The sequence below is a fragment of the Somniosus microcephalus genome, chromosome 25, assembly GCF_052327205.1.
Source record: "Somniosus microcephalus isolate GS21.2 chromosome 25, FLI_Smic_1.0, whole genome shotgun sequence".
NCBI lineage: Eukaryota > Metazoa > Chordata > Chondrichthyes > Squaliformes > Somniosidae > Somniosus > Somniosus microcephalus.
The window spans coordinates 54,633,140-54,756,296 of record NC_141011.1 but is presented as its reverse complement, the minus strand read 5'-3'; the positions used below and the strand labels follow the sequence as shown (position 1 = coordinate 54,756,296).

General features: G+C 44.6%; 1 protein-coding gene across 5 annotated transcripts; it reads left to right on the top strand.

Annotated features, from left to right (window-relative positions):
• Positions 1-38,487: 38,487 nt before the first annotated feature.
• LOC147100905 (guanine nucleotide-binding protein G(I)/G(S)/G(T) subunit beta-1) lies at positions 38,488-119,190 on the top strand. Of its 5 annotated transcripts, none has more exons than XM_085967501.1 (11): positions 38,488-38,554; positions 95,470-95,577; positions 98,869-98,907; positions 102,160-102,266; positions 105,036-105,099; positions 108,211-108,373; positions 111,563-111,629; positions 112,565-112,766; positions 113,685-113,901; positions 114,340-114,450; positions 117,665-119,190. In XM_085967501.1, the coding sequence occupies exons 2-10, from the start codon at positions 95,521-95,523 to the stop codon at positions 114,444-114,446; spliced, it is 1,023 nt and encodes a 340-aa protein (XP_085823627.1). In that variant the 5' UTR covers positions 38,488-38,554; positions 95,470-95,520; the 3' UTR covers positions 114,447-114,450; positions 117,665-119,190. The 5 variants fall into 5 exon arrangements, with proteins under 5 accessions (XP_085823627.1, XP_085823625.1, XP_085823626.1 ...); XM_085967499.1 differs by lacking the exon at positions 38,488-38,554 and adding an exon at positions 56,421-56,721; XM_085967500.1 differs by lacking the exon at positions 38,488-38,554 and adding an exon at positions 93,415-93,517.
• The last annotated feature ends 3,967 nt before the right edge of the window (positions 119,191-123,157 follow it).

Sequence of the window (123,157 nt, the reverse complement as noted above, 5' to 3'; positions counted from 1 at the left end):
CCTTGCTGCCGGCTCAGGAGAGCAGGGTTAAAATTGCAGATGTTGCGATCATGGCGGTTTTCGGACAGGTCAGAGCCCAGGGTGATTTTAACCGGCCGCCCGCCAGGTTTCTGCTGAGCGAGTAGGGTTAAAATCGTCATTGGAAACATTTTGATTATTTATTGGAGGAACCACTGGATCGACCATTTTACAGCAGTGAAACGTTTCACCGTGGTTATTTATCAGCATTTATATAGCGCCTTTAACATAGTAAAACGTCCCAAGGCGCTTCGCACAAGCATTATGAATGATTCCAGGGATGAGGGACTTCAGTTACATTGATAGACTAGAGAAGCGGAGGTTGTTCTCCTTGGAGCAGAGAAGATTGAGAGGAGATTTGATAGAGGTGTTCAAAATCATGATGTGTCTGGACAGAGTAGATAGAGAGAAACTGTTCCCATTGGCGGAAGGGTCGCGAACCAGAGGACACAGATTTAAGGTGATTGGCAGAAGAACCAAAGGTGACATGAGGAAAAAGCTTTTTTATGCAGTGAGTGGTTAAGATCTGGAATGCCCTGCCTGAAAGGGTGGTGGAGGCAGATTCAATCGCGGTTTTTAAAAGGGAATTGGATAAGTACCTGAAGGAAAGAAATTTGCAGGGCTACGGGGAAAGGGCGGGGGAGTGGGGCTAGCTGAAGTGCTCCTGCAGAGAGCCGGCACGGGCTCAATGGGCCGAATGGCCTTCTTCCGTGCTGTAACCATTCTATGATTCTATGATTCTTATCAAACAAAATTTGACACCGAGCCGCATAGGAGATATTAGGACAGGTGATCAAAAGCTTGGTCAATGAAGTAGGTTTTAAGGAGCGTCTTAAAGGAGGAAAGAGAGGTAGAGAGGTTTAGGGAGGGAATTCCAGAGCTTAGGGCCTTGGCACCAATGGTGGAGTGATTAAAATCAGGGATGTACAAGAGGTCAGAATTGGAGGAGCGCAGAGATCTCGAAGGGTTGTAGGGCTGGAGGAGATTAGACAATATGTACGTACCACCACCGGCAGTTTAACAGACTATCGGGGGTGGGGGGTTAGATTTCCTTTGTCCTCTTTTAAACAGTTTTTAGACTCCACTGCCAACCGCCTCCTTAAACCCTTCTCCCCTGCCCCCTCCAGCCTCACCTACAACAAGTGCGAGGAGCTCATGGACTCTAAGATTGAGACCATCCGTTCAGCCTCCTGCCACATCCCTCCCTTCTCCAAAATGGACCGGGCCTCATGCCAGTACTGCCGGCCAGTGACTGCGCCGGCCAGTCACCCGTGGTGGGCTTGTGGGGGTGAGTTCCACCCCCGTGGTGTCCAAATAGGCAGCTGGTTACCTTGCGCAGCACCGGAGGGGTGACTGTTCATTATATCAGTAATGAAGGGTTTTCACCGCCAAGTTTGTTCTGGAATGGAAGCACCATCAGCTTCCAACGGTCTTGGTTATATTTCTGGTCATCTGGCCTTAATAAATAGTTTACTGTTGATGGAGCAGCATCAGCACCAGCTGCTTAGAAGTATTCCACACATTTTCCTTTGAGTGCTCAAAGGATTAAGTTGTCTGCCTTATTTAGATATTACACATTATTACATTGTCTCTTTCTGTCGAGTTTGTGGATGTTTGATGGTTAATATTTCATGGTTCCTAAACTTCCTCAGATATATTGTTTCAAACACTAGAGTCATTGACCAATGTTAGCATATTTCCCGTACAAAGTGTCTCACACTGATACTGGGAAGCTTAGTAACATTAAACAGAGAATCTGATTTGTATATTTGTATGGGACTTTAATCATTACTTTTATTTAAAAATAGAGTCTCTAGTCTGGTGTCTGTTGAATTTGGCGATATCACTCTACGTCTCTCCTTTGGTTCATATCAGAGTTCAGGCACTGGCAGGCTGCACGAGGACCATTCCACTCATTGTCATTCTTTGCCTTTTCAGTTTATTTAAAGAGACTTGCTAACAGCGTTCTAACATACGGGGCTGTCAGCTTTTGCGTGTTCATTGTAATCATATCATTTGTTCTGGTTCATATCAAGTAACTGTTGCTGTGCAAGAAAGCCGCACAATAGCAATTGGTGCCAAATTATAAATAGCGTCACTGGCGACTTTTGCACGTTTTCAGCAAAGACGTGTCTTCGATGGGTATATTTCAAATCCATTTTCAACCCTGAATTGTTTTAAGTCTGATTCGAAACATTCTTACCATGGAAACATAATAGACGCGAGAATGTTTCTTTTCAACCCTCCATGAGCCTTTATATACACAGAGGTTTGAAAAATAATTATCTCCGTATTTACATAAATTTCCATCTAGGAATGTAATGCAGCTGAAAACAGAAACTTTGGGGGCGATTTTGTCAATTGGGTCGCGATGGAGGCGGGACTGCTGCTTGTCGGGTTTTAGTCCCGCCTCCATCGACTTCTGGCCAACCCACGCTATTTTCCCTTGATTGACTTTGTTAAGCCTGCCCAGTGGGCTCAGCAGGCCAATTAAGGGGAAGCCAGTTACAGAGAACATCAGCGTATGACGTTTCATCTGTCAACAGATGAATTGTCATCGTTTGACAGCTCTGTGAAGCTGTCAAACACTGACATTCTCTGTTGTTTGATGAGTCCTTGTATTTAAGACTCATTGTAATGAAATCTGTTTGTCTTGATCCTGTATTCGTTTTGCACTCATGTATATTACCCTCCCCCACTGTGTATAGTTTCACTTCCTCTTTCCTGACTAACCTGGGAGGTTCCAGGTCTTGGCTCTTGTCTCCGCCCCTGACTTCTCTTACATAAAGATCCCAGGATCTGTATGACTCATTCCTGTAAACCAGTCAGCGTGTTGAGATGTTAGCTCTGATCTTAGTGATTAAAAGCCAACTTGTTTAAGTCTATAACTTCTAGTTTTGTGGTTATTTAAGGCCCATCAATTTTAATCACTAAAGAATACTAGGATGGATCGACTCCTAAAACCAGAGCGTCTGGACTTGGATCCACATTCTGCTGAAGCATCAAATCAATTTGGACACTGGCTCAAATGCTTCGAACTCTTCGCGGGGGCCTCATCCGCTAGCGAGGTAGATAAACTGAGTCTACTGACTACTCGCGTAAGTCATCGGATTTATTCGTTCATTCGGGACGCCACCTCTTACACGGAGGCCATCACTATCCTGAAGGCCCAATACCAGAGGCCGGTAAACGAAGTGTACGCCAGACATCTGCTGGCTACACGCAGGCAGCGACCAGAGGAATCAATGGATGATTTCTTACAGGGCCTAAAGGACCTGGTCCGGGACTGTAACTGCAAGGCCGTGACGGCCAACGCGTACTCTGACAAATTGGTCCGCGATTCCTTCATCACGGGCCTCAAATCGAATTATATCCGGCAGAGACTGCTGGAGAAGGAGGTCCTGGACTTAAAAAAGGCAGTGGCCACTGCGCGATCGCTGGACGTGGCCCAGAAAAACTCTGACTCTTATTCTTCCGGCCATGCGGCCCTCACCGCCTCGTGCGCGCCGAGGGGGCCGCCATCTTGGAATCAGCCATCTTCCCCATCCAGGTCTCAGACCAGCTCTACGCCGCCGGAGTCCCCACACAGAAGTTCACCCAGGAGTCCTACTACAGCGGCAATGTCTCGAGGCCCGAAATGCTACTTCTGCGGCCAGGCCAAGCACCCCAGACAACGATGCCCAGCGAAGGACGCTACATGCTTCAAATGTAAGAAAAAGGGGCATTTTAGCAAAGTCTGCAGGGGGAATCCGATTTCCAACTCCGTCACCGCCTCGTGCGTGCCGTGCGGGCCGCCATCTTGGGATCCGCCATCCTTTCCCGACTCAACGGCCGCCCAGGGCCCAACAGTGGCTTCGATCACGGTGGATCAATCCAGGCCACACCCGTTGACAAAATCCATGATGGACATACAGGTAAACGGGAATTTAACGAAATGTTTAATTGACTGTGGGAGTACCGAGAGTTTTATCCACCCTAGCCTGGTACGGCGGGACTCAGTAACGGTAACCCCTACATGGAGCAGAATTGCTATGGCTGCTAAGCCCCACACTTCGGACATTTTGGGCTACTGTGTGGTAACACTGACTGTAAAAGGCACGGACTACAAGGATTTTAAACTCCTCGTGATGCCAGAACTCTGTGTTAATGTAACCTTGGGCCTGGACTTCCAGTGCCACCACGAAAGTGTCACGCTAGCATATGGCGGGTCCCAGCCGCCACTCACAGTCTGTGGCCTATCAACCTTAAAAATCAGCCCGCCCTCTTTATTCGCTAATCTCGCTCCAAACTGTAGGCCCATAGCGACCAAAAGTAGATGGTACAGTCTGGAAGACAGACACTTTATCAAGGCGGAAGTGGACAGACTCCTGCGGGAAGGCATTATTGAATGCAGTACCAGCCCGTGGCGTGCCCAAGTAGTCATAGTTAAAAATAACGAAAAGAAACGGATGGTAATTGACTACAGCCAGACTGTTAATATTTATACCCAGCTGGACGCCTACCCTTTACCCCGCATATCAGAAATGGTCAACCAGATTGCGCAATACCGAGTCTTCTCGACTATCGACCTCAAATCCGCGTATCACCAGCTCCCCATTAGAATGGAGGACCGCCCATAAACCGCCCCCAACCCGCCTCCGTGCCATCTTCCCAGGAGCCGGGTAGCCGACCCGCGCTGGGTCCCGTCTCCTGGAGGTGGGAAGGGGATTACAGACACTTAACTGCCTGTTAACAGGTAGTTAAGAGGATTAGCCCCATTTTTTCAACAGAGGCGCGGGCTTCCCGACGTCAGGATACCCTGCCAGGGTCACCAAGGCGAGCAGTGGGTCTGCGGGGTGCAAAAGTGCGCTGTGAAGGTAAGTGATGGGTGCAAGTGTGGAGCGGTAAGTATGTGAGGTGAGTGGAAAATGATAGAAAATGTTTACTTACCTTTATTTCTTCCTGCAGGTTTCAACAGTTGGGGATGCGGAGAGTCTCGCATCTCACCGTCAGAGATGACAGATGGCTGCTGCATTCTCCGATGCAACAACCATCTAATTTCTGATCACAAAAGAGGTTTGATGGGCCTTCAATAACCACAAAACTAGAAGTTATAGACTTAAACAAGTTGGCTTTTAATCACTAAGATCAGAGCTAACATCTCAACACGCCGACTGGTTCACAGGAATGAGTCATACAGGTCCTGGGATCTTTATGTAAGAGAAGTCAGGGGTGGAGCCAAGAGCCAAGACCTGGAACCTCCCAGGTTAGTCGGGAAAGAGGAAGTGAAACTATACACAGTGGGGGAGGGTACTATACATGAGTGCAAAACGAATACAGGATCAAGACAAACAGATTTCATTACATTCACCCCTTCTATAGGAAAATATGTACCATATGATGTAAGAAAACTATTAGGCACTTGGTCTAAGCGTTAAACAAAGCTTTAATCAACTGTTTTACAACATGGAGGTCTAGTTGTGTCCTTCACTAGTTCCTGTTAAGAATGTCCTGTGCAAGCTGGGCCCGTGCCTGAGTATTTATACTCTCCCTGGACAGCGCCACCCGCAGGCCGCTCAGTATTATTTCATAAGTCTTTCTTTCATGAATGACTGATTCATGTCACCATATAGCCTTATCTTCATCAAAGTCGCTTTCAATAAATACAACTTGCTTTTTTCAAACTGTAACGTGTGCAGATATTTGCTGGTTGGCCTTTCGTGTTGCCGTTGATTTGGTTCTGTTTGTCCAAATAGCAGTAATTTGCAGAGGTTAATTTCCAATCATTGCAATAAACTCAGGACCTAAAATGAACTCAGATCATTTATTATCTTCCATGGGAGCTTTGAGGCATTCTTTTCACTTATCATTCTGGTTATCACTGTAGCCCTCTCGCTGTTGCCAGAAATTCCCATCACCTGATAACGCAGTCGAAATTGATCATCGTTGTGCCTGTTTTTCCGGACAGGGGCAAAAAGCGGTCAATTTTGCAGGGCCATGTCATGGGCCCCAAGGCACCTGAGTAACGTCCAACATCATATAGGCCTGGGTTTCACTGGTATATGCTAGTGAGGGGCCTAATGCATCTTTCTGGACCCCCTCATGGGACTGATACCTGGGATGGCAGGAATGACGTATGAAGAGAGAGTGGGTCGATTGGGCTTCTATTCGCTGGAGTTTAGAAGAATGAGAGGGGATCTCATTGAAACTTATAAAATTCTAACAGGACTAGACGCAGGAAGGATGTTCCCGATGGCAGGGGAGTCCAGAGCCAGGGGTCACAGTCTAAGGATAAGGGGTAAGCCATTTACCACAGAAACCACAGAAACCCCACAGTGCAGATAGAGGCCATTTCGGCCCATCGAGCCTGCACTGACACATATCCCACCCGATCCCCGTAACCCCAACACCTACACATATCCCACCCTATCCCCGTAACCCCACGTATTTAATCCCCCTAACACTAAGGGTTAATTTATCATAGCCAATCAACCTAACCCGCACATCTTTAGACTGTGGGAGGAAACCGGAGCACCTGGAGGAAACCCACGCAAACACGGGGAGAATGTGCAAACTCCACACAGTCACCCGAGGCCGGATTTGAACCCGGGTCCCTGGTGCTGTGAGGCAACAGTGCTAACCACTATGCCACCGTGCTGCCTAGGACAGAAATGAGGAGGAATTTCTTCACCCAGAGTGTGGTGAACCTGTGGAATTCTCTACCACAGAAGGCAGTAGAGGCCAATTCATTAAATATATTCAAGAAGAAGTTAGATATACTTCTTAAGGCTAAAGGGATCAAGGGATATGGGGAGAAGGCAGGGACAGGGTACTGAATTTGGATGATCAGCCATGATCTCATTGAATGGCGGAGCAGGCTCGAGGGGCCGAATGGCCTATTCCTGCTCCTATCTTCTATGTTTCTATGTTTCTATGTAATTGGTTTGCCCTGAGCGGAGAAATTCGCCCGCTGCTCCAGAAATGAGGCCTGGAGTATTTCAACTCATTTAAATCCCGCTGGCCAACTTCCCACCACTGGGAGTTCAGCAGGAAATTTACAGAAAATCGCGCAGCCTGCCGAGACCGGGTAAGCGACGCGATCGGCCGTGGGGCCTCGCAGTCTCGCACGGCTGCTTGCCACTCAGGCCACGTTCAATTTGCAGTCGGGTCCTGATGATGTCATTCGGACCAGACATGTAGATGTTAAAATGGACCCTGCCGGCTTTGGCTGGGTGTCCTTATCGCCTGCTCAGGACAGGAAGTGAAACTCACAACCAGCCGGCTCCCGGTGGCTCCAGGGCGGGTTAGTAACCTGGGCAATTTTAACTGCCCACAGTAGGGTTAAAATCAGCCCCACCATTTTTATAATATCAATTAATAGATAAATATATATTCACAAAGTGTATTTTGTTCAGCCAATATATTTCTGGAGAGGTCTTCTATCTTCACCATTGTTTATAGTCTTTGGCTGAACTAATCAATGAAACTGCTTGAAACCCAGGTGTGGTTGCTCATTTAACTGCATGATCACTACATGTATTTTTGACTGACTTTCAACTGCTGGATTATGTTTATGAACATGATTATTCCTGTGTCAGCTGTGGCTCAGTGGGCAGCACCCTTGCCTCTGAGTCAGAAGGTTGTGGGTTCAAAGTCCCACTCCAGAGACTTGAGCACAAAATCCAGGCTGACACTCCAGCGCAGTGCTGAGGGAGTGCTGCACTGTCAGAGGTGCCGTCTTTCAGATGAGTCTGCTCTCTCAGGTGGATATAAAAGATCCCACGGCACTATTTCGAAGAAGAGCAGGGGAGTTCTCCCCGGTGTCCTGGGCCAATATTTATCCCTCAATCAACATCACTAACACAGATTATCTGGTCATTATCACATTGCTGTTTGTGGGAGCTTGTTGAGCACAAATTGGTTGCTATGTTTCCTACATTGACAGTGACTACACTTCAAAAAGTACTTCATTGGCTGTAAAGTGCATTGGGATGTCCTGAGGTCATGAAAGGCGCCATATCAACGCAAGTCTTTCTTTCTTTCAGCCATTATTCTGATCAAAGCATTATTTAATTTAGGTATTCCATACATTGTTTCTTAGATATATGCCATTTGTCTTTAGCTATGTTGAGCCTACTCTATTGGCGATTTCCAACCCATTGTACTAGGCAGCCCTAAGGAACAAAGGCGAGCCCATATTTTTACTCTTATTCCCTCCATTTGTTTCTCACATTCAAAGAATCCACCCCAAACTAGGAAAGCCACAGGGTCTGTGCTGCAATCAATCAACTGGCCAGAAATGGTAACTCCCCTTCCAGAGGGAGCTTGGGTGAAAAACGTTAGCAGAAGCTGATATCTGAACGTTGGTTTTCAGTCGGTGTTTACAATGTATTCCTCGTGTTGCCGAACTGTTGCTGAGTCCATCGTTAGAATGTTAGATTTGTGGAAATGGCAGCATATTCTTCAAACGTGATCAAATCTGACTTACTAAAAAATAGTGTCAAACTTGCCATTAATCACCGTTGGTAGTCAGATTCCCTGGTATTCTCACCCACTTTTCGCTCTTTGGTAAAGGTTGGTGTGATACTTGCACAGTTGAGTACAAATTGGGCTGGATTTTGTCAATGGAGGCGACTTGGAGGCGGGACTGACGCTTGTCGTGTCAATGTCCCGCCTCCATCCTCGCCTGACCATTCAGAGGGATTTTCCCCTTGTTAAATCCGTGAATTTTGATGTATGGTGTCCTTCAATAAATCGACAGAGACTGCAGAGGAACAATCAACAGGTGTTTACTGGATGAGGGTTACTCTAAAACTAAAGTACAGATCCCTACTCAGGGTTTATATACAGGTGTGGTCACTGCCGGTACTACAGTATACAGGAGCTGTAAAAAGTAGTTCTCCCCTTAAAGGTACATACACTACACCCCTGATTGAGCTTGTTAAGCCCGCCCTGCAGGCTCAGCAGGCCAATTAGGGAAGAAGTCACTGACAGATCACGTCAACGTCAGACGTGCTACCTGTCAAGACTTCTTGAAAGAAGAAATGACAGTGTTTGACAGCTCTGTGAAGCTCTGTAAAGCTGTCAAACACTGACATTCTCTTGAGTTTGATTTGTTTTTGTGGCGAGGACTGAAAAAACATTGTAAAAAAGTAAATTTCAGGTGTCTGATGGATCGGAGGGTCCATCAGCCATTACCTGAAATTGACAAGGTGGATGTCCGCTCTCCTGATCCAGCACGGCTAAAGGCTACAGAAGTAAGAAAAAGGTAAGTGAACACTTTTTTAAACTTATCACTCACCTTGCATACTTACCACTCCACACTTGCACCCATCACTCACCTCTACACCTTACTTCCAGGTGCCTCTGACCGCCGCAGACCTCCTCCACGTCTCCTCCAACCCGGCGGGGTTCTCCGAGGTCGGGAAGCCTTCACCTGTGAAGGTAAAATGGCACTGATCCCTTTTTCTGCCAGTTAACTACCTGTTAACAGGCAGTTAAAAGGATTAAATGCCTTTCCCACCTCCAGGAGCCGGGACCCGAAGCTGCACATCCTCCCGCCTCCTGGTAAAGGGGCACGGAGGCGGGATGGGGCCAGGTTTGCCACCCACCCCCACTTTCTCCGATTTTACGGGCTGTCCCGCCTCCATGCCCGCCTCTTCGGGGCTTGGAAAATCCAGCCTGTTATCTTTTCCACAGCTCTGTTGAAATTGGTATTTTAGTGTCCCAGCATTAACTTTTGTCAGGATGTAACTAAGTATACGATTTCAAGTTAAATTGTGGATTTCGAATTGCCACATGCAGCGCACAGTGTCTCAGAGCTTGATTATTTGGAGGGTGAGGAGAACATGTTGGTCTTAGATGGCCACTGGACAGGAGTTTAAACCATTCTGTCATGTTTTATTGTCATGTATTATCCAACACAAGGTTAAAACTGAGTGAAGGATAAAGTTGTACAACAATTATATCTCCAAAACTTTCTAAAATTACCGTACATTGTGTTGGCGTTTCTTTGCCTGCATAGCGATCTTTTTACTACTTTAAGGATTCGCTCTACTCGGAGCTCCGACACGGCAAGAGAGCCCCAGGTGGGCAGAGGAAACGCTTCAAGGACACCCTCAAAGCTTCCCTGAAAAAGTGTAACATCCCCATCGACACCTGGGAATCCCTGGCCCAAGACTGCACAAAGTGGAGGAGAAGCATCCAGGAAGGCGCCGAACACCTCGAGTCTCTTCGCTGGGAGCAAGCGGAAGCCAAGTGCAGGCAGCGCAAGGAGCGCACGTCAACCCAAGCACCCCACCCACCCGCCCCTTCAACCACCGTCTGCCCCACCTGTGACAGAGACTGTAGGTCCCGCATTGGACTCATCAGTCACCTGAGAACTCATTTTTAATGTGGAAGCAAGTCATCCTCGGTTCCGAGGGGCTGCCTAAGAGAGAGGAGAAGACTTTAAGGATTGCATCAGGCCTTTTAACACTATTTTATCTCAGCTCTGCTCAGCTTTGCACTTTAGACAAGTATTTCTCAATGGAGAAACCTTTATATTGAACTTATGACGAGGAGGAGGATGAAGACATGGACGAGACTAGTTTGGAAGCTTAGAATCAGGTACTGCCAAAGGTATCTCTTCCCCACACATAGACATTCACTCACCAGAGTCTGCGGACCAAGTCGGCCTTGCTTAGGCATCACCACAGTATGAGGAGAGTGAAGAAGAAGGCGAAGAAATGAACAGGTGAGCCAACAGTTGCCAGGCCAAGGAGAGCACAACTGATAGCCCAGATCGTTCAATAAATAAAGGCTGATTCACCAAATAAAGCAACTTCACAACTACCTGTTCTCCACCCACCCACGCATCCTTAATAAGTCCCTCACTTTCCAAGACATCTGCCGAGGTCCTCATAAGACAGAAGTAGGCAATTCCACTGCCATCATCCCACTCCCAAATGTTGAAAGCATACACAGAAATGAACTCATAACTCGATGTGATCAAGCTGTCTTGGGGTGAGGGAGGTTGCACTGACTGCCTCTGCCTCTTCCTCCTGACAGCCCGTATCACTCCTTTATGGGTCCTCCTGTCCTCAGTGCCAATCAGACAGTCCCTCCTGGTCTTCGCTTCTGACAGCAGCTCCTCCATGGATGCAGTTTAAAATATGGAGGCTCTTCCAGCTGCTGACATCCCCAAGGCTGCCGTTCCTTCTGCCACCTTGCTGAAAAGTGGTTGACCTTTAACTGGGTGCAGCTTTTTAAAGACAACACCAGAACCGTATTTCCCTTCTTCCCAGTGAAGAGAAAGAAAGAAAGAAAGACTTGCATTTCTATAGCGCCTTTCATGACCTCAGGATGTCCCAAAGTGCTTTACAGCCAATGAAGTACTTTTGAAGTGTAGTCACTGTTGTAATGTAGGAAACACGGCAGCCAATTTGCGCACAGCAAGCTCCCACAAACAACAATGTGATGATGACCAAACAAGCCAATGAAGGGCAGTTTTCAAATAGCTCTGCTTGACTAATGAAGATTGTGGGAGTAAATTGCAGCTGGTTATTGGAGGTTTCACATTCATGGCCCTTAGGACCACCCCACTGAAACCTCGATAACAAAAGGAGACTCCAAGCCACTATCCCTGGTTACCATCTATCATGCGGACAACAAAAGCCAATCAGAAATGCACACAATTATGAAGGGGCCTTTATTCTTCTGTTTTAAGTAAACTACTAGTCTGTTAATCAATTTGTGGGCTAGAAATTCGTCTCGGGCGGTGGCACAAGACAGGCGGTACCAGACCGGCCGCCCGTTGTAGGCAGCGCCTGATATTCGGTTCCATTGCAGTCTCTAATGGGAGAAGGGAATCACAGCCCAAGCGTGACCACATGATATCCGACCACGTGACATCTGCAGTCAATGGAACTGGATACCAGGTGCTGCGTATAATGGGCGGCCGATCCCACATCGCCCGATTTGCGCCAGAGACGAGTTTCTAGGCCTAGTCCGATGATCAGTTGATATGTTTGTGTCAGTAGAAGTAATCCAAAACTGAAGTTAGTTTCCTCCATCCTTATTCTAAATAAGTATTCCTAAAAGACCCATGGAAGTTTCCTAAGTGCTCAAAAGGCGAGCTATTTCTACTGTACCCATATGTTCTCTGATGCATTGCCATCTAATTACCAGGAGCACTGGAGTGCGGAACTATAACATTTATTGATTAACTGCACTTTCTCTGTCTAATGGGCGAGGGGCATGATGCCGGCCAGAGGCTCAGGATGGTTTGGTCTACGCGATGTAATGATTTGTTACTGGCCAGCTCAGCCCCTTCTGCCGGATTGCTCAGTTTTTCCTATCTCGATGCGTACTTCAGCCTGCTCCCTCAAAGCACCAATCATTTCATGTAACAACTACCATGGGAAATTTGGAAACATGAAAACATATTATTTTTGACTTTGTGCAAGCGTTATGTTTTCATTGCCTCATCGGTACAGAGCGCTGTACTTTCACCGAGCAGCGTTAACAAACAACTGAACAAGAAAATCATTTGTCGGGATGTCAGTTCTACTGCCACTAAAGACTAGCTCCTAAACTATAAATATAATAAAACCTTGCGAATAGTTTGATTTATTTGAAATAGTTATAATATAGCCAGAGAACTGAATTCCCCCTCCCAATATATTATCAACTTTTTTTTTATAAAGAATTGTTCATCTTGATTTCAGGACATGTGTTTCCCATAATTTATCACCACCTTTGGCTCTAGATTCATGCATCCATTGGCTTTCGAAATGTAAGTTATTTCCCAGCCCGATTAGTTGAACCAGTCTGTATTAATAAACCAATTTTTCCTCTTTTAATTCATACTTTTGGCGATTTTTCTTTTAGTGCTTGTCAAAATGGGGGATGTCAGCTGAGCCGAGTGATACATTAGTTTGGTTCCACAATGTGTGCCACTAAGCTGCCGGGGCACATGATCGAACAAGTCCACCTGAGTGTTAGTGGCATGCCCGCACCCGCCCTTCCCGGCCTTGCTAATGATAGGATCATTCAAAAAAGTTATTTCCTTTCAAATTTGTACAAATAATGAGGCAATCAGTATTTTCCTCCTTGTGCCCATTCGAAAGTCTAGGTCTTTGTGCTTAAGAGGAATATCACGTGCCACTTATGTGGTGCGAATATTACCTGCCACTTGTCAGCCCAGTCTGGATGCTAGATTACTGATCAAGATAAAAAATCACGGGATTGGGGGTAATATACTGGCATGGGTGGAAGATTGGCTATCTAACAGAAAACAAAGAGTTGGGATAAATGGTTCGTTCTCGGGCTGGCAATCAGTAACTAGTGGTGTTCCGCAGGGGTCAGTGCTGGGACCCCAACTCTTTACAATTTACAATCTATGTTAATGATTTGGAGGAAGGGACCGAGTGCAGCATATCCAAGTTTGCCGATGATACAAAGATGGGAGGGAAAGCAGTGAGTGAGGAGGACATAAAAAACCTGCAAAAGGACATAGACAGGCTAAGTGAGTGGGCAGAGATTTGGCAGATGGAATATAATATTGGAAAGTGTGAGGTTATGCACTTTGGCAGAAAAAATCAAAGAGCAAGTTATTATCTAAATGGAGAGAAACTGCAAAGTGCTACAGTACAAAGGGATCTGGGGGTCCTGGTGCATGAAACACAAAAAGTTAGTATGCAGGTGCAGCAGGTGATCAGGAAGGCCAATGGAATCTTGGCTTTTATTGCAAGGGGGATGGAGTATAAAAACAGGGAAGTCTTGCTGCAGTTATACAGGGTATTGGTGAGGCCACACCTGGAATACTGCGTGCAGTTTTGGTTTCCATATTTAAGAAAAGATATACTTGCTCTCGAGGCAGTTCAGAGAAGGTTCACTCGGTTGATTCCGGAGATGAGGGGGTTGACGTATGAGGAAAGGTTGAGTAGGTTGGGCCTCTACTCATTGGAGTTCAGAAGAATGAGAGGCGATCTTATCGAAACATATAAGATTGTGAGGGGGCTTGATCGGGTGGATGCAGTGAGGATGTTTCCACTGATGGGTGAGACTAGAACTAGGGGGCATAATCTTAGAATAAGGGGTTGCCCTTTCAAAACTGAGATGAGGAGAAACTTCTTCACTCAGAGGGTAGTAAATCTATGGAATTTGCTACCCCAGAGAGCTGTGGAAGCTGCAACATTAAATAAATTTAAAACGGAGATAGACAGTTTCCTAGCAGATAAGGGAATTAGGGATTACGGGGAGAGGGCAGGGAAGTGGACGTGAGTCTAGATTCGGATCAGCCATGATCCTATTGAATGGCGGAGCAGGCCCAAGGGGCCGTATGGCCTACTCCTGCTCCTACTTCTTATGTTCTTATGTTCTTATTCAGGTCCTGTTGTGGTCTGGCATGAGCTGCTTCATTATTAAAGGAGTTGTGTTAAATAATGAGGCAAGGTTATTAATGAAGCAGCTGAAGATGGTTGGGCCGAGAACACTTCCCTGGGGAACTCCTGCGATGATGTGCTGGGGCTTTGATGATTGGTCTCTGACTATCACGACCACCTTCCTTGGCGGCGGGTATGACTCCAGCCATGGAAGGGTTTTATCGGCCTGAACTTTTCCCTTTTTCCAGGGGTCGTGTGCATTTGCAACACCAAAGATCTGATTGGTCCCCTTGGATGACAAGACCAGCTTTTTGATTGGTCCCCTTGGAAGGACAAGACACACCCAGCAGTTTGTCTGGAATGTGTAATTAGATCCTGCCTGCCTGAGTAATCAAGTACTTTGCAATATGTAATTTGAGCCATTCATCCTGATTGCCAGGCTCCAGACACAACTCACAGTACTGCTTTCAGAGAACAGACAGGGCTCTCCTTCGCGGGTTAGGATCTTCTCCTGAGTTCCCAGAGGAGGGATGCTTCCAGGTGCATTAAAGGGACCACAAAGAGGAGCAGAAGGACTCATTGCCATCTGCAAGAGCCATTTGGCAAGCTTTGATACTGGACATCTTCTCTTAACTTGGAAATGTGGCCACTGCGTTAACTGTCTGGCCTAGAAATTCACTTTGGGCCCGCCAGCTGGCGTGCGCCCAAAAGTTAGCGCTGAGCGCAGAGCCAGTTGCGCCCGTCAGATATTCAGTTTTTGCGCCCCAAGTCGGAACCGGGCGCTATTCCAGGGTGTGCCCGCCCCCGCTTGGGGCGCTGAAACTGAATTTCAGCGCTCTAGGCGCCGCTGCGCCACCCGCTGCAGAACGGCAGGCTGCGGTACTGCAGGCCTCCTCCTTCTCTTAAGGGGGAGGTGCCTGCAACAGGAAGATCGCCGCTGGATAGTGCCGGCAAATGAGCCCGGCACCACGGAGAAGTGCCGGGTTCGCGGAAAGCAGCCGGCAATGCCGCGGGGGGGGGGGTGGTGGAGGAGGCCGGGGAAGGAGGTGCGGGCAGGCGGCCGCCGAAAAACGGCCGGCCGCACCTCCACCTTAAAGCGCCCCACTAAGGTGACAGTACGGCCCCGTTTTCTGATCGCTGTTTGCGGCCGCTGCGGAAGAGGTGGCCGCAACTAAATATGGCGGTCGGACCGGTAGCGGGGCGGTAGCGGGGCACTGCGCACACCGATGACGTCATCGGTGGCGGCGCAGCGCTACTGGCTAACGCCGCCAATACCGCAGCGCTGAATATCGGCGAAAGCTCAGCAAGTGGCGCAAAAGCCCTCTTTGGGCGAAAACTGGGCGCAAAGCCTACTGAATTTCTAGGCCTCTATATCTTACCATGCCCTCCAAAATATGCCTTTATCAACAGTGTCTTAAATCTTCTGGGAAACGCATAAATACCACATTCGTACCACAATGAAATATGCTTACAAGCACACTCTATGCTGAACCAGCTTTAATAAAACCAGGTTTTTAATGCCAAACCATGTTGTGTGTATGAGTACCTAGTGTTTGCTTCCATGGTACTTTCCCTTGATGGCAGTGTGTGATGAACATGCTCTTAACCTTAGCCTTGTGCTTCTTCGAGGTCCTATTTCAGTGGCAGGAGTGGACGAGGCTGGTTGCCCTGTGTGTATATAAGCCTCTTGAGTTTGAGGAAGCCCTCTACTCCTGGCAGCTGAGTCCTGAGATTGAGCTGCTGCAGGCTATGCCACTGCATTGACAGTCTAGTCCTGGGTGCTCTCTGCCACAATGCGCAAGGTGTTGGCCGAAGGGTCTGGATGTGTTGCGAATCCTGAGAGACAGCACCGTCATTGGTGCCCATCCCAGCCATACCTGCGCTGCTGTACCCTGCTTCACCGTGGCCATTGAACCATTACACAGCAGTCCCAATCGCACCTATCAGATCAGTGAAGCCTTGTCTTATGGTTTCCTCGAACTGATCCCCAAGCCTGTTAAAGCCAGAAGATAGCCCATTCCACTGCAAAACCCCAGGTCTCTATTGCACCAGTCATAGGAATATCAGAATTGCTGGACAAAGAAGGTCCATCTAGTTCACCTTCTACCATCCTGGTAGTCGCAGATACAACGATAATGGATAATAGTTGTTGACCAATCACAGCAACCAATCTCCATCAATGAGTCTACAACAGACCCAGAAATGATACAAGAAAACCCCCAGTGGTGACAAGCTTTGGGAACCACAGGTCCAAAGTCACCTTTTTTCCTCCCAAACATGCTACACTCACCACACATCATGTCTCAAATTGCTCATATACTGGATCTCAAAATGTTATTTTCTGAAAGAAATCTATCTCATCTGCATTTGAATGGATCAATAATAACTACTCCCCACCATCAGCCTTGGAGCCTGTTCAATAGATTGGCCACTTGCCCACTGAAATATGCCATAACAGGTTCTGAATCTGCAGAAAGGTCGCCGATCTGAAGCATTGACTCTGTTTCTCTCTCCTCACAGACACTGCCTGACCTGCTGAGCGTTTCCAGTATTTTCTGTTTTTATTGTAGGTTTCCGCGGTATCTTGCTTTTGTCTGAGTCTGCAGGAGTCGGCAGTCCCTGCTTTCCAAAAGAACCATCCCAGCCTCTCTCACAACAAACAAAATGCAAAACACTGATATTCCCTGTGGTTTAGTTTCCTATGTAATAACAGAACCACATGAAACATGTTTGCCCTGATGGCATTGTAGGTAAAGGCACCACACGGCGCAGTGCTGAGCCATGCCGGTGAGAAGATCCTGGATTTGGTTCCCATTCTGTGCTGAGTTAGCTGGTCTTAGCTACAAATGACTTCAGTACCTTTGGGCTAGGCAAAGGAAATAAATCAGTCTGGGTTTTGATTGCTGTGCTGTGAGCCCTACTGGACATTTGGTTAAAGGATCAGGCTTACAATATGAGCTTCACCCACTGCTCCGAGTGAGTGTTATCGTGCTCCCCAGTCTAAGCTGCAGCACCATAGTGCTCTGGACCACGCTTGAGTCCTGCCTGCAAGTGTTGCTATGGCAACGCTCCTCAGTCCTGCCCATTAGCGCCACAGTCAGTGCAACTTAAAGGAACAGGGGGTTAAAATACACCTATTATGACCATTAACTCATCAAAAGGACAGCGGTGTGAAACAAAAACCGTAGTTCATTTTCTGACACCATTTACCAGAATAACAAAACATAAGTTAAAGTGCGTGCGGAGTTTTTTTTTAAAAGAGCAAAGCAACAACAACAACAACTTGTATTTATATAGCACCTTTAACGTAATAAAACGTCCCAAGGCGTTTCACAGGAGTGATTATCAAACAAAATTTGACACCGAGCCACATAAGGAGATATTAGGACAGGTGACCAAAAGCTTGGTCAAAGAGCTCGGTTTTAGTGAGTGTCTTAAAGGAGGAGAGAGAGGCGGAGAGGTTTAGGGAGGGAATTCCAGAGCTTAGGGCCCAGACAGCTGAAGGCACGGCCACCAATGGTGGAGTGATTAAAATCAGGGATGTGCAAAAGGCCAGAATTGGAGGAGCGCAGGGATCTCGGGGGGTTGTGGGGCTGGAGGATTTTAACAGAGAGAGAGAGAGGGGCGAGGCCATGGAGGGATTTGAAAACAAGGATGAGAATTTTAAAATGATAGTTACAATGATGGCCCAGATCTTCTTGTAAAGATCTGGGCCATCGCATTAACATTAGCATGTTTTGCAGGATTTGCAGATCCTGCAAATCCTGCAAAACATGATAATGTTAATGCGATGGCAATCAATCTCTCTGGTCCAGAAAGGGAACAATGATGAGTCCAATGCGGGACCTACAGTCTCTGTCACAGGTGGGGCAGATGGTGGTTGAAGGGGCGGGTGGGTGGGGTGCTTGGGTCGACGTGCGCTCCTTGCACTGTTAGCGCTTGGCTTCTACTTGCTCCTGGCGAAGAGACTCGAGGTGTTCGGTGCCTTCCCGGATGCTTCTCCTCCACTTTGTGCGGTCTTGGGCCAGGGATTCCCAGGTGTCGGTGGGGATGTTACACTTTTTCAAGGAGGCTTTGAGGGTGTCCTTGAAGCGTTTCCTCTGCCCACCTGGGGCTCTCTTGCCGTGTCGGAGCTCCGAGTAGAGCGCTTGTTTTGGGAGTCTCGTATCGGGCATGCGGACGATGTGGCCCATCCACCGGAGCTGATCGAGCGTGGTCAAAGCTTCGATGCTGGGGATGTTGGCCTGAGTGAGAACAGAAGTTCTAGAGGTGCACAACTCACGCCGTATCTCTCAATCTCCTGAACTTGCTGGCCGATTTGAGCATTTATCACGGCGTGTGTCGTTAACACGCCCTTATTTTTCCAGCAAGATCTAGCCCGATGTTGCATTGAAAGGGTTGATGACAAGGTTGAATAGGAAATGAGTATCTGTCATAGTTCTCCTCCCCTGCAGCTGGAAAGTACTGAAAAAATAATTTCAAGATAAACTAGGGCAGTTAAAATGTGTTGTGGCTTTTGTTTATGATTTCCCACTGTACAAGTCTCCCAGCAACCTTTTCTGTGATGTTGGTTATTTTGTGCTGTGTGTTAGTGACATTGTGAAAACAGCATGAAGGTTTCCTCTGGTCACTATTTCTAGCAAAGTCATAGGGCCAGTAATTCCTGTCCCAACGCGTGAGTACGGTCGGGGTACTCACGCGTCTGGCCGGAGGAAATGCCGGTTTTCAGCCTGCACAGCGCATGCGGGGAAAACCGGCATTTCCTGCCCTCTGAACGAAGGGGTTCAGAGGCAGAACGCGCGCGACTGCACAGGCAGCGCGTGCGCGGTAAAATTCCTTTTTTTTTTCAAAGTTGCGCGCGTGTAAAGGCCTCCGGTCTTTACGCGTGGAAAAACAAGACGTAAGTATTTAGTTTTTCAGGTAAGTGGGCTTTTAGTACAATGTAGACATTTTTTTTTCCACAGGTTTGTTATTTTTAAAGAATTTGCAGGATGGTAAGTTTAGTTTTAGACCCTATTTTTTTTAAATTTATTTTTTTCAAAAAATTGATTAATTGTTTAAAACATTTTTTAAACTTATTTATAGTTATTATAATCAGTGGGATGTTTTTTTAAATTTTATTTAAAGTTAAGGTAGTGTTTTGGCAGCCCATACTTTTCATGAGTTTGACAGCTCTTACTGTCCCTCCCCTGATTGGCTGCACAGTGCTCACCTGATCCCAGCCGGCACATCGCACTAACTACGCCGCTGGATCAGGTAAGCACATCGCGCCGACAGCTGAACCGGGCCAGTGACAGGAAATGCGAGCAGGCCCGGGCTTCAGATGTTGGCGCGCAGGGTGAGTGCAGATCGGGGGCTTGCACGCGCGGCAAGCACCCGATCTAATTTCAGGGCCATAAAGTTCTCTTTTAGATTGGCCCAAAAATTGCTGTGGCCGGTCAACAAATGCCGTTCGTTAGACCTGCCCTCGCCCGTTTAATCTCCATAATATTTTGGCCTGCAAATTGCTGGAAGTACGAGATGGAAACTGCACGGGGCCCTCTACAAGCCACCTGGGATCTGAGTGAACAGGGCAGGCAACTGCGTATCTCCTCAACCAATCAGATTGAAGGATTGCGAAATTAACAGCGCAAGGTCTGAACAAGGAAGTGTAAGTTAGAGGGGGTGAATTCAATGTCAAATCTGGTACAGAGAGAGAAATAAAGTGAGGGAAAGAAAGATTGGATTAAGAGAGAGAGAGAAAAAAGACAGAATTTTTAAAAAAAATCTCAAACAACAATTAAAACCTGACGGAATGAGACTCCACAGTTGTAATTGTTCATTTTCAGTGCCAGCGAGGTTGACTGGCGGTCATTAACAACTACCGCGCTGTTAAAAGTGTAGTTAGACTTGAAATTACTTGACTTAATCAGCAGTATTTTTGTAAAATGTAATGGTGGGGCAGGCTGCAGTTCCTTTGGATTTGAGTCCACTTGGGCAGTAAGGGAGGGGGGAGTGAAGATTCCCGCTGCTCACTGTGAGCATACTGTAAAGGGAGTGGGAGAAATTCGTTCTAGTCAAATCACAAAGGCATTGGTGTGCTTACTTCGTATCTCCTGTGCAAGTACAGGAACTTTACGCTGCTCAATGCATTTGAATAATGAGCCAGACGGCGAGATGCCGTTTTCGCGAAGCTAATGGCGGAGTGGCGCATCTCTGACAGCAACTTTTCGATTTCTGCGTTTAATCGCGCATCTGCCCTCGCCTGAAGTTGCTGTGGCATTTGCACATAAATAACGGTGAGCGCCATTAGGCGGCACGGTGGCATAGTGGTTAGCACTGTTGCCTCACAGCGCCAGGGACCTGGGTTCGAATCCGGCCTCGGGTGACCGTCTGTGTGGAGTTTGCACATTCTCCCCGTGTTTGCGTGGGTTTCCTCCGGGTGCTCCGGTTTCCTCCCACAGTCCAAAAGATGTGCGGGTTAGGTTGATTGGCTATGATAAATTGACCCTTAGTGTTAGGGGGATTAAATACGTGGGGTTACGGGGATAGGGTGGGATATGTGTTGGTGTAGGGGTTACGGGGATCGGGTGGGATATGTGTCGGTGCAGGCTCGATGGGCCGAAATGGCCTCTATCTGCACTGTGGGGTTTCTGTGATTCTGTGATTAGCCTCGCCATTACTTTGACAGCAGTTTTTAGACCAATGCCTTTGTGATTTGACTAGAACAGATTTCTCCCACTCCCTTTACAGTATGCTCACAGTGAGCAGCGGGAATCTCCCCCCCCCCCTCCCCCAGTGCCCAAGTGGACTTAAATCCAAAGGAACTGCAGCCTGCCCCACCATTACATTTTACAAAAATACTGCTGATTACGTCTCTTGATAAATTCCATTTATAACAGCAAAATAATAGATGAAATAACAACAGGAATGCTAAAAACACTCAGCAGGCCAGGCAGCATCCGTGGAGAGTGTAAAGTCTGTGGGTTGTGCAGTTAATAAATACACAGACTTCAGAAGTAACAAACAAACAGGTCTTTACTATTCGAAGGTCCGGGCGAATCTGCCCCAGCAATCATGCCACAACACTTATATACTGGTGTGGTCACTATCGGTATTACAGTATACAGAAGCCAAACAAATAGTGCCACCCGAAAGTAGTCCTCTTAAAGGTGAACGGTTACATTCAATAGTTCCCTTAAAGGTAGACGGGTACATACACTACAATCCTCCCTTTTTAGCTTATTACTTACTAAGTCCATAGTGAACATACATTCTAACATATATACAGGTTTATGTAAGACAGTTCATAGATTCAGTCTTTCCGGGGGTTTCCGGATTCTGTCAGGATAACGCCGCAGTGGTGTCGTCATTTCAGGCGGGCTAGGAGGTGCTTCTGGCAAGGTCGATTCGGCTTGAAAAGCCGTGTCAGGTTCAGCTGACTCCAGTATCACTAGATCGGAAGTAGGTGTTCTGGGTATCTCAGTTTCAACATTACCCAGATAAGGTGGTGAAGTCGGTGGCCCATTTGTGGTGGACCCTATGATTTGGTCAACATGGCGCCTTATTATATTGTCTCCAATGTCCACGGTGTACATCAATGGCCCCAGCCTTTTCCCAATAGTTCCAGGCTGCCATTTCTCAGTACGGTAGTCCCGGGCCAAAACTCGTTGACCGATCTGGAAAGATCTAGTGACCCTGTCGTTCATGCCCTGGAATTGCCGGTTCTCTACGTCTCTTCTGACGTTTGGTTTTAGTAAATCCAGCCGGCATCTCAGGCGTCTATTACAGAACATCTTTGCGGGAGTTTGATTTGTGACCGCATGTGTCGCATTTCGGTATGCCAACAAAAAGCTATCCACCTTATGTTGCAGACCTATATTTTCATTACTCATGGCCTTTACGGCCTTCTTGAAGGTCTGGACAAACCTTTCAGCCAATCCATTGGAGGCGGGATGGTATGGGGCTGACGTGTAATGTTTAACCCCATTGCTCTTTAAGAATTTCTTGAATTCTTCGGACACAAATTGTGGTCCATTATCAGAACAGATCTGTTCCGGCAGGCCATTCCGAGCAAACATAGTCCTTAACACTGCAATGGTTTTTTCCGTCGTGGTGGTGGTCATCTTAATTACTTCCGGCCACTTGGAGTGGGCATCCACCGCTATTAGAAACATCGAGTCCATAAATGGACCAGTAAAGTCGATGTGTACTCTTTGCCAAGGCGATGAGGGCCACTCCCATGGATGCAGAGGAGCCTGGGGTGGCGCGTTCTGAACCCTCTGACATCCTAGGCAGTTCTTCGTGATCTCCTCTATGTCTCCATCAATGCCTGGCCACCACACAAACGCTCTTGCTAGATTTTTCATCTTTACTCCCCCCAGATGTCCTTAGTGCAGCTCCTTTAGCACCTTCCTTTGGAGTTTGGGTGGAATCACCACTCTAGATCCACACATCAGGGTTCCTCGACACACAGACAGTTGTTCTTTCCTCTGTGCAAATGCTTGCAGTGTTGGGTCGCTCTGTGCTGGCCATCCCTCCACCGTTACATCATAGACTCGTGAAAGAGTCGGGTCATTCCTTGTCTCATTCTCAATCATTGAGTTTGTTATCGGTAGACACTCCACTATGGATGAGTGGAACAACTCTACTGGGTCCACTGTACTCGCTTCTTCTACCATCGGCAATGGCAAGCGTGACAACCCATCAGCATTTCCATGCTGTTTAGACCTTTTGTACTCAATTTCGTATTGGTGTGCCCCAAGTAACACGGACCACCTTTGTAACCTTTGTGCTGTCATGGTGGAAACGGCCTTATTTGGGTTGAATATGGACACCAACGGCTGGTGGTCTGTCAACAATGTGAACTTTTTACATTGTAGGTAATGGTTGAATTTCTTCACGCCCCACACAAGACTGAGGGCCTCCCTATCTATTTGGGCGTAATTTCGCTCCGCGGGTGTTAATGATCGGGACGCGAAAGCCACTGGCCTTTCCGAGCCATTTGGTAGCCTGTGCGAGAGTACTGCCCCAATTCCGTACGGGGAAGCATCGCAAGCTAGACGAAGGGGTAATGCTGGGTTGAAATGAGCCAACACTTCTTCAGAGGTAATCAACTCCTTGCTCCTGCGAAAAGCCTTTTTGCATTCTTCACTCCACTTCCATGGTGTTTCTTTCCGCAACAGGTCATTCAGCGGATGCAGTACCGTGGATAAATTCGGCAGAAACTTGTGATAGTAATTAATCAACCCCAAGAATGATCTTAACTGAGATACGTTTCCTGGAGCGGGGGCCTTCACAGCCGCTTCAATCTTTTCGGGTGACTTATGCAGTCCCTCTCGGTCAATGACATGACCGCAGTATGAGATCCGTTTTTGGAAGAACTCACACTTCTTGCGATTAACCCGAAGGCCATACTCCTTCAACCTGGTGAGTACCAGTTTCAAATTCGTGAGGTGTTCTTCCTCATCTTTTCCCGTGATTAAAATGTCACCTAAGTAACACTGCGTGCTTGGAATTCCTTGTAACACCTGTTCCATGGCCCTCTGCCAAATTGCTGGCGCCGAAGCTACCCCAAAGACCAGTCTATTGTAGCGATACAAGCCTCTGTGAGTGTTGATGGTGAGGTACTGGCGTGACTCTTCCTCGACCTCCATCTGTAGATATGCTTGAGCCAGATCTATTTTCGTGAAATGTTTCCCTCCAGCCAACGAAGCAAAGATATCTTCAATCCGCGGAAGCGGGTATTGTACCGTGTGAAGCACCGGATTCACAGTAATCTTGAAATCTCCGCAGATACGGACCTTCCCCGGTCCCCCTGGCTTATTACTCGGTGAGGACTTCATGACGGGAACAATGGGCGTGGCCCACTCACTCCAGTCCACTTTTGACAGAACCCCTGATCGTTCAAGTTCTTCCAGTTCTGCCTCCACAGCTGGTCGTATTGCGTAAGGTACTGATCTGGCCTTAAAAAACTTTGGGCTTGCATTTTCTGCAATCTTAACCTTTGCTTTAATCCCTCGCAGTGTTCCCAGTCCCTGCTGGAATACCTCCTTAGCTTCGTCCAATATTCTGGACAACCGTTCAGGTTTGACATCCTCTTTTTCGGAATCCACCGTCATGGTGTTTAGTGACTGCCAGTCCAATTTTATTTTTCGGATCCACTCCCGTCCCAGAAGTGGTGGTCCTCCCTCAGGCAATACATACAGGTCCAACCGGTGATGATCTTTATCCTTGTATCTCACCTTGACTTCTATCATGCCGATGGGGAATACCTTGTGCCCCGTGTATGTCTGTAGTACTAGTTCCGTATCCCATAGTGGAATATGCTTGAAAAATTTCTTATAGTCATGCTTATTCATGACCGTCAACGCCGATCCAGTGTCCACTTCCATTTTTACTTGGACCTTTGCAATCTGTAGCGTTATCCAGATAGTTTGTCGGTCAGCTTCATTGCTCACGTTGTGAATTCTCAGACTGTCCAGTCCTTTGCATTTGGAGTGTGAGACCGACTTCTGTTCCCTCAGACTCTTCTTAGTCACCTCTTGTACCTTCCCGTACCATTTTTGTGGTGACTTCTTATTGTTGTACGTTGCTCCTGACCGGCATACCTTAGCTACGTGCCCAATCTTGCCACATTTCCTGCATTCTTGGTTTTTACCCCAGCATTGATTCTGGTCGTGTGTTGTCTTCCCACAACGGTAGCATTTTGTTGTGCTCGAAGTAATTTGGTCCACCCCTAGTGCCGCCGCCTTTAGCTGCATTTCCGCTGTTCCTTTCGCTGCGGCTTCATGCGATGCAGCTATGAGGACAGCCCTGTCCAGTGTGAGGTCATTTTCTTCCAGTAGTCGCTTCTGCGTTCCTTCTTTGGACAATCCGCATACGAACTTGTCCCGCAGTGCCTCTGTCAGATTCCCTCCAAACTGGCAGTATTTCGCTATCCTACGCAGTTCGACCAAGTATTCCGCATTGCTTTCGTCTTTCCTCTGCGTTCTTGCGTAGAATTTGAATCGTTCAGCCAGCATCAACGGTGTGGGGTTCAAGTGATCCTTCAGCACTGCTACAATATCATCGAAAGTCTGATCTGCCGGTTTAGCTGGTGAGAGAAGATTCTTCAACACCCCGAATGTTTTCGCACCCATCATGTTAAGTAAGGTTAAAGCTTTTTCCTCCTTAGCTATTTTGTTAGCCTTACAATGTATCTCAATACGTTCTACGTACGTGGCCCAGTCTTCTATCTCCGAATTGAACTCGTTGATGTCCGCCCGCTTAGGCATCTTTCTTTCCTTGGGTACAACACAAGTATTTCTTCAAGTATTCTTATTTATTTGTTTATTTCTAAGATGGCGGTTTTCCCGCGAAAATGGCGGTTTCCCGCTCTTTCCTTCTCGCCCCGCCCACTTCAATCGTCTTCCCCGCCTAATGGCGGCTTCCCGCGTTTCTTCCCTGGTGGAAGGGGAACGCTTTCCCCACAGCGGACAGGTTCAGCCGCTGGGCTGGCTTCCGCACAGCTCCCCTTACTCGGCTCTGTCTTTTCCTCCCGCCCGCACGGCTCTCCCGGCGCTGGGTACACCCCGTTAACGGAGGACAGTTCAGCCGCTGGACTGGCTCTCGCGCAGTCTCTCACCCCGTTTTCGGCTGTGTCTCTCTCTCACTCCCGCCCGTTCGGATTTGCCGGCTCTGAGTACCCCGTTGGTGGAGAACAGCTCAGCCGCTGGACTGGCTCCTCGCAGTCTCTCTCTCCGCACCCGGCTCTCACCCGCACGGTTCCCGTTCGCCTCCCCAGCCCTCTCGCAGACCGGTGTTTCCCTCCCCGGCTGCGGCTGGGTTTCTCTTCCCGCGCCTACTCGCAGGCTCAGCGCTTCGTGGCTGCGGTCGCTGCCCGGATTGTTCCCGCCGATCGCGGTCCGGCTGTCACCCGACGCCGTTGGACCCGACTTTTGGCCGGCACAGCTCCCCCTCGACCGAGGTCGAGTGCTCTGCCCTTATCCCCTTCCCCTACTCACAGTCTCTTCGGCCGCCTTGTTTCTTGCTGGTCGGCTCACTCCGCACCGTGGCAGAAGGGTAGTCAGTGCCTGTTGCTGATACAGCTTTTGTTGTTAGTCTTCCTGCTTTCTGTTGTTGCAGCCTCGTGTTTTCTTTTGGTAGCACGACGAGGGCGGTTGTCTCTCTTCGACGCTCTTCGTTGCTTTTGGTAATCTTGCCGCAGGGTACGATCGGACTCATCGCCACTGTAAAGTCTGTGGGTTGTGCAGTTAATAAATACACAGACTTCAGAAGTAACAAACAAACAGGTCTTTACTATTCGAAGGTCCGGGCGAATCTGCCCCAACAATCATGCCACAACACTTATATACTGGTGTGGTCACTATCGGTATTACAGTATACAGAAGCCAAACAAATAGTGCCACCCGAAAGTAGTCCTCTTAAAGGTGAACGGTTACATTCAATAGTTCCCTTAAAGGTAGACGGGTACATACACTACAGAGAGAGAAACAGAGTTAACGTTTCAGGTCTGTGACCCTTCGTCAGAACCGGAAAAGGTTAGAGATGTAACGGGTTTTAAGCAAGTGCAGAGGCAGGGAAATGGGCGGGGAGGGGAGGAAGGTGCTAAAGGGACGGACTGTGCTGGGATGAAAGGCAGGAGAAATAATGTTGCAAATGGGGATGGCGGAATCATTAACAGCTGCCGCCTGAAAAAATGGGGGCAGTGGTTATAGTCTGAAATTGTTGAACTCAATGTTGAGTCCAGAAGGCTGTAAAGTGCCTAATCGAAAGATGAGGTGCTGTTCCTCGAGCTTACGTTGAGCTTCAGTGGAACAGTGCAAAAAGCCGAGGACGGAGAGATCAGAGTGGGAGTGAAGCGGAGAATTAAAGTGACAGGCGACTGGAAGCTTGGGGTCACCCTTACGGACTGAATGGAGGTGTTCCGCAAAGTGGTCACCCAATTTGTGTTTGGTCTCCCCAGTGTAGAGGAGATTGCATCGTGAGCAGCGAATACAGTATACTAAATTGCAAGAAGTACAAGTAAATCGCTGTTTCACCTGGAAGGGGTGTTTGGGGTTGTGGACAGTGGGAAGGGGGGAGGTATAAGGGCAGGTGTTGCATCTCCAGCGCTTGCACGGGAAGGTGCCGTGGAGAGGGGAGGGGCTGTTGGGGGTGATTGAGGAGTGGAAAATAATAGATGAGATTAGTACAAAAACCACAGCCAGTTACTGTTATCCCTCTCGCTGCATTAGACATTTTTCAGTATCTTTCTACAATGAGTTCTCACATTTATTGTAGGTTGATCAATAGCCCTCTAAACCTATGCTGCATTAAAATCAGGAATCCATTTTTATTCTTGTTTTAAATTTCTAGGAGTATTTCTAAAGATAGATTTTTTCAATGATACATGAAAGTACATTTTTAATTGAGGTGAACTTGGTGCCAGGACAGAAAGCCTCCCCTTGGTTAGTGGGAAAAAAATAGTTTTCTTTTCTGCACACTTGGCGGGGTTTCTTATTGCGATGTGGAATTACTGGAAACAAATTGCAATCATCTTGGCGCTGAAAGTTAGATCAGGTTTAGGCACAACCGCTGTGCCTCCCCCCACCCTTTTTCTTTGGCGTGAGTCCCAGCTTCAAATTTTAAAATGAGTCTCAACGTCCCCCAACAGCTCGTTCAACATGTTGCACATCTGAAACAGTTTCAGCTCCGCTGGATGTGGCTGAGGTGACACTGAACAGAACTACAGCCACTGCTCACAGGCTCATCCTCATTCTCAGTAGGGAGGTTATGCTAAACCTTGGTATCGAACCTTGGTCAGACCACACTTGGAGTACTGCGTGCAGTTCTTGTCGCCATATTATAAAAAGGATAGCGAGGCACTGGAGAGGATGCAGAGAAGATTTACAAGGATGATACCAGAAATGCGAGGGTATATGTATCAGGAAAGGATGAACAGGCTGGGTTTTTTATCTCTTGAAAAAAGAAGGCTGAGGGGTGACCTAATAGAGGTCGTTAAAATTATGAAAGGTTTTGATGGAGTGGACACAGAGAGAATGTTTCCACTTGTGGGGAAGAGCATAACTAGAGGCCATCAATATAAGATAGTCACCAAGAAATCCAATAGGGAATTCAGGAGAAACTTCTTGACCCAGCGAGTGGTGAGAATGTGGAACTCGCTACCGCAGGGAGTGGTTGAAGCGAATAGTAGAGATACATTTAAGGGGAGGCTGGACAAACATATGAGGGAGAAGGGAATAGAGGGTTACACTGATAGATTTAGATGAGGAAAGACGGGAGGAGGCTCGAGTGGAGCATAAACACCGGCACGGACTGGTTGGTCCGAATGGCCTGTTTCTGGGCCGTATATCCTGAGTAATCCTGTGTAATTCTAATGCTGTACCACTCAGCAGCTTTCAGGAACAGGAAACCTTTCATCACCAACCACACAGAAGGAGACAAACAGCACTGACATGCCTTTGTTCTTTATCAGGAATTGATGTTGTGTTAAGGTCACTGATATCAGTAAAGGTCAGTGAGGGAACCAATACTAAAATTAATTGATTTTTTATAGTACTTATGTGTAAATTTGAACAGATGTTGGTTTATTGGTAATTATGCTGATACTAGTCCCAAGAAACTGTGTGATTCATATTCTATCAAATGGTTATTGATCATGTAAAATTATCTCTGTATTCATCTTTGGACTTATTGAGCCAGTGTAAATTTATTAAAATCGAGTTTGTAATTCAAAGTGCCCATTAAAAACTAAGGAATATCCCATTTGATTCGATATCCATTCTTGGTGATTCTGACCCTGTAAACATGTCTGGCCCCCGCCACGTGCTGGATCTGACAGCTCATTCTATGCAGCATTCGATTATTAGGAACTCACAGCTGGGGAGAGGGTTGGAGAGCTGGTTGGCTATACCTTGGTGCAAGCTGGGTTCAAATCAAACTCAGTGATTGGATGAAGGACACCCTGGGTTTTGTTGGTTGTAAGGGTCTTGTGCGAAATATGTCTTGGCAGTGTCAACTGAATGTATAGCAGATTTAGGCCCACAACACAAAACTGCCCCTAACTTACCAATCGCATTCAGGTAGACCACAAAGAGGGCTGGTGGGGAAACAGGGTTGTGATGCTCATGCAGCCAGAGTGCTTGATGCCATGTCACCTTATTGATGCAATGCAGAGGGAGCTTTACTTTGCAGCTAGCTGTGTTATATCTGGCCTAAGAGTGTTCCATGCTGGCACTGGATGCCTGAACGAGGAAGTATTTCATTCCCCATTATTTCTCCCTGCTGGACAACTTTGGAAAAAATTGACAGCAAAATATTAGCAGCAAATTTCTGTCACATAATTCAGTGCATACGTCTAATTGCAATGGCAGATTATCTGAAATGCTAAGTGTTCAACACTGTCATTAACTTCAACTTACTGTAATTTGCTGGATTGCTAGACAAATAGGTCATTGTCTACAATTTAAACTGTAAACTTGGCAAAACCTGTAACATAAGCAGAAATTATGAGGGTGAATTTCCGTTGGGGGTTTCTTCTGATCATCTGCCGTAACTTCAGTGGAAGAGCTGAGAAGGCCAGGGGGGGAAAATGGCATTAACGCCGTTTTTGCCCATTTTTAGGGTTTCCACAGCTCTTTCACCAAATTTACAGGGGGACAACCCCCCATGGAGATTCACCCTCTGATGTAAAAAGACTACTGAGAGCTTGGTTTGAGTATAAAACAAGGCTTTAATCAACTGTTTCACAACCATGAGATTTCTAGTTACAATCACTAGTTCCTGGTTACAGAAACATCCTGAGCAAGCTGGGCCCACGCCCGAGTATTTATACTCCTTGGATGGCGCCACCAGCTGGCCGCCCAGTGTTACTTCATGAGTCATGATAAGATTCATGACACCCTCTTTCTGTCTAGCAGCGCCAGGCAGCATTTTCCCCCTCCAAGTCACACCCCATCCTGGCTTGGAAATATATCGGCCGTTCCTTCATCATCGCTGGATCAAAATCCTGGAACTCCCTCCCTAACAGCACTGTGGGAGCACCTTCACCACACGGACTGCAGCGGTTCAAGAAGGCGGCTCACCACCACCTTCTCGAGGGCAATCAGGGATGGGCAATAAATGCTGGCCTTGCCAGCGACACCCACATCCCGTGAACGAATGAAAAAAAATGATTTAGTTAACAAGACTGAATACGGTGATGGCAGTCAGTACCTAGAAAAATGTTTTAGGTTATGAATTTTTATTCACTAAACCCCAGCTATTCACAATATATATTAATGATCTAGACGAGAGAACTAGATGTAATATCTCCAAGTTTGCAGACGACACAAAGCTGGGTGGGCATGTGTGCTGTGAGGAGGATGCCGAGAAACTCCAGTATGATTTGGACAGGTTGGGTGATTGGGCAGAAGCATGGCAGATGCAGTATAATGTGGATAAATGTGAGGTTATCCACTTTGGTGGCAAAAACAGGAAGGCAGATTATTATCTGAACAGCAATAGATTGGGAGAAGGGGAAGTGCAACGAGACCTGGGTGTCCTTGTGCACCAGTCGCTGAAGGTAAGCATGCAGGTGCAGCAGGCGGTTAAGAAGGCAAATGGTATGTTGGCCTTCGTAGCGAGAGGGTTCGAGTACAGAAACAAGGATGTCTTGCTGCAGTTGTACAGGGCCTTGGTGAAACCACACCTTGAGTATTGTGTGCAGTTTTGGTCACCTTATCTGAGGAAGGATGTTCTTGCGATGGAGGGAGTGCAGCGAAGATTCACCAAGCTGATACCTGGGATGGCAGGAATGACGTATGAAGAGAGATTGGGTCGATTGGGCTTATATTCACTGGAGTTTAGAAAAATGAGAGGGGATCTCATTGAAACTTATAAAATTCTAACAAGACTAGACAGACTAGATGCAGGAAGGATGTTCCCGATGGCGGGGGAGTCCAGGACCAGGGGTCACAGTCTAAGGATAAGGGGTAAGCCATTTAGGACAGAGATGAGGAGGAATTTCTTCACCCAGAGAGTGGTGAACCTGTGGAATTCTCTACCACAGAAGGCAGTTGAGGCCAATTCATTAAATATATTCAAGAAGGAGTTAGATATATTTCTTAAGGCTAAAGGGATCAAGGGATATGGGGAGAAGGCAGGGTCAGGGTACTGAATTTGGATGATCAGCCATGATCTCATTGAATGGCGGAGCAGGCTCGAGGGGCCGAATGGCCTACTCCTGCTCCTATCTTCTATGTTTCTATGTTAACTGGTTACTTCTCAGGTATTCGTATAAGTGGCATCAATTGAAAGTTCAACTTCAAACATAAAACTGTCAAATACCACTAGTTATTTATTTTAGGTAGAAATTTTGATCCACACACATTTTTTGACAAAAGTTTTCAACTTGTATTTCATTAATGAGATAATTCACGAAGCTCGATGCTTGTGTGTCGATACAGCCCAGAGCTTACGCTGTGAAATGTTACAGTGTGAATGCTTAATGTGCTCGGGTGAAAGCCTTTGATTGCCATTTTAGCAGAGGGATTAACCTATTTAATATAAATGGACGAACCGAACACGTCTGTATATTTATTGAGGCGCATTATTCTGGCTCTGTATTCTGCAGTGTTCATATCTGCCAACATTTGTCAAAAAAGGAATGTAGAACAGGATTTGGCGTTCTTCCTGCAGGAGATGTTCAAAGGACAATAGCCAAAAACAGAGAGAGACATCTTACAAACTCCCCTCCCCCTTCACCAGCTTTTATGCTATTGATTTTAGACGTGTAAAAGCAATCATCTCTTGAATAATTCATTACATACTTTCGAGCTTTTAAAATTTTCTAAATGGGGTTTTAAATAGCTAATTCAATAATTTAGGTGTACTCCATTAATGTGAAATCTTTTAAAAAATAAAACTGTGTAAGTTTTAGTTGAACACTAATCATAGATAACTTTATCATCTTCTGAAGAAATCCTAGTTTGTATGCCACAGAACCAAGTCATTTTTCAATGTTTTTTTTAAGATCTCTTGTTTCCAGAAAAATGTCGTGTTCAAATGAAGAAGCAGAAAAATAACTCACCATAATTGTTTCCACCTTGCTGTAGCGAGCTTACCTTCTCTGCAATGGCTTTACACTTCCTATCGCTTGCCCTGATTTCCTTGCAATGCTAAATGTAGTGCAAAAAAATACCGAATGGTCATGGCTTAGAAAAACGTGGGGAAAAGCAATAACAAGTCGAGTACAACTAGCGTACTGTTGGTGGGAGCTTGCTGTGCGCAAATTGGCTGCCGCGTTTCCTACATTACAACAGTGACCACACTTCAGAAAATACTTCATTGGCTGTAAAGCACTTTGGGACCTCCTGAAAAAGAAAGACTTGCATTTATATAACGCCTTTCACAACCACCGGATGTCTCAATGCACTTTACAGCCAATGAAGTACTTTTTGAAGTGCAGTTACTGTTGTAATGTGGGAAATGCAGCAGCCAATTTGGGCACAGCAAGCTCCCACAAACAGCAATGTGATAATGACCAGATAATTTGTTTTAATGATGTTGGTTGAGGGATAAATATTGGCCCCAGGACACCAGGGATAACTCCCCTGCTCTTCTTCGAAATAGTGCCATGGGATCTTTTACATCCACCTGAGAGAGCAGACGGGGCCTCGGTTTAACATCTCATCTGAAAGACGGCACCTCTGACAGTGCAGCACTCCCTCAGCACTGCACTGGAGTGTCAGCCTCGCTTTATGTGCTCAAGTCTCTGGAGTGGGACTTTAAACCCACAACCTTCTGACTCCGAGGCGAGGGTGCTGCCCACTGAGCCACAGCTGACACAGCTGAGTTGTGAAAGGCGTGCTATAAACGCAAGTTTTTTTTACAAATGAGAAAAGAAGTGCAAACGCTGGAAATCTGAAATAAAAACAGATAAATCAAAAAATGCCAGAAATATACAGCTGGTCAGTCAACATTTGAAATGAGAAATTATAGGTTAATGCTTTGGCTGTAGGCTCTTTATCAGAACAACCATTTGTTTTTCTCAGTACTATGCGGTTTACTAATATGTAACAAGGAATTTGTTTAGGAGTAATGAAAATGTTCTTCAAAGCAGTGTTAAGCCACTTTAGTGCTAGCTAAAGGATCATTAAGACAAAGCATTGGATTTTCTTCAGAAACATAATCGGTACCAGCACTTTTTAACCCCAGTCGCGACTACCAGAACAAATGCTTTTTCTCAATGATGCAGTCTCACAAGTGTATGAGTTCACAAGTCTGGGCCTAGCCAGCCCGGGGCAGACCTTTCCTCAACCATGAGGTCAGGCTGATCCTCCCTCCACTCCACCCCACCCCAACCCTGCAATTTTCCTGCATGCTTGTGAGCCATCGCGTAGTGCTGGCAGGCAGCCTCCGGCCCACCTGAACTTCCTCTCCTGCCAGCCAGCTGGTTTGGGCAGGCAGCTGACCAGCGGCATGTACCTGAGGCCCAGGAGTTAAAATACCCAGGGCCTGAATTTTCTGACAGTGGGTGCATTTCGCATTCGCTCTGTGTACCGCCCACCAGGAATCTGCTCAGGATTAAAATTCACCCCCCAGGCATCTGTGGACATCCCATAGTGACATTCCAATCCCCAGCAACTTGATGAGCACGGGGGAGAAAAGCAAGCTCTACATCCAGTGCTTTTATTCGGGAAAAATATTTCAAGAGGGTAGGACATTTCTCCTTGGAGTTAGACTACTAAATACTGCAAGAACTGCATGATCAATTATTAACTAGAGCAGGGGAGTATCAGTATAAGAGACCTCCCAATCCCATATACAGCTCTTGATCTTCCTGCTGTACTTGTCAGATGTACTTAGGTGTAGTTGGTAAATCTTCTACTTGGCCTTTTTCTTCTTGATGCGCTGCCCAGTTGTTTAAAGTGCTTGTGTCAGTGATGTAAGAAAACTACTAGGCACTTGGTCTAAGCGTTAAACAAAGCTTTAATCAACTGTTTTACAACATGGAGGTCTAGTTGTGTCCTTCACTAGTTCCTGTTAAGAATGTCCTGCGCAAGCTGGGCCCGTGCCCGAGTATTTATACTCTCCCTGGACAGCGCCACCCGCAGGCCGCTCATTATTATTTCATAAGTCTTTCTTTCATGAATGACTGATTCACGTCAGTCAGTACATTACTAAATATACAGTTACCAGTTGATCAATAAATCATCCACCGTGTACTTGAAGTAGCAGGGCAGTGCATCAGGGAAGAGAGGTTGAGCAGGAGAGGCTTGCTGGCTACATTGCACAAGTTGGAGTTGGAACAAGTTATCACCTTTGGAAGCCATGAACATGCATGGTTACAAATGGGATTGCATTGTTGAGAGGCCTGTTACACAGAGGTTTCATTGCACTAACAACGAATAATTTATCACACGGTTCTTGTGATATTTGGTATTCTGTATGAGGGCAAATTGTTTATTAATTCTAGCGCAATAGTCTGCATTTTCTAGCATTAGATGTGGTGCCATATGGGCTTTGTGCATTAAACAGAGACCGTTCCACACGCCCACCATTCAATTAGCACCTTATATGCTTCACAATGCCCTTGCTCCCAGAAAAAACATTTACTCTCTCACATCCTGGTCAATACCCCTAGTATGGGCCGCAACTCACTCCCTTAAGTTCAAGGAATGCAGACTTGAGCGAATCTGGAGCACCACTGGTTTAGCCGTCCATCACCAGATCTGGCTCTCGCTCTCTTCTGCCTAAACGATTCCTCTTGCTAGGACCACACATGAGATGAAAGATAACGGCAGCTTCTTTTCTCCAGCACCAGCCGTCTCCGGAACGCGCTCTCCCCTGCCTCCACTCGTACCTCCGACAACAAGTGTGAGGAGCTCATGGGCTTCCCAGTCATCCAATCAGCTGCCTTTGCTGCTCTCTCCTGTTCCCTGTTTCTCACCCAGCCAAACCTCTCCCCCAGGTTCCCCTCTGGCCAAATTCTGAACCTGTGTTTTTCTCTAGTTTCTCTCCTATCTCCCCTTCATAGCCTCTCTGAGCTGAACTTGTCCATGAGACCCACCACCTATTCCCCTGACCCCATTACCATTAAACTGCTGACTACCCAACATTCTTCCTAGCCCCCATTCCCTCCACTTCAAAACTACCATATCCACCCCTCCTCAAAAAACCCACTCTCAACCCCTCTGATCTTGCAAACTACTGCCCAATCTCTAACCTCCCTTTCCTCTCCAAAGTTCTCGATCGTATTGTCACTTCCCAGATTTCCCGCAATTCCATGTTTGAATCTCTCTAATCAAGAATCCGTCACTGCCACAGCACTGAAACATCCCTAACCAAAGTCAGAAATAACAATCTCTGTGACTGTGACCATGCGGCATTCTTCCTACTCGTCTTCCTCGAAGTCTCTGCAGCGTTTGGACCAGGCAACCGCACCGCCCCCCTCCAATGCCTTTCCTCTGTTGTCCAGCTCTGTGGGACTGCCCTCGCTTACTTCCACTCCTACTTATCCGATCAGAGCAAAAGCAGCCCCAGCAATGGCTTCTCTTTCTGCACCACACCATTACCTCTAGAGTCCCCCAAGGATCTATCCTTGGCCCCCTACTGTTCCTCGTCTACAAACTGCCCTTTAGGGACATCTTCTGCAGACATGGGATCTGCTTCCACACGTACGCTGACAACACCCAGCTTTGCCTCGCCATCACCTCTCTAGACTCTTCCACTTCCTCCATGTTGTCAGCCTACTTGTCCAACATCTACATCTGGATAAGCCGCAATTTTGTTTAGTTAAACAACAGAAGACAAAAGCCATCCTCTATGCACCCTCCCCCCACCCCCCACAAACTCTGTACCCTCCTATCCAGCTATTGTCACAGGCTAACCAAGCTGTTCCTAATATCAGCATTCTATTTGACCCTGAGCTGAGCTTCCTCCTCATTGACTTTGGCTCCATGTTTCCCAACATATTGAATTTAACATCCGTGTCTTCAACTTCCTGCCCTATCTTTGCAAGTTCACCCAACCTTCCATCCCCTCTTGTACCCTTTATTTCTTTAACTCTGGCCTTTTGTGCATTCCTCCCTCCCTTTGCCCCGCCATTGTTGACAGGCTCGCTGGCTGTACTCTCTGCAATTCCCTCCTTAAACCCTCTCAACTTCTTTATTACCTTTAAAAAACTTCCCAAAACCCAACATTTCATCCAAGTTTTTATTCACCCCCGCCTAACAGTTGAAGCAGAGTTCATTCTCCATTCTTTTATTACTTTTATCTATTTTATTTTTTCTTCCCCCTCTGTAAAGCATCATGAGGCATTTTCTGCATTAAAGGCATACACGCAAGTTGTTTTTGAAAGCATATTCAAAGAGGTAGATTTGGAGGAGGCATGTAAAGGTGGGGAGAGAGGAAGGCAGATGGGTTTATATGAGTTTTAGTGGCATATTTATGTAATTGAGATTGTAATCGCAGAACCAAAATTCAGATATAGATCTGACAGCAGCAAGACCGCGACAGATGGATGGTCTCCCAGTGGATGAACATTAGTTCAGCTCCAGTTTAACATGAAGAGCCAATACATAAGGTATTCATAAAAATACATAAGGATGTCGTAAAGTCACAGCATGAATCATCAAGAAAGGTTATACGTACTTGCTGCTGAAACCCTCTGTTACTGCTAAACTCGACTATTTCAACGCTCTCTTGGCCAGCCTCGCACATTGCACTGTCCGGAAACTTGAGCTCATCCGACACTCGGCTGCCCCGTGTCCTAACTCACACCAAGTCCCGTTCACCCATCACTCCCTGTGCTCACTGCCCCGTGTCCTAACTCACACCAAGTCCCATTCACCCATCACTCCCTGTGCTCACTGCCCCGTGTCCTAACTCGCACCCAGTCCTGTTCACCCATCACCCCCTGTGCTCACTGCCCCGTGTCCTAACTCGCACCCAGTCCCGTTCACACATCACCCCCTGTGCTCACTGCCCTGTGTCCTAACTCGCACCAAGCCCCGTTCACCCATCACTCCCTGTACTCACTGCCCCGTGTCCTAACTCGCACCAAGTCCTGTTCACCCATCACCCCCTGTGCTCACTGCCCCGTGTCCTAACTCGCACCCAGTCCCGTTCACCCATCACCCCCTGTGCTCACTGCCCCGTGTCCTAACTCGCACCCAGTCCCGTTCACCCATCACCCCCTGTGCTCACTGCCCCGTGTCCTAACTCGCACCCAGTCCCGTTCACCCATCACCCCCTGTGCTCACTGCCCCGTGTCCTAACTCACACCCAGTCCCGTTCACCCATCACCCCCTGTGCTCACTGCCCCGTGTCCTAACTCACACCGAGTCCCGTTCACTCATCACCCACTGTGCTCACTGCCCCGTGTCCTAACTCACACCCAGTCCCGTTCACCCATCACCCCCTGTGCTCACTGCCCCGTGTCCTAACTCACACCCAGTCCCGTTCACCCATCACACCTTGTGCTCACTCACCTACATTGGCTCCCGGTCCGGCAACACCTCGATTTAAAAATTTTCATCCTTGTTTTCAAATCCCTCCATGACCTCGCTGTTATCTTCCCCAGCCCTACAATCCGCCAAGGTCTCTGCACTCCTTCAATTCTGGCCTCTTGTGCATCCCCGATTTTCATCACTCCACCATTGGCAGCCGTGCCTTCAGCTCCCTAGGCCCTGAGCTCTGGAATTCCCTCCCTAAACCTCTCCGCCTCTCTCTCTCCTCCTTTAAGGCGCTCCTTAAAACCTACCTTTTTGACCAAGCTTTTGGTCACCTGTCCTAATATCTCCATATGTGGCTCGGTGTCAAATTGTCTGATAACATTCCTGTGAAGCACCTTGGGACATTTTACTACATTAAAGGCGCTATATAAAGGCAAGTTGTTGTTGTGAGTGCATTGTTGATTGCTTAGGTTGCCTCTGATGACATACCATGTCAGTGTTAATGCGGTTACATAACCTGGAGACTCTAGCTCCCTCTGAAATCGGGAGTACCGCAAACTGCAAACTGCAAACTGGCAGTACATGACAGTCTCCAGAGATCAGTGTCACGTTTCCAGAGAGTTCAGCTGTGTAAAACACCGTCAACGCCTCACAACGCCCTCCAGATCCTCAACTGGGTGCACTTGTCACGGAGGTTTCGACCCATTAATCCCAGTAGTGTCAACTAAGGATACATTCTCAGGGTTTATCTGAGGAGTCAGGCTGATGCTGGTAAGTAATTCGACTAAAGGGCAAAGAAAGATTCATGATATAAGTCTGTCGTGATTTGGGTTTATCACGGGAAGTTACTTTAGACTCTGTGGAATATGTGCTGAGTGCTACGTTGTGTTTGTCTGAAGAACTGAAACACTGCGCCGTTATCTTTACAAGAGTGTATACGTATATCGGCATGGAACAGAAAGAAAATATTTTCAATAAACAAAGGGTGGTAGAGGCAGAAACCCTCATCGCATTTAAAAAGTACTTGGAGATGCACTTGAAGCGCCGTAACCTACAGGGCTACGGACCAAGAGCTGGAAAGTGGGATTAGGCTGGAGAGCTCTTTGTCAGCCGGCACAGACACGATGGGCTGAATGGCCTCTTACTGTGCCAAAACTTCTTTTTTTATATATATTCGTTCATGGGTTGTGGGCATCACTGACTGGACCAGCATTTATTGCCTATCCCCTAATTGCCCTTGAGAAGGTGGTGGTGAGCTGTCTTCTTGAACTGCTGCAGTCCGTGAGGTGAAAGTACTCCCACAGTGCTGTTAGGAAGGGAGTTCCAGGATTTTGACCCAGCGACGATGAAAGGTTGGTGATATACTTCCAAGTCAGGATGGTGTGTGACTTGGAGGGGAACTTGGAGGTGGTGGTGTTCCCATGCGCCCGCTGCCCTTGTCCTCCAAGTTGGAAGAGGTCACGGGTTTGGGAGGTGTTGTCGCAGAAGCCTTGGCGAGTTGCTGCAGTGCATCTTGTAGATGGTACACACTGCAGCCACGGTACGCCGGTGGTGGAGGGAGTGAATGTTTAAGGTGGTGGATGGGGTGCTAATCAAGTGGGCTGCTTTGTCCTGGATAATTCTAAAGAGAGCTGTAGACAGTCCTGAGTAGGACTTTGAATAGCTGTCTTTGAATAGTGTCAGCTGTGGCTCAGTGGGCAGCACTCTTGCCTCTGAGTCAGAAGGTTGTGGGTCCAAGTCCCACTCGAGAGACTTGAGCACAAAAATCTAGGCCGACACTCCAGTGCAGTGCTGAAGGAATGCTGCACTGTTGGAGGTGCCATCTTTCAGATGAGACATTTAAACCGAGGCCCCGTCTGCTCTATCATCAGGTGGATATGAGATCCCATAGCACTATTTCGAAGAAGAGCAGGGGAGGTATCCCCGGTGCCCTGGGGCCAATATTTATCCCTCAACCGATATCTAAAAAACAGATTATCCGGTTATAATCACATTGCTGCTTGTGGGAGCTTGCTGTGCGCAAATTGGCTGCCATGTTTCAACAACAACAACTTGTATTTATATAGCGCCTTTAACGTAGTAAAACGTCCCAAGGCGCTTCACAGGAGTGATTATAAGACAAAAAATTTGACACCGAGCCATGCAAGGAGAAATTAGGGCAGGCGACCAAAAGCTTGGTCAAAGAGGTAGGTTTTGAGGAACACCTTAAAGGAGGAGAGAGAGGTAGCGAGGCGGCGAGCTTTCCTACATTACAACAGTGACTACACTTTAAAAAAAAAGTACTTCATTGGCTGTAAAGCGCTTTGGGATGTCCGGTGGTCATGAAAGGTGCTATATAAATGCAAGTCTTTCTTTTTCTGCGCCTTGTACTTGTTCTGTAGGCTAGGGGTTGCTGCTTGTAGTATGCGGGGTGGCACATGGCCGGTTTCTCCCCATCCCTCCCCCAACAGAGAGCGGCGCAGCCAACGTGCGTGCGCGTGCTGTTTACACGCCAGTGGGCGCAGCCGACGCGAGTGCTCATGCCGCTGTTTTCCCCTAAATGGGCCGTAAACTCCTATGATTCTATAAGAGCTGTAGACAGTCGTGAATAGGACTTTGAATAGCCTTCTGCGCCTTGTACTTGTTCTCTAGACTAGGGAACTCTCTTCCACAAACGGCAATTGATGCTAGAACAATTGTTAATGTTAAATCTGAGATTGATAGATTTCTGTTAACCAAAGTTATTAAGGGATATGGGGCAAAGGCGGGTATATGGAGTTAGGTCGCAGATCAGCCACGATCTCACTGAATGGCGGAACAGGCTCGAGGGGCTGAAGGGCCTACTCCCATGTTCCTATGTTCCTATGTGCCCATGTTTCTATGTTCCCATATTCCTATGTTCCCATGTTCCTATGTTTCCATATTCCTATGTCCCTATGTAATCCAAAAGTCTTCTACAGGCATATAAATAACAAAAGGGTAGTAAGAGGAGGGGTGGGGCCAATTAGGGATGAAAAAGGAGATCTGTGCATGGAGGCAGAGGGTGTGGCTGAGGTACTAAACGAGTACTTTGCATCTGTCTTCACCAAGGAAGAGGATGCTGCCATAGACATAGTGAAGGAGAAGGTAGTAGAAACACTTGATAGGATAAAAATTGATAAAGAGGACGTATTAGAAAGGCTGGCTGTACTTAAAGTAGATAAATCACCAGGAGCGGATGGGATGCATCCTAGGATGCTGAGGGAATTGAGGGAGGAAATCACGGAGGTGCTGGCCATAATCTTCCAAACCTCCTTGGATATGGGGGTGGTGCCAGAGGACTGGAGAATTGCAAATGTTACACCCTTGTTCAAAAAAGGGTGTAAAGATAAACCCAGCAACTACAGGCCAGTCAGTTTAACCTCGGTAGTGGAGAAGCTTTTAGAAACAGTAATCAGGGACAAAATTAAAAGTAACTTGGATAGGTGTGGATTAATTAAGGAAAGCCAGCACGGATTTGTTAAAGGCAAATCGTGTTTAACTGACTTGATTGAGTTTTTTGATGAGATAACAGAAAGGGTTGATGAGGGAAATGCGGTTGATGTGGTGTACATGGATTTCCAAAAAGCGTTCGACAAAGTGCCACATAATAGGCTTTCCAGCAAATTTGAAGCCCATGGAATAAAAGGGACAGTGGCAACATGGATACGGAATTGGCTAAGTGACAGGAAACAGAGAGTAGTGGTGAACGGTTGTTTTTCGGACTGGAGGAAGGTACACAGTGGTGTTCCCCAGGGGTCGGGTCTAGGACCACATGCTTTTCTTGATATATATTAATGACTTGGATGTGGGTGTACAGGGCACAATTTCAAAATTTGCAGATGACACAAAACTCAGAAGTATAGTGAACAGTGAGGAGGAGAGTGATAGACTTCAGGAAGACATAGACAGGCTGGTGAAATGGACATCTGGCAGATGAAATTTAATGCAAAAAAGTGTGAAGTGATACGTTTTGGTAGAAAGAATGAGGAGAGGAAATATAAGCTAAATGGTACAATCCTAAAGTGGGTGCACGAACAGAGAAGGATGTGAAGGCCTTAGAGAGGATACAGAAAAGATTTACGAGAATGATTCGAGGAATGAGGGACTTCAGTTACATTGATAGACTGGAGAAGCTGGGGTTGTTCTCCTTGGAGCAGAGAAGATTGAGAGGAGATTTGATAGAGGTGTTCAAAATCATGAGGGGTCTGGACAGAGTAGATAGAGAGAAACTGTTCCCATTGGTGGAAGGATTGAGAACCAGAGGACACAGATTTAAGGTGATTGGCAGAAGAACCAAAGGTGATGTAAGAAAGAACTTTTTTACGCAGCAAGTGCTTAGGATCTGGAATGCACTGCCTGAAAGGGTGGTGGAGACGGACTTATCTTTCAAAAGGGAGTTGGATAAGTATCTGAAGGAAAGAAATTTGCAGGGCTACGGGGAAAGGGCGGGGGAGTGGGACTAGCTGAGAGTTGGCACGGGCTCGACGGGCCAAATGGCCTTCTTCCGTGCTGTAACCATTCCATGATTCTTCTATGATTCTATGTTCCCATTTTCCCAAGGTCCTATGTCCCCATGTTCCTATGTCCCTTCGTCCACATGTTCCTATGTCTCTATTTTCCCATGTCCCCATGTCGCTATGGCCCTATGTCTCCATGTCGCTATGCCCGCATGATCCCATGTCGCTATGGCCTTATGCCCCCATGTCGCTATGGCCCTATGTCCCCATGTCGCTATGGCCCTATGCCCCCATGTCGCTATACCCCCATGTTCCCATGTCGCTCTGGCCCTATACCCCCATGTCGCTATGGCCCTATGCCCCCATGTCGCTATGGCCCTATGCCCCCATGTCGCTATACCCCCATGTTCCCATGTCGCTCTGGCCCCATGTCGCTATGGCCCTATGCCCCCATGTCGCTATACCCCCATGTTCGCATGTCGCTCTGGCCCTATACCCCCATGTCGCTCTGGCCCTATGTCCCCATGTCGCTATGGCCCTATTTCCCCATGTCCCCATGTCACTATGTCCCCATGTCCCCATGTCGCTATGGCCCTATTTCCCCATGTCCCCATGTCGCTATTGCCCTATGTCCCCATGCCCACATGTCGCTATGGCCCTATGCCCCCATGTCGCTATGGCCCTATGTCCCCATGTCGCTATGGCCCTATTTCCCCATGTCGCTATAGCCCTATGTCCCCATGTCCCCATGTTGCTATGGCCCTATGTCCCCATGCCTACATGTCGCTATGGCACCATGTCGCTATGCCCCTATTTCCCCATGTTGCTATGTCCCTTTTTCCCCATGTCGCTATGTCCCTATTTCCCCATGTTGCTATGTCCCTTTTTCCCCATGTCGCTATGTCCCTATTTCCCCATGTCGCTATGTCCCTATTTCCCCATGTCACTATGGCCCTATTTCCCCATGTCACTATGTCCCTATTTCCCTATGGCCCCATGTCCCCATGTTGCTATGGCCCTATTTCCCCATGTCGCTATGGCCCTATGTCCCCATGTTGCTATATCCCCATGTCGCTATGGCCCTATTTCCCCATGTCGCTATGTCCCCATGTCCCCATGTCACTATGTCCCTATTTCCACATGTCGCTATGGCCCTATTTCCCCATGTCGCTATGTCCCCATGTCGCTATGTCTCTATTTCCACATATCGCTATGTCCCTATTTCCCCATGTCGCTATGTCCCTATTTCCCCATGTCGCTATGGCCGTTTTTCCCTATGGCCCCATGTCCCCATGTCACTATGTCCCTATTTCCCCATGTCGCTATGGCCCTATTTCCCCATGTCCCTATGTCCCTATGTCCCCATGTCGCTATGGCCCTATTTCCCCATGTCGCTATGGCCCTAGTTCCCCATGTCGCTATGGCCCTATTTCCCCATGTCACTATGTCCCTATTTCCCCATGTCGCTATGGCCCTATTTCCCTATGGCCCCATGTCCCCATGTTGCTATGGCCCTATTTCCCCATGTCGCTATGGCCCTATGTCCCCGTGTCGCTATGTCCCCATGTCCCCATGTCGCTATGGCCCTATTTCCCCATGTTGCTATGTCCCCATGTCGCTATGGCCCTATTTCCCCATGTCGCTATGTCCCTATTTCCCATGTCGCTATGGCCCTATTTCCCTATGGCCCCATGTTCCCATGTCTCCATGTCGCTATGTCCCTATTTCCCCATGTCGCTATGGCCCTATTTCCCTATGGCCCCATGTCCCCATGTCCCCATGTTGCCATGGCCGTATTTCCCCATGACGCTATGGCCCTATTTCCCCATGGCCCTATGTCCCTATTTCCCAATGTCGCTATGGCCCTATTTCCCCATGTCGCTATGTCCCCATGTCGCTATGGCCCTATTTCCCCATGTCGCTATGGCCCTATTTCCCCATGTCCCTATGGCCCTATTTCCCCATGGCCCTATGTCCCTATTTCCCCATGTCGCTATGGCCCTATTACCCATGTCGCTATGTCCCCATGTTGCTATGGCCCTATTTCCCCATGTCGCTATGTTCCTATTTCCCCATGTCGCTATGTCCCTATTTCCCCATGTCGCAATGGCCCTATTTCCCCATGTCGCTATGGCCCTATTTCCCCATGTCGCTATGGCCGTATTTCCTCATGTCGCTATGGCCCAATTTCCCCATGTCCCTATGGCCCTATTTCCCCATGTCCCTATGGCCCTATTTCCCCATGGCCCTATGTCGCTATTTCCCCATGTCGCTATGTCCCTATTTCCCCAAGTCGCTATGGCCCTATTTCCCTATGGCCCCATGTCCCCATGTCGCTATGTCCCTATTTCCCCATGGCCCTATTTCCCCATGTCGCTATGGCCCTATTTCCCTATGGCCCCATGTCCCCATGGCCCTATGGCCCTATTTCCCCATGGCCCTATGTCCCTATTTCCCCATGTTGCTATGGCCATATTTCCCTATGGCCCCATGTTGCTATGGCCCTATTTCCCCATGTTGCTATGGCCCTATTTCCCCATGTCATTATGGCCCTATTTCCCTATGGCCCCATGTTCCCATGTCTCCATGTCGCTATGTCCCTATTTCCCCATGTCGCTATGGCCCTATTTCCCTATGGCCCCATGTCCCCATGTTGCCATGGCCGTATTTCCCCATGACGCTATGGCCCTATTTCCCCATGGCCCTATGTCCCTATTTCCCAATGTCGCTATGGCCCTATTTCCCCATGTCGCTATGTCCCCATGTCGCTATGGCCCTATTTCCCCATGTCGCTATGGCCCTATTTCCCCATGTCCCTATGGCCCTATTTCCCCATGGCCCTATGTCCCTATTTCCCCATGTCGCTATGGCCCTATTACCCATGTCGCTATGTCCCCATGTTGCTATGGCCCTATTTCCCCATGTCGCTATGTTCCTATTTCCCCATGTCGCTATGTCCCTATTTCCCCATGTCGCAATGGCCCTATTTCCCCATGTCGCTATGGCCCTATTTCCCCATGTCGCTATGGCCGTATTTCCTCATGTCGCTATGGCCCAATTTCCCCATGTCCCTATGGCCCTATTTCCCCATGTCCCTATGGCCCTATTTCCCCATGGCCCTATGTCGCTATTTCCCCATGTCGCTATGTCCCTATTTCCCCAAGTCGCTATGGCCCTATTTCCCTATGGCCCCATGTCCCCATGTCGCTATGTCCCTATTTCCCCATGGCCCTATTTCCCCATGTCGCTATGGCCCTATTTCCCTATGGCCCCATGTCCCCATGGCCCTATGGCCCTATTTCCCCATGGCCCTATGTCCCTATTTCCCCATGTCGCTATGGCCATATTTCCCTATGGCCCCATGTCCCCATGTTGCTATGGCCCTATTTCCCCATGTTGCTATGGCCCTATTTCCCCATGTCATTATGGCCCTATTTCCCTATGGCCCCATGCCCCCATGTTGCTATGGCCCTATTTCCCCATGTCCCTATGGCCCCATGTTGCTATGTCCCTATTTCCCTATGGCCCTATTTCCCCATGGCCCTATGTCCCTATGGCCCCATGTCGCTATGGTCCTATTTCCCCATGTCGCTATGGCCCTATTTCCACATGTCGCTATGTCCCTATTTCCCCATGTCGCTATGTCCCTATTTCCCCATGTCGTTATGGCCCTATTTCCCCATGTCGTTATGGCCCTATTTCCCTATGGCCCCATGTCCCCATGTTGTTATGTCCCTATTTCCCCATGTCGCTATGTCCCTATTTGCCCATGTCGCTCTGGCCCTATTTCCCTATGGCCCCATGTCCCCATGTCTCCATGTTGCTATGTCCCTATTTCCCCATGTCGCTATGTCCCTATGGCCCCATGTCGCTATGTCCCGATGGCCCCATGTTGCTATGTCCCTATTTCCCCATGTCGCTATGGCCCTATTTCCCTATGGCCCCATGTCCCCATGTTGTTATGTCCCTATTTCCCCATGTCGCTATGTCCCTATTTGCCCATGTCGCTCTGGCCCTATTTCCCTATGGCCCCATGTCCCCATGTCTCCATGTTGCTATGTCCCTATTTCCCCATGTCGCTATGGCCCTATGGCCCTATTTCCCCATGTCGCTATGTCCCTATTTCCCCATGTCGCTCTGGCCCTATTTCCCTATGGCCACATGTCCCCATGTCTCCATATTGCTATGGCCCTATTTCCCAATGTTGCTATGGCCCTATTTCCCTATGGCCCCATGTCCCCATGTCTTCATGTTGCTATGGCCCTATTTCCCCATGTCCCTATGGCCCCATGTCTCATGTTGCTATGTCCCTATTTCCCTATGGCCCTATTTCCCCACGGCCCTATGTCCCTATGGCCCCATGTCGCTATGGCCCTATTTCCCCATGTCGCTATGGCCCTATTTCCCCATGTCGCTATGTCCCCATGTCGCTATGTCCCTATTTCCCCATGTCGCTATGTCCCTATTTCCCCATGACGCTATGTCCCTATGGCCCCATGTTGCTATGTCCCTATTTCCCCATGTTGCTATGGCCCTATTTCCCCATGTCGCTATGTCCCTATGGCCCCATGTCGCTATGTCCCCATGTCGCTATGTCCCTATTTCCCCATGTCGCTATGTCCCTATGGCCCCATGTCGCTATGTCCCTATTTCCCCATGTCGCTATGGCCCTATTTCCCCATGTCGCTATGTCCCCATGTCGCTATGTCCCTATTTCCCCATGTCGCTATGTCCCTATGGCCCCATGTCGCTATGTCCCTATTTCCCCATGTTGCTATGTCCCTATTTCCCAATGTCGCTATGGCCCTATTTCCCTATGGCCCCATGTCTCCATGTTGCTATGTCCCTATTTCCCAATGTCGCTATGGCCCTATTTCCCTATGGCCCCATGTCTCCATGTCCCTATTTCCCCATGGCCCTATGGCCCTATTTCCCTATGACCCTATTTCCCCATGTACCTATGTCCCTATTTCCCCATGTCGCTATGTCCCTATTTCCCCATGTTCCTATGTCCCTATTTCCCCATGTCGCTATGACCCTATTTCCCCATGTCGCTATGGCCCTATTTCCCCATGTCGCTCTGGCCCTATTTCCCCATGGCCCAATGGCCCTATTTCCCTATGTCGCTATGGCCCTATTTCCCCATGTCGCTATGGCCCTATTCCCCCATGTTGCTATGGCCCTATTTCCCCATGTCCCCATGGCCCTATTTCCCCATGTCGCTATGGCCATATTTCCCTATGGCCCCATGTTCCCATGTTGCTATGGCCCTATTTCCCCATGTTGCTATGGCCCTATTTCCCCATGTCATTATGGCCCTATTTCCCTATGGCCCCATGCCCCCATGTTGCTATGGCCCTATTTCCCCATGTCCCTATGTCCCTATGGCCCCATGTTGCTATGTCCCTATTTCCCTATGGCCCTATTTCCCCATGGCCCTATGTCCCTATGGCCCCATGTCGCTATGGTCCTATTTCCCCATGTCGCTATGTCCCTATTTCCCCATGTCGCTATGTCCCTATTTCCCCATGTCGCTATGGCCCTATTTCCCTATGGCCCCATGTCCCCATGTTGTTATGTCCCTATTTCCCCATGTCGCTATGTCCCTATTTCCCCATGGCCCTATGTCCCTATGGCCCCATGTCGCTATGGTCCTATTTCCACATGTCGCTATGGCCCTATTTCCCCATGTCGCTATGTCCCTATTTCCCCATGTCGCTATGGCCCCATGTCGCTATGTCCCTATTTCCCCATGTCGTTATGGCCCGATTTCCCTATGGGCCCATGTCCCCATGTTGTTATGTCCCTATTTCCCCATGTCGCTATGTCCCTATTTGCCCATGTCGCTCTGGCCCTATTTCCCTATGGCCCCATGTCCCCATGTCTCCATGTTGCTATGTCCCTATTTCCCCATGTCGCTATGGCCCTATGGCCCTATTTCCCCATGTCGCTATGTCCCTATTTCCCCATGTCGCTCTGGCCCTATTTCCCTATGGCCACATGTCCCCATGTCTCCATATTGCTATGGCCCTATTTCCCAATGTTGCTATGGCCCTATTTCCCTATGGCCCCATGTCTTCATGTTGCTATGGCCCTATTTCCCCATGTCCCTATGGCCCCATGTCTCATGTTGCTATGTCCCTATTTCCCTATGGCCCTATTTCCCCACGGCCCTATGTCCCTATGGCCCCATGTCGCTATGGCCCTATTTCCCCATGTCGCTATGTCCCTATTTCCCCATGTCGCTATGTCCCTATTTCCCCATGTCGCTATGTCCCTATGGCCCCATGTTGCTATGTCCCTATTTCCCCATGTCGCTATGGCCCTATTTCCCTATGGCCCCATGTCCCCATGTTGTTATGTCCCTATTTCCCCATGTCGCTATGTCCCTATTTGCCCATGTCGCTCTGGCCCTATTTCCCTATGGCCCCATGTCCCCATGTCTCCATGTTGCTATGTCCCTATTTCCCCATGTCGCTATGGCCCTATGGCCCTATTTCCCCATGTCGCTATGTCCCTATTTCCCCATGTCGCTCTGGCCCTATTTCCCTATGGCCACATGTCCCCATGTCTCCATATTGCTATGGCCCTATTTCCCAATGTTGCTATGGCCCTATTTCCCTATGGCCCCATGTCCCCATGTCTCCATGTTGCTATGGCCCTATTTCCCCATGTCCCTATGGCCCCATGTCCCCATGTTGCAATGTCCCTATTTCCCTATGGCCCTATTTCCCCACGGCCCTATGTCCCTATGGCCCCATGTTGCTATGGCTCTATTTCCCCATGTCGCTATGGCCCTATTTCCCCATGTCGCTATGTCCCCATGTCGCTATGTCCCTATTTCCCCATGTCGCTATGTCCCTATGGCCCCATGTCGCTATGTCCCTATTTCCCCATGTTGCTATGGCCCTATTTCCCCATGTCGCTATGTCCCTATGGCCCCATGTCGCTATGTCCCCATGTCGCTATGTCCCTATTTCCCCATGTCGCTATGTCCCTATGGCCCCATGTCGCTATGTCCCTATTTCCCCATGTCGCTATGGCCCTATTTCCCCATGTCGCTATGTCCCCATGTCGCTATGTCCCTATTTCCCCATGTTGCTATGTCCCTATTTCCCAATGTCGCTATGGCCCTATTTCCCTATGGCCCCATGTCCCCATGTTGCTATGTCCCTATTTCCCAATGTCGCTATGGCCCTATTTCCCTATGGCCCCATGTCTCCATGTTGCTATGTCCCTATTTCCCCATGGCTCTATGGCCCTATTTCTCTATGACCCTATTTCCCCATGGCCCTATGTCCCTATTTCCCCATGTTCCTATGTCCCTATTTCCCCATGTCGCTATGTCCCTATTTCCCCATGTTCCTATGTCCCTATTTCCCCATGTCGCTATGGCCCTATTTCCCCATGTCGCTATGGCCCTATTTCCCCATGTCGCTCTGGCCCTATTTCCCCATGGCCCAATGGCCCTATTTCCCTATGTCACTATGGCCCTATTCCCCCATGTTGCTATGGCCCTATTTCCCCATGTCCCCATGGCCCTATTTCGCCATGGCCCTATGGCCCAATTTCCCCATGTCGCTCTGGCCCTATTTCCCCATGTCACTATGGCCCTATTTCCCCATGTCCCTATTTCCCCATGTCACTATGGCCCTATTTCCCCATGTCACTATGTCCCAATTTCCCCATGTCGCAAGTCCCTATTTCCCCATGTCGCTATGGCCCTATTTCCCTATGGCCCCATGTCCCCATGTTGCTATGGCCCTATTTCCCCATGTCGCTATGGCCCTATGTCCCCATGTCGCTATATCCCCATGTCGCTATGGCCCTATTTCCCCATGTCGCTATGTCCCCATGTCACTATGTCCCTATTTCCACATGTCGCTATGGCCCTATTTCCCCATGTCGCTATGGCCCTATTTCCCCATGTCGCTATGTCCCCATGTCGCTATGTCCCTATTTCCCCATGTCGCTATGTCCCTATTTCCCCATGTCGCTATGGCCCTATTTCCCTATGGCCCCATGTCCCCATGTCTCCATATCGCTATGGCCCTATTTCCCCATGTCGCTATGTCCCCATGTCCCCATGTCACTATGTCCCCATGCCCCCATGTCGCTATGGCCCTATTTCCCCATGTCGCTATGTCCCCATGTCCCCATGTCGCTATGTCCCTATTTCCCCATGTCACTATGTCCCTATTTCCCCATGTCGCTATGGCCCTATTTCCCTATGGCCCCATGTCCCCATGTTGCTATGGCCCTATTTCCCCATGTCGCTATGTCCCCATGTCCCCATGTCGCTATGGCCCTATTTCCCCATGTTGCTATGTCCCCATGTCGCTATGGCGCTATTTCCCCTTGTCGCTATGTCCCTATCTCCCCATGTAGCTATGTACCTATTTCCCCATGTCGCTATGTCCCTATTTCCCATGTCACTATGGCCCTATTTCCCTATGGCCCCATGTCCCCATGTCCCCATGTTGCTATGGCCGTATTTCCCCATGACGCTATGGCCCTATTTCCCCATGTTGCTATGTCCCCATGTCGCTATGGCCCTATTTCCCCATGTCGCTATGGCCCTATTTCCCCATGTCGCTATGCCCCCATGTTGCTATGGCCCTATTTCCCCATGTCGCTGTGTCCCTATTTCCCCATGTCGCTATGTCCCTATTTCCCCATGTCGCAATGGCCCTATTTCCCCATGTCGCTATGGCCCTATTTCCTCATGTCGCTATGGCCCAATTTCCCCATGTCGCTATGGCCCTATTTCCCCATGTCCCTATGGCCCTATTTCCCCATGGTCCTATGTCGCTATTTCCCCATGTCGATATGTCCCTATTTCCCCATGTCGCTATGGCCCTATTTCCCCATGGCCCTATTTCCCCATGTCGCTATGGCCCTATTTCCCTATGGCCCCATGTCCCCATGGCCCTATGGCCCTATTTCCCCATGGCCCTATGTCCCTATTTCCCCATGTCGCTATGGCCCTATTTCCCCATGTCGCTATGGCCCAATTTCCCCATGTCGCTATGGCCCTATTTCCCCATGTTCCTATGGCCCCATGTCGCTATGGCCCTATTTCCCCATGTTGCTATGGCCCTATGTTCACATGGCCCGATATCCCTATTTCCCCATGTCGCTATGGCCCTATTTCCCTATGGCCCCATGTCCCCATGTTGCTATGGCCCTATTTCCCCATGTCGCTATGGCCCTATGTCCCCATGTCGCTATGTCCCCATGTCCCCATGTCGCTATGGCCCTATTTCCCCATGTTGCTATGTCCCCATGTCGCTATGGCCCTATTTCCCCTTGTCGCTATGTCCCTATCTCCCCATGTAGCTATGTACCTATTTCCCCATGTCGCTATGTCCCTATTTCCCATGTCGCTATGGCCCTATTTCCCTATGGCCCCATGTTCCCATGTCTCCATGTCGCTATGTCCCTATTTCCCCATGTCGCTATGGCCCTATTTCCCCATGGCCCCATGTCCCCATGTTGCTATGGCCGTATTTCCCCATGACGCTATGGCCCTATTTCCCCATGGCCCTATGTCCCTATTTCCCATGTCGCTATGGCCCTATTTCCCCATGTCGCTATGGCCCTATGTCCCCATGTCGCTATGTCCCCATGTCCCCATGTCGCTATGGCCCTATTTCCCCATGTTGCTATGTCCCCATGTCGCTATGGCCCTATTTCCCCTTGTCGCTATGTCCCTATCTCCCCATGTAGCTATGTACCTATTTCCCCATGTCGCTATGTCCCTATTTCCCATGTCGCTATGGCCCTATTTCCCTATGGCCCCATGTTCCCATGTCTCCATGTCGCTATGTCCCTATTTCCCCATGTCGCTATGGCCCTATTTCCCCATGGCCCCATGTCCCCATGTCCCCATGTTGCTATGGCCGTATTTCCCCATGACGCTATGGCCCTATTTCCCCATGGCCCTATGTCCCTATTTCCCAATGTCGCTATGGCCCTATTTCCCCATGTCGCTATGTCCCCATGTCGCTATGGCCCTATTTCCCCATGTCGCTATGGCCCTATTTCCCCATGTCCCTATGGCCCTATTTCCCCATGGCCCTATGTCCCTATTTCCCCATGTCGCTATGGCCCTATTTCCCCATGTCCCTATGTCCCCATGTTGCTATGGCCCTATTTCCCCATGTCGCTATGTCCCTATTTCCCCATGTCGCTATGTCCCTATTTCCCCATGTCGCAATGGCCCTATTTCCCCATGTCGCTATGGCCCTATTTCCCCATGTCGCTATGGCCCAATTTCCCCATGTCGCTATGGCCCTATTTCCCCATGTCCCTATGGCCCTATTTCCCCATGGCCCTATGTCGCTATTTCCCCATGTCGCTATGTCCCTATTTCCCCATGTCGCTATGGCCCTATTTCCCTATGGCCCCATGTCCCCATGTCGCTATGTCCCTATTTCCCCATGGCCCTATTTCCCCATGTCGCTATGGCCCTATTTCCCTATGGCCCCATGTCCCCATGGCCCTATGGCCCTATTTCCCCATGGCCCTATGTCCCTATTTCCCCATGTCGCTATGGCCATATTTCCCTATGGCCCCATGTCCCCATGTTGCTATGGCCCGATTTCCCCATGTTGCTTTGGCCCTATTTCCCCATGTCATTATGGCCCTATTTCCCTATGGCCCCATGTCCCCATGTTGCTATGGCCCTATTTCCCCATGTCCCTATGGCCCCATGTTGCTATGTCCCTATTTCCCTATGGCCCTATTTCCCCATGGCCCTATGTCCCTATGGCCCCATGTCGCTATGGTCCTATTTCCCCATGTCGCTATGGCCCTATTTCCCCATGTCGCTATGTCCCTATTTCCCCATGTCGCTATGTCCCTATTTCCCCATGTCGCTATGGCCCTATTTCCCTATAGCCCCATGTCCCCATGTTGTTATGTCCCTATTTCCCCATGTCGCTATGTCCCTATTTGCCCATGTCGCTCTGGCCCTATTTCCCTATGGCCGCATGTCCCCATGTCTACATGTTGCTATGTCCCTATTTCCCCATGTCGCTATGGCCCTATGGCCCTATTTCCCCATGTCGCTATGTCCCTATTTACCCATGTCGCTCTGGCCCTATTTCCCTATGGCCACATGTCCCCATGTCTCCATATTGCTATGGCCCTATTTCCCAATGTTGCTATGGCCCTATTTCCCTATGGCCCCATGTCCCTATGTCCCTATTTCCCCATGTCCCCATGTCCCTATGTCCCTATTTCCCCATGTCCCTATGTCCCTATTTTCCCATGTCCCTATGTCCCTATTTCCCTATGTCCCTATGTCTCCATGTCCCTATTTCCCCATGGCCCTATGTCCCTATTTCCCTATGTCCCCATGTCCCTATGTCACTATTTCCCTATGTCCCTATTTCCCCATGGCCCTATGTCCCTATTTCCCCATGTCCCTATTTCCCTATGTCCCCATTGCCCCATGTCCCTATGTCCCTATTTCCCCATGGCCCTATTTCCCTATGTCCCCATGGCCCTATTCCCCCATGGCCCTATTTCCCTATGTCCCTATGGCCCTATTTCCCCATGGCCCTATGTCCATATTTCCCTATGTCCCTATTTCCCTATGTCCCTATTTCCCCATGTCCCTATGTCCCTATTTCCCCATGGCCCTATTTCCCTATGTCCCTATTTCCCCATGTCCCTATGTCCCTATTTCCCCATGGCCCTATGTCCCTATGTCCCTATTTCCCCATGTCCCTATGTCCCTATTTCCCCATGTCCCTATATCCCTATTTCCCCATGTCGCTATGGCCCTATTTCCCTATGTCCCTATTTCCCCATGTCCCTATTTCCCCATGTCCCTATGTCCCTCTTTCCCCATGGCCCTATGGCCCTATATCCCCATGGCCCTATGGCCCTATTTCCCCATGTCGCTATGGCCCTATTTCCCCATGTCGCTATGTCCCTATTTCCCCATGTCGCAATGGCCCTATTTCCCCATGTCGCTATGGCCCTATTTCCCCATGTCGCTATGGCCCTATTTCCCCATGTCGCTATGGCCCTATTTCCCCATGGCCCTATGTCCCTATTTCCCCATGTCGCTATGGCCCTATTTCCCTAATACCCCATGTCCCTATTTCCCCATGTTCCTATTTCCCCATGTCCCTATTTCCCCATGTCCCTATTTCCCCATGTCCCTATTTCCCCATGTCCCTATTTCCCCATGTCCCTATGGCCCTATTTCCCCATGTCCCTATTTCCCCATGTCTCTATGTCCCTATTTCCCTATGTCCCTATTTCCCCATGTCCCTATGTCCCTATTTCCCCATGGCCCTATGTCCCTATGTCCCTATTTCCCCATGTCCCTATTTCCCTATTTCCCTATGTCCCTATGTCCCCATGGCCCTATGTCCCTATTTCCCCATGTCACTATTTCCCCATGTCCCTATGGCCCTATTTCCCCATGTCCCTATGGCCCTATTTCCCCATGTCCCGATTTCCCCATGTCCCCATGTCCCTATGTCCCTATTTTCCCATGTCCCTATTTCCCTATGTCCCTATGTCCCCATGGCCCTATGTCCCTATTTCCCCATGGCCCTATGTCCCCATGGCCCTATGTCCCTATTTCCCCATGTCCCTATTTCCCCATGTCCCTATTTCCCCATGGCCCTATGTCCCCATGGCCCTATGTCCCTATGTCCCCATGGCCCTATGTCCCTATTTCCCCATGTCCCTATTTCCCTATGTCCCTATTTACCCATGTCCCTATGTCCCTATTTCCCCATGGCCCTATGTCCCTATTTCCCTATGTCCCTATTTCCCCATGTCCCTATGTCCCTATTTCCCCATGGCCCTATGTCCCTATTTCCCCATGGCCCTATGTCCCCATGGCCCTATGTCCCCGTGTCCCCATGTCCCTATTTCCCTATGTCCCTACGTCCCTATTTCCCTATGTCCCTATTTCCCCATGTCCCTATTTCCCCATGGCCCTATGTCCCTATTTCCCTATGTCCCCATGTCACTATGGCCCTATGTCCCTATTTCCCTATGTCCCTATTTCCCCATGTCCCTATGGCCCTATTTCCCCATGTCCCTATTTCCCCATGTCCCCATGTCCCTATTTCCCCATGTCCCTATGTCCCTATTTTCCCATGTCCCTATTTCCCTATGTCCCTATGTCCCCATGGCCCTATGTCCCTATTTCCCCATGGCCCTATGTCCCCATGGCCCTATGTCCCTATTTCCCTATGTCCCCATGTCCCTATTTCCCCATGTCCCTATTTCCCCATGGCCCTATGTCCCCATGGCCCTATTTCCCCATGTCCTGGCCCTATTTCCCCATGTCCCTCTGTCCCTATGTCCCCATGGCCCTATGTCCCTATTTCCCCATGTCCCTATTTCCCCATGTCCCTATTTCCCCATGTCCCCATGTCCCTATTTCCCTATGTCCCTATTTACCCATGTCCCTATTTCCCCATGGCCCTATGTCCCTATTTCCCTATGTCCCTATTTCCCCATGTCCCTATTTCCCCATGGCCCTATGTCCCTATTTCCCTATGTCCCTATTTCCCCATGGCCCTATGTCCCCATGGCCCTATTTCCCCATGGCCCTATGTCCCCATGGCCCTATGTCCCTATTTCCCCATGGCCCTATGTCCCCATGGCCCTATGTCCCTATTTCCCCATGGCCCCATGTCCCTATTTCCCTATGTCCCTATTTACCCATGTCCCTATTTCCCCATGGCCCTATGTCCCTATTTCCCCATGTCCCTATTTCCCCATGTCCCTATTTCCCCATGGCCCTATGTCCCTATTTCCCTATGTCCCTATTTCCCCATGGCCCTATGTCCCCATGGCCCTATGTCCCTATTTCCCTATGTCCCCATGGCCCTATGTCCCTATTTCCCCATGGCCCTATGTCCCTATTTCCCCATGGCCTATGTCCCCATGGCCCTATGTCCCTATTTCCCCATGGCCCTATGTCCCTATTTCCCCATGGCCCTATGGCCCCAATGTCCCTCTGTCCCTTGCCGGCTGCGGAGTGGCACGTGTCCGGCTACCCCCCCCGATCAGAGAGCCGCGCGGCCGACCCGACCGCGGGCGCGCGCACGTCAGTCAACGTGTCGATCGGGGCGCGGCCGACGCGCGCGCGCCCGCCGGCGTGGGGTTTCCCGAGCGCCGAGCGCAGGGGCGGCGCCGCGCCCAATCGGCGGGAGAGGGAGAAGGAGCGCGAGCCGCCTGTCTGATGGCCGACGGCAGCGCCCGGTCCGTCTGAGCCCGGCCCGCTACACCGACCGAGTCGCCCGTGAGGGGGAGAAAACACTGCGCCCGCCAAAGAGAGAAAGAAAAGACTTTTTATAAAAAAAAACCACAACCATATAAAAACCGCGGCTGTCGGCCCCCGCAGTCGGAGCGAGCCCCCCGGGGGAAGGACGAGCCGGAGCCGCACAGACCCAGGGCGGCCGCACTTCAATGAGCCTGGCCGGGAGCGAGGAGCTGTAGGTAAGGCCGGCGGGGAATGAGGGGGAAGTAACCCGCTGGGCGGCCGAGCAGCGCCATCCGCCAGCTCGGATCTGAGGGGAAATTATTTTTTTCCAAACCCCCCCCCCCCTCAAAAACACAACAGCCCCCCCCCCCTCCCTCTCCCTTTGCCTCAATGTGTTAAAAATCGGATCTAATTGTCAGGTGTTTGTTGGAATGATTTGATTTCTGTTGGATTGGGAGGGGTGGGGTTGGGCTGAGTGGGGGGGGGGTGCTGTGGGTAGGGGCTGGATGGGGGTTGTGTTGTGTTGGGGGTGGGTTGGGCTGGGGGGGTTGCAGGGTTTTGTCCTCCCTGTGATAATGAATGAGTTCCTCAATCTGGGCCCGGACCCGCACAAAACATGGCGTTGACTTTTTTTCTCCTCCTCCCTTTCTTATTCCCAAAGATTACCGAGAGGGTAAACGGGTGCAGATGCTGGGAGTTGGGTGGGGTGGGGGTGAAATGTTCGACGGCTTTGAGTTCTGGAGCCCCTTTTCCCCACAGCAATGGCCATCCGCTCTTTCTCCTTTGCGGGATGTGTGTGTGTTTTTTGCCGTTCAGGGATTGTGCTGGGGGCTCCTCCTTATTTCTTGCAGGGCTGCCTTTGAGGGACTGAAATTCGCCCATGCTCAAGATTTGCATTAATAGAATTAATGTTCCATCGCCTACGGATTTTTTGCCTTCTGCCAAAGTACAGCAGTCATTTCCCCCCCCCCTCCCTGACGATGTCTATTATCGGCAAGGAAACATATAATTACTGATCAACCACACTGGCATACTAAGACTATTTGGTAATTTCCCCCCTGTAATCTTTCTCCATCTGTTTTTTTTTAATGAAAGAGGGACTCGTGTCTTGGTCTGTTTTCCCCTTTCCCCATGTTTTTACCTTATTCTACAATACCTTGCGCATTTAATGTGAGGCATAGGATTTAAAATTAGATTTGTTTTACATCTACGTACTACACAATACTTAAGATATGTACAACCAAGAGATTTGTTCCTTAATACACCGAGTTAACATTTTATGATGAGTAATGGGAAATTGAACAGGTGGGGTCATGCTGTATTTGAACCAATCCTTTCTGTCACTGAAATTATATTTATCTATACTAGTAGGGGGGGCATGGTTCTTGAAATTTAAGGATCAGTCTATAATTCAAGTAGACGGAGTGAAGGGAAGCTGTGCACTGGACAGTTATTCTTCACAAAGCCCTGTCTGATGCATGTACTGTTTATGCAAGACTTTTTTTAATGCATGCTCAAGATGATGAAACTGTAAAAGAAACAATACCTTAATAGATTCACTGTGCTATCTAATTTTGGACCACTATTCCAGTGTATATATATCATAAATAAATGGTGGTTACAAATATCCTTGCACATTTGTAGGAAAAAATTCTAGCATCGAAGATCAGCTGGCTGTTTTCTTCATTCCTCATGCTCCCTTAGGTGCACCACTCTCCACTCTTTCTTCACTGAAAGGGTAACTAAGTGATCTTGGGCGTCTGCCTGTGTTTCTGCAAATGTGCACTTGTATAAGCACAGAGATGGTCAGAGGCAACATCAAGTGATTTATTTCCCTTCCCCACTGCATGTAAGTGTGTAATCTTTGTTGAGAATATCTCTTATAGCGTGGATGATATTGTTAACTCATCGTGAAATGTATTTGCAAACCCAAATTATACCATTTATGGTGCTGCAGATAATTGCATATATTAATATTGCAGCATTGTATACCTTTTTAATCTCAAAGGATTATGTTCTTAAAGGATGGCAAGGCATTAACTGGACTGTTGTCTGAGCATCGGACAAGATTCCTGACATTTTAGAAACTTCTCTGTTGAATTATTTGCAAATATTGCTCTGCACTTAAATGTACTTCACTTTCCTGCTGGCACTCGCTTAACAAAATGTGTTGAGTATTAGTGCATTTGGTGATTTACCCCATAGCTGGGGCATTATGCCAGTTCTCATGGACAGTGATGCACAGCTCCTGGCCTACAGTTTAGTAAATGTTGCAGAATGCATGCAGTATTTAATAAATCACCTGTCATGGTTCTAACAGTTAACATCTTTCCCTCCCCAAGAAAATTCTGGTGTTCTGTTTAATAAGTAGTAATTAGGCACTACTTGTGTAGTTTAGATCGATTTAGAAATCTTAGATAAGTATTGTTGGATAAATTGCTCACGCTACAGAATAAGTAGGCTCAGTAATTGGAATTTGTAGTACGTGGAATTACAGTACTCAGAAGTTTTGATATACCAAGACTTTGCTCAAACTTCTTTTATTGCAGTGTTGATTTGCCAAAAAAGGAATGGAAACTATTCAGCCCCCCATCTTGGCCAAGATTTTGTGTAGTATAGTGATAGTTTTCTGGAAGTTCATTCTTTTAAGTGTTTAGATCAAGTTTTGAATATTTAAGTTAAGCTCTGCGATGGGTATACTGCTGTAGTGTATTTATTTTTTACACTGTTGAAGAAGTGTGTTAAGACCTTTTGCAATTATTTTTGGTAGCTGTTAAGGATGCCCATCTTTGCACATATGGTATTAGTAATATTTGTTTTCATTGTTCAAGAAGTGTGGTTTAGATATTTCTTACATGCACTTTTCAAAATTTAAATTGGTCTAATATTTTATCTAGATTTTAGTAACTACTGTAACATTGTGTTCACATCAACCACATTCACCTAACTGCATTGAGTAGATGTATACTTGACAGAGTACATTTAACTGTACTCTTTAAAATAGCTTTCTTTTCAGCTCATTCTCCCCCTTTACTTTTGTGAAGATTCTGGCTCCCTTAACAGCCCTCTAATACCTCATCCTATTAACCATTTATCACGTATGAGCAAAAATGGTAAGTTGCAAGCTAGTCAACTACATATGGCATCGCAAATGCGCCAGCAGTGATTTCTCCTGGTCCCACTTACATGTACCTTAGAGTGTGGTCATTGATTTCATTCCATTTTTCTCCTTGTCCCAGTAAGTTAACTATTTTACTTGGTGTTTGCCCAAGAACATGAAGTGTTTGGGGTTCTGATGGTACGTAAGCAGCTTCTCAACCCTGAGAATATGTTGCGCCTCAAACTGGCATTTGACTCTTTTCCTTTTTATAGAATCTAACTTTTTTTTTTGCTTCATGTACTTTGATGTTTGGGTTTTTCCATTAATACTCATATATTTCATTATTGCTGTGCATAATTCCCATTTTGTATCCAGGAGACTGACAAGATGGCCTGTTCCTGAGACTTTTCCTGGTGCTGATCTTTAAACAATCATTAGGAAGTATGCTGGAGTGTTTCCAGATGATGTATTATGATATTATCTCCCTTTTTATATTTTGGGTTATACCTTCCCTGTGACATATGGGTCAAGATCATCGGAACAGGAGTAGGCAATTCAGCCCCACGAGACTGTTCCACCATTCAGTTAGATCAAGGCTGATCTGTACTTCAACTCCATTAACCCGCCTTTGATCCATATCCCTTGATACCCTTACCTAATAACAATCCGTTGATCTGTCGCGAAAATTTCAATTAATCAGCAGCCACTGCTTTTTGGGAGAGTATTCCAGATTTCCATTACTCCCTTTGTGGAAAAAGTGCTTCCCGCTTTCACTCCTGACTGGTCTAGCTTTAATTTTAATCTTCATTATCATTCTGGCGAATCTGCGCTGTACTTCCTCTAAGGCCAATACTGCCTTCCTGAGGTGGGATGTCCAAAACTGAACACGGTGCTCCAGATGAGGCTTGACCAAGGCTCTGTCCAACTGAAGGATTCCTTCCTCCCTTTGCATTGCAGCCCCTTGAGATAAAGACCAACAGTCCATTCGCCTTTTTGATTGGTATTTGTACCTGTTAGTCATGTGTGTAAATTGTAACTTTTAGTGATTCGAGTACATTAACACGTAAATCTCATTCCTCCTCCACCGTTCCTAGTCTCGCGCCATTAAGAAAAGACTGGTATTTGGAAATCTCAAGTACAACCATATCCTGCCATTCCTTGGCACAATAATTTGAAGTACCAACAAATTTTGTTGAGTTATAATTGTCCTTATTACTTGCAACATAACTAACTGATACTCAGGCATTTATCTTGAAATGTTATGCCACAATTTCCTCAACAAAGTTGTGCATTGTACATGAAGATCCACTGTAAACAGAATGAGATCTACTGAAGTAGAGAAATGTGGAACAGGGAACAATTGTCATGCCTGTTGTGCATTACTCATTGTTCCTCCACTTTCACATCCAAATCAAAAGCAGTAATATTGCAGCTGCAATGTCTCCTCTGTATGTGTAAGAAATTTCGATACTGATTTTTGAAGATATTTAAGCTCCCAACATTATTGTAACCAATTTTTTTGATTAGCTGTAGCATTGTTGATTAAAATCCATGATGTGGGCTGCACATTACATTTTTTGTAGTGTTTGTGCAAAGAATGCACACTAAGAAGTGTTCATAGACAGGCTGGTGGAATGGGCGGACACATGGCAGATGAAATTCAACGCAGAAAAGTGTGAGGTTGATGCATTTTGGTGGATTAATGAGACAATATAAGCTAAATGGTACAGTTTTAAAACGGGTGCAAGGACAGAGACACCTGGGGGTATTTGTGCACAAATCTCTGAAGGTGACAGGATAGGTTCACAAAGCATTTAATAAAGCATCTGGGATCCTGGGCTTTATAAATGGAGGCATCGAGTACAAAAGCCAGGAAGTTATACTAAACCTGCATAAAACACTCGTTCGGCCCCAGCTGGAGTCTTGTGTCCAATTCTGGGCACCACACTTTAGGAAGGACGTGAAGGCTTTGGAGAGGGAATGGAAGAGATTTGCTAGAATGGTTCTTGGGATGAAGGATTACAGTTAGGTGGATAGACTGAAGAAGCTGGGGTTGTTCTCCTTGGAGCAGAGAAGGCTAAGAGGAGATTTGATAGAGGTGTTTAAAATCATGAGGGGTTTAGATAGAGTAAATAAAGAGAAACTGTTTCCAGTGGCTGAAGGGTCGATAACCAGAGGGCACAGGTTTAAGGTGATTGGCAAAAGAACCAGAGGCGACCTGAGGAAAAACTTTTTTTTAACACAACAAAATTTGGAATGCACTGCCCAATAGGATAGTGGATAACGATTCAGTAGTAGCCTTCAAAAAGGAATTGGATAAATACTTGAAGGAGAAAAAGTTGCAGGACAATTGGGGGAAAGCGCGGGGGAGTGGGACTAACTGGATTGCTCTTCGAAAGAGCCGGACTCAGTCTAAGGATAAGGGGTAAGCCATTTAGGATTGATGAGGAGGAATTTCTTCACCCAGAGAGTGGTGAACCTGTGGAATTCTCTACCACAAGGCAGTTGAGGCCAATACATTAAATATATTCAAGAAGGAGTTAGATATGTTTCTTAATGCTAAAGGGATATGGGGAGAAAGCAGGGACAGGGTACAGGAAACTTTGCGATATCCGGGACCGAACTGCTGCCGATCTATCAAAACTTCCGGATAGACCAGTGCTAATGTTGAAGGATACGGAGGTTTTCATCTCCGTATCTGACAACAAACAGCAACAGCTTGTAAACACTCGGCCCTACCTTGGAAGCGTCTCTGAAGCTGTTGCTAAGCTACAGAGATGCTTTCCAGAGCCTGACTGTTTTTATTAAAAAAAAATGCTAGGAGAAGAAAAAAAACCTAACCAAAAACGGCTGCTGATTTCTGCCGTTAGATCGAGGTTTCCGGACATACAACCTCCGGATAAACCAAAGTTTCCTGTACTGAGTTTAGATGATCAGCATTGATCTCACTGAATGGCGGAGCAGGCTCGAGGGGCTGAATGGCCTACTCCTATCTTCTATGTTTCTATGACTCGATGGGCTGAATAGCCTCCTTCTGTGCTGTACTATTCTATGATGTGTAAATGTTGCATTAGACTGTTGGGGCATGGTTTGATTCTGGGGCAAAGTGCATCAAACCTGAGGGCAACTAGGGATGGGTAATAAATGCCAGTGATGCCCACATCCTGAAAATGAATTTTAAAAGAACTTTTTGGGGTAAAAATGACACTCATTTCTGTATAATGTGAAAAAATGTATATGTTTATAGATTGTAGTGGTGATTTTTTGACTTGCAAGTGCAAGTTTGAGATGACTTTGTGAGGATTGAATGTTGGAAATTATATCAAGTTGACACGTAGTTAAAGCCCCAAACATTTGAAAGAAATATTTGTAATGGTCCTTTTCTTCAAAACAATGTTTTTTGGGTCCCAGGTTCAAATCCTATGCTGTATTGAGTTAGCTGAGATGGCAGTAGGGTTGCGCTCCTTGCCTTTAGCAGCCCTGGGTAAGGGAGAGAAAAATTGGCCATGATTACTTGCTTGTGATGAAAATCCAGTGGCCACTCATGCAGATGTCAGGTGAAGACAGGATTGGCCTTTGCTATGATGATCTGCCCCTGGATCTAGGGTGGATAAGAAAGTATTTGAGTATGAACATACTTGCTGGACTACTCCACCCCAAATTCATTATCATTTTTTTTTTATTACACTAAGTAGTAAGAGTGTATTTCCATCTGTACTGAATTATATTGCAGCTTCAGTGTAGACGGTTTCCAAATGTGAACTTTAATGTTCTTTGTGGTATATTAAATCAGATTATTTGTCCCAAGCATTTTTTCCCAGTACTAAATGGGCAAAAGAGTTATGTCTCCTGGTGAAGCATTGAAATGGGGTGTGGTCCTTGTAGGTTACATATCCAATAGGGATCAAGATCTTGCATACTTAATTTGGGGAATTCTAGTGACATTTATTTGGCAGTAGAAATTGTTATAGCTTCAAGATTGTACTGTAGTCTTGTGCTTAATTTGCGTAAATTCCCTTCCTAGTCTGTCTTTGCATTAAAAAAGCTCCATTTAAAAAATCTGTGCTGTACTTGATCTCAATTGTGAAGCAATAGCACAAAGAACCATTTTGGCTTCTATTATACTGACAGGTTGTTAGTACTGTATACCATATGTTGCCTACTAAATATTTAGTAAAAAATGTACCTAATTCTAGGTTAGGCAGACTGTAGCTTTTAATCCAGATTACATGAAATCAGTCGCAGATTTCAAACTGACCCTATTTTCAAAATCACCATTGCAGTAAATCATGTTTACATGCAGGGCTGTTATCCTACTTTGTAAGTCTCCATTTCCTTTGAAAGTGTTAGTTTTAAGAAGCTGATTTATTATGGAATAATTTGTTGTATGTACAGATGTCCTTGTTTTTCTCTTGGCCTCTTGCGCCAGGGGAGATATTTTTCCGCCTGAATCAGGGAGGTGGTTAGCTCAGCTTGTTAGTGCAGTATTTCCATTGGGACCAAGCGAGCTATTGTCAGTGGCACTGCTTCTCCCCACAGGCAGGAAATGGAAGGCTGTTCCAGGCTAGCTGTCTGTGCGCCATTATTTAGAGCTATTTAAGACCATTTATGCGGTGTAGCACTAATGCATTGATGGGATTTTATTGTACAGTTGCTCAACTTGCATTTCAGCAGGAGATGATGCAGACTGAAGCAAATTAAGTCATGAATACAGATGTCAGATGCTATGACCGTTAATTAAAGCTTTAAAATACGCAAGAATTAGTAATTTCACAAGTTTTTGAGAATTCAGGTTTCTCATCTCTGCTGTTCATAGAATCATAGAAATTTACAGCACAGAAGGAGGCCATTCGGCCCATCGTGTCCGTGCCGGCTGAAAAAGAGCTCTCCAGCCTAATCCCACTTTCCAGCTCTTGGTCCGTAGCCCTGTAGGTTACGGCACTTCAGGTGCATATCCAAGTACTTTTTAAATGTGATGAGGGTTTCTGCCTCTACCACCCTTTCAGGCAGTGAGTTCCAGACCCCCACCACCCTCTGGGTGAACAAAGTTCTTGACTCCCCCTAATCCTTCCACCAATTACTTTAAATCCATGTCCCCTGGTTATCGACCTCTCTGCTAAGGGAAATAGGTCCTTCCTACCCACTCTATCCAGGACCCTCATAATTTTATATAAATTATTCTTGTATAAAGTGGCAGTTCATTAACAGTATTAATGTCTAGATCACATTCTTTGCAAATTAAAATTTAGTTTGGATATGAATTGCACCGTACCATTAAAAATAAATTTGGAGTCACATGTAGGCCAGACCAGTTAGGGGTGGCAGGTTCATTTCCCTGAATGACATTAGTGAACAATCCGGGAACTTTCATAATGCTAGCTCCGAAATGCCCAGATTTGTTGAATACAATTTCACTATTTACCGTGGTGAGATGTGAACTCCAGACCTCTGATTTGCTAGTCCAGCGCTATAATCACTGGGCTGCCGTACCCATTAAAAAAAAAGCGCCCGCCGCACACTAGGTGGGTGATTCTTAATATGGTTGCTTTACTTAGCACAGGGATAACACTGACCAAGCAGTTCAGTATCTGGAGCATTTCTGTGTAGTGAGAGTTGATGGTGTCTGTTCTGATCGCTTTTGAATCAAGAACAAGACCATTTTGCACCAAGGCTACAGTTGTAAATGCACCCATAAGCCTGTGTATCTCTGCTGACTGGCTCCAGCTGATCATGAAGTTCGGAATGTTGGAAAGAAGCTGGAGTAGTTCGCTCTTTCTAACAGAAAATGTTTAACGGCAGTACAGTAGGCCAGTGGTTTTCACATTTTTCTGTGGAGAATTCTTTGCAAATATTGATGTACACCCAGCAATCGACCACAAATATTGACACTACTGGGGTTCTTCTGTTCTAACTTCTGAAAGACTGTCAGCTCCCTAAAATAAAGCCATGATACTCTTACCAAAAATGTTTTAGTATCTAAATACTGCCCTGGTACGTCGACAAATTGGCGCCTGATGACCTCTGTTCACCTGTGATCCGCTTGGGGCCCAGGAACCTGTTTGAAAAGCTCTGTTGCATGTTACCATGAGTGATTTTAAAAAATGTTTTAAGTTCAAGAAGTCAACTCCATAGTTGCTGTCGTTACATTGCAGCTGACATACAGCAGTACTGGTACGATATCACCTCTCTGGGTGGTCTTGTAACTTTTGCCAAATTGATTTCTCAAATAGGAAAATCTATTTTCCTGAAAGTGGACAAGCAATTTAACCTGGCACTAAACCTTGGCCGGGGGAATACTAGGAGTACTTGAGGCTGACATTGGGTGCAAAATGAATGCAGAAAAGTGTTCCATTCTTCAGCAGTGACAACCGTCATTTTGAGCACGCAAAATATCAAAAATACAAATTTGAAACATGTTCTGAGGTATCTTGTTTCTCGTTTTCTCTGCTGAAAGTATTGGCCCTTCCTAGGATATAGTTTCACAGATATCGTCGAGCAACTTTTAGCCATTTTCATATGTGAATCTAACCAGTGAACATTGTTAAGTCATTTGTCTATGGAGTCCTATCACAGGAAAAGCTGATCTCTTCCTCAGCCAGTGTTCATAAGCATGCTTTCTAGCAGGAGTCACTGGATAGCAATAAGTAACACAAATCAGAGCTGTTTTTCCCAAACTACCTTGGGTGGGGTGCACGGGCAATGAGACCAGTAGTAGTACACCAACTGCTGAGAGCGAACTCAACACAGCCTGGGGATTGAATGTCTGTGGATGAAATGTATGGTTTGTGTCTTGATGGGCAATAATCAGATTGTGTAGTTTTGAAGTGGTGAGTATGTAGGCAATTTATTTCATATTAAATAATGGTTGGTAGGTCACATTCCATTTCAAAGTGCATTTCAAGCCCCAGGTCAGCTGATCCTTGTGGTATTTTTCCATTATATTTACCTGCAATACCTGTTGTGCTTGTAGGTTTTCAGCGTTAAGCTTTGCTAGAATTGGTAACACAAGAATATCTTGCACCAGTATGCCTTATCGCAACAAAATCCTGGAGTATCAGTGTTTATTCAGCGATGAAGAAACCATGCTTGTACAAATCAAAATGGAGCCTTCTCCAATTTGGAAAAACCTCCTTAAAAATCAAAAAAATAGGCACTGCTAACACTAATTGTATTCTCCAAATTCAGACCGCATCAAGCTTTTCATGTCGCCCATATTCAAATGTTCCCTGCCGCCCCTCCCCCTCGCCAGCTGAAGTTGCTTCCTCATCCCTCGTCCTCCACCGTGATCCAATTCCTCCTCTCCTTGCTCCCCCCTCCCCCGAGCTTCTAACTTTGCTTGACGTGAAGACTGCCCTTTGTCTTGACTTGTGTGCAATGCCATGGGAGTTCAACTAGTGGTTTTAATAAGATTATTAATACAGCTGATTACGCCTACTGTTGAATGTTTTCCTTTTATTGTGTTGAAATTTAAGTTCTGATCTATGTGTTATTGGTTCAGATTCCCGGAGACTGGCATCTCTTAGCTGCCAGTGTTTACTGTGCTAAATCCTTATCCCAGCAGCAGATGTGTCGACCCAGATTTTCATGTGTACAGGTATCAGTATTGCACACCAGACAGAGAATCTGGCCATCTGGTTGGCTATCTAATATTTAAACTAACTCTCACTGTTAACAGTAGAATTCTGAGATTGTTGTAAAACTGAGTTTGGCTTGCTTTTAAGTTTTTTTTGAAAAATAGGGAGATTTTATATTCTGTATTTTATGCATAATTTGCACTCTTCTCCCCTTGCCCCTCCTCTCCTGAAGGTTCCATTGGTGGCGCCACCCTCCAGTACCTCGCAAAGCTAGCTGCTCTCTGTGTAAGCCTGGACATGCTATGTATGTAAACATGACCTTATTTTAAGTCCCAACTTAGACAAGCAAGGGGTGGGGAGGGGGAAGAGAAGATAATCCAGTCTGGTCGTCATTTATAAACGGAGTATTTGGAATACTGGGGTAGGAGCGGTTATCATTTAGACCTGAAATTGTTCTGTTCATAGCATTCTGCACACAAAGCAGCCATTTTGTGATTTTCTAAGGATGTGGAAAACTAAGAAATTATGTTGATCAGAAACGTTTTTAAAAAAAAAAGTCTACAGTTCGTGTATTAGATTGTCCACTTCTCATTTGACTTACAATGGGCAACCATTTCTTGTAAATAAAAGTCAGCCGATCTTGGCTGCAGCACACACTGGTTGCGATGGCAAGGTGTGGCCTTTAAGACTCAAAATCCAGAGGCTGATCTGTCAGTTGTGTGATTGCTCTGCGTTCCACATGCATTCTGTGAAGCAAGGTTTGAGCCAAATTCCTAATTGTATGAGTTTATGAAACTGTTCTTCAGCCATCTTTAGGAGCCTTAAATTTACCTTGAATGCAGAAGAATATGTGCATTTAGTTTTGAGATTGTGTTCTTGTGCTAATGTGAAAGTGCAGGTGGTGTTCTAGGTTTAATTTGCGTAGGAATTATAGCTTGAGGGACCAGTGTTGCTATAACCCTCTAAGGACTTCAGAAGTGTTCTGCAGTGCGTTTGAATATTACTACATTAGCATTCAGGTTCATGCAGAAAATACTGATTAAAAATCTTTGTTTTCCGTTCATAAAGAAGGCTGGGTTGCTCATAGTTTTGAAGGAAGCATTTTGTGCAAAGTTGTTTTGAAGTCTTTTGGTGTGAATTCATGTCTTGCATCTGTCGATGTGATAGGTGTGGCTTCCTTGAAACTGCACAAAAGAAAAACAGCACTCTTTGCCTTCTAAAATGCATTTACTGGGACTGAAATGCATTTACATCCCACTGCAGATGTTTTTTGATCAAATCTAATCTGTTTATAATTATAAGTATAAGCAAACTACATTGGAAATCTGAAATGAAAATTCTGGGAATATGTAGCTGGGATGCTGTTTTCTTTTCAGTTGCTGACCGGCAGTGTATTTCCAGCATTTTCTGATGTATTTAGCTTTTTGTCTCTTGTCTTGTGTGACCATTGCACTGTATAGAAATGTTGAAAGTATTCATGTGGTTCTTAAGAATTGCTATCTAAATGAGCTTTAAAAAACTTGACAGTGTAAACTGTTAAACTGGTTCAGCATACGTTGGTATCCGGGGGGCTCTGGGTTTGCTAAGTGCATCTTTTATGTGGGTTTTGAAAACAGTCATCTTTAGATCTTGGTAGATCATACCAAGACACAGTTCCTGTTTCTTTCTAATGGAATTAATGTTAATTCAGGTACTGGTATTAACAAGTTGCACGATAGTGTACAAATAATTAAATTTTCTGTCTAGTTGTAGAAATCCCCAATGTGGTGATTAGGTTCATTATGCATGGGTCCAAATAATGAACTTGAATCTCCAGCACCCAATCAACACAGCCGATGTCTAAATAATAAGTTGCACCTTGCAGTCCTGATGCAGAAATTGTCACATTCTGCCATTTGTTTTAATGAGCGTTGCGTTGCCTGTAACAGTGAGTCCTTAAAGAAAGATGGATCCGAATTTGTTTTTTTATCCTCCAATCTTAATGGTAATTTATAGGAATTATACTGCACCGTGAGCAATGTGGTTCAAATTTGTGGCTTCATTCGGGGGTAAGGTATGGGGTATTTGAGTTTGTACCCAAATTTTAAGTGAAAATTCTCCATGGGGGTAAGTTAGAGTTAATTTCAAACTGCATTATTGTTGCATACATCAGATGAATAATGAGGTTTCTATCACAGCTTAACCAAGCCTCAAACTGAGGAAACTAGCTTTAATCTATCCAGTTCTCAATGGTCCGGATTTAGCTGCCAAAATAACGGCGAGTTGACTGACCCCATTATTAATGTGCAAATCGTCCAACAACTTGTGGCAAGGAAGAGATACCCTGTGAATTGCGATTCACCAGAATTTGCTTGACGATTTGTGTTGCTCCGCTGGCAGCTCGTCCTCAAACACTCGTGAGTTGCATGAAGTTGCTGCATATGTGCAGTAATTGCCAATTAAACTCGCCGTAGAAAATTACGGCTGCTACTCAACAGCGTAGGTACCTTTTTAATGACCAGATTTATGTTCTTGCAATATCACTCAACTTTCCGGCTCAAAAAGGAAACTATTGAAACTGCAGAGTCTCATTCCTACAGGTAGTAAATTGTTGGAGATTTTAAAAAATAATTCATTTTTTCCTTACTTTTCCTTTGTCTCTTTTCTCTCAATCCAATCTTTCTTTCCCTCTATTTCTCTTTCTGTACTTGATTTGACTCTAATTTACTCTCTTTTCTTCTTTGTCGTTCCTTTGTTTCTTAATCCTTAAATCTCGGGATAAGGATTTAGGCGGTTGGCAATGTTTCCCCTAATTTTTTTTGGATGCGCGGACCTTTTCAGGGGCTGTGCAACCCATTCACATTTTTGCGAAATTTAACATTGGGAAAGCCGGCCACTGGCTGCGCAGGGCTGGCAGACAGCTGCACGGTCGTGCAGTTTAGAGGGGAAGTTGGCGGTTAAGGTCCCATTGTTCACCAAGGCCCCAGATGCCCTGTTGCCCCCGTTATCAGCTTGCACATCCAGCAACTTGCAGGGCAAAAAAATTTCAAACTGAAAGGTATGGGGAAAATGCTTAACTGAGAATCCCATGAGATGCCCCACTCTATCAAAATCTGGGACGTAACCTTAAAGATTAGTTTGACTGGTGGGTGAGCGCCTGATACAATAGTGCTGCTTTATACTGCAGGTATTGGTTTTGTATTGACACACTCGAGGTTGTCAAAATTCAAATTTCCTTCACATTAGCTGTTTCAAGCCACCATTGTGCTCCACTTTGTGTGACAGTGCAATATGAAAAGTGTGTAGCATTAAGACAGAAATGTTGAAATATAGAGAGGTATTTAATCTTGGCAAACTGAGAACATGACTTCCTGAAAATTGGCATTTGTGAAGAGATCTGAAACATAGCTTGTGTGACCTGTGACCCTTAAGCATGCTGCAACAAACTGCTTGGCATCGAGCTGATTGCTAAGTCATTAGTATAGGGTATTTGATTTCTGGACAGATGGTTGTGCACCCAGACTATGACCCTGATTGACATTTGGAATTAGCTATCTTCATTTGGTTGGAATGGAAATGGTAAAGGAAGAAACCTAAGCTAACTAGATCATGATTACGTTGTTGAATGGTACTGTGTTGTGGCAGTTGAATGTTGCATCTTAGAAAGAGGACACAGACAGATTTGAAACATGCCTTATCAAAAAGCTGTGTTGATGGCCACAAAGTCTCTAGTGTGTCTCTGGATGGAGAGGAAAGGACAGGCATGTACTGGAGCATCTTGGTGTTAGCCAGCAGACTGAAGGTAGTATTGAGGCTCAGTATTGGGATTGTTCATCTGTACACTGGAAACCAGCCGAGGCAGTGTTAGTATGCTTGTAGCACCTGGTATTTAAACCTTGCTTAAAACAAATAATTTGCCGAATATTATGCTTGTCTGCAGCTTCTATGAGCTGCTTCTGTAAAATTGATGTATCTTTTTGTGCTACTTTAAATTCTCTGGGTTAGTATGGACCGAATGTTTGAAAAATTAATGCACAGCTACGCTCTTCGAGACACTTGATTTCTTGTTGAAGACAGGAGATCAGGAAATAGTGCGAGAAACATGTTGGTAAGAAATGGGTTGGTCAAACCCCACCCCCCTGCAACGCTATAATATAAGATTGAGCAGGACCCGCATAAGCTAATCATTGTGAGAAGGCCAGTGTGGTATAGAGAGATTGGCGTATTAACACGATAAAGGTATTTGAGGATTGTGCCAGGCAAGGAATAATCCTGATGGCGGAATAAATCAATGTTTGAGGACATTGTGTTCGTGTGGAATCAACATAAAGTAAGACTGGGTATCCTTCTCCTAATGTCATTACTACATTAGTTGGATTCTGAGTTTATTAAACTCTTCCATGCTAGTCTACAGATTTAAAAATACAGTGCTGATTATTTTAAGGTGGGTTCTGATGAGTTTTATACATGGTTGTCTAGCCTAGAGGTTCTTCCAGTTAGGTAAATTGAATAACAACAGAAAATGCTGGAAAAACTCAGAAGGCCAGGCAACATCCGTGGAGTGAAAATAGAGTCAACGTTTCGGGTGAAATCCCCTTTTTCTCTCTCATTTCTCTCCACGGATGTTGCCTGGCCTGCTGAGTTTTTCCAGCATTTTCTGTTATTTTGGATTTCCAGCATCTGCTGTATTTTGCTATCGAGGTAAATTGAATAATTGAGTTTATTAAAGGGAATATAATCTGATAAATTTTACTTCTTGCCTTTATTTAGCAAATACTGTATTTTGTGGCTGTTTATTCCTCGAAACATGCTGTGCTCAGTCACCATGGCTCCTTCGATTTCCCCCTTATGGAATTATGAAGGCAAGCATTATAATTGTGTAAAATGGATAACTTTTTAACACAATTGTTAAAATGTAATATTGCACAGATTACAGGAAACTCTTTGGTATCCGGGACCGGCGTGTTGCCGGTTGATTAAAAATTCCGGATGGTGGAGAGGGTTATTTACTGAGGCTATTTTTAACAAAGAAAAATTAAAAAAATCAAGAAATGTGCAGTATACAGTAATTGGGTACTCACCTACAGAATGTTGTGTTAAATGGATGGTGGAAGATGCTTGATTAAGTACAGTACTGCCAGTTGAGGGTAATGCAATGCAATGACTACCAGCAGCGTGGGAGACACACAGTACCCCTGTAAAATGGCGGATCTGAAGAGACTACCGGCAGCGCGGGAGAGTCAGACTCCTGTTACAGGGGTATTGAGGTGTTCTGACTCCCGACAGCGCCAAGAAGCCGAGTAGTGGCAGTTTGGAGAACTACCCCCACTGACTAACTCGGCCACCGCGGGAGACTCGGACTCGGCAACATTGCCGGTTATTGAGGTGTTGTTTTCGGAGTGAGAATTTTGCCGGTTAATAGAGATTCCGGATATTTAGGTGCCGTTTAAACGAGAGTTTCCTGTAACTTATTTAAGGTGGGTCCATTTTTTAAACCTTCTGATCTTGATCCAGTTCTGTGTTCTCTCTCAAAATGATGAGTTTAAGTGAAACTTCTTTTATATCTGACCATACATTGAGCAAAGGTTTTCACAATTTTGGTGCAGAAAGTCACCTCTTTGTTGTTAGGAGACTGAAGTGAAGTAAGCTTGGACAGTCTGAGTTTAGTCCTAATGGGCATGGGCCAAACCACAGAACTGCTCACAATGCACTACTAAGTTGGTAATTTCACTTCGAGTGAGAAATTGAAAAATTCACACTAGTGCCGTTGGATTATTGTGCTTTGGGGCAGAGAAGAAGGAAAAGGAAGTACTCGACGCTGTAGCTTGATGTTGGAAAGCAGAAGTATTCCATTCTCCAAAACTGACAGTGACAGACTTTGCCTTAGTGCAGAATAAACGGTCAGTTCTATTTTACGATATTGTGTAATCTCCAAGTGAAATGAATGAGGATCTACATTCTGCAAGTAGAACAATTTTTTACTACAGTACTAAAATTCTTTCCTACGAGTACAAAAAATCACAACCTTGTAGTTTGTGGATTTATTTACATATTAAATGGATAATCAGTAATTAAAATTAAATTTTTCTGAACATGTCAACTTCATGCTTCATATTGATTTCTTGACCTTTGGCTGAAGGTAATCCTGACTAAGTTGTAGTCAGGCTAGTTTTCTTGAAGGCCCTGACCCTTAGACTCCAACAGAGTCCTCCGGTGCTTTGCTCAAGTGGCCATTAATGTGAGCCACAGTAGGCTATTTGACCATGGAGTGTATCACAGGCGAGCCCAGTTCTATTTTTAAGAACCAAATTGTTTTAAAGTGTTAAATTATACTGGTTTAAAAACTATGTAAAAAAACTTTCCAGAATGGTGGCTGTTATACAGTGTCCATCAGTTAACCTATTCTTAAGCCAAATATTTCACCTTTGATTTAGAGTGTTTTTGGAGGGTGCGATACTTTATTTACTTTGCTGTGCTGCATCGATGGCACTCTTGACATCATAAGGTATGCTGTTGCCTCCAGAATGAAACCTGCATGTCAATGTAAAGATCACCTTTTTGAAAGCAAAAAAAATGCTGTTTTTTCTGGATGCAGAACCAGGTTGCATAGATTTAAAGTAATTGGGAGAAGGATTAGAGGGGAGTTGAGAACTGTCTTCACCCAGAGGGTGGTGGGGGTCTGGAACTCACTGCCTGAAAGGGTGGTCGAGGCAGAAACCCTCATCATATTTAAAAAGTACTTGGATATGCACCTGAAGTGCCGTAACCTACAGGGCTACGGACCAAGAGCTGGAAAGTGGGATTAGGCTGGAGAGCTCTGTTTTGGCCGGTGCGGACACGATGGGCCGAATGGCCTCCTGAGCTGTATATTTCTATGATTCTATGGCTAAGCCCATCGATTTAGAATTTGAGAATCAAATCAGTTTGCACAGCCATTGGGATAATTTGTGGAGTTTTGTGCAGCACTAGTTCTTTTGGAGAAGAATTGACAGGGAAAGAAGAAAATGGAATAATTTTTAAACTAAGTAGAGTACTTTAATGGTTTGCCATGGTGTAGTTTAAGTAATTGTAATTTAATTGCTGTACTGCACTTTAGTACTATTGTGCAAGAGCATTTTATTGAGCAACACTTTTTTAAAATGGTGCTGCAATGTTACACTCCAGCTTTCTAAATTTTTTTGGCCTTGGCATCAAGGTTTTGGGAATGTGTAGGGTTGGGTAATTATTGGCAGACTACTGTATTTACATATCCAAATAAACGGGGCCTCTCTAATTCTGTGGCCTCTCCAGATGAATTCTGCGGCATGAGAATGTAGATTCTGTGGCATCTCTGTCCATGGTTGGGGGGCCGTCTCAACAAGTATAAAACTATATTGAGATGTCTCCCAACCCTGGGCAGATCTGCTGAAACGAAATTGGCCAGTTACCAATAACATCTTGTGTTACTGTGATCACAGCTCACTGTCCATCCTCATCGTCCTTGACCTTTCCACAGCCTTTGACACAAGTCAGCTACTCCTTATTCCTCTGTTTCTTCTCCACAGAGCATCCCTGTAGATCTATCTCTTGGTGCCCCTTCTACCTTTCATACAACAAACATTACATCACTTCAAAGAGTTTCTCGTGTCCACATGGTTATCTCTGATGTATCCTCACGTTCCATCCTTGGCCCCCTTCTATCAATTACACATCACCCTTTGACAATTGTGTCCGTAAGCAGAGAGTCAGATTTCTCACACGTATCATCCAACTTTGCCTCATCTCCATTGACCCCCACAGTTATTGCCATGTCTCCAAATGCCTATCCAACATGCGGACTTGGTTGACCCAAAACGTCGTAGCTATTCGAGTACAGGAGCAAGGATGTCTTGCTGCAGTTGTACAGGGCCTTGGTGAGACCACACCTTGAGTATTGTGTGCAGTTTTGGTCGCCTTATCTGAGGAAAGATGTTCTTGCCATGGAGGGAGTGCAGCAAAGATTCACCAGGCTGATAACAGGGATGGCAGGAATGACATATGAGGAGAGATTGGGTTGATTAGGCTTATACTCACGAGTTTAGAAGAATGAGAGGGGATCTCATTGAAATAAAATTCTAACAGGATGAGACAGACTAGATGCAGGAAGGATGTTCCCGATGGCCGGGGAGTTCAGAACCGGGGTCACAGTCTAAAGATAAGGGGTAAGCCATTTAGGACTGAGTTGAGGAGGAATTTCTTCACCCAGAGAGGTGAACCTGTGAAATTCTCTACCACAGAAGGCAGTAGAGGCCAATTCATTCATTAAATATATTCAAGAAGGAGTTCGATATATTTCTTAAGGCTAAAGGGATCAAGGGATATGGGGAGAAAGCAGGGACAGGGTACTGAAGTTGGATGATCAGCCATGATCTCATTAAATGGCGGAACAGGCTCGAGGGGCCGAATGGCCTGCTCCTATCTTCTATGTTTCTATGTATTCTCTTTGACTCTCATGACTACATGTGCACTTCTGGCTTCAACTACAATCTCTCGTCCAGCTGCCAATTCTAATGGAGCCACGGATGCTAAACTTGAGAAACCCATTGAACTGTGCCACCTGTAAGTCCATGTCAGAATATGAGATGCACTAACCAAAATGAACAGCAGCTGAGCCATTTTTCTGCATCAATTCAAAGTTGGAAAGAATGTGTTTTGGACTTCACCTCAAGCCATAAAATCTCCAGCTGTGTAATCATGTGGAGCCAAAATGTACTAAAGTGATAAGTTATGCCATCAATACAATTTCCTGTTACTAGAACACTGACCACACCTCGCTGATCTACTCAGTCAATTGGCCATTGCCATGCCGATGAAGATGACCACATTTTATATCGGTGTTGTGTGACCGTGCCAGAGGTGGAATCTGTAGATCTGCTCCACGCTTGCCAATGCTGTTCTTGAGTGAGTTATTTTCAGATTGGCTGTTAGAATTTCTCTTATGCATTGCACCATGGTTCATCCCCCTGATCAGAGAAAGAAGGATGAAGTCAGAGCCTTGTACTGTATAATGGAATTCCCAAGTCTATTTAGAAGTAATTCCTTTTCTTAAAAAAAACTTGTTTTCTTTTAAATCTGATGAATGTTGAATTCTAAAATGGTTAGATGTTGGAAAGCCAGAGAGTTAAAATTTTAATCAGTGATGCATTTTTGCAGATGGCAACTCCATCCAGATGTTGAGTAAACAGCAGCATGCACACTCAGTGCCTTATAAAGGGTCTTTGTTTTTACAAGATGACGCCGTGAATTCTTGAACACTGAAATGTCAGTTGTAGCAACAAAAGAAATGAGAATTATACAGGCATTGTATGCTCCTTGCTGAATCTCGGGGGACCAGTGACACAAAAATTACAGTAATTTTCTTATTTCGAAAGGTAATTTGCCAAGTTTAAAAATAAAAGATATAGTGCAGCCTGTGGATCTAACATAATATTGGGCTCCAAAGACATTGGAACTTGAATCGTAACTTGCATTGTTCAGATTTCGCACTTGAATTGGTAACTTTTTTGTTATGTTGACTGCCACTGGACTGTAAGAAAGAATTTTACATCATAATAGAGTAACCGGTCAGAACAGCACTGATGGCAACTGTAGAGAAGTCCACAGCCCGAACATAACCATAGTTCTGGCTGATAAAGCAAGCATGGTGACACAAGATGCAAATGGGAAGTATTTATTTGCTATAGAATGATATACAGCCCGGAAGGAAGCCTGTACCGTAAACATTGAGGTTTTTAAATCATCCCTTTTTTGTACAAGGTAACAGAAGTGACTGATGTCATTATTCTAAGCAAGTCAATTTTACAAAAGTCTAGGAATTGTCTGAAAATGTAATTTTAAATTAATCTTGGAAACCATTCAATTTTTTTTTTATTCCAGCAACATTTCAAGAGAATCATTGGTCATTAACCCATTTTCCTATGTGATCTCACAGAGGGTTTAAGTTTTAATTTTTTTTTAATTGCCTCTATGCCATAGACTAAATTAATATTGGGTAGAAAGCACAAGGAGCATCTATTCCTTTAAGAAGCCCCCTGTTCCTGCATGATAGCCTGCAATTCTTTCTGCTCTTAGAATTGACTCCATTTTAAAATTTTACAGTCCGTTTGATGGAATAATCCCTGGATTTCACAAGTTTTTAGTAAATCCTGGTTTGATTGTTCATTGTATGAACGTCTTGTCTTTAATGTGCCACCTTCCATTGGATCACAAATTAATTAGTGTGAGTAGAGTAAAAAGCCAAAAGTGTTAAATGGAACAGCATGCCAGTGGTCGCAAAAGAGATCTAGCTGTTATAGTGAATAAATCTGTTCCTGCTTAGCTGCAGTAAAAAGCCAAATCACATGGATTGTATTGGAGGGATGGACTGCTGCGTTTGTTGGTCAGATCCATTTGGTGTAGAGTGCAGTTCTGATTAGCTAATAATGATTCTATTGTCTTTGAGGGTGTACCGGTAGCAAATAATAATTATTGGTATCTGGAATTTAAGCTAACAGGAAAAGTAAGGCCTATTTACTTTGGGGGGGGAAAAATGAGTATGAAGTGATGTCATTAAATTTTTCAAAATTATGAAAAATATATCAAAATTAGAACTGCTTTTTGATTGTAGGTTTATCTATATTGCTTTATGGAGCTAATATATTGATAAATATGTAACTGAATTGAATATTCAATGTTCTGAGCTACCAAAGACTTTGCCTAAGTTCCTGCTTGTGTCAGTGTGGCTCTGTCCGAACATTGTGGGTTCAAGCTCCATTACTGAAGAATGCATAAGCTAGGCTGAGATTTCAGTGCAGTACTGAGGAGTGCAGCATTGTTGAATGCCTTGTCTTTTGGATGATGTATTATTAAACAAGGGCCTGTCCCCAATTCCCTTGCTCACCCCAACTTACTCTTGAATACCCCCTCCCCCCCACCCCATCTCTCGTAGTTTTGTCCAATCTTTTCCTCCATCACCCTTCGCCACCTCGGAGCTCATCGTATCCATGAGTCCACCTCCTGCTCCCTTGATCCCATTCCCTCTAAACTACTGACCACCCAACTTCCCTTCTTGGCCCCCATGCTAGCTGACATTGTAAATAGTTGCCTCTCCTCCAGCACTGTCACTTTCAAAACTGCCTTCATCGCCCATTCATTAAAACAAATCCTCTCCCCTCTGTCCTTGCAAGCTACTACCCCATCTTGAACTTCCCTTTCATCTCCAGTCCTTGAACTTGTGTCCCAGATCCATGCCCATCTCTTCTGCAGCTCCCTGTTTGAATCCCTCCAATCAGATTTCTTACTCCACAGTAGCCAAAACTGTCCTAGTTAAAATTACAAAACAATGTGACTGTGACCATGCATTACCCCTCCTTGACTTCTATGCAACCTTTGAAATGGCCAATCATGCCATCCTTCAGCGACTCGCCTGTTACCTGGCTCAGTGGGACTGCCCTTGCTCGGTTCCACTCTTGTCTATTTGCTCATAACTAGAGCTTCTCTACTAATGATTTCTCTTCCCATCCCTGCACTGTTTCCTCTGGTGTCCCCCAGGGATCTATCTTTGCCCACTACTTCCCTCATATACATGCTGCCGCTTGTCAACACCATCCACAGACATGGGGTCAGCTTCCATGTGCACTCTGACACTCGGTTCTAGTCTCTACCATCTCTCTTGACCTCTCCATTACCTCTGTTCTGTCAGGCTGCAGGTGTTGGATGACCTGCCGTTTCCCCCAGATAAATGTTGGGAAGACCAAGGCCACCGTCATTCACCACCGCCATAAATTCCATCCCCTTGTCACCAGCTCCATCTCTATCCCGTGCCACTGTCTTGGGCTGAACCAGACTGCTCGCAACACCAGCATCCTATTCGACCCTGGACTGAGCTTTCAACCCCTTTTCCTTTTGATCACATACTTGTCTACTTCCATCTACGTAACATCTCCTACTTCAGCCCATCTGACACTAAAACCCTCACTCGCCCCTTCAAACTTGACTATCTCTGTGCTCTGCTGCCTGGCGCCTCATCTTCCACCCTCCATAAACTTCAGCTCATCCAAAGCTCTGCTGCCAACTCCCACTCATCCGTCACCCTTGTACTTGCTGTCCTGATTGATCCTGAGCCCATAACGTCTCAACTTTAAAATTCTCATCCTTGTGCCCAAGGCCCCACCCCTTGCTATCTCTCTAACCTTCTCCAACTTTACAACCCCTGTCCCAAACTCTCCGCTCCTCTTACTTTGGTCTCTTGTGCGTCCCCCATTCCATTCACCCCACCATTGGGGCTTCAGCCGCCTCCGCCATATGCTTTGAAATTCCCTCCTTAAACTTCTCTGACTCTCCGTGCCCCCTCTCCTCCTTTAAAACCCTCCTGAAAACTTACCTCTTCGAATAAGCTTTTGGTCACCCCTCCCAATATCTCCTTTTTTCCTACATTACAAAAGTGACTACACTTCAAAAAAAACTTCATCAGCTGTAAACGCTTTGAACGTCCTGAAGACATGAACGGTGCTGTTTCTTTCTTTGGTACAGGGTCCATGTTTCTCCCTTACACTGCTGTGCATCACTTTGGGGCTTGTTTCTACATTAAAGGTGGTATATAAACGCAAGTAGTAGCAGGAGTAAAAGATTCCATGACATTGTTTGGGGAAACCAAGGAATTCCCTTGGTATCCTGGCCAACATTTCTCCCTCCACCAACATCACCAAACCAAAACAAAACCGATTAACTGATCATTCGTTTCATTTTCTGTTTGAGGGACAATGCTGTGTGCAGTTTGGCTGCTACATTGCCTACAAAAAATGACACGTTCAAAAGTAATTCATGGATTGTGAAGTGCTTTGGGGCACCTTGAAGTGTTACGGCAGTGTATAAAAGCAGGTTTCCTTGAGCTTTTCAGACCTACCTCTGAAGTGTGGTTAAAGCTTCACCTCCTGACTGAAATTCTGGAGTGCGTGCCACCATTCATTATTATCCATATAACAATGTTTTTACTTTTTTAATGAAATGATATGCAATTTGTACTTGACAAAGGGTTTCGACCTGAAACGTTGACACTATTTTCTCTCCACGGATGTTGCCTGGCCTGCTGAGTTTTTCCAGCATTTTCTGTTATTTTGCATATTGTACTTCATACCTGGGTGATTAAGGGGCTGTAATCTGTTTTGAGGTTAACATCTGAGCCCTTTTCTTAGAAAAGAGGCCTATAAATGCCCCGTTATCTCTTTGAATAACATAAGCCTATATATTTATTTTAAAATAGTTGAGGGGCTGCTTAAAACGGAAAATAAAATCTGTCATTCCTGGTTGTGAATTTCAGGTTTCCCAGCAGAACTGCAAGCAGTGATGCTATGAGGTTTTCTTCTCAAGGATACTGGTGAATGTATACCTCTTCTAACATGGTCTAGACTGACACTTGTGTGGTTTTACGGCCGCTTTCTCCAGAAGGCGATTCTTTCTTTAAAATGATCAGGGCTCAAGAGAGTCACGTTAGAACATTAAAAGGAACACAAATTTCAGCTGAACAGAGTGTGGATTTGTCCCTATAGAGTGCCAGCCACTCCAAGTTGTTTCTGTACTCCTGGTGGGATGCTATAGTGTGACAGTTGAGAATCCCTGAAAACTAGACTCCTGTTCCTCATTCAGTCAGGAAAAGTGCGAGAGGATCGGGAGATGTGAATGTGTTTTTGTACAGTACCATAAAGTTTCCTCCATCATAATGTACCTTGGAATAGAATTTGTTAAATAGTTCAAATAGAAAAAGAAATTGATTGGTTAGGCTTTAGCAAATGATTCACAACTTTGCTCACCTTATTGTCAGTGTAGTAATATTTGGGTCAGCTTCCGAACGCCTGACGCACTTCTTCGATCCTCTTTATTTTATCCCACAGCTATCTGTCATACTCCAGTCTCTTGTTCACATTCAAATGACTGGGAGGACTGACATTGAGAGAGCTTGTGTCATTCTGTCTGTTAAAATAGACCACTCATATTTTAATGAAATTATTTTATCTAATTGTTTAAGGTTTCCTTTTGAAATTGTGAAATCGTTTTTAATTTGGTCTCTGAATGTGGGCAATGCTGGCAAGTCTCAATTATTGTCTGTCTGTCTTGTTTTGAGAAGGTGGTGTTGAGCCACCTTGGAATGCTGCAGTCTTTGTGGTGATGGTGCCCCTATAATAGTATTATGTAGGGAAGTCAAGGATTTTGGCCCATGCTGAAACATCACTATACAGTGCTGTGGCATGGTGTGAAGCTCAGTTAATATCTACTCTTTTATGATGCCTGCCAGTGCTTCAAAGAAATATGTTTTGGCTGAAATGCACAATGTCCCATTAGATTTATATTATGTTTATGCCACTACAGTATACATGTGTATACAATATGTAGGTAATCAGCAACTATTTAAAAAATTTTCACTAATTGTCGTCCCGTTATTCCCCTCCTAGAGGTGATGACTAATGTTGGTTAAGAATGAATAGAAAGACAGACAGACTTGCAGTTATATAGGACCTTTCATGACCACAGGACATTCCCTTTCATGACCACAGGACATCCCATAGTGCTTTACAACCAATGAAGTACTTTTGAAGTGTAATTGCTGCTGAAATATAGGTAACGCAGCAGCCAGTTTGCGCACAGCAAGCTCCTGCAAACAGAAATGAGATAATAGCCAGATAAGGGTTCGACCCGAAACATCACTCTAATTTCTCTCCACCAATGTTGCCTGGCCGCCTGAGTTTTTCCAGCATTTTCTGCTGTTATTACTGTTTTTAGTGATGTTGGTTGAGGGATAAATATTGACCAGGACACCAGGGTGAACTCCCCTGATCTTCAAAATAGGACCATGCGATCTGTTATGTCCACCTGAGAGGGCCATGTACAAAATGGCTGTGAAATTTGTGCAATAAATGCACATTTTAAATTAAGAAACTAACTGCATCAATTTATTATAATGTATCGGGAAGAAATTCTAATTGCTTTGATACTAAAAATGAGTGAATCATACTTTTTCATCAAGTGGAGCATCAATTATCCATGCACAAATTGTTTACATTCTCAATTATCCTCACTATTAGCTGGCAATGGGAGACCAGTGGGAGTTGGGGCATCCAGCCATTGTTTTTCACTTTGACCTGCCATTTTGTTTTGAGTATTGCAGCCACCAAAATCTAATGGTGCAGCACCAGGCGATCAATTAGTTGCTGTGCTGGCCCCCAGCCTTCCCAAGCAGCTGCATGCAACTCTTAACTGCTGGACCTACCACATACCTGAGAGCTCAACAAAAGTGCTTTGCCCATCGCAACCAACCATAGAGATAGCATTAAAGACACCATGTCCTCAACCTCCAGTGATCCCACCAGAAGCAGCCTCGAGTAGCGCTGACAAATGAGAATCGTTGCAGAGCCTGGCTGCATGTTTGGGAGTGGGATTAATCGCTCTGCAGTGCCAGCTGATACTTGCTGCCAGAAGTAATTGAATGCTGCTATAGAGGTTGGAATGGAGTGTGTGCGCAGAGGCAATCGGCAGCATGCTGCTCATTACTTGCCAATTACCTATGGGGATCCTGCAATTGCGGTGGATAATTGAGCTTCTATAATAGCATACTGTAGTTGGATAGAATGTAACCATCTTTATTTTTAATTCATGTTAAATTGCAACTATGTGCTCTTTATATTGTGTACAGAAACAATTGTTTTATGTATTAAAGATATTGTGCCTATAATGTAATTCTAAAGCACTTCAAATCACCATTTACGATTAGCTTCTATTTCCTTTTTAATTACTGAAATGTAATATGTTGAAGTTTGTTTTTAAAGTTGGAGCTGTGAGTCAGCTGTGGGTGGGACTTACTGGAATATTTGCGCCTCGAGTTGAAATCTGCTGGTAGGTGTAATGGGTTTCCTCCATATTTTTCTTGTGTTCCAGTGTCAAAAGTAGAATGTTGTTTTAGCCTTTGGGCATAAGTTCTGGTTCCTGAAGGGTTACTTTGTATTCTCATCATACAAGGTCAAATTTACCATATCCTGGGAGCAAAAAGGTATATGGTGGGGAAGGACTTCCTTCCATTGACTGTCAGTCTGATGACTGCTGCCTCTCCATGGATCATAACTTAAAATTCTAGAACAGATTTCAGGAAGATAATTAGTTGACATCAACTTCTAAATTTGCAGAAGGCGTTGTTCATTTGTTTGCTTGCTGCTTCTGCTCTTGGGGAAAATATACCAAGAGATATCGGGGTAAGATTCATCAGAGCAATCACACCACCCCTCATCCTTGATGCTTTCACAAAGAGCATGATAGCTGTGCCTAACTCGTACTCAGCAAAGTGATTGGTATTGCATCCTCTGTTGAGTATCACTATAGTTGGGTCTAGAAGTCCAGTGTTTTTTTGCTAACCCATGGATCTCTGGCCTGTTGTGTCTGACATTTAGCCCTCAGCTTTCAAAGCAGCAGAGATCTGTCTAGGATGTACAGGCTTTAGTACTCTTCAGCAGAACACTTATTACACAGCCTCCCTATTGGATAGTAGAAGTTAAGAATGAATAGAAGAATACTTGTATTATATAGCTCCTTATTGTGTCAAAACCCCTTGAAGTTCTTTATTCAGTTAATTAATTTGCAATGACTTGTATGCACAAAAGTCTGCCCCGCATGCTTGTGAATCCTATTATTATAGCACATAAAAGCATACTGTGTAATCAGTGGGGTTTTTTCTTCGATTTTATTCCCTACTGAAGGTGACTTATTTGGGGTAAGATTCTGCGACCCATTCCAATAGTATTATTCATGGGTGAGCTTGGGTTTTATTGGTAGAATATTTGTCCATTACTGCAGCAGAGCAGGATACACCTGTGACACTTCAATTGACTGGTCACAGGTCTTGTGTAACAAGGAAGGATCAATTTAAAGTCAATGCAGCAGGAGAAGCAGACCTGAGTCAGGCTTCAATTGACTGCCTGATCATTGCATGTCAGGTGCTTAACACTGTAACCACAGGTGCTTGTCAGGCACAGTATAATGAACACTCCTCGAATCGCCACAATTGGAGGAAACTGCATTCCAGCCTGAGGGTGTGGCCAGTTTTGTGGGTGGGGACTGCTTCGGGCAAATGGGCTTTTATACCAGCAATAAAAGATCGCGGATACTCCAGCGTAAAATGAGTATGGACGCAGCTCACTTGCCCTTAATTCTGAAATCTTTAACACTATTTCATTCGATTCTGCCAAGATTAATTCAATTCAATTCAATTTTATTTGCCATATGTAACTAGTACAATGGAATGCTTACTCCCCGTAGGGACACGTCAGCTATTCTTACAATGCCGTGTTCAGAAAGTCAATTCAATGGCATCCAGTGGCAGTGGGAGCACGATGTCCCTCAGCCGCTCCGTCCTCCTCGTCACCGCGGCCGCCGCCTCACTGTTGCCGGCTCAGCTCTGCTGATATCTGGGTGGAAATCGTGTGAAAACTTCAGGCCAGCATCTCCTTTGTAGTCTCGTTAACGAGCTGAGGAGTTGCAGTCTGTGTACATTCCAGCCTGGGATTTGTGGTGCTAATGACGACGAAACTGTCAGCGCTCACTGTCATTACAAATGTGAAACTGACAGCAACTTCTGTCATCCGCACATGCACAGTTAAACACGCAAATCCAGAAGTTGCTATCCGCCGTTCCCTGCTCCTCCACAGGGTTGAAGACCCCACAGACGCCAATCAATTGAAATCACTGAACTGACGAGAACTTCCCCTTTGACGCTGTAATATCACTTAAAAAAACTCCAGAAAAATTAATCCATGTTCAGTGAGGTGTAACTGGGTTTTTAACAGCGTACTGAGTCATAACTACTGCTGAACAACTGTTCTGGCAATGAAAAACTAATTTTATATTTGAGGAATGCCAAATTTTTCCATTATGATAAAAATTCCTTGGTTTTTAATTTTTACGTTTGTTTATAATATTTCAGCTTCTATCTTAGTCACCTATGTATGTCACGATCTTTATTTTGCTCTCAATTGATTAAAAAGAGAAGGATAATCTGCATTTTACTTTCTGGTTTAGCTACATTAGTGTTAAACTTTGAAACCTTTTAAAATTAGAAATATGAAGGATCAAAATTGTAAATGTGCTAATTGAATTTTTCTCAATCTTGATGAAGATTGGGCATATTCCAGATCTAGTCATAATTTATGTTGGGAATTTGGCATATGTAGACATCAGTAAAGCACATATAACTAAAATAATTTGTCTACATCACACCTGTTGACATTTTGTGGAGAGAACCAGTTTGATGGGCTAGCTTGCCTTTTCTCATTCCATCTACATTATGCTGTTCAGCAAGACCTGTTGTCATAACAAAAGCCGATTTGAATGCAACTTTGGAGAACATTTGCTTCTATCTCAAAACATTGTAAGGTTGGCTTCTCCTACTGTTCCTAACCAGCCCTTCCTGAAGCATGTTACTTTGGGAGATCAGTTCATATGTGAAGAAGAGGGAATTTCATATCTCCAACTCTTTTTCTCCCCCCCCCCCCCCCCCCACCCTAATCCCTTCAGAAGATAATGACTCCTGACATACTGTAGTTCCATGGGTGTTGGCAGACCTGTACTTTGTTGAATTGGCCATTTTCCTGCATGAAACTAGATAGTGCTGGGCTGTTGTTGTGACGAGGGGCATTGAATCTCATTCATCATCCACATATGCACTTTTTAACAGTGGTCATTTGCTAACAATCAAGGTTAAGGAGTCCTTGTTTTTTTCTCTCTTTCTCCCCCCCCCCCCCACCCAATCAAAAAAAAAAATCCAATGCTGACAAGGAATCAGGAAGAGGATCTTTATACTTTACTTAATAGGAAGGTGTATGGCATCTTCAAGTATCACCTGTGGTCAAGAAATGGAAAAGCCACTAAACAAGATATCGCTGAATTGATTTTGTTGAAGACAAAATATCTGCTCGCGGTTGTGTTCATTTTTGTAGTTGACAGACAGAAGCAATGGTAGTAACTCTTTAATCTCACCTGGATGCCGAGGATAGGAGTGTAGTAATGTATAGGTTGGAAGAGACCATTGCAGTCCAAATGGCAAAGTAAAAAAAATTATACTATTCTAGAGTTCATACCCCTCAGTTGTTTTTTCTACCAAATATCTATCCAAAATGCAGATATAACAGAAAGCTGTAAGTGGAAAAAGCTTTCTGTGGCACTAAGAGTTCCATTATAGGGCTCAAGATGCCTAACTTGAATGAAAAACTGCTGCAACCACCCTTTTCATTGTGTGCTTTACAATAGTTCTTCGGCAGGTGGGGGACGATCTGCATTTTAGTTTGTATGGAATGTGTAAGGAGTAAGTGGCATTTTGTTAGGACATTTTCACGACCAGTGTTTCGCGCTCTATAGCTGATTTTTTTTTCTGCCCCTGGTATGCTACAGTTTGTTCGTGAGCTTGCGCAGTTGTGCTTTCCTAGGTCCAGAGTGAGAAGGGTTGTGTCTCCCATTTAATCTGAGGTTAGCATTTTGAACAGCATCTTGTGGCCAAAATCTGAAAGCTAATGTTTAGAATATGCTTTTAGAAATGTGATGTTTTCTAGAGGTAGTCATAGCAAAGGATTGTGTGCTTGTTTTCACCCTGCATGTGTGTTGCTGCTGTACCTGTAACTAATTTTAAAAAATCAGTCCGAGCCAAAGAGCTGTACTGGATGGAGAGAGTAATGCTTGTTTCAGGGCTGTTCACTTTAGAGACTGGAGGATTCTGGAGCTCAAACCTTACAATATAGATAGTTTGAAGAGCTTGCTAAAACTTCACTGAAATTCAGACATGGCACAGGTTTCTGCTGAAGTTTGACCAGTAATTCAGTAACTGGGCACTCATAACTTGTGATCAGCTGAAAAGTAAGAAGGCAATGATCTTGTGCCATGAAGTAGTGGGATCTGCACTGATTCAGCAATTCTGTGAGCAGATTAAGTATAAAATCAAAACTCAAGCAGACCAGATAGGGCATATAAAGAGTGACCATTTGGGGGGGGGGGTGGGTGCAGGGGGGGGGGGAATTATGGAGCCAATCTGGAGATTGAGCAGTCTGGCATTTCAGTAATTACTAGGCTCAGACTACATCCGTTATTTCCAGGCTCAGTTTTCAGTAATGCTTCACTTAAACTTGCCCATCTGCTCCCAGCATGCACACCTCATGTTCAGTTGGACATGTAATAGTACATGTTTGTAATGAGGTGGCTAGCATTGGGAGGGGATCAAAAAGATTGTGTATTTAAAAAGTTCTGTAGAACAGTCGAATATTGAACTTGTATCACAGCATTGAAGTCAAGCAGTCAGTCGATTTATCAGTGCCAACAAATGGAGTGGCATCACAATTAACCAGTTAACATTGCTTAAGATTTTCAATATCACTGTTACATTGTTGGAGTTACTGTAATTGCTGGTCCAAGTGACAACTTAAAAATATTAAGCAATTGGTAAATTTGCATTTGAATTTTAAGGAAGGATAGCTTGGTAACCTCTCCACTGTGAGTTATCTAGGCCTCTGCTGGAGTTTTTGGTGCAAACTCTAACTACATGTAAATTGTAGTAATTTTAACTTTCATTGTGAAGTGCAATTGGCTAGCTTGCATTGTCGCCTGGGATAAATTCAAAATACTTATTTTTGAAGCACAGCAACCCTTTGCTTTGGTCCAAAAATACTGTAATACCTTATTTGTGCTGTGACCCGACTCCAGCATAATTTGAATTTGCTGGTTCGTGGAGCATTTTGTTAGGATGCTATCGTGACCTAACTTTGTCAATGCCATGAATCAGAAAGCACAAATTGAATAAATGCCTCTGCTTCCACCGCCAACTCTGTGCAGCTGTTTTACCTCTACCCATCCTGCTGTGCTAGTTCTTGCTCACCAAAGGAAATACAAAGTCAAATTAAACTTTGCACATGTTGATATATTTAAACCTCTAGCTGATGACTATGTTTGGTATCTTAAGTAAATTTTTAAAATATAATTTAAACAAGATTTTATATTTGAGTGACTCTTAAATATTTGTGTCTCTGCGTACCTTTCCTACAGAGTGGTATCAAAACTAATTTCTGGACTACGCACTCATGCGTGTGATCTCTCGCCTCTGGACTTTGTATGTTGGCATCACTGTATGGTGGGGAGTGTAGTTTCTACCCTAAATTTATTTTATTTGGCTGTACTTTAAAGAATGTCTCTGTAGATTCTGAGTTAGCTTTTCTGAATCCTGTAGTCCAGTGGCTTTCAGTCGAAATACAAACAACGGTTTAAACATTGGTATTAAAATTTGGAGCTTTCTCAGGTTGCGAGCGGTGGAATGTAGGCCATCTCACATTACACTGCTTACTGTGATTATCTAGCCATTGCTGTTTGACAGATACTGCTTTGTGCAGATTGGCTGCTAAATTTGTGTGAATACAACAATGACCACACTTGAAAAGAAATCTGAAATAACACTTAATCGGCTGACGCTTTGTGAAGTGTTGAGGACATGAAAGGCACTGTACAAATGCTGATGGCAGAGACTCGTTCTAGGTGTGGTTCCGTGCGTGTTTTAGCAGCTCTTTGATATTGCCATGCCTCACGTTAGCCCTCGTCAGCATTAGAGGGCAATTTGAATAGGGTTCATAACTGAACCTAAACCTGTGTCCACATGTATCGGGGATCACTGGATACCAATGAGGCATTATCATTATTTTAAACAGCAATAACTTGAACAGAGCAAAATTATTTTGATAGAATTTAAACCTCCAGTTCCCATTATTGTTTTAGGTTTATTGTAGAAATAAGACAATTCACTGTCCTTCATTTAAATTTTTTAATTTACCTTTGCACGGGAGTATTCAGACATTTTTGTGTTATGTATTAGTTGAGACTGTTGCCTGTTTATACTATTAGATTCTTGAGGTTTTGAAATGGCCTAGGTGATGAACTCCCACGGGTGAATCTTAAGCCCAGAAAGCAATTCAGAAATAGCCAATTGATGATTACTTACAGTAGCACATGAGTCCATCTAGGTGCTTGCCCACCAATTTTGCCGCTTTCGCATCTCGTCCAGCACTCTGCACATGTAGAGAAAAGTGTCAGGCTAAATCTGGAGGCCTTGGCCAGAGTTGCTGGTGTCATTAGTTAAGCTGCTTTTATATTGGGTGGTGTTGGGGTGTTTGCACTACTAGTTCCCAAAGCGTGCGATCGCATTGCCTGCAGCAATAATGTAAACCTGCCGGATTAGTCCAGGGAGACCTGGTTGAAAAAGTGGATCTTCCTGGGTTGGCCATGGTAATTCCACCAAGTTTATATTGGGGTTATCGCTGGCTGCACGAGACCTGTGCTTCAGGAATAGGTGGCACTAAACCCCTGCTGGTGTCCATATAAACAACACTTTGAATTTATATGCCCCACCCAATGATGAGAATAAAATGCCCTAAATAAGGCTGAAGCCATTTATGTAGGGAACTTGGGAGAATTAATAACTCACCTTAAAATACACATTAAAAGCACTATTTGAACCTGACTTTAAAAGAATAACTCCCATGAAAGCAAATTGAAGCTAAAATTTATGCTAGATTGAAAATATCTGTTTCATGACAAAATTAATATTCATACCCACTTGGACCTAATGAGTGTGGAACTGCTTTGTGGCATTCATAAATATATGCTGTTGAGTGATACCATCAGTGAATTGAATAATGTGTTGATTAGATAATGTGAAGTAGAATTGGGAAAATGATTAACATGGCATTACCATAATATGTATCTGATCTGCTGTTTGTATTAAATAGAAACCTAATTTGTCTCAGTTTGGTGACTATTGTGAAAGAACAGACCACCCTAATTGGTTCACATTTCCAACCTTTTTTGTCCACTTTTCCTCCCAACGCACACCAGAAGTGGTTATCAGTTTGATGCCAGGCGAGTAGTATTGTGAAATAAAAACAGAAAATGCTGGAAATACTCAGCAGGTCAGGCAGCATCTGTGGAGAGAGAAAGAGTTAACTTTTCCTTTTATCAGAGCGAAACGTAAACACTCCTCTCTCTACAGATGCTGCCTGACCTGAGTATTTCCAGCATTTTCTGTTTGAGATTTCCAGCATCCGCAGTGTTTTTCTTTTGTTTGAGTGGTATTATAATGTCTCTGTTACTAATGAGAGAGCTTTTATTGGCCTTCAGCTTCAAGTTAACTGGTTTAAACTTTTATAGTGTTCAGATTTTTTTCATTCATATCTCGAAGTGCATTTAAATGGCTTTTTTAAAGAGAGAATTTTAAGATTGTACTGGGAATGTTGATTTTTCAATAGATTAACACATTTAGTAAAATTTATTCACTTAAACTCCATCCTTTAAAAGGTTTTGAGAGTCCAACATTTTGGTTATAATATATGATGCAATTAAAACAGTCAGACGTGGTTAATCTGCAGTACATTACATCAGTAATATTCAAGCTCTTCCAGCTGGAAGAAGCAACCATTGGGTATTTATTTTTCCACACCCCTCTAGTTCCTTTTCTTGGAATATTTAGGGGACACAGATTTAAGGTTTTGGGCAAAAGATACAGGGGGGATGTGAGGAAAAACTTTTTTACGCAGCGAGTGGTGAGGACCTGGAACTCGCTGCCGACGGAAGTGGTGGAAGCGGAGACACTCAATGTTTTCAAGGGGAGACTGGATAGGCACTTGAGGGAAATAAACTTGCTGGAGTACGGGGATAGAGCAGGGGAATGGGACTGACTGGATTGTTCTACAGAGAGCCGGCACCGACTCGATGGGCTGAATGGCCTCCTCCTGTGCCAGCGCTCTATGAACACTCTGCTGCTGAATTTGGGGGATGGTTCTTGCAGTCCTTTTTTAAACCTTTCCTTTCTAGTCATTTTCAAAAGTACCAAAACCTGCCCTACCCTGTTAGTGCCATCTTATTGTCTTCCTATAGTGAGCATGATCAAGAGTGTGGGGCAACGTTTGTCCTTCAAAAGAAATGTTACTCCTTGATCCAGTCAGGCTTAAAGTTTGACTTGTATCTGATGCTCACGAAGTGACTGGGTGATAATTGCCCACTTTCTTTGGGGTTGAGTCATAAAGATCCATTGTGAATTTGAATAAAGGGTATTTTTTTCCTGATTTGTTCTTTATCTCAGTATCCACCTCTCTCCATTTTCTTTTCCTTTTCTATTTCCTCGCTTTTAATTTTATTTTTTTTCCTCCATTCCCATTCTCAATTCCTCTTTGTATGTCACCATATCATCTCTTCCCAAATCGGCCATTGTGTGTAACCCATGTTGACCAATCCAGTTTGAGCCAGTCTGAGTATAGTTGGGGGGAATGCAAGAACAGCAGCTCAAAATAGTGATTGCAGCAGGCAGACATTTCCTGGCTGTAAGAGCACGGTCATAGATTTAGTGACTAAGCATCCCTTTAAAACACCCCCTCAAAATGTTAGTGTTTGTATGATGGGGCCTGGGTGTGTCACTGCACTGCACCCAATGAGAACCACTACATTAAACCATATGCCTGGGGATCCAAATTACTTTGCCATTGCCAATACATATTGTATTGTTATTGGATAATCTGTAAACCTCTGCCTCCAAATTGAGTTAATTTGATATCGGCTCACTCATTCCCATTGTTTTTAGTTTGTTAATCCGAATACTTAAAACCTATCTGGACTGTGCAGAATGAGTGTGATGAAAACTGATACTTAATAGTCACTTGACACTGAACTGGCTGTGCCTAATGAGGTTGTTTAAACAAACATTTAGACCAGCCATCTTAAAAGTGTCTGGCAGACCTGGCAATTGACTTATTCATAGTTTGTACTTCAGACCTGATATAATACTCTTTACAACTGTTTACACATTACTGACCATGTTCACATTATACCAAAAATTTATTAATAGGGATATCTTAAATAAATGCGAAGCTGCAGCCAGTAGGATGAGAGCACATTTTTAAAGATCAGCTTGTTATTGTGCACTCAACCATGTATTTTCTCACTGGCATATATAAATGAAAATATGCAAATGACAGCTACAGTTAAATTATTTAAAAATAATTGTGAGGGTTTCCAGCTCTCTGGGCACTGGTTTTAAATGTTTCAATTCTTAATATCTGCTGTTTTCAAGCAAGGAATATTTAAATCCAGCACCGACAAAAGCTGAAGCCCTTGCAGTATCTCTAATTTAGCTTTAAGTGTCTGTGTGTCACTGGGAGGAGAGCACATTGTTGGGTGCCAGCTGGGTTCTGTATGTTTGGCCAGTGAACAGAGTTTGTTCAAATTGCTCTCCACTCACTGGCTGCAACTTTTAATTTACTTTACGAGACATCTTGATGCTAGAACATGAATTTTACTAATAACAACTTGTCAGGTAGGTCTCAGCAGTTCTAAAGACTGTCACCACAATTGTTGTACAGACTTTGAAAGGGGTTGTTGGACCACTCCTGGGGCTCTCGCTACTTAGTTCTGAAAATAGTCACATTTACTTAATCCAGTGACTTGCATTCAAAACAAAATTTGGGTTTCCAAATGTATTGAATAAACCAGATCTGATTGTAGTCCATGGGCCAGTACAGTAAGCATTACATGGAACCAATGACTGACTGCATTATAGGAGAGACTGAACACATTGAATCATTGGACTATAACACTGGCCCAGTTGATAGGAGTTAATAGCATTAGTAACCTAGCAAGGCCCAAATTTGACCTCCATTGTATATTGGAGCCGTCTAGATGTATCAGCTACTGAAAGTTAAAGCAACACTGTGAGTAAATTAGTGTGATTAAAATGATAGAGGTCATTCACTACACTGAGCAGTAAATGGTACTGACAGCCCTATGGATTAAATCTTGTTCTGATGGCATTAACCCTGGCATATTTTTTCATAAAAAGATTAAAGGATTGGTGTCATTGCCTAGCCACAAACCCAGTTTAGGAGAATGGGCCAATCAACATGCCGGTTAGAAGCCAGTTTGCAGTTGAGACTTAATTCTGGTGCAGTACTGCTCCAGCTATTTACTTCAAATAGCACGGTGGCATAGTGGTTAGCACTGTTGCCTCACAGCGCCAGAGACCCGGGTTCGAATCCGGCCTCGGGCGACTGTCTGTGTGGAGTTTGCACATTCTCCCCGTGTTTGCGTGGGTTTCCTCCGGGTGCTCCGGTTTCCTCCCACAGTCCAAAGATGTGCGGGTTAGGTTGATTGGCTATGATAAATTGACCCTTAGTGTTAGGGGGATTAAATACGTGGGGTTACGGGGATCGGGTGGGATATGTGTTGGTGTAGGGGTTACGGGGATCGGGTGGGATATGTGTCGGTGCAGGCTCGATGGGCCGAAATGGCCTCTATCTGCACTGTGGGGTTTCTGTGAGAACTGGCATCTTGGTGAGTAGGGCAGTGACAGTTTTGTCAACCATAGTTAGATTTAAGTTCATATTATAAAGTTTCATCTGTAATAACAAAAATACTGAATTGTTCAATGAGAATTAAAAACAGATGCCTAACTTTTTGCCTAAAACTGTTATTGCCAGTTTGTTTCTTTAACTGGAAAGTAATCTTAATGGTTGAGAAGTTTCGTTGGTGAGGTTCGCTTCTGTAGTTTGGATTTTTTAAGAAACTCTTCAAAGTGGGCGCCTTCTAACAAAAAGTGTAGTACCTGAACAAGTCCGGTTGGAGCTGCGCACATGACTTACCCATTGTATTTTTAATGTAAATGATGGCAAAATTAGTCATTGGTCCCTGAAGTTGGTGGGACATATTGAGAGAGTGGTTAGCAAAGCATATGGGATCTTGGGCTTCATAAATAGAGGTATTGAGTACAAAAGTAGAGAAGTTATGCTGAACCTTTATAAAGTGCTGGTTAGGCCACAACTGGAGTATTGCGTCCAGTTCTGGTCACCACACTTTAGGAAGGATGTGAAGGCCCTTGAGAGGGTGCAGAGGAGATTTACCAGAATGGTTCCGGGGATGGGAGATCTTGGCTACAAGGCCAGGTTGGAGAAGCTGGATTTGTTTTCATTAGAGCAAAGGAGGTTGAGGGGTGATTTGATCGAGGTGTACAAGATGATGACAGGTTTGGATAGGCTAGACGGGGAAAGGCTGTTCCCACTAGTTGATGGTACAAGGACTAGGGGACACAGATTTAAGGTTTTGGGCAAGAGATACAGGGGGGATGTGAGGAAAAACTTTTTTACGCAGTGAGTGGTGAGGACCTGGAACTCGCTGCCGACGGACGTGGTGGAAGCGGAGACACTCCATGTTTTCAAGGGGAGACTGGATAGGCACTTGGGGGAAATAAACTTGCAGGGCTACGGAGATAGAGCGGGGGAATGGGACTGACTGGATTGCTCTACAGAGAGCCGGCATGGACTTGATGGGCCGAACAGCCTCCTTCTGTGCTGTTATGACTCTGGCATTCATTTCAGCTAACAGAATTTGTTGATTTGTCAATGTCCGTCAAATGCCAAGTAGATTCTTTGCCCAGGTTTGGGTAGAGGAAAAGAAAGGAACAGAAATGACTTTCATATTTCTAGTTTCTCAGAAAATAACATCTCGAGTGATTTCACCTCCAGCTATGAATGGAACCTGGATATTGTTCCGTCTAAATGCCAACTTTCAATTGGCTTCAGAGAGAGAGAGGCAACAGCATAAATCTAAATTGAGTGTCTTATGACAGTAAGTGGATTTGGGTCATGGATTGTGGCGGGTTTGTATAATCAGCAGATTTTCGTTAAACCGATTTGGCTTAGCAGTAGCATCAACAACACTGAGCCCGAGTGAATTATAGCGCGGAGAAAGACGCAGCCATACACACCTAGCGAATGGACTAGACTGTAGAAGTGTTGTACCATTAGGACAAGCTGACCTTTAGAAACCCATAAAAAGAATTGAGTATGTAACAACTGAAAAGTTGTAAAGATTTCCTGGTTGATTGTAGTTCTTCCCCCTCGGTGCCAAGAGCATTTAGAAAAAAACAGCAATGCAGGACTCTTTTGAAACTTTTGGGTGTTCCAACATGTTGTATCTGTAGAATAGATCTATATTTTTGTTAATCTGTTTGATATATATTCAGTGTATATAAATCAAGAGACTAGAAAAATGTGTAATAAAATTTAAGTCAATTCTCAGTTGACGCATTTTGATCACCGTTGGGTCCCATACATTTTCCTTATGAATTTTTGGTAATGGCTAAAAAAGTGATAGCTTTTTAAAAAATCTGTCTTGCAGTTCTTTGTCTTTATTGTTAACTCCTCTAGTACATTTCAGCTATGTATGGACTTTTTCCTCCGATCTCTGATCATTGTCCGAGTATGTGACATGCTACTGTTTCTTTTTAGATATCGGAGTGTCCCAGTGGAGGCAATAAAGCACGAGTTTAGTACAGGAAAATGAGTGAGCTGGACCAGTTACGTCAGGAGGCCGAGCAACTGAAGAATCAGATCAGAGTGAGTATTGCATCAGCTGCCCCACACGTGCACAACTATTGCATTTTAATTTGGTTTGAATTCACAAGTAGACAGATTTTTAGAAATTAAACTTGAAAGGAATGGCAGCGCATTGATGTATCTTTACACTTTACTGTGAAGGGTAGATTGTGGGTTTGTCTGCAAATTCCTGTATAGCAAGTTCAGTATCGTGGCGTGCTGTCATTTGGGACTTGGGGGGGACAGAAGTGAGTGTTCTGGCCTACTGTTCATGTTCCATTGTGATTGGCCAGTAGGGAGTATTATTTGGTGGGGCTGATTAGCTTGGTTGTTTATCTGCCTCCCTTGCAGTTGAAACCCCCTCACCCAAATTGCAGACCAGTGGTTTAATTGAAATTATTCAACCTGTGGTAAGCAAGTCAGAGCTCTCAAAGGGCTTTCTGGCTTAAATATTTTATGTACACTGCCTTCTTGGGAACCGATGTTCTTGAACACTTACCTTCCAGCAAACATTCTATCGGAGACCTGGTAAATGTTTATTTCTACAGGCCAGAGAATTCCAGGCCTTTGTCCCCAGTCGAGGTAGAAATCAGTCCGAGACTGAAAATTTATAGGAAGCTTTGGCTTTGAACGAGAAGCTTTATGGTGCTCATTAACCACAAAACTTGTTTGCCTGGTCAGCAGCTGACTTCCCTATGGTCGGTCATGCCCACAGTACAGATTACCTATCCGCAGCAAAGGTTCCGTGGCTGGATGATCGGTACCTTGCAGTTTCAGATGTTGCTGAAATTTGTGTGCAATGTGCCCCGACTGGTTCAACTACTGCTTATGTACATAAAGGAAAGAAAGACAGATATAGCGCCTTTCACTGCCACCGGATGTCTCTCTGCACTTTACAGCCAATGAAGTACTTTTGGAGTGTAGTCACTGTTGTAATGTGAAAAGTACAGCAAGCTCTCTCAAAATAATGACCAGATAATCTGTTTTAGTGATGTCGATTCAGGGATAAATATTGGCCAAGACACCAGGGATAACTCCCCTGCTCTTCTTCAAAATAGTGACACAGGATCTTTTATGTCCACCTGAGAGAGCAGACGAGGCCTCGGTTTAACGTCTCATCCGAAAGACGGCCCCTCCGACAGTGCAGCACCCCCTTAGCACTACACTTGAGTGTCAGCCTAGATTTATGTGCTCAAGTCTCTGGAGTGGGATAAGTGCATTTACATATTACATAGAATTTATAGCACAGAAACAGGCCACTTGGCCCAACTGGTCTGCTGGTAATTATGCTCCACACAAGCCTCCTCCCACCCTAGTAGTTTCAAAGTGCTTCAAGCAACACTAAGCGGGAACAAACTGATGGAGAAGCTGTCTTGCTTGGTATTTTCTACAACAGTTGGTCAAGGTTCTACAGAAAAGATTGATTGGAAAAGTCTTTGGCAAGCAAGTAGATACCTTTCTGGGCCATTAAAAAAAGATTGTGCTCAAGGTGAAGATGTTACTCCTGGGAAAAGAAACTCTTCTCTCAGGCAGCTGGTGTCAGCATTGTGCAGATCAAGTATAGCACAGTGAGATGCAGAGGAAAGCTCCTTCTACTGTGTCCCAATATGTCTTGGCCCCATCCTCAGAAAAGCACTGTACTGTACCCGTGTGGCATTTTTCCATCTCCCATACCAGCCATCCTGTGGCCTCTGAGTCAATTTGGCAGTTAGTGCTTAATGAGGGGTAGATTTGTGCTGTAGGCCCATGGCCCTGAGGAGCTGGCTTGAGACTTAACATCCAACCATCAGACAGAGGAGATTTTCATCTCGTAAGTCTGACATGTGTTTGAACCCAGGGCCCAGACATGAATGTCCAGTGTTTAACCCACTGCCACCCAGGTCCAGCTGGACAGCTTTTAAGATGAAGCAACTAAATTTGTAACCCATTCCTGGTATAAGAATCCAACCCAGCAGATGCATAACTTGATGAAGGGGAATGTCTGATAAAATAGTTTCAACTTGGAAGGGTTGCACTGCCAGTAAAGGTCTACTATTTGGACTGGTGTTGGTTGTATATGTTCACCAGGATATGAAGGAAAATGCCTGAGATGATCTGCTACTCGGTGGAAGTTCCTCTTTTGACACTAATATTGTAGTTGGGGAGAAGAGGAAAACCCTTTTTGAAGGTAGAATCAGAAGGCATGGGCTCAGCCTCATCTGAGTTCACAAGACTGGTGCTGCCAACTGGGGATTAGATAAGTTGGTGCAGTGTCATTTTAGCATGTAGAGACTTCTGGCTAACCGTTCATTTTGAAACTCAGAAAAATAAGTTACATTTCTGGGGGGTTTTCTGGCATCATGGGTCTCTGGGATTTTCCAACAGTTGTAAATTATTAAAATTAAATTAATGGCTTGGAGTGTTTGATTTTATTTTCCAATGGGAGATATAGGATCTCTAGCATCTTTTAAGAATTCCCTCTGTTCCTCTTTTCTCTGAGAAGGTGAAGCCTGTTTGTATCGATCTACAAAGAATGCAGACGCAGAATCATTAAGTAATGCTTTTATCAAACATGAAGTGTTTCTTACCATGCTTTTTAGTGGAGAAGTTAGTGGGTTTTTGAAGAGGCATTTCAAACTCCAGCGGAGAATTGCAGCCATTCTCTGGTAATCGTATAACTGGGAGTAAGCGCAACCAAACTACGGTGACTGATGGGAATGATAAATTTGTGTTCCAGGCTATTACCGTTTGTTTGGAATTAGAGTGTCACTTTACATAACGAAGCTCAAACTAGTGTGATTCATGTTGGTGTATTCCTATTTGTGTTTGCACTTTTGAGTGTCTATTTAAAACGTATTGCTGGTAATTCTGTGAACGCTTTCAGATTAAGCGGGCTACAGTAGCCCAGTGGTTATGGCAGAGGTTGTGAATCCAAATCCCATCATGGCAAGTTGTGAAATTAAATTCAATAAATCTCAGCCTAGAACACAAAAAAATGACCATAAAAGCTGCTGGATTGTTGAGTGAACCAGTTGGGTGTAACATGTCCTGCCACCCCTACCTGGTCGGGCCAGAACATGACCCCAGACCCACACCGCGTTGTCTCTTAATGTCCTTGGGGCAACTAGGGATGGGCAATAAATACTGCCTTGCCATTGTCTTCCACATCCCAAGAAATTTAAAAAGATCAAAATTGGCTAATTGAAAGGGTTTTGCAAGGGATAGATAGTTAGAATTGCATTAATGCTATATGGGCTATTCATCTATTTCTGGATGGACTTGCATTGCAATACGCTTGTGCATTATGATTTGTTGTCTGTTTTTCCTTTTCAGGATGCCAGGAAAGCATGTGCAGATGCCACTCTGGCCCAGGTAAGGATATAGTTACTGATTCATACTTGGATCATTAGATTCTTTGCAAGCTTGTCCATCTTTTGATATTTTAAGTAATTTATTTTAAAAGCTTCAGAAAATGTGTACCTGTTCAAGAAAGGGAAAGGATACCTACAAAATGATACTTTCGTTAGTGAGTTGTGGTTAAACTAGAGTACATAAATTAGTGAACACTTAAAAAGATACGGGCTAGTCAGGCCAGCAGCGTACATTTGTAAAGGGAGGGTTGTGTTTGGCTAACTTAATTGATATTTTTTGTTGTTGAGGAAATTGGAGTATGAATTGATAAAGGCAATGCAGTGGATGTTGTATATGTGGATTTTCAAAAGGCATTTGATAAGATGACGTGGAAGAAACCTGCAAAAATTAAAGCACGGGGTATTGAAGAGAATGTAGCTGCAGCAGTAGCAAATGGTTGAAGGGCAGAAAATAGGAGTAAATGCATTTTTAACATTGACAGCATGCTTAGTGGTGTGCCTCGGAGATCTGTCCTGCGACCCTGTCCAACTGTCGCTGTTTATATAGATGATTTGGATGTAGACAGAGGAGGAATAACATTGGTTTGCTGGGTGCTATCAAACTAGGGAGCATTGCAAACTGTGAGGAAGAATTCCGGGAACTGCAGGAGGACATAAACAGGTTGGTGAAATAGGCATGTGGCCAATGCAGTTCAGTAAAGAGAAATGCGACAGTACATTTTGGGGGGGGGGGGGGCAGGGAGCAAAGAACAGTGAAAGGAAATATGCCCTAAATAGGAGGATTCTTAAGAGTAGAGAATAAATATTATCTGTAGACCTGTCAAAGTGCAGATACAACTTTAAAAGTGGCAGTACAGGTAGAACAGGGCACAGAAAAGCAAATGGGATTCTGGGTTTTAAATCTGGGGAATTTATACGCAAGCGGTTGATAAATTGTAGAAGCCATTGGTTAGCCTGTGGCTGTTTGCAGTTCTGGGCATCCCATTAGAGGAATGATATTAGTCATGGGAGGAGTTCACTAATTATACCAGGAATTAAAGGTCATAGTTATGAAGAAAATAAAACCAATTGGGGCAATTTTAATTGGAAACAGAGAAGCTTAAGGGGGAGGGATCGAATAGTTTATAAAATTGCTGTTCTGAGAAAGTAATTAATGAAATACTGTTTCCACTGGTTGAGGATTCATAAAACAAGATTATCCCCAGAGTAATGAAAGGGGGATATTGGGAGATTTTTTCTTGGTTATTAGAATAAGTCTTGTCAAAAGTGACAATTGAGGCAATGACTAACATTTAAAGGAAAGTTGAATACGTATTTTAAAAAGGGAAAGTGGATTGGAGCCATTTTATCCCCCGCTAACACCGCTGTAATGGCCCAAACTACATCTCTTGTGCAGTGAATTCTCTGATTCTATAAATATAGCATGGTTTTGAATGGATTTCTGTGATTTATACTGCAGAGTTATCCAGATAGATATCATGGCCAGTGAAATGTTTGTATTTCCTCTTTTTTAATCTTTTATTTTCTTGAATTGTTGGCCCAGAAATTCACACAATGTACAAGCCAGCAAAAACTCCAAAGATGGCTAGATTCACTTGTTTCAACATTCAGTCGATGAGCTCTTTTTCTTTCCATTTCTACCGTTGGATTTTAATTTTCATCCTATACGTTCTGTAATGTGGCAGGAAGATTCAGGCAAAAAAAATGATGTCTTCAGAAATAGTTGCAGTTAACTTAGTTTTTCTTTTCATCTTGCAGTATATAAGTCAACGGCAGTATAACAGAGAGCTAACATGGTTTGTATTTGCCATCTGCCACCACTTAGGCCCAGGATGCATAATGTTAGAACTGGTCTATAGGATTTTTATATAAGCAAACTTAAATCTATAATTTGTGTTACGGTCTAATTTAAAGGTTGCATCAAAGTTGTATAGAGTAGCATAATGTTTGTTGTACATTGAGGTGAGGGTTTGGCAAAGAATGGGGAGCATTTAATCTAACTTCTGTCCTTAAAATTCTAAGATGATTTAAATTACCACACATGTCGTAACTTAGTTAGTTTCAGACAGGAAATGACCTTCAGTCCATCTAGCCTACTTAACCACAGACACTGGACTTGCCTTACAGAAAAGATAAATCACTGAGTGGACTTGGTTGTGACTTGTGACATCTTTAACTGCCAACCCCTGCGTAAATCTCCCACTCCCTTTATGTTTCAGAATCAGCTTTTTGGGTTCCAAGCTTTTTACAGTTCATTTGTTTCTTATATTTTCACCCTCAGGTTTTTAATGTTTCCTGAATCTTTCATTTTTCGTGTCAAGTAACTTAGAGAGTCATAGAAATTTACAGCACAGAAGGAGGCCATTCGGCCCATCATGTCCGTGCCGGCCGACAAAGAGCTCTCCAGCCCAATCCCACTTTCCAGCTCTTGCTCCGTAGCCCTGTAGGTTACAGCACTTCAAGCGCATATCCAAGTACTTTTTAAATGTGATGAGGGTCTCTGCCTCTACCACCCTTTCAGGCAGTGAGTTCCAGACCCCCACCACCCTCTGGGTGAAAAAAGTTCTCCTCAACTCCCCTCTAATCCTCCGACCAATTACTTTAAAGCTATTCCCCCTGGTTATTGACCTCTCTGCTAAGGGAAATAGGTCCTTCCTATCCACTCTATCTAGGCCCCTCATAATTTTATACACCTCAATCAAGTCTCCCCTCAGCCTCCTCTGTTCCAAAGAAAACAACCCCAGCCGATCCAATCTTTCCTCATCGCTAGAATTCCCCAGTCCCGGCAACATCCTGGTAAATCTCCTCTATACTCTGTTATTTTCCCACTTTTTAAAAACTTTCTGCCTAGTACTAAAACACAAACCAGGATGACCTTTGTTTCAATCCCTGTTCTCTGGAGTTAACTGATCTCAGCTTGGATAGCAGTGGGGTCCTGCAATTCACTGGGGAGGAGTGCCTGGTCTCAGGAGAATGTTCGGGAGTCCATCAGAGCTTCTCGTCATTGTCTTTCAATCATCCTTACTCAGAAAAGAACCTGACTGTGGACCAGTCTCACATTTGATTCATTAACTTGTTTACTTTCTCAAAATGTTCAGTTTCATAAATACAGTCAAGCTTGTTGATTTAGCTACTGAAAAAATCTTTCAATAACTGGACGTTTTCAGATTTTTGGTTATTGTGGTAGTTTCTAAAATTCTTGTGAAATAATTGATATGATGCAAGTCACTTTTTCTTTTTCCCTTCTTTGTAGATCACAGCTAACATTGATCCCGTGGGTCGAATTCAGATGCGTACTAGGCGAACACTACGAGGCCACCTTGCTAAAATTTATGCAATGCACTGGGGTACTGACTCCAGGTGTGTACATCATTAGTTCTCTTGTTTTCTAAGTGTTAGCATTGATTCAAATGGATAGTGACTGTAGAGCAGTAGCATGGGATCAAATAAGTTCATTAGATATTTTTTTTTATTTTTGAGGGTACAGGCAATCTAGTCATTGGCACAGCGCCATTTTAAATGGAATTTTGTTTGCTGCTTATATCCCCAAAAGGCCTGTTTTCATTACCTAATGACTCTGGAGAGAGACCAACGCGCAACATAAACAATTGAGTGATATTCTGTGAAAACATTCTTATGAAATGTTAACCGTATAGTGTTTTTAATACAGTGCACTTGCTACCAAAGTTTGAAGTAAGTGATCTAATAGGGGACCATATTTCTAGTTACTTAGCACTGGATCTATTCTGGGTGGGGGGTTGACTTTAACCTAATAACATTCAAATGTGCCCTGCGGACAGCTTTGTCCTATTATTCATGTATGCAACGTCCGCATTTATGTGATGCTGATTGCCACTAAAATTTTAAGTATGTAAGCATTACAAGCTCAGCACTGACTGGAATATACCGTTGCTTCATAAGATCAATCGCAATGTAATTATTTTTCATGAGAAACTTGTTTGGCTGCTTTCATACTTGTGCACATTTCAGCAATCCGTACCAGTATTCAGTCAAACCAGATTTGCTGAAATAAGACAACAAAAGGAACAAAAACTAATGCCAACAAAAGGTTTAATATTAATGCAACATAATAGATGCATAGAAATTATATTTTAAGTCTTTCATATTCTGACATTGGAAGGATTTTCATTTTCAACACAAGATAATGCTTCATGTAAAGAAGGGTTAAAGCATACAGATTTTGGAAATACAGATGCATAAATACACAAACCAAAACTCCAGCTAATTAAACTGAAGCAGGTGTGGATTAGACCATTAGGGAAATCTAACTGCTATGTGTTCAGATGCACGTACACCCTAGAGCCCATCAAGGAATGGCTTGTTCATCTGTAGATGAGCAGTATGACCCAGCATTTCTGCAACTTTGTAATATTGTAGTAGCAAACAAGCAAAATAAAATGTTCCCTTTGTTCATTCACCATGTTTTGCATTAATATAGTTTAGATATTTATTCTATGGCCATCCACTTAGCAGTTGCATATAACTCCGTAAGAGATGTATTTATTGTTTCCAAAATGGTCACTACTCAAGCTTGCTTTTTGGAACACCAGTTTTAGTAAACATTCCATTGCTTATATGTTAGCGAAGCAGTTACTCGACAGAGTCCTCCTGCACTTGCAGTCAGCTGGCTTGCTGTTTATCAATTCTTCCAGCTGCTGTTTATGGCTATGTTTCATGAAAATAACACATGACACACAAAGTACTTTTTGTAAATCAAGTGTTTTATATTTATGGAATGGGGCATTAAATTTGATAGGTATCGGCCACTCCACTGTGGATTTAAATCTCATACATTTTATAATAAAAGATCCTAATTACTGAATGAATATAGATTTTAAAGAAGCACCCTAATTTGATGCATTGTATTTGAAGATTAAATTTGGTAGAATAATTGCCCCTTAACAGTAGCAACATTATGCAGAAAGCTAAATTGCATAACGATTAGGTTAATGTGACTTATCAAAGTTTTCGTAAGTAAAATGGGATTAAAATAAACAGCTATAAGGAAAAGCGCCAAGAACTATCACTGTGTATTTCAGCTTTAGCCCTTGTTTGGTCCCATTCTAAAATGGATGTCAGTTAACTAAGAAAATGCAAAAGCATACACAAAGCAGAATTAGTTTTTCATCATTTAGATTTCACAGTGTTGCAGCCTGTCATTGTTTTTGCGCCAAGTTATTAAACCCTTGATAATTAATGACGCACATGGGAAGATCCCAGGTGTGTATAGCTGCGCCTGTCACGAGAATCATTTACTGTTATGATAATGTGAAAAAATGTTAAATTCTTCACTGTTTTGTCTGTATTATGATGACATTAGAAAATGTAATTCTGCTTAGTACTGTTCAATGACATTTGCCTTAATTTCTATAATTGCACTGCCACCTGAGTGCCAAGTGCAATAACGCACCAAGTTGAAGCTGGCTGATTGCACGAAGTATATTAGTATATAAAACAGGTACAATTTATGTGCCTAAAGTGTAGTGTAATGTTTCTCTCAAAACATTAAGCTCAGTCAATTAATATGAAATCTTTTAAGTAAAAGATGAGTAAGAAGAGCCTTTATAATAACGTGTTTTTAGAAAAGTTTGGTGTTGAGCAATGCAGAAACCCAGTGTGCACTTTCTACATGGAATCTGAAATGCCAAAATTACATCTGAAATAATAAAGGCAAAGTACTGCTACCACTGACTTTTGGCACATTGATGTTTTTTCAAGAAATGCAGTTTTAAATCATTTTAGTATTTCACTGGACTTGTTTAACGCATATGACTGAGAAAATCTTGAGTGCAGTCATTTTGAGAGAGCTTTAATCTGAGTGAAGTAAAAGCAGATATGAACCTTGTGATTTGTCCTGTGTCCTGTGTTTAACTGCGTGGTAATCAAATGTTTTGGGGAATACGCTGCTTATATTTGTCATGTGCAGCATACACCTGTGGGTAGTAATTTCCGAAAACTGTCTTGTAAACTTGTTTATAGGGTATATACAAGAAGTGTAAAAGTACTTGAATATATTTTAGAATTTAAAGATCACTTTTGAACTGTTTGGACTTGTTCCAGATAATTCTGAAAGTGGTGTCAGCTGTATTTTTGTTTTTCTCCCTATAGACTGCTAGTCAGTGCCTCCCAGGATGGGAAATTGATCATCTGGGATAGCTACACCACAAACAAGGTGAGTGCAGTCTGAATTTTGGAACTGAATTTGGCTCAAAAGTTTCCATAGCTACACTTAACACTACAAACAAGCATTCAAAATATACCCACAACACCTTGAAAACCTTGGCCACTAATTTTGTTTAGCTGCAGTATTTGACCGCATGGATCACAGTACTTATACAACCTTAAAATTTGTAAAATTGCCTCTAGTAGTTCTGTGGGTTAAAGCATCACCTGGTGTATAACTAAACCATGCAAACATGAAGGGTCCTAGGTTTAATCCCAATGTGTATGCACTAAACTGACCTGTAGCCCTAGTTTAGGAAGGGGAAAAGTCAGCCATGGTTCCCACTCCTGATAGCCCTCTGAATGTCAGGTTGTGACTGGACCAGGCTCAGTTATGTCCTCCGTGGTCAACAAAGCTGCTGATGACCACTGCCTTCAGTTACACAAATGGTCATTTGTCTGGGGTATGGAATGGCTCTTGACACCTATAGAGTAGGAGTCACTGCCTTCGAGAAAGGAGAAAATATTGGGTGAAAGTAATTATAAATCCGAGCCATAACTTTCTGCTTGGGCATTCCCTCAAAAGTGTGTTTTCTAGGACTTAAATAACGCATTAAATACCCTAGCAGAGATGAGTTTTGGTGGAATTTCTCCAATTTAATTAAAATGAAACGTGGTGAAAGAAAGTTTAAAGATTTTGATGGAATATTTTTTATATTTTTTTAATTGTACATGTAAACAGCTGCAGGCTTGAACTTTATCAGTGGTTGTATGTATAGTGTTTTCAGAAGGTGCATAGAAGTATTGAAACGTTCAGTATCTATTTGCTGACTGCACAATGGTGTTGGCATACAGTCAGATAGAAATCTTTTGTGTGGCGGTGCTGCACTGCAGCAGTTTTCAGAGGCCGGTTCATCTATAGTACAGGATGATGATGCCATACTCACTATATTTGAAACTGAGTTAACAAACATAACATTGACAAGCTATATGTGGCAATTCTCTCAAACAGCTATTATGTCTTGTGTTATAAGTCACTAATATGTCTGTATTCTTAAACTAGAGTAACTTTAAAGTATTTGTAATAAGTCCATTAACTATTTCATCTTTTAAAACCCTGGACTTCGCACTCAATAAGAATTTGTTGCTATAGTGCAGCAAAAATATGACCATACTAAATGTTATTAAAAGGCATTACAAAAACTCAACACTTTCAGATGGGAGAAACACCAAACCCATCATTTTCACTGCCGACGTATTTTTGAAAGTTGTACAGTGACAGCTCTACCTTAAAGTCAGCGAGTTTCTGCTGCTTTCCCCTTGCCCAACAAGCCAAACCTTTCTCCACCCCCGCCCCCTCAACCAGACTCTCCCAGCCCTAAACCCACACATTTCTCTAGCCTCTCCATCTCCCCTCATGCACTCTGCAAGCTCACCTTATCCATGAGACACACCTCCTGCTCCCTCCCACTATTGCCACTAAACAGCTGACCATCCAACTTCCCTTCCTAGCCTCTATGCTAGCTGATGTTGTAAATGGTTCCCTCGTCTCTGGTGCTGTCCCCTTTCCTGTTGGAGAAGAGAGAAAGCTGCATTGGCATAAAAGGCTACCACAAGCCCCACTCTCATCCGCCTTCCCCTCCAGACCCTCACCCACCCCTCCAACTGCCATTCAGATTATTACGTGTGACTTTTTTTAAAAAGTTGGCTTAAACTGAATCTCCTGAGAAAAGTGGGTTTCATTTGTCCTGGTTTCTCGAAGCTTACAGTTTCAGGTGGAAACTAAGTCTCCTCATTTTGGTTCCGCTCCTGTTTGCCACTATAAATTGTATGAATTATGGATCTCTTGTGATTTTGCTCCTGGGGAGTTGGAGGATACAGTGGAAGTTTCTGGGGCAGTAACTAAGTGGACAGTGGTGGTTTCTGATTAGTTCATGCAATTTTTTTTTTGTTAAACTGCTTTTGAACTAATCGGGATCTTTTGACCTAGTGACATTTTCTTGCACTCTATGGGTGTGTGCACCACTTTTTAATATTTAAATTTTGTGCTTGTCACAGTGAACAATGTTAATGCAAGGGAATGGAATACTTGTTTGGGGTCAGTATCATAAATTAACTACACTTTTTTCCAATAGGTTCAGTTTAATCTAACTTAAAAAAAATTCTTGAGCTCCCACCGCTCAGTGCTGGTGAATCAATGGTGCATTAACAGGTAATATATAATATTCGTGATGCCAAGTAACGCTGTCCCAACAGCCTCAACCACAAACTCCAAAGGGCACGCTAGTTTGCTCCAGTGGTGTTTGTTTCATTTTCCTACACATTCACTCCTTGCATTTTGAGGCAGTCTTGTGCCGCGTGCCCTGCCCACGAGGAACTAGATTGAGACTGCTCAATTGATGTCTTCTGAAAACTGCTTTTGACATCTTCTGCACTGGCTTCAGGGGAATTGGTGTGTTCATCCAACACGTTTGTTCAGGCTTAAGAGTTTAAATGTGTTATCACAAGCAATCCTGTGGTAATAAAATGGGAAGTTTCAGAACATTCATTTAAATTAAGAAATTAATAACTAATCTATATTGTGCTCCAGAAGGAAGAAATATGCCGATTTTAATTCTGTAGATTGGTGGCATGAAGGATTAAAGATAGATTCAATGCAGCTGGTGAGGGGGGGTTTATTTTCACATGTTTGAGTGTTTGATTTTTTTGTTTAGTTGGTTTCCTTGAACTTGTGAAGTCTTGGAGTGACAGCAATGCAGTATCTCGTCTGGTATTGAAAATATTCTACTGAAAGTGCTACCACACCTGTCATACATTTCTTGAATTGTGCAAATTTTGATGTTCAGCCAAGTATCAGTGGAAGAATTTGATTCTTGAGTTGAAGTCTTTGTTTATGCAGTTACCCTTTATAATACTGCATTGTGAAACCAAGGCCGTGTAAACACGAAGGTAAATGGTGGAAATTCAATTTAAAGAAATAAAGGAAATTCATAATTTTGTGATCACATTGCTAAGTAATAAGGTGAATTTTTAAAATTGATTTGGAGGGAAAAATTATTTTAAAAAACATACAGTAGAAATCGGGCACTATTTCATTTTGTTCTTTGTGTCTGAGCAATAGGTTCATGCCATTCCTCTGCGGTCTTCCTGGGTCATGACCTGTGCGTATGCTCCTTCTGGGAACTATGTTGCTTGTGGTGGTTTGGATAACATCTGTTCCATTTATAACCTGAAAACCCGTGAAGGAAATGTCCGTGTGAGTCGTGAGCTGGCTGGGCATACAGGTAGGCAGTCTGATCAAAACCTTCCCTCATTTTCCATTTCTGGGGGGTGGGGGCACAGTGCAGATGTTGTGTTTCTACGATGCTATTTACAGTTTCTTGCTAGTATTATAAATTTCCGTATTTTCATAACAAAAAAGCTTTGGTAAACTTCAAGCTACTTCCAAAGAAGTTGTAAGACGTTTGGTAGTTGTGCATATCTTGAAAGTAAAACTGGATATATGAAGTAAAAGCATTAGAAAGGCATGTCAGTCAGAATTGGAAAAGACAGCCTAATGTTACTGATGAGTTCTAGTCTTCACACAACAACCTGGCATTCTCTTTACAGAGGCTGATGTACGTGCTTTGTCTTTCCAGTGTTTTCTGTTATTACATCTGTTAGCCATACAATTTTCTATCCAGTCACAGTTTTTATGCTCCAATTATGATTGGCTTGATTTACAAAGTAAGATTTCCTTTGTAAAACCTTACTGAAGGTTGTGGCTATATTCATATAATAAAGACACTACTAAGTTGGTGTTTGTATTAATTTTAATGGACCTTTATGACCCTGCACAAGGCTGTGCCTTGCCCAATGATGAGGGGTGATACATATTTGTCATACTAATAACCTTCTTATGTCACAGACTGAGTACAAGGCAGTAATTAATTTTTATTATTTTGTAGTACAAATTATAATGTAATTGGAAATCTGAAATGTTTAAAATTCAGATTGTGCTCTGATTTTATAGTGGAATTTCTCATATTGCAAAACCCTGCAAAAAGTGATTAGCTTTTGTTATGATTGTAATTTAGGTAAAAATAGTTCTAGGTTCTGCAAGAATCCAAAGATTATTCAAGCTTGCCTTCACAAATGATAAAATGGCAACATGTTCATGCTGATCTTTTGCTAAAACATGCTGCAGTGTGACTAGCATTTAACAATGTTCATTTGTACATGCAAATATATACTCTCGGTGGGGCAGACATAATTGCTTTAAGAGTTTTGTGCACTGCAGAGCCATCTTGGTCAAATTCTCTTCCCCATTTTGTCTGAGAGGTCCCATCCTGAACTACAGTAGCTTTCTTTATAAACCCATCAGTACCATCAGCCCTAACTTGGTCTGTGTCCACTTGATAAAGTTCTTTTGTCACCTAGTGTTTTATACTTGATTGTGTTTACAAATCTTGGCAGATGCCCTGTAAAAGTCTTTGTAAGACTTATTTTCAGTGACGTTATGATCATCTGAAGTTATCAATGCTTCAGCTGCATTTCCAGTTGGTGACAGGATCCAGCATTGAATGTGATGAGTGCTTTCAGGTGACCAATGTCCACAACATTTGCCTACTAATTTTGCATGATTTCTTTGTGTGAAACCTACAAATACAGCCATGCGACTTTTTGCATGCAAGCAAATTATGGGCAATCACCATGCAAATTGTAGTACCTGTCCTTCCAGAGAATGAATCGGTGTAATTGGATAACTGACGTACATACTTGTATTACAAAGCACCCCCCAAATGAAGCTGCTCTCATTAGACCTATTGGGTCAACTGAATTTACAAATTTGCTGTCCAGTTTAGAACTGCTATTGCCTAAATCCTGCTGTTAGATAACCAGGTACTACAATAGCCCACCACAGTTGGTCTGGAAGTACGAGTCAAATTTGCTGCGTGAAGTATTCTTCTCCGCAGTTACTTGGCTCGGTGTACAATTTTCTCTTGTAGCCCAATGGGAAGAACTGTCAGTTCCCCATTCACTGAATGAAAGAATCCAAATGGAACCATTTAGGAGGCTCGTTTCCCCTGGCTGGAGAGTCGAGAATGAGGGGTCATCGTCTCAGGAAAAGGGGTCGCCATTTAGGACTGAGATGGGGAAACATTTTTTCACTCAGGGTTGTGAATCTTTGGAATTCAAGACAGAGATCAATAGATTTTTGGACACTTAAGGGAGTCGAGGGATATGGGGATAAGGTGGGAAAGTGGAGTTGAGGTCGAAGTTCAGCCATAATCTTATTGAATGGCGGAGCGGGCTCGAGGGGCCGTGTGGCGGAGCGGGCTCGAGGGGCCGTGTGGCGGAGCGGGCTCGAGGGGCCGTGTGGCGGAGCGGGCTCGAGGGGCCGTGTGGCCTACTGCTCCTATGTTCAGAAAGTACTGAGGAAACTACAGATTATTTGATGATGGTTCCTAAAACCTTTTGTGCAGTTCAACACACTGTTCAAACTTTCTTCAAAGACAGACAGAATTCCTTGGTGTGTGACTTGGAGGGGGACTTGCAGGTGATGTTGTTCCCACGTGCCTGCTGCCCTTGTCCTTTTTAGGTGGTGGAGGTTGCAGGCTTGGGAGGTGCCATCTTCTATGTGGAGGTTGAACTTGTAGTAAGTAAGCGCTATAAAAGTGGGGAAAAAATTCACACTGCTATTTCCAGAATTGTGTATTGAGGTAAGATAAGGAGCATTATGCTCCTTTGATGCCACATTGAGTACCTGAGCCATACAGGAAAGTCCTAGGTTCAATCCTTGATTCTTACCAAGTTAGCTGATCTCCGCCATATAGCAATGTGGATATTATTTTCCTCAAAGCCCGGAGTTAGAGGGGAAAATCAGCTGTGGATCCTGCAGGGAATCCATGTGTGGCCATGAGTGAAGACCCGATTGGGCTTAACTGTGATTCCCACAAGGTGGAATAGCTTGCCAGATGTCTAGGCTGTCCCATAAACAGTGCCCATTTGGGTAAGTTACAGAAGGACATGTGCTGTCCATGGAACCATACTGCAGCAAGAGGTTGATAACTTGAGAGAAGGAAATGAATAAAATAGAAACATAGAAAAATAGGAGCAGGAGTCAGCCATTCGGCCCTTCGAGCCTGCTCCGCCATTCAATATGATCATGGCTGATCCTCTTTCTCAATACCATATTCCCGCGCTCTCCCCGTACCCCTTGATGCCTTTAGTGTCTAGAAATCTATCTATCTCCTATATATTCAGTGACTTGGCCTCCACAGCCTTCTGTGGTGGAGAATTCCACAGGTTCACCACCCTCTGAGTGAAGAACTTTCTCCTCACCCAGCATATTGCTGCATGAATGTCGTTAACTGTATTTTATAACTATTTGATTAGACTACAGAAGGAGGATTATTAAAGATGAATACAGAATTTGTTTTTGTATAGCCATGCAGCTTTAATGATTTTTTTAAAACTATTCTTGATTACAGGTTACCTGTCCTGTTGTCGCTTCCTGGATGATAATCAAATTATAACCAGTTCAGGCGACACCACCTGGTGAGTGTTGGAACCACATGGGCAATACTAGCAGACTGGATGGATAAAGCGATTCATGTTTTTTAAGTATGCTTTGAAGTGCATTGTCAAGTGAGCAACTTATTTTCATGCAGTATTCAGGGTACTGAATGCAAGCGAGGCAAGATGTTGAATATTTCATCTTTTCTATGCCATGCGCATTTAGTCTACTTTGAAAAGGTCGCCAAAGATTGTGTCCTTAAAGAACAGGAAGGAAAGGCAAGCTAAATTACTGGGAAGAGATTCGGGAGAAAGAAAGCAAAAACGTTTCATCCGAGCTTTTTAAGGTCATAAGAAATTGGATGGATGTAAAATGAGGACATAGTTACAAATTAAACATAGCATATGGGATAAATAATTCACAGTAAGCCGCCGCTACCAGGCTGAATACCAGTCTTAGTTCAAATATTAGAAGTTGTTTCATGATTACAGAAGAAGTGAGTTATATCTTGCTTGCTTAGCCCATCTATTTGCGGAAGATTGAAATAGCCCGTCAGCCATGAGCATGGAACCAAATGATAGGATGCAGTAAATAAGTTGACTTTGGCTTGTAGCGGTTTTATATAAAAATCTAATTAATGTCTTCAAGCAAATGGGTGAAATCAGGAGGATATACTTGGCGGCTTTATATTTCCATGTGGTGTTTAATCGTGTTGCAGAATTGAAACATTTACGTGATTCTGCTTTGTGACAAGCCTCCTCAGTCTGGCCGTCCCCAGAACATCGCTCCGGTTAAAGTTTTACGCCAATTTAAACGCAATTTGGAATGTTAGATTTCTCAAATGAAATATTATATTGGAGGCTGAGATTGTTGAAATACTATCTTAAAGGTTACTTGTGTATTGTACATTTATGGTGTCGTTTGAAGTGTTCTTTTGCATCTAACTTACTTAATTTTACATATTTTCCATCATCAGTGCTCTTTGGGACATTGAAACCGGGCAGCAAACAACTACATTCACTGGCCACACTGGTGATGTCATGAGCCTTTCTCTTGCCCCTGATACAAGGCTTTTTATCTCTGGTGCCTGTGATGCCTCAGGCAAACTTTGGGACATTCGAGAAGGCATGTGCCGACAGACTTTCACTGGACATGAGTCTGACATAAATGCCATTTGTGTAAGTTTAGCTTTTCCTTCTGTGGGTTTATTTAAGTGTGACTGAGGTACGACTGTCTGTTTTAATCATTAGTCAGCCAGAACCAATAAAACAATGGCTGAGAGCCTTGTCCTGGCTGGGTAAAATACCCATGTAACCATCTTTTTACGTTCTATTTAGTCCACGTTCATATTTTCAAAGTAAATAAATGGCACAAAAATAAGGTTTGAGAATGTATTTGGAGTTTAAAATAACTACACGGCTTTGCAGCTTCTCGTGTCAAATTGATATATGTTGTAAGGTTAGATTTGATCAAAAAAGTTCCTAGGCGTAGCAAAGATAAAGTATCAGACTGTTCACCGTGTATTGGAATGTTTAACTTTCTGTAAAAGAAGATGTACTATATCAAATTACAGTAATTTATTCTGGGGTTCAGACAATGAGAGCAGCTCTTTGTTCAAGCATGTGTATAGTGCTTCTGTAAGTGCTGGTTACCAACAAATGCTCCTTTTTAAATTACTTGGTTTTATTTCTTCATAGCTGTGCAAAAGCAGGAGAAAACTAATATTGTTTCCCACTGGTTTAGCCTCGGCATTCAAAGTAATAGGTCATCTGCAGTCACCTGGCTTCAGGGGCAAAACACTGTTGGTGGGTGCCGCTGCACGTTGAACTGCTCGAGCATTTTCATAATTCAGCAGTCTCCGGTCAGCTGCCAGGTAAATCCCAAAGTGCCCACCCCATGTAAAATTAATCTGGTCACTCTACGGCACGGGTAAGCCCCTCCCAGTAATAGACATCACTAGAGCAGTTCAGGGAGCCTAGAAATGCGCAATACAAGTATCTCTTTCAGATGGAATACCTTGAATAGTTAATATATTTTCTTTGCCATTTAAATGTGTGTGCACGTGTACATTTTTAATGTGCTCTGTTGTCTTTCAGTTCTTCCCTAATGGAAATGCATTTGCAACTGGTTCAGATGATGCCACCTGCAGGCTGTTTGACCTGCGTGCTGATCAGGAGTTGATGGTGTATTCCCATGATAACATCATTTGTGGCATTACATCTGTAGCATTCTCCAAGAGCGGCCGTCTCCTGCTAGCTGGCTATGATGACTTTAACTGCAATGTCTGGGATACTCTGAAAGCCGACCGTGCTGGTACTTTACGCTTCTTCTAATTATACAGCTGAGTTTTTTTTTTGTGTGTATTATGAAAATATTTCCTGTGCAAAGTAGATTTCAGATAAGGAAATTTAAAATTGTCTTTCTGCCTAGGACTACTTTGGGTGTTGCTTTGCAATTTAACAAACTGCTAGCATCATTACTGCAAACAGTAAAATGTTTGCTAAAAGTATTCATAATTTTTGTAAAGGCAGCAAACATGTCACCTAATTTTTTAAGTACCAAAGATGAGTCAGCAGAGATCTAAATCTGGACTGCATAGTATTTGATAATTCACATTGGTCCTAAATCCAAATTGATAATTGGAGAAGGATAATCTTCAGTTTTATACCATTGACCCCCCCTTTCCCCATTACAATCCAAGCATCGGTTGTATTTGTGTACTATTGAACTGTTTGCCCTTTACTATTTCAGGTGTTCTGGCCGGCCATGATAACCGTGTGAGCTGTCTGGGTGTTACTGATGATGGCATGGCAGTAGCAACAGGATCATGGGATAGCTTTCTGAAGATCTGGAACTAAACCTGTAGGTTTGGTGAGCAGCCATGGTCTGTAGATGAATAAGATCAAACGTATTTGTGTTCTAGTTTCTGTTGTCTGTAAGCTTCTTACACTAGGCTCTGCAAATTTGGTCTGGAAATCCAGTTTGATTGCAAAAGCAGTTCTTTACATTTAATGCAAGAAAACAGTTAGTATCTTTACAGATCACAGTGTGGTAAACCACGTTCACTATCGTATCACTGTTAGTAGTTAGCACTGTTCACCACTGTTCGTTATAACTATCACTGACCACTATTGTATCACGGTACGAGGTCGCCTCTTGCCACACTGCTATACCTGGGATGACCACTGCCGGCTCCCCCTTGGCTCCACCCACCAGGCCAGGTATAAAGGTGAGCGACTGGCTGGTATTCCTCCTGCTTGGATCGGATCACCCACGAGAGTGGGCTCTGTTATTTAGTCAATAAAAACCTTTAGTCACCTTCGTAACTCTTCGCCTTTTATTGGAGGAATTGATAGGTATATCACACAGTAAGCTGAAATGAGTCTCTGGCAGTTTTGTGTTTTTAATAGCTATTGTCTTATGATCCCGCACTGATTTTGCAGCCGTTCTGAATATGAACACATTTTGTACAGTTCTTTATCACTGTGTTTATGAAGAGAATTCTATTGCAAGTGAAGGGTGGAGCAGTTCATCATTTGTGGACCTCTGTTAGTGATCATTTTCTTCCAAATTGGCCTCCACATTAGGAGTGCCATTGTATAAAAGTCCAGAAATATACTGATTCATTCTCATTTTTCTTCTGAATAATGAAGCTTGATTTTTCATGCTTTGTGAAGAGAAAAATCTGCTGCCCAAGTCACAGTGCACAAACATGTGATAGTGGATTGGCGGTTAGGATCAGATCAGCCATGATCTTACTGAATGGCGGAGCAGGCTCGAGGGGCCGATTGGCCTACTCCTGCTCCTATTTCTTATGTAAAGGAAATTGTTTCCTGCAATGTAACTTTGCAGGTTTCTGGACAAGCAGTTGAGGGGGGGGGGGGGGGGCAGGGATGGTGGGGGATGGGGGCGGTGGGGGATGGAACAAATTGGCATGAAAAATCTACACCACCTGGGGTCAAAACCCGTGCCATTTCCAAAAAGATTTCTATAGTGCTGTAATTCCTCGTGTGTTGGGCTGGGTCAGACTGGGTTGCCCGATATATTCTGGATCTAATTTTCATAAAGCAAACCGATCAAGTGGCTGAAGAATGGCCCTTCATTTATTACATCAAATGTGATCCGTTTCCTCGAGGTTTTTTTGGCTTGGATGGCAGTTGTTTGCATGCACGCAGGCTTAACTGCTGCATTAACGGATGAAGTTCAAGCTTCAAATGTGAAATTGCATAGGATAACCAAGTTGTTGCAGCTTTCTGGTACTATAGTTTTAATCACTTTCTACCTGGCTACCATATTCATTTGTGTTTTGAATCAAACAATTGGTGTACAGCAGGTTATAACACCACGAGTAATGTGTCATCCTTCATTCCACATCTCCCATGACCTTTTTGGACCATTGGGGAATCACCTGCTGGTATCCTGTTGTATGCAAGCTTTTAGAAAAGTGTGCAGTTAGACACACTGGTTCTCTGTTGTGGCCATAATTTTGTTGTTCACAAGGTACTATACCCAACAATTGATCTTCAGTTGTGAGAGTTTGGTACTTGCTGTGGTGTTAGCTTTAGTTGTGGTTAGTGTACTAACGTCAAGCTGCTGCAGATCAGCAATATCGGTGTTTGATTTGGCATTGACAGGGCAGACCACCGATTTTAAAACTCTGGGGGAGTCCTTCGGGTGAAGGAATTGTCCACTATGGCAGCACGGTGGCATAGTGGTTAGCACTGTTGCCTCACAGCGCCAGAGACCCGGGTTCGAATCCGGCCTCGGGCGACTTTCTGTGTGGAGTTTGCACATTCTCCCCGTGTTTGCGTGGGTTTTCTCCGGGTGCTCCGGTTTCCTCCCACAGTCCAAAGATGTGCGGGTTAGGTTGATTGGCTATGATAAATTGACCCTTAGTGTTAGGGGGATTAAATACGTGAGGTTACAGGGATAGGGTGGGATATGTGTTGGTGTAGGGGTTACGGGGATCGGGTGGGATGTGTGTCGGTGCAGGCTTGATGGGCCGAAATGGCCTCTATCTGCACTGGGGTTTCTGTGATTGCTGCCACACAATTGAAAATTGGGCATAATTTCCAGATATTTGCAGAGCGCTAAGTTACGTGTCTCACACAGGATGATTTGGACAGTCTCAACAGTTAATTCAGTTCCTGCAGTGCAAGGCACACCAGTGATGCATTCCACAAATAATTTCCCCAGAACCTTTCAAACTACAGGGGATTGAGGGGGGCGGGGGAGAGGGAGGGAATGTGTGAGGGGAGGGAGGGGGGATGAGGGTGAGGGGGAGGGAATGGGTGAGGAGGGAGGGGGATGGTATGGGGAGGGGGTGAGGGGGAGAGGGAGGGAATGTGTGAGGGGAGGGGGGGTGAGGGGGAGGGAATGGGTGAGAGGAGGGAGGGGGATGGTATGGGGAGGGGGGGAGAGGGAGGGAATGTGTGAGGGGAGGGAGGGGGGTGAGGGGGAGGGAATGGGTGAGAGGAGGGAGGGGGATGGTATGGTGAGAGGGAGGGGGGGTGAGGGATGGGATGGGTGAGGGGAGGGAGGGAATGGGTGAGGGGAGGGAGGGGGATGGTATGGGGGTGAGGGGGAGAGGGAGGGGGATGGTATGTTGAGGGGGGGGGAGAGAGGGAATGGGGGAGGGGGAGGGGGATGGAATGGGGGAGGGGGATGGTATGGGGAGGGGTGCAGTGCTCATTTGACGAGAAGCCCAACAGGGTCTTTTTTGCTTGCGGGTCGTCCCACGGGAATAAAATGGCTCCTCTTTGGAGGAACGGCCTATTTGCAATTGGAACCTTTTGCGGGTAGTTGGTCTGTTTTGGGTATAAAAATATGGTGCCAACTAAGTTGCTTAACCTACAAATGAAGTAGCACCGTGGATTAGCAACCTAATTTTTAAATCATAACATTCTAACTGGTATGTGCAGTTGTTGGCTTATCAACAGAAAGTGCCCGGGCACAGAATGTTGCTAAGTTGCGAACAGATGCTAGTTCAGTCAGGAAGTGTTTATTTCCAATTTCTGCCTAAACAAGGAGTAATGGTACTAAACTCACCAAATCAATTTTTCTTTCTTCTTTCCAGATTGCAGACGGACTCCATGGTGACTGGAAGACCATTCCACATTCAATGACATTGCATATCCGATCACTGATACTGACTTGGACACCCCCAACTTCAAAGGGCAAAATGTACTTTTAACCTTTGCTATAATGAAGAGCACAATGTTAGGCATCTTTAAATGGAAGATTCTGTGGTATAAAATGAGATTGCGCATTCCTTTTGGGACCATTATTTTGTTTTTGTCTTGAGAAAACACTATCATCCCACAAAATGTAACTATAAAAGAAAACTTGGTAATCATGAATAAACCGCTAATTTTCTCAGTAGTTTAAAATTTTAGAACCATGAAGGTTTGCTGTCAGTTAAGGGTTGAAAGCTCTGTTTCAACACGCATCTCAATTTTAAGTTGTGTTTTTAGCTAAGGAATTTGCTGGTATGAAATTTTCCGCAAAACAAGGCAGTCCTAGACCAGCATCGTCCTGGTTTGTCGATGACTGTAAATTAGTCCCAGAGCTATCTTCTTTTTGGTCTTGTCCTGTGTCATGGACCTTTTGTTGCACAAATATTGCATATGAAATGTGTTGGAACTAAACTAACCAAGCACACACAGTCCTGGTAATGAACGCTTGTTTTTAAAATAATGTAACTTTTTCCCCCCCTTCACCTTTGTGGGTAACGTAGAAAAATTAAAACTCCCCGATGAATTTTAAGCTGACGGGTTTCTTAGTAAAGTGGCGCAGGGCTCACTGTGCCCACACTTACTGGAGATTCCTGCTTTTAGCAGCCGCAGATGTCCTGTGCTTGGATTTGGTCAATGTGTGTATCAAATGATGTAAGTCAATGTTGAAAATAATGATCTTGAGGTTTCTAAGTTAATTTTTTTTGGGAGTTTCTTTTTGTTTTTCCTTTTGCCATGGGAGGGTTTACTCTTATAGAAGCATGCTGTAGAATTGCGAAAAGTGCTTATGGAATTAAGTCAATAGATGTTCTTTTAAGAAACACCTGTTAAATTGTAACCATTGCAGCTGTAATCATGGCTACTCTGTGCATAACCGATGAAGAATAAAAAGCTATGCACTTTCTGGAGTAGCGCTATCACAACAAACTTGGCCTGTTCAAACGATCTTCACCTTGAATGATTCTTAAAGAAACAAACCATCCTGTTTATACATGAAAAATTGAAATTCTTTATGTAGAAAGCTTAATGTTAGAATCATTTTCTAAGGAACAGGTTTCTGGCTTTCTGAATTTGCTGAGTTGAACAGCAGAGTTTCTGCACCCATACTTTACTGTAAACAGAAGTGCTCTTTACTAGCATTAGTGGCTTTCTCATTCTATTCCTGCAAACCTGTACAGATGTGCTGTAATTGTGTGTAGGCCTGGACTGGCAATCCTTTCCATGAATTCTGTAGCTCTTTCCTCACTCCTTTCCTTTTGCCTTTTGTATTTAATTTTGAAGTTGGTGTACTACAAGAAAGCTGGATGCAAGATAGATACTATATTAAAATGTACTGTTATTTAAGATGTAATAAAGCAGTTTGACATGAGGTCTGTCTCAGCTGGTTACTTGTGTGAGATATTGCCATAGACATCTTTGCTACTGCAAGTCTATCATTAACGAGAAATTCCAAACGCTACTGAGACTAAATCAGAAGACATTTTGTAATATTCAATTTCCATTCCTGACCTACTTCCAGCTATTAGATGAAGCACCGGCAACACTTCGTGCACACTGCATGGGAGGGCACCCGACTAGAGTAGGGTAATTGACTGCTGTGTGGCAGCACAGCCGAAACACACTAGATATTGACTTAGCAAGTGCAGCATACACCATAACACTACCACTCCCCAGAACTTGTCTCCAGTGTTGCCTTCAAACCCCGTTGCAAGGCTTACTCACTATTGCACAGTATCATGTACACTGTACCTTGTATGTTGCATGCTATGAATGTAATGTATGGTTTCTAGCCAAAGAAAAATTGGACTAATAAAAAAAATCAAATACTAACCTTAAGCTGCCAGTGTCGGAAATTCTCCCGTCATTTTTCTCCAATGCAATTGATTGTAATTGTTTCATATGCTGTAATTTAATTTTCTCCCTTCCATTCCTGGAAGCAGTGACTCCTGCTGAAGTATGGTTTCATAGTCCATGGTAGCCTCGTGGGGATAAACAGTGTTGCCAGTTGATTTAACCAAATAGTCATCAGGCTCGATCTTGTCCTCACCTGATGTCAGACGTAGTTTCCAGCAGGAGTCTGCTTAATGATCTAGAGTAGGTGCCCTGGCTAGAATCATCTCTGCACAGACTGGAGGTCAGACCTGAAACTTTTCTGATCTGTATTGCACAGTGCCTTCCCATACAATGCATTTCTCCAAGGAGCTTGAGAAATGGATTGAATTGAGTGCAGAACTAAATTTGTGCAGATTATGTAATGTTTTTAATTGGCCTATTTCATTGCCGTTATTCTGAGCTGTAATATTTTCACCATCCACTGAGTCATTTGCCCAAGTGGAAAAGTACAGGTTGATTTTCATACTTGTTTTAAATAGAAAATGTATAACCTTGAGCTGCCACCCAGAATTTAAATGGTCTAGTTCAACAGAAATATCGCTAACCCATCACTGTACAGCTCTTGTGCTGAAATCTTGATGGGTAAAATGCTTGTTTAAATCGCTGAAATATCAAATCGATCTAAATGAAACCATATGCCTTAAATAAAAGCACTGTTGTAACTATAGTGTGCTACCATTATTGTGTGGATGCAGCATGGCAGCAACCTTCTAGTGAAGTGTTGCGAGTTTACTGGTTGCACTTAATACTTGCACCAATTTTGTTTTGGTGAAGGTTTCATTAAACAAGCCATGATTTATGCTGCCTGCTTAATATGCACTTTAACATTTCTGGGCATTTTTCAGCTTTATAACTAAATAGGCAGGTGTTGCATTTTATAGATTAAAAATTGCAGAAAAGCTGTTACAAGTAACTACACAACCTTGCACATTGCTTCATTGGTCTCTTGCTAGTTACATAGGAAAAAATATTGAACGAATTAAAATGAACAAATTGAAAATGCATGTAAAGCTAGGGTGAGCTGTTTAAATATTTCATTGTGCACTTTAAAAACAAAAACTGCCATTACCTTATGGCTTAAAACCAGATTTGTGTTGTGAAGTTTTGAATTGGGTCCATAAGATAGGGGCTTGACAAGGTAGATGCAGAGAGGATGTTGCACCACCCCCCCCCCCCCCCCCCCCGGTGGGGAAATCTAGAACTTGGCATAGTTTCAGAATAAAGGGTCGCCCTTTTAGAACTGAGATGAGGAATTTCTTCTCTGAGGGTTGTAAATCTGTGGAATTCTCTGCCACAGAGAGCCGTGGAGGCTGGGTCATTAAATACATTTAAGGTGGAGATAGACAGATTTTTGCAAGATAAGGGAGTGAAGGGTTATGTGGAGCAGGCTGGGAAGTGGCTTTAAGCCCAAGATTAGCCATGATCTTATTGAATGGCGGAGCAGGCTCGAGGGGCCGAGTGGACTATTCCTGCTCCGATTTCTTGTGTCCAGCTAGTGAGGCCACCTAGCAATAAAGAAGCCACTTAACCTAAAGCCCATTCCTTCCGCAAGCCATTTGCAATTTCCATTGTCACAAACTTTTAACACCCCTGTTTGAGGCAAGTAACCAACCACAAATACAATTTACAAGAATTGCGAGTTCATTGATGTTTCTCACCAACACCCTCATTCCTTGTCAAGTCGCTGATGTTTAACCTATTTCTGAAAAGTCAACTGTCTGTTACAACTTGCTCAAGCTCACTTTTTGAGGAGCCAGTTTTAAAATATAAAATGTGATTGAGCCTCAAGGTTGAACGATAGAATCACATGGAATTTACAGCACAAACCAGCCATTTGGCCCAGCTCGTCTATGGCAGTGTTTATGCTGCTCCTCAATTTAACACCATCAGCATTTCCTTACATTCCTTTCTCCCTTGTCTACTTACCTAGCTTCTGCTTAAATGCATCTATGCTATTTGACTCAACTACTCCCTATGGTAGCAAGTGCCACATTCTCACCACTCTAGGTAAAGAAGTTTCTCCTGAATTCCTTATTGGATTTAGTGACCCCTACTTTTGGACTTGCCCCTCAAGTGGAAACCTCTACCACGGAGCCTTGGTAGTTCTCAGCCCTGCAACTTCAAGGCAGAAAGAGGGCACGTGGTGCTTGTGCAATGTTCCCGTTAACGGAGCCGCACAGCGGTCTGGAGGTCCCACGTCGGCTGCTCACCGGATGCTATATGGGGAAAAACCGCACGTGCGTGAAAATTTGAATGGGCCGCGCAGCCAGTTAAAGGGCCCGCCCACCGAAAGAAAGGGAATGTTGTGCCTGTGTCTGAAAGGCAATTCCAATCAATTACTGATATACCTATCAATTCGTCCAATAAAAAGCGACGAGTTAGGAACGTAACTAAAGGTTTTTATTGACTAAATAACAGAGCCCACCCTCGTGGGTGATCGGGTCCAACAAGGAGGAATACCAGCCAGTCGACTACCTTTATACCTGGGCAGGTAGGTGGAGCCATGGGCGGAGTCGGAGGTGGTCAGCCCAGGTATAACCGCGACAAGAGGCGACCTCGTATAGTGATACAACAGTGATAACTATAGTGGAACGATAGTGAACGATAAAAGTGGTTTACCACATTCACCCCTTGTTTAGATTTGAGTCCGGCGGGGTGAAGTGTACTACCAGTTCTGGTATGTCAGTCTGTCCGGAGGCCTCGTAAGCCTCTCCGATCGTCGCAGCGGCGGTGCTGCATTATCCGGTGTTAATGCTGGTGTCTGCGTGGTCGGCGAAGGCTCGTGGGGTTCCGGCATGCCGTCTACCTGGGCTGGAATTGGGGGGGTGGTGGGGGAGGGTAAAGGTGGTGTCTCTGGAGTGCCCGAGGGTGCGAGGTCTCGTAAGGAGACTGTCCTCCCGCCCGTCTGGGTAAGCCACGTAGGCGTACTGGGGGTTGGCGTGCAGGAGGTTCACCCTCTCGACCAGGGGGTCCGTTTTATGGGCCCTCACGTGCTTTCGCAGCAAGACGGGCCCCGGAGAGGTCAGCCAGGTTGGTAGAGTGGTTCCCGTAGTCGACTTCCTGGGGAAAACAAACATTCGTTCATGGGGGGTGGCGTTAACGGCAGTGCAAAGTAGTGACCGGATGGAATGCAGCGCTGTCTGGAGGACTTCCTGCCAGCGGGAGGTTGGGAGGCCCTTAGACTTTAAGGCTAAGAGGACGGCCTTCCATACCGTCGCGTTCTCTCTTTCCACCTGGCCGTTCCCTCGGGTTGTAGCTGGTGGTCCTACTTGCTGCAATACCTCTCGCTAGTAGGAACTGACGGAGTTCCTCGCTCATGAAGGAGGAGCCCCGGTCACTATGTATATAGTTCGGGAACCCGAACAAGGCGAAGAGGTCGTTCAGGCACTTGATGACTGTGGTACTGGTCATGTCTGGGCAGGGGAAGGGAAACGGGAGTACTC

Bases quoted from the DNA above. Each gene is read 5' to 3' on its own strand.
- LOC147100905 (XM_085967501.1), top strand. From the start codon at position 95,521: ATGAGTGAGCTGGACCAGTTACGTCAGGAGGCCGAGCAACTGAAGAAT. The intron at 98,908-102,159 runs GTAAGGATATAG...CCTTCTTTGTAG, and splicing joins CAGATGCCACTCTGGCCCAG to ATCACAGCTAACATTGATCC. The intron at 113,902-114,339 runs GTACTTTACGCT...TTACTATTTCAG, and splicing joins TCTGAAAGCCGACCGTGCTG to GTGTTCTGGCCGGCCATGAT.